Below are 102,755 nucleotides of genomic sequence, written 5' to 3' on the forward strand. Positions count from 1 at the left end.
TAAGAAAATGGAACTAAGTCTGAGGAACAGAAAGAGGAAAGACTGAAGAAAGGGAAACAGAGCCTAAGGACCTGTGCAACTCTGTTAAGTGGATCATCATACGTATTGTGGCACACCTTCTTAAAGAAAAGAGAGGGAAAGGATAGAATATTTGATAAGTAGTGGCTGAAAAACATCAACATTTTATGAAAGACATGAATATGAACAGGCAAGAAGCTCAATAAACTCCAAGTAAGATGAATTCAGGGACACTCATACCAAGACACATTATAAACAAAATTCAAAAAGTCAGACAAAGAGAGAATCTTGAAAATAGCAAGAGAAGAGATGAGTCACATACAAGGGATTCTCAGTAAGATTATCAGCAGAATTTTTTTAAGGTTTTATTTATTCATGAGAAATAGACACACAGAGGCAGAGACATAGGTAGAGGGAGAAGCAGGCTCCTTGAGGGGAGCCTTATGCAGGACTCAATCCCAGGACCTTGGGATCATGACCTGAGCTGAAGGAAGGGCCTCAATTACTGAGCCACCGAGGTGTCCCAAGAGATGGAAATCTTAAGAAAGAACCAAAAAGAAATACTACAAACAAACACTGTAACACAAAAATAAATGCCTTTGATGGTATAATTAACACTAAACACAGATAAGGAAAGAATCTCCAAACTTGAGGATATATCAGTAGAAACCTCCAAAGATAAAAGTAAAGATAACAAAGATTGGAAAAAAGAAAAAGAATATCCAAGGGCATGGGACAACTGCAAAATGTGTAACATGCCTATAATAATATCAAAAGGGGAAGAAATAGATATATTCAAAATAATAATAATAATTTCTCCTTAATGTCAGACACCAAATTATAGATTCAGAAAAGTCAGAAACACTGAGTAGGATAAATACCAAAAAGTACACCTAGGCATACCATTTTCAAACTACAGAAAATCAAAGATTAAAAAAAAAAACTAAAAGAAGCCAGACGGGAGGGAAACATTTTACCTATAGATGAACAAATATAAGAATGACATCCAGCTTCTCCTTGGAAACTATGCAATCAAGAAGAGAGTGTAGTGACATTGAGAGATAAAACTAACCAACTTAGAATTCTGTACCTTATGAAAAAATAATAAAGAAGAAATACTTTCTCTGACAAAAATTGAAAGGATATGTTGGCAATATATTGGCCATACAAGAAATGTTTAAGAAGTTCTGTAAAGAGAAGGGAAAAATATAGGTCAGAAACTCGGATCTACATAAACAGAAGAGCATCAAAAAAGGAATAAGTGAAGGAAAAATAAAAACTTGTCTTATTTTTAATTGATCTAATAGGTAACTGTTCAAAATGATAATAGCAACAATGTATTTGGAATGTGTATGCTTGCCTATAAAAGAAATGAATAATAGCAATGATATAAGAATGGGAAAGAAGAAGTGGGATTATTTTAAGTTAATCACACTATTTGTGACACAGTACACTTTTTAAAAAGATTTTATTTATTTATTCGTGAGAGACACACAGAGAAGCAGAGACACACAGGCAGAGGGAGAAGCAGGCTCCCTGAGGGGAGCCCAATGTGGGACTCGATCCCAGGACCGAGGGATCACGATCTGAGCCCAAGGCAGATGCTCAACCACTGAGACACACGGATGCCCCAACATAGTACACTTTTATATGAAAGTGGACTTGGATTAGTGATAAATGTACAGACATAGTTCACTTCGTTGTGCTGTGCGGATCCTGTGTTTTTTACAAATTGACATTTAGGGCAACCCTGCATCAACACCATATTTTTCCAACAGCATTTGCTCACCTTGTGTCTCTTTGTCACATTTTGGTAATTCTCACAATATTTCAAACTTTATTATTATTATATTTGCTATGATGATCTGTGATCAGTAATCATTGATTACTCTTGTAGTTGTTTTAGGGCACCACATACCATGCCCATATAATATGATGAACAAAATAAATGTTGTGTATGTTCTCACTGCTCCACCGACTGGCTGTTTCCCCATTTTTCTCCCTCTCCTCAGACTTCCCTACACAATAATATCCAAATTAGGCCAGTTAACAACCTTACAATAACTTCTAAGTGTTCAAGTGAAAGAAGAGTCTCATGTCTCACTTGAAATCAAAAACTATAAATCATTGAGCATCTCAGAAGCTGAGACAAGCTGAAGGCTAGGCTTCTGGCACCACGTAGCCAAGTTGGGAATGCAAAGGAAAAGTTCTTGAAGGAAAGAGTGCTACTCAAGCGAACATATGGATGACAAGAAAGTGAAACAGCTTTATTACTGATGTGAAATGTTTAGGGGTCTGGAGAGAAGACCAAACCAGCCTCAATATTCCCTTAAGCCAAAGTCTAACCCAGAATAAGGCCCTGACTCCCTTCAATTCTGTGAAGGTTGAGAGATGAAGAAGCTACAGGAGAAAAGTCTGAAGCTAACAGAGGTTGGTTCTGGAAGTTTAAGGAAAGAAGCTGTCTTCATAACATAAATATGCAGGGTGAAGCAGCAAGAGCTGATGTAGAAGCTACAGCAAGTTCTCCAGAAGATTGAGCTAAGATATTTAATGAAGATGGCTACACTTAACAACAGATCTTCAATGTAGATGAGACAACTTTCTTTTGGAAGAAGATGCCATCTAGAACTTAGCTGGAGAGGAGCAGTCAGTGCCTGGCTTCAAAGCTTCAAAGGTCGGGCTGACTCTTTTGTTGGGGGTTAATGCGGCTGGTGACTTTAACTTGAGTGCAATGCTTTATTACCATTTTGAAAATCTTAGGGTTCTTAAAAAACTATGCTAAATGTACTCTGCCTATGCTCTATCAGTGGAAAAACAAAAACAAACGTGTGACAGCACATCTATTTCCACCATGGTTTACTGAATATTTAAAGTCCACTGGTGAGACCTACTGCTTAAAAAAAGATTTCTTTCAAAAGGACAATGCACCTGGTCACCCAAGAGCTCTGATGGAGATGCACGGTGAGATTAATGCTGTTTTCAGGCCTGCTAACGTAACATCCATTCTGCAATCCATGGATCAAAGACTAATTTTTTTAAATTTATTTTTTATTGGTGTTCAATTTACTAACATACAGAATAACCCCCAGTGCCCGTCACCCATTCACTCCCACCCCCCGCCCTCCTCCCCTTCTACCACCCCTAGTTCGTTTCCCAGAGTTCGCAGTCTTTACGTTCTGTCTCCCTTTCTGATATTTCCCACACATTTCTTCCCCCTTCCCTTATATTCCCTTTCACTATTATTTATATTCCCCAAATGAATGAGAACATATAATGTTTGTCCTTCTCCGACTGGCTTACTTCACTCAGCATAATACCCTCCAGTTCCATCCACGTTGAAGCAAATGGTGGGTATTTGTCATTTCTAATAGCTGAGTAATATTCCATTGTATACATAAACCACATCTTCTTTATCCATTCATCTTTCGTTGGACACCGAGGCTCCTTCCACAGTTTGGCTATCGTGGCCATTGCTGCTAGAAACATCGGGGTGCAGGTGTCCCGGCGTTTCATTGCATTTGTATCTTTGGGGTAAATCCCCAACAGTGCAATTGCTGGGTCGTAGGGCAGGTATATTTTTAACTGTTTGAGGAACCTCCACACAGTTTTCCAGAGTGGCTGCACCAGTTCACATTCCCACCAACAGTGTATGAGGGTTCCCTTTTCTCCACATCCTCTCCAACATTTGTTGTTTCCTGCCTTGTTAATTTTCCCCATTCTCACTGGTGTGAGGTGGTATCTCATTGTGGTTTTGATTTGTATTTCCCTGATGGCAAGTGATGCAGAGCATTTTCTCATATGCATGTTGGCCATGTCTATGTCTTCCTCTGTGAGATTTCTGTTCATGTCTTTTGCCCATTTCATGATTGGATTGTTTGTTTCTTTGGTGTTGAGTTTAATAAGTTCTTTATAGATCTTGGAAACTAGCCCTTTATCTGATATGTCATTTGCAAATATCTTCTCCCATTCTGTAGGTTGTCTTTGAGTTTTGTTGACTGTATCCTTTGCTGTGCAAAAGCTTCTTATCTTGATGAAGTCCCAATAGTTCATTTTTGCTTTTGTTTCTTTTGCCTTCGTGGATGTATCTTGCAAGAAGTTACTATGGCCGAGTTCAAAAAGGGTGTTGCCTGCGTTCTTCTCTAGGATTTTGATGGAATCTTGTCTCACATTTAGATCTTTCATCCATTTTGAGTTTATCTTTGTGTATGGTGCAAGAGAGTGGTCTAGTTTCATTCTTCTGCATGTGGATGTCCAATTTTCCCAGCACCATTTATTGAAGAGACTGTCTTTCTTCCAATGGATAGTCTTTCCTCCTTTATCGAATATTAGTTGCCCGTAAAGTTCAGGGTCCACTTCTGGATTCTCTATTCTGTTCCACTGATCTATGTGTCTGTTTTTGTGCCAGTACCACACTGTCTTGATGACCACAGCTTTGTAGTACAACCTGAAATCTGGCATTGTGATCAAAGACTAATTTTTAACTTCCAAGCCTTCTTATTTAAGAAAATATGTTTCATAAAACTATAGCTGCCATAGATAGTGATTGCTCTGATGGATGTGGGCAAAGTAAATTAAAGACCTTCTGGAAAGGATTCACCATTCTAGATGCCATTAAAGATATTTGTGATTCATGGGAGAGGTCAAAATGTCAACTGTAACAGGAGATTGGAGGAGGTTGATTCCAGCCCTACGGATGACTCTGAGGGGTTCAAAACTTCAGTAGGGGAGGTAACTGCAGATGGGGTGGAATTAGCAAGAGAACTAGAATTAGAAGTGGAGCCTGAAGAAGCGACTGAAGTATTACAATTATGATAAAACTTCAACAAATTATGAATTATTTCTTATGCACGAGCAAAGAAAGTGGTTTCTTGAGATGGAATCTGCTCCTGGGGAAGATGCTGTGAAGATTATTGAAATGACAACAAAGGATTTAGAATGTTCCATAAACTTAGTTGATAAAGCAACAGCAGAGTGTGAGAAGATTGACTCTAATTCTGAAAGAAGTTCTACTGTGGGTAAAATGCTATCTAACAGCATCTTGTGCTACAGAGAAATCATTCATAAAAGGAAGAGCCAATCAATGCAGCAAACCTTATTGTTGTTTTATGTTAGGAAATTGCCACAGCCACCCCAGCCTTCAGCAGCCATCAACATTAAGGTAAGACGCTCTGTGAGTAACAAGATTATGACTTCCTGAAAGCTCAGATAATGGTTAGCATTTTTTTTTTTTAGCAATAAAGCATATTTAAGTTAAGATATGCATTGTTTTAGACATAATACTATTATGCACTTAATAGATTACAGGCTAGTGCAAATGTAACATTTTTAAAAAGATTTATTTATTTATTTTAGTGGGGAGGGAGGCAGAGGGTCAGAGAAGAGAGAATCTCTTTTTCTTTTTTTTTTTTTTTAAGATTTATTTATTTATTCATGAGAGAGAGAGAGAGAGGCAGAGACAGACAGAGGGAGAAGCAGGCTTCCCATAAGGAGCCTGATATGGGACCCGATCCCAGATCCCAGGGTCACGCCCTGAGCTGTAGGCAGACACTCAACTGCTGAGCCACCCAAGTGTCCTGAGAGACAGTCTTATGCAGATACCACATTGAGCACAGAGCATGATGTCAGGCTTGATCTCATGATCCTGAGATCACAACCTGAGCTGAAACCAAGAGTTGGTTGCTTAACTGGCTGTGCCACCCAGATGGGGTGTGCCACCCAGATGCCCCCAAACATAACTTATATGCACTGGGAAACCTAAAAATTCATTTGACTTGCTTTATTACAATATGCACTTTATTTTAGTTGTCTGGAATTGATCTCACAACATCTTCAAGGTCTTCCATACTTACTACTCAGTATTGCTGTGAACCTATACCAAACCCCAACAAATAATCCAATTAAAAATGGGCAGAAGACATAAACAGTTTTCCAAGAAGACATACAGTTGGCCAACAGACACATGAGAAGATGCTCAATATCACTAATCATCAGGGGAATGCAAATCAAAATCACAATGAGATATCACCACACATTGGTCAGAATGGCTAAAATTAAAAACAGAAGAAATACAAATTTTGGCAAGGATGTAAAGCAAAGAAACCTTTGTGCACTGTTGGTGGGAATGCAAGCTGGTGCAGCCACAGTGGATAAGAGTATGGAGTTTCCTTGAAAAATTAAGAAAAGAATTACCATATGATCTAGTAATTCCATTACTGAGTATTTACCCAAAGGAAATGAAAACACTAATTCAAAAAGATATACGGTCCTCTATGTTTAGTGCAGCATTATTTACCATTTACCATAGCCAAGATATGGAAGCAACCCATGTCCAACAATAGATGAATGGATAAAGAAGATAGAAATGTGTATATATATATATATATATACATATATACACACACATTGTGTAGAGAAATGTATGTGTGTGATAGAAATTTGTGCATATATATGTGCATTGTGTGTATATATACATACATATTTACACACACACACATATATATATACACAATGGAATATTAGCCATAAAAAGAAGGAAATCTTGTCATTTGCAACAACATGGTTGGATCTACGGGGTATAATGCTAAGTGAAACAAGTCAGCCAAAGAAAGACAAATGCCATGTGATTTTGCATGTTTGTGGGATTTAAGGAACAAACAAAAGAAACAAATAAAAAAACCAGGCTCTTAAATATAGAGAATAAACTGGTGGTTGCCAGAGAGGAGCTGGGTAAGGGATGGGTGAAACATGATGCACACTGTGTACTGTACACCTGAAACTAATAGAACACTGTATGTTAATTATACTTAAATTTTTAAAATAAGTCAACAAAAATTGCTGGTGGGAGACAATGCTCGTCAAGCAGTTTCACACAATGTGATACAGATCCAAGCGTTTTAGAACAAGAATTATAGCAGCCAACCTATGTTGCCCTCAGTTACGTGAATAGATTCATGACGGTTGCCACTTGCTGAGAGCCAGTCCCTAAAGAAGATTCAACTGAAGCTCTTGATGAGCTTGTCCAGCTCAGGGTCCTGAAGGAATGTGTCCACTCCACCATGCCACAGCAGGGGAAGCCTTACTCCCCCCATTACTCTGCCCAACATCTCGTCCTCTTCATTCTGCAGCAACACCCCAACAGGCAGTGAGTACCACTGGGAGGAGGTGGATTATGAGGAATGGGACAGCGATGAGCCTGGACCACAGAGAGTGCCATCAGCTCAGAAGCTATCCTCAGCTCCATGCACAAAAACGGAGAGGAAGAGAAGCCTTTTGTCTGCCCGGTTCCTGGATGTAAAAAGAGATACAAGGTGAATGGTATAAAGTACCATGCTAAGGACGTTGTGGTAGAAGTTACAAGATAGCTCGGGACCCTTGACACCACACAATCAATTTCCATCCACAGATGTCAGCTGAGATTATCAGGAAGTTGCAGCAATAACATGCGGTCCTAACTCTGCCAAGAAATCCTCACCCAGCTGTTGCTGATTTTTTTAAAAAATTATTTATGATAGTCATACAGAGAGAAAGAGAGAGAGGCAGAGACATAGGCAGAGAGAGAAGCAGGCTCCATGCACCTGGAGCCCGATGTGGGATTCGATCCCGGGTCTCCAGGATCGCGCCCTGGGCCAAAGGCAGGCGCTAAACCGCTGCGCCACCCAGGGATCCCCATGTTGCTGATTTTGAAAACAGCCAGCCCCCCGCCCCCTGAAAAGCATTCAGCAACCCTTTAAAGAATGAAATGTATGCTTTAAATTTTTTTTGAAATTTTGCAATGATGTATCTTTGCAGAGTTAATGATGTTGTACATTTGAACACGTAATCATCATATCTATTTTCATTACTTTGATATAAGGTGCTAAACAGAAAAAGCTCTAGGCAATTTAGCATATTTCCCTAAAAACAAAATAAAATTGAGGCCATATTGCATATTGTTTAGTTGTGTTGCAGTGATATCAGTTGGGGGGAGAAGGTGCTGGAACCGAGATTTCATTTCCCCCCAAGATTGTGATGTGATTGGTTTTTAACACATCAACTCACTGTGTTCAAAACCAAAGCAATACATTCATTATCAAACTTGGTACCATGCCCTACATAATGGAGTTAGTATTTTTGAGCCAAAAGACTTTAGGTAATGGAAATATAAATAAGAATGCTTAACATAATATACTAAAAATATTTTCATGCCTAACATTCATAAAAGATATGTTTTCTGCGTTTATTATTATCTTGCGAATCCTTTCCCTGGTTAAAAAACTGAAAGTTTTGCCATCTGATCATTTTAGTGTTATAAATGGCTTTTTTGTACAAAATAGTCTATTCGGTTTACTCATTAATTCGACACACATTCAATGAGTGCCTTCTGGGTGCAAAGGATTCAGTTTATGCCTCATGATATTTGTGGACCAAGATACCAGTTTAGCAAAATGTTTTTCTCTGAAATCTGTTAGGAAACACTTTGAAATACTGAAGTGCAAATTTTGTGTGTGCAAAATTTACCTTTATTCTTCATCTTTAGGTAAAGTTTTAAAGCACTTTGTAGTTCTCTATTGCCAACATATTTAATGTTGTGTGTGTGTGTGTGTGTGTGTGTGTGTGTGTGTTGCCAATTCTTTCAACTGCTGCCCTAAGAAACCCATGGCTTGCAAATAATTAAAACACCAAGCATGTTTCTTTTTTTAAAAAATATTTTATTTACTTATTCATGAGAGACACAAAGAGAGGCAGAGACACAGGCAGAGGGAGAAGCAGGCTCCATGCAGGTGGCCTGACATGGGACTCGATCCTGGGTCTCCAGGATCACGCTCTGGGCCAAAGGCAGGCACCAAACTGCTGAGCCACCCAGGCGCACCCCAAGCATGTTTCAAAGAGAATTTTTTGTTAAGACCTCTATTGCCTCTTCTTTATGCTCATGGTATTTTTAGACTTTTTTAAAGGTACTTTTCCCATCACATCATAGAGGGCTGTATTCTCTTTGCAAATAATCTGCTTAGCTTTAGAAATATTTTGCCATAATATGAAATTGAGCCTTACTGACAATTAACTGCTTCTTGCAGCAAGTGGCCAAAGAGTGGCTAATATGACCCGTTAGAGTAATCCACGTCTAGGCCATACTCTAAAGTTTTTCTCATCAACAATACCATCATGACTTGAGTGTTCTTTTCTCCCAAGTGCTAGTCCTTAAACATGAGAGTTTACCGGTTGTCTCATTATGCAATAAAAATTGCTTTGAGATGGCTAACTGCCTGCAAAACTGGTGAAAAGTGAACTAGAATTGCCTATAAAATAACTTTCTTCCCATCTTCCCATTTGATGAAAATCTTACAGCTGGGAAGCAGGTGTCCTTCCTCAGTTTTTCAGACAGTTCGAAAGAATGGCAATTCTGGTGGCCAGATGGGTAAGCCTCTATATTTTTAAGTTGTGAATCCCTCATAATGAGGGATTTTTAAAAAAGATTTATTTATTAATTTGAGAGAGAGAGAGTGAGCACACAAATGGGAAGGGCAAAGGGAGAAGGAGAGAGAGAATCTTAGGCAGACTCCATGCTGAGTCACCACAGAGCTGACTTAGGGCTTGATCTCAAAACCCTGAGATCACAACATCAGCCAAAACCAAGAGTCAGAGGCCCAACCAACTGTGCTACCCAGGCACCACTTAATAAGAGATTTTAAAGTATTTATAAAGATGTCAGGCTCCCTGCAAGGAGCCTGCTTCTCCCTCTGCCTGTGTCTCTGCCTCTCTCTCTCTTTTTTCTCTCTTCTCATGAATAAATAAATAAAATATTTTAAAAAATAAAGTATTTATAAAGACTACCCTCTAAAAATTTCCTCAGATCTCTGAAGAGTAGTCTTGGTTCTGAATATACAGTGTACCCTCTATGTTTGAAAGGGTGATTCAGACATGAGAAGCAACTAATTGGTGCATAAGAAGGGCCTGCTTGGCTATTTCATATCTACCTACAATTGACCAAAAAAAATTTTAGGCCAGTAATTATTATTTAGCTTTGTTCCTTCTAGTGCAAGAAACTGTAGGTTAGATCAGTAGTTCAACAGCAGAACAGTCATAAAATAATCATTGTACATGTTAAATTACAACTATAAAGCAAATTCAATTTTTATTTACTTATTCATTGTGACATTATTACTAAACAGGGAAGGATAGGAATATTTTGCTATACCATATATAGTGAATATATTGTACTGTGTCCATGAAAACTGTGCTTTAAATGATATTTTCATATGTTCTGTTGGGGACAGAGCACATTAAATTTGAAAGCAACAGAAGTTTGTTTTAAAACTGAAGGCAACTTAATGAATCACAATTCCTGCCAAGTAAAGGCTCAGTTGGTTAAGCAGCTGACACTTGATTTTGGCTCAGGTTGTGATGTCAGGGTTCTAAGACTGAGCCCAGCTCTGTGCTGGGTGTAGAGTTTGCATGGGATTCTCTCTCTCCTTCTTCCTCCACCCCCTCCCCCTTTGTTCTCTCTCCCCCCCACCAAAAAAAAAAAAAAAGAAAAAAGAAACAGAAATAAAAGGAAAACTGCTTATAAATGTAAATGAAATCACATTTAAAACAAACTGCCCCTGACACAAAATAAAAAATAATAACAAAAAAGAAAGATCTAAAACTATATTGCTGTTAACCTAAAAATGCCCTATAAAATTAAAAAAAAAAAAACTTCACAAAAATGTTTAGACTGATTTGATGAAAAAACTGGGTACCTAGGCAAGCTGACTCACAAAATAACCATGACACTAGGATTTCAATTGTAATCCCCAGGGAAACCACTAAAGAAACAGGTAAAAAATACATAACAAAAGAAGAAGGAGATCAAAATGGTAGACTAGAAAATATCTATGCAACACAAAAGAAGGGACTAGTGGAGAAATTGTGGTTCAAGAAAGATATGACAGGACACATGAGTGGCTCAGTTGGTTAAGCCATCTGCCTTTGGCTCAGGTCATGATCCCAGTGTCCTTAGATTGAGCCTGCATCAGGCTCCCTGCTCAGCGGGGACTCTGTCTCTCTCTCTGCCCTCTGGCTCTTCCCCTGCTTGTGCTCTCTCACTCTCTCTGTCAAATAAATAAATAAAATCTTTTAAAAAAAGATATGAAATAGAAGACAAATAGCACATTGGCACAAGTGCTTCTTTATCAATAATTATATTAATGTAAATAGATTAAACTCTGCAATCAAAAGACAGAGAAATTGGGAGACTAGATTTATTTATTTATTTATTTTTAGTTTTTTAAAGATTTTATTTATTTATTCATGAGAGACACACACACACACAGAGGCAGAGACACAGGCAGAGGGAGAAGCAGGCTCCATGCAGGGAGCCCGACTTGATCCTGGGTCTCCAGGATCACACCCTGGACTAAAGGCAGGTGCTAAACTGCTGAGCCACTGCCCCGGGAGACTAGATTTAAAAAAATCACGATCCACTTATAGCTGTCTACAAGAGAATTGATCTCCAAAGACACAAATAGGTTGAAAATGAAAAGATGGAAAAAGATATTTGATGCAAAGAGTATCCAAAAACAATTGGAATGGCTTATACAAATATCAGGCAAAATAGACTTTAAGATAAAAATTGTTTCAAGACAAAGGACATTATATGACTATAAAAAGGTCAATCCATTTAGAAGATATAATAATTATAAATATATATGTACACTGGCAACAAGGTCCCAATACATTGGAAGAAAAACAGAATTGAAGGGAGAAATAGACAATTCAACACTAATAGCTGGAGATTTAAGCACCCACTTTAATAATGGATAGAACAACTTGATAAAAGATCAATAAGAAGAGGATTTGAACAACAGTATAAACCAATTAGACAATGAATATGTACAAGACATACCACTCAACAGCAGTGGAATATACATCCTTCTCAAGTGCACACAGAACATTCTCCAGGACAGATCATATAAGAGATCACAAGACAAGTCTAAATAAGTTTAAAATGACTGAAATCCTACAAAGTATCTTCTCTAACCATAAAAATAAAACAGGAACCAGTAACAGAAGGAAATCCAGAAAATTCATAAATATGTGGAAATTTTAAAAACATTTTAAAAAGAACCCCTGGGTCAATGAAGAAATGAGAAGGTGAATTAGAAAAAAAAAAATAAAACCACTTTGAGATAAACAAAAATGAAGACACAATAGCAAAGGTTATATGATTTATGAAAACTCTTCAGAAAGAAATTTATAGCTGTAAATGGCTATATTAAAAAAGAAGAAAGGTCTCATATAAATCACTTAATTGAACACCTTAAGAAACTAGAAAAAGAAGAACAACTAAATTTAAAGAGCAGAAGGATGGAAATAATCTGGTATAAAGTGGAGATAAGCAAAAGAAAAAAGAGAAAAACAGTGGAGAAAATAAATAAAGCCAAAAGTTGATTCTTTGAAAAGGTCAACACAGGGACACCTGGGTGGCTCAGTGGTTGAGTGTCTGCTTTTGGCTCAGGTTGTGATCCCAGGGTCCTGGGATTGAATCCTGCATCAGGTTCCTCACAAGGAGCCTGCTTCTCCCTCTGCCTATATCTCTGCCTCTCTCCATGTGTCTCTCATGAATAAATAAATAAATAACAGCTTTTTTAAAAAAAAGAAAGAAAGAGAAGGTCAACACAAACAACAAACCTCTAGCTGGATTGACTAAGAAAAAAATCAGCAAAGACTCAAATTACTGAAATCAGAAATGAAAGTGAGAACATTACTACTGATGTTACAAAAGCAAGAAGGATTGGTTATAAGAGAGCACTCAGAGAGTACAACAACAGACTGGATAACTTAGATGAAATGGACAGGTTCTAAAAACACCCAAACTATCAAAACTGACTCAAGAAGAAATAGAAAAATTGAATAGACCTATAACAAGTAAAGAGATTGAATCGGTATCCAAAAAACTCCAACAAAGAGAAGCCCAGTACCAAATGGCTTCACTGGTGAATTCTATAAAACTTTTAAAGGGGAATTAACACAAATACTTCCCAAACTCTTCCAAAAAATTAAAGAGGTGTGTTATGGGTTGAATATTTGTGTCCTTCCAAAATTCATATGTTGAAGCCACGACCCCCAAATATGACTGTTTTTGGAAATAAGACCTTGTGGAGGTCTTATTTAAGCTTAAGAGAAGTCATAATGTTGGGGCCCTGATCCAATTGATTAATATCCTTATAAAAAGAAACAGAACCTCTCTCTCTCTCTCTCTCTCTCTCTTTCTCTTTCTCTTTCTCTTTCTCTCTCTCTCTTCCATGTGAGGACATAGTGAGAATGTGGCCATTCACCAATCAGGAAGAGAGCTCTTGCCAGGGACAGAACCAGCTGAACATTTTGATTTGGGACTTCTAGGCTCCAGAACTATGAGAAAATAAATTTCTCTTGTTTCAGCCATCCATTCTATATTTTGTCAGGGCAATCTGAGCTGACAAGCTGAGAAAACTAAGACAAGGAGGGAACACTTCTTAACTCATTCTATGAGGCCAGCATTACCCTGATACCATAGCCAGGCCAAGATTTCACACAAAAAGAAAATGATAGACTAATATCTTTTATTGAATATTAATTGAAAAATTCTCAACAAAATAGTAGCAAACCAAATCTAGTACTTTATTGAAAGGATTATACACATGAGCAAATAGGATTTATTCCAGGAATGCAAGTGTAGATCAACATACAAAAATCAATGTCACATACGATATTAATAGAATAAAGAGGAGGGGAGCCTGGGAGTATCAGTCGATTGAGCATCTGCCTTTCGCTTGGATCATGATCCCGGGGTCCTGGGATCAAGCCCTGCATTGGGCTCCTTACTCAATATGAAGCCTGCTTTTCCCTCTCTCTCCACCCCTCCCTCTCACTCATGCTCTCTCTCTAAAATAAATAAATAAAATCTTTAAAAAAATAGAATAATGAGGGAAAGCCCACACATGATCTTTTCAATGGCTGCAGAAAAACATTTGAAACAATCCAACACCCTTTCATGATAAAAATATTCAACAAACTAGGAATAGTAAGGAAGTTTCTCAAGATGAAAAGGGGTATATATGAAAAGCCCACAGTAAGATACTTAATGGTGAAAGGCTGGAGTTTTACCTTAAAATCGAGACCAAGATAAGATGTACTCTCTCAACCACTTCTATTCAACATTGTCCTGAAAGTTCTAGGAAGAGAAATCAGGCAAAAAAAACAAAATAAAAGTCATACAAGTTGGAAAGGAAGGAGTAAAACTAACTCCATTCACAGATTACCTAATATCATATATAGAAAATCCTTAAAAAAAAAATTCCTGAAGAATCCACACCAAAACCCTATTAGCGCTAACAAGTTCAGCAAAGCTGCAGGATGTAAGACCAACAACCAACAGCTGTGTTTCTATACACTAGAAATAGTCAAGAGTCTTCTCTGCCTCCCAGCACCTATATGCCTTATACACTCCTTACATAAGACCCCTGTGGGGCTAACCAAGGTTTGAATTGGCTAATCTGGCCCTATGCTGAGAACCCTAAAGCATTCCGGCCGTGGACCTAGCGACTAATGATGTTGAGGGTCTTTCATGTACCTTTTGGCCATTTGTTTATCTATTTGGGTCTTGTGCCCATTATAACTGGATTATTTCTTTGTTTTGTTTTGCTTGCTATTTAGTTGTATGAGTTCTTTATATATTTTGGGTATTAACTTCTTATCAGATAAAGGCTTGCAAATGTTTTTTCCCCATTTTACAGGTTGTTTTTTTAGTTTGTGATTGTTTCTTTTACTGTGAAGAAACCTTTTAGTTTGATGTAGTCCCACTTATTTTTTATTTTGTTGCTTATGTTTTAGGTGTCATGTCCAAAAATCATTGCCAAGAGCCATGTCAAGAGGTTTTTTTCCCCTACATTTTCTTCTAGGAGTCTCATGGTTTTGGATCTTATATTTAAGTCTAATCCATTTTAGGTTAATTTTTGTGACTGGTGAAAAATAGGAGTCTAGTTATATTCTTTTATATGTGAATGTCCAACTTTCCAGCACCATTTATTAAAGAGACTGTCTTTTCCCCATTACATATTCTTGGCTCCCTTGTCAAATATTAGTTGACCATATTTACTTGAGTTTATTTCCGGGCTCTTAGTTCTGTTCCATCAATGTATTTGTCTGTTTTTATGCCAGTACCATACTGTTTTGATTACAATGTAATTATAATTATAAATTATAGTATAGTTTGAAATTAGAAGTGTGATACCTCCCACTTTATTCTTCTTTTTCAGAATTTCTTTGACTATTTGGTGTCTTTTGTGCTTCCACATAAATTTTAGGACTGTCTTTTCCTACTTCTTTAAAAGAAAAAATACCATTGGAATCTTGATAGGGATGGCATTGAATCTAGAGATGGCTTTTGGTAGTATTGAGATGCTAGTAATATTACTTCTTTCAATCCATGAACATGGGATATCTTTCCATTCATTTGTATCTTCTTCAATTTCTTTCATCAATGTTTTAATTTTCAGAGTAGAGCTCTTTCATCTCATTGGTTAAATTTATTCCTAAGTATTTTATTTTTTTTGATGCTATTGTGGATGAATTTTGTAAAGTTTCTCTTTCAGATAATTCATTGTTAACATATAGAAATACTACTGTTTTTTTTTTAATTTTTATTTATTTATGATAGTCACAGAGAGAGAGAGAGAGAGAGAGAGAGGCAGAGACACAGGGAGAGGGAGAAGCAGGCTCCGTGCACCGGGAGCCCGATGTGGGATTCGATCCTGGGTCTCCAGGATCGCGCCCTGGGCCAAAGGCAGGCGCTAAACCGCTGCGCCACCCAGGGATCCCTGTTTTTTTATGTTAATTTTGTATCCTGCAACTTTACTGAATTTGTGATTAGATCTAACCCTTTTTTGATGGAGTCTTTAGGATTTTCTATATATAAAATCATATCATTTGCAAATATAGATAATTCTACTTCTTCCTTTCCAATGCTGATTTTTTATTTCTTTTTCTTGCCTGACTGCTCTGGCAAGGACTTCTAGCACTGTGGTGAATTGGATTGGTCAAAGTGAGCGCTGTTGTCTTATTCCTTAGAGGAAAAGCTTTCAAACTTTCATCATTGAATCTGATGTTAACTGTGGGCATATCATGTATGCCCTTTATTATGTTGAGAAAGTTCTTGTTGTCCTAATTTGTTGAGTTTTTATCATGAATGGAAGCTGAATGTTATCAAATGCTTTTTCTGCATCCACTGAATGATCATAGGATTTTTTTCCTTTTGTTCTATTAATGTGATGTAGCACACTGATTGATTTGCATATGTTGAACCATCCTTGCATTCCATGTAGAAATCCCAATTGATCATGGTGAATGATCTTTTTAATGTGCTCCTAAATTCCATTTGCAAGTATTTTCTTGAGAATTTTTGTGACTATATTCATTAGTGATGTTGGTCTGTATTTTTTCTTTTCTGGTAGTGTCTTTTTCTGACTTTGAAATCAGAATGTCGGCCTAATAAAATGAATTTGGGAATATTTCCTCTTCCTTTTTTGGAAGAGTTTGAGAAGGATTGGTGTTGATTCTTTAAATGTTCGGCAAAATTCAGCAGTAAAGCCATCTATCTGGTGCTGGGTTTTTCTTCATTTGGAGCTTTTTGATTCCTGATTCAATCTCCTTAGTAGTGATTGGTTTATTCAGACTTTCTGTCTTCCTGATTCAATCATGGTGGTTTGTATGTTTCTAAGAATTTTTTTGGTCATTTTCTCCTAGGCTGTCCAGTTTGTTGGTGTGTAATTTTTCATAGTAGCTTCTTATGATCCTTTGTATTTCTAAGACATCAGTTGTACTGTTTCATTTTTCATTTATAATTTTGTTGGTTGGATCTCCTCTATTGTTTTCCCTGGTTAACCTAGATAAAGTTTCATCAATTTTGTTTATCTTTTCCCAACCAACTCTTAGCTTAATTAATCTTTTCTATTGTTTTTTTGTTTTCTCTTTCATTTATTTTTCTCTAATCTTTATTATTTCATTCCTCCTGCTAACCTTGGGCTCAGTTTATTCTTTTTCTCGTTCCTTGAGGCATGGTGTTAGGTTGTTTATTTAGGATCTTTCTTACTTATTTTTAAAAAGTTTTATTTTAATTCCAGTTATTTAACATATAGTGTTACATTAGTTTCATGTGTACAGTATAGTGATGCAACAATTCCGTATATCACCCAGTGTTCATCATACTTACTTCTTAATGTAGGCATTTGTTGCTTTGAAGTTCTCTTTTAGAACTGATTTTGCTGCATCTCATAAGTTTTGGTATGTTGTATTTCCATTTTCATTTGTTTCAAGATACTTTTTTATTTCTCCTTTAATTTCATCTTTGATCCATTGTCGTTTAGGAGACTGTTCTTTAATTTCCATGTATTCATGAATTTTTTGGGTATTCTTTTCATTATTGATTTCTAGTTTCATACCATTGTGGTTAGAGAAGATACTTGGTATGAATTCAGTTTTCTTGAATTTGCTGACTTGTTTTGTCTAATATAAGTTGTTTTGTCTAATATGTTTGGTCTAGCATATGGTCTATTCTAGAAACTGTTTCATGTGCACTTGAGAAGAATATGCATTCTATTATTGTTAGACATAGTGTTCTGTGTATGTTAGGTCCATTTGGTTTGTAGTGTTGTTCAAACCGTATGCTGTTTCTTTATTGATTCTCTGTCTTGATGATCTATCCATTGTTGGAGTTGGGCATAAAGTCCCAACTATTATTGTATTGCTGTTTATTTGAAAAGAAACTTCTTAATGGATACAGGATTTTACCTTGGCTCAGTACATTTATACATAATACCAAGACCACCAAAGCCTTTTAAATCTCAGAAATCTATTTTTATCAAGGTAAAATATACATAATGTAAAATTAATAATTTTAAACATTTTAAAGTATACCATTCAGTGGCCCTTAGATAGCTTCAGGATGGGAACAAGACATCAGAAAGACCAAGGTATGATGAGAAGTCTGGAACTTTTAGCCTTGAGTTAATTAATCCTTGGTGGCCAGTGATTTAATCCATAATGCCTGGGTGATGAAATTTATGTAAACATCCCTACATGATGAATAGGGTTCAGGGAGCTTTCAGGTTGGTGGACACACCCATGTACTGGGACCCTTTTGGATCTCACTCTATGTACCTCTCCATCTGGCTGTTCATCTGTACATTTATAATAATCTTTATCATATATATACTGATAATTGTAAGTAAAACATTTCCCTGAATTCTGTAAACCATCTAGCAAATTATGAAATCTGAGAAGGGGATTGTGGGAACTTCCAACATTTATAGATGGTCAGTCAGAAGAGTAAGACTCTTTAAGAACTTAGACTGTGGGGTCTTCGCTAACTTGGGTAAGTCATGGCAGAATTGAATCAAATTGTAGGACACCTAGTTGGCATCCAGGGAGATGGAGAATTCATTGGTGTGGGGAAAAAAATCCCCACACATTTGGCATCAGCGGTGGTGTTGGAAAACATGACATAGGAGTTTCCTCTTGGGATGGATGCAGCTTAATGATATGGCTGGCTTCTTGGCTGGGCAGTCCCATTCATTCCTGTCCTGGGTGAGTTGGGCCAGAAGACTTTGATCTGAGTGCGGTCATGTTGGGTAGGATGGGGTGGGAATATGGAATGTGATTGGGCTTAAGTGTGGAATTTCTCATGTCTTTCACTGCTGTCCTCTCCCTGTCCTTGTGACCATCCACTCCTTGTGACCTCTAGTCCCCAGAACTTGTTACCATAGGCAGGCGGTTTTATCCCTAATGGTTTATTTCCTTCTGAGACCCAGGCTGAGGAGAGGGGACCAAAGACTATTTTTCAACCTCTTTATCTTTAGGAGACTGCTTTAATAAATTTCGATAGTATCCAGTTGGGTCCTTCTGGTATAAAATGATCTTTTGATTCACGATATGCTTCTAGCAATGGCTTGGAAAGTAAACACCATTGGAGAGGCTAGCTGGCTGACGGTGTGGGTAGTTGGGGAGGGGGCAATGTGCGCCTGCCTGAATTTACTATACACAGTGACTTAGTTGCTCTGCCGTGTCTAGTTTTGCATGTAATCTTTAAACAGTCTACCTCGGGTTACCAAGTAACAGGTGCAGTTGGGTTTTTGCAGGTCAGTATGTTCCCAGCTCACTGCTCACTCATTAACACTTCTAGAAGAGCTGCGTGTCCCGGTTAAACTCCAAATACTTTGCAAAGCCACGGCCAGTGTCGGAGACATCCACCAGGCTGTGGATAATGATTTCATTAGTGAGTAAGCATCTGAGACTCTATGGGTTCCAGTGGAACCAGAGCCATCATTATCACCAATGGGGAACATCTGGGGTCAGATCTGGAGGGCTGAATCCCAGCTCTGCCCCTGACATGGCCAGATGACAGATGGCTTAGCCTCCTGGCCTCCATTCCTTGACTGTGATATGATGTCACCTACTCTGAGTGAGCGACAAAATGTGACAGCATGCAGAAAGGCGAAGCATTGTCCTTAGCTCCTGGCAGGCAACTGCTGGATGTGTCCCTCCGTGGACGTCCTGAGGAGACCACGGAGACCTGAACAGAGATGGTCACAACGAGGGGCTTGAGATTGTTTCAACTGGTCTAGAAAAAGAAAGCAAAAATGAAACTGTGAAACTTCCCAAAGACTTTCAGTGGTTAAGAGTATTTAATAATAAGGAAAAAGAAAGCAGAATATTTGGCAACAGGCCTTTATTGTCCAAATCTGGGATGTTCTGGGGCCGAGACTCTTGTGGCTGGAAGTGAACCACATGATGCAAGAGTCATCATCCCAAGCCTCTCTAAGTCCACTCATGGCCTAACAGCCACAGGACATGGTTGCCCACCACAGTGGTGTCCCCAGACGTGAGACATCTGTCTCCAACCTTCCATGCTTCTTATACAAATTATTTTATTTTTTTTTAAGATTTTATATTTTATTCATGAGAGACACAGAGAGAGAGGCAGAGATACAGGCAGAGGGAGAAGTAGGCTCCCTGCAGGGAACCCAATATGGGACTTGATCCAGGGACCCCGGGGTCACGACCTGAGCCAAAGGTAGATGCTAACCATTGAGTCACTCAGGTGCCCCTTCTTATACAAATTAAATAAAGGTCAAGCCACACATCAGGTAACTGAGCCCTTTCTCGGACTATTCTGTTTGCCTTTGGATGCACTAAACTGCCTATCTATCTATCTATCTATCTATCTATCTATCTATCTATCTATCATCTATCTATCTATTTATTTATTTATAAAGTATTTTGAGCAGGCTCCACACCCAACATGAGGATCGAACTTGCAACCCTGAGATCAAAAGGCACATACTTTACCGACTGAGCCCACCAGGTGCCCCCTAACTCCCTTTATTTTTCCCAAACCTCCTCTGAGTTTAGGGGGGACTCTCCCCCTTTCTCACAGTCAGGATTTGCTTCCCGCTGGGGGGCAGAGGACACCCTGGCTGCAGTTGGAAGCAGCTTCCCTGCACGCGGCTGCCTTGTGGGCTGGAGATGCCACCATCCCGGCTCGGTTTAATGATCAATTTACTGCCTGCCGGGAAGCCCTTTCTGACCCGGTCCAGCCTCAGTTCCTCTTGCTCAGAGCTGGTGTCTGCTGCAGAATGACGGCTGACAACTCCACCGGCGACCCACATGCTCCCCGGCCGCAGCTGAGCATCACCGACATCATCGTCATCACCGTGTATTTCGCTCTGAATGTGGCCGTGGGCATATGGGTGAGAGGCCCGCGGGGGGCGGCCGGCCAGGGTGGGCACTGGGGCTGGGAACCCGGCATCGTCTCTCCTGGAGGCCTGAGGTCTGCTGGGGTCCTCCTCCCGGCCCTGGGGTGGATTTGTCCAAGACTTTGACCTAGTCCCTTTCTCTTTGGGCAGTGGCTGCTCAGTGTCCAAGGTGAGGAAGAGGAAGTCCTCTCCAGTGGGCAGGCGGGGCGGTGTGTGGGAAGCTCACTGGGCTTTCGCTCAGCCGACAAGCTGGGTATCCAGTACCGTGTCCTCCTCCCAGCCTCTGTCTCCTCCGTCAGATGGGCCTACGGTGTGAACATCTGCGCAGCTGCTCCCACACCGGCTGGGTCAGGATCCAGAGAAGGGGAGGGGCACACAGAGCCTGGGGACCATTATTTTATTTTATTTTATTTTATTTTAAATATTTTATTTATTCATGAGAGACAGAGAGAGAGAGAGAGAGAGAGGCAGAGACATAGGCAGAGGGAGAAGCAGGCTCCACACAGGGAGCCCTATGTGGGACTCGATCCAGGGTCTCCAGGATCACACCCTGGGCTGAAGGCAGCACTAAACCTCTGAGCCACCCAGGGATCCCCAGGACCTTTATTTTTAAAAGGACTGTGTCCACCAGCCTAGTCTAGTTCCTGAGACAGCTTCTCTCACCTTCGATGAGGAAGAGAAGTGATTTAGGCCATCACAGACTCCAGCAGCAGTGAGGCCACTGCTATGCAGGCCCTGTGCTCATCACCGGGTCCCCACAGCCCCGTTTACAGATGAACCCCAGTGCTCTGGGGTCTGGGACTTACCCAGTGAACCCCAAGTCCTTGTGCATAGGGGAGGAGAGGTTCCTCCTGTCTATTCATAATGCTGACCTTGGAGGACTACGTGGCAGGGAGGTGAACACAAAACCAGCTTTGGGTTTGCAGAAGCCAGGCCCTTCCTCCTTGTCTTCAGAGCTCCCCAGGCTAGCGTCCCTGAGCCATGGTACATGGTGGTCTCATCCACGGGGGGAGAATGAGTATCCTTTTTTATCCACTCCAGCCCCTGATTTAAGCCCGAGAGCCAGAGGCAAGAATGTCACATTCCCAGCTCTGGCATCCTAAAAAGCCGCTCAGCATTCTGGGCCTTGGGGTCTTGATCTCTAAGACGGACTCAGCACCTACTTCATCCCAAGCCCCGAGTGCCTGAGTCAGAGGAGTTCTGCTACCCAAGGTGCCTACATGGGCTCGGATTCTGCTGCTGCTGCTGTTGGTTCTATAGCAGGAATGGTGTGACGGTGCTGGGGGTGCTGGGGGCGCTGGGGTCAGGGGTGGTGGCAGCAGGAGTAATTGGAGTTGATTCTTAGGTGGTGGAATAGTAAACCACAGGCAGGTCAGGGCTGGTGGTCGGGACCGCTGGCTTCTAGTCCCCACTCTGGGTACTCGGAGTAAGTTACTTAACCTCTCTGGGCACGTCTCCTGAAATACGCAGTGCAGATCTGTGCAGCCCACTTCTCATGGCCATTCCAAGGAGCACAGGGGGCCAGTGGATGGGAAAATCTGTTGCCAGACATAGCACGCTGTTTCTGGGTGAGCCGGTGGCTGGGAATTCAGGGGAGGGGCTGCCAGCGACAGAGGCTTTCTGGAGGAGGTGAGGCGATGGCCAGGTGTTGGAGGTCAGCAAGCTCCGAAGAGGGAAGAGGAGTGGGGAGAAGGCCTTCCTGGCCAGCATGGCTGGGGAGATTTAGTTGGACGCACACATCTCAGAAAATGTTTTGGGCATCTGAGCCACCCGGTGATTGGGGCCCATCGGCCTCAGTGCCCGGGCCCCACCTCCCCCAGCTTGGCTGGTGCCGTGGGCCAGGAGGCTGTGGGAGTTCTGGCCTGTCCCTCCAAGCAGGCCAGGCTGGCCCAGCTCGGTGCTGCTGGCCGGATGGCTGTGAGCATATGCAGCAAAGAACAGAGCCAGACGAGAAGGGTGCCAGAGCCAGATTGTGGGTGTTCATCACTCAAATGCAGATGGGACAAGCTGGGTTGGACAGGCGCACCTGCCAAGGTGCTCTGACATTGCGATTAGGAGAACCTGGGGGAGGAGGACCTTTAAGGAGGTGAACCTGGATGAGGAACCTTGAGCTGAGCCTTTGCATCTATTAGGGTCTCTGTTAACAAGTGACAGAAAACCTAGATCGGATGAGCTCGAACAACGAAGGAAATGTAATAATGTCCATCTTGAAAAGTCCAACAATAGATAAGGCTTCAGGCACAGTAGGATCCAGGGGTTCACAGCATCATCAAGGCTATGGGTGCATTTCACTTGGCTTTCTCAGCCTCCACCCACGTGTGGCATTGTCCTGAGCCCAGTTTCCTGCACTGATGCCCAAACTGTCTGCTCAGCCTGGGTTCAGATCCTGACTCCATCACTTGCCACTCTCAGCTCTAAAAGTCTTGACTTCCTCATAGGTAATAAAACACTGCATACAAATAAAGCACTTGGAATCAACTCTGCTGCCAAGGGGCACTCAGTGAATATTAACTAGGTACACGTGGCTGCCAGCATCCCCAGAGCCTTGGCATCCTCCTCCACCTCCTAGGAGGCCAGGAGCCATCCCAGCTTAAGTCCACAACTGCCCTGAACCAGGTGTGACAGCAAAGGAATATCATAGGTCCCAAGGCTTAGATGAGTCAGGACTCTTGGAGCTCAACACTGGGTCTGGATCACTCAAGCCAATTGCCAGGAAGAAATGAGACCCCTTCAGGAAGGGAAAGGGCAAGAAGGAGGCAATTGGCAATGCCCACCATATCCTTGGAAGACGAGGAGATGTTAGGAAAAATCACGGGTTAAGAACAGAGCTGCTCTCGAAGTTGCACAGTGCACAGCCTACACAGCTGGATGTGACCATCCTGGCCAAGACTCCTGGAACCTTCATATAGTACTGCATTCACTGTGGCTGGATCATAGCTCACAGAAACTGATGGGAGTTCAGGTGGGAGAAAAGCAAGCAGGACTCATACCAAAAGCTTTGAATGACAGATGCAATCAATTCAAGAGAACCATCTTAAATATGATGGGGGGTGTGTGTGCAATTAAAGTCAGGTAGAAAGAGGCCTGTATATCAGTTGAGATTGTGTGATCCAGCCTTACGTTAGGATATGTATGCTTTGAAAAAAGAATGCAAAATATATAAATACACCTGCTGTGTTTTTCTTTTCAAATGTCTTCTGTCCTCAAGTTCACCTCTTTTCATTTTCTCCTGTCCAGATAGCACTCAGTGAGGCCTTGAAAAATCCATAGAATCACTGACCCTTATTGGTCACCTCCTAGGTACCAGTCACCATTGTCAGACTGTTACGAGTATTAACTCATTAAACCTCATAGAAGCCTATGAGGGAAGAACTTTTATTAGGCCCATATTACAGATGAGGAAACCGAGGCACCAGTGAGGTAACTTGCCCAAGATCACATAGCCAAGAAGCAGAGAAGCTGGGATTTGCTCCCAGGCACTCTGATTTCAGGTTTTTAAAAATTATATTATGGAGCACAAAATTCCATACTCCTTCCAAAACAAAAGGTATACAGGAATACTTGAGTGATAATTCTTTGAAATGTTATCAGAGATTAAAATATTAGAAGTAAGAGAGGGTGTTGAGTAGCTCAGTTGGTTAAGTGTCCAACTCTTGGTTTTGGCTCAGGTCATGATCTCAGGGTCCTGGGATCGAGCCCCCGTGTCATGTCAGGCTCTGGGCTCCATGCTCAGCAGGGAGTCTGCTTGGGATTCTCTCTTTCCATCTGTCTCTGCCCCTCCCCCTACTCCATGCTTGCTCTCTCTCTCAAATAAATAAAATCTTTAAAATATTAGGGGGCACTGGGTGGCTCAGTAGTTGAGCGTCTGCCTTCAGCTCAGGTCATGATCCTGGGGTCCTGAGATCGAGTTCCACATCAGGCTCCCTGCCTGGGGCCTGCTTCTCCCTCTGCCTGTGTTTCTGCCCCTCTCTCTCTGTGTCTCTCATGAATAAATAAATAAAATCTTTTTCAAAAAATAGAAGAAATCAAGGCCAAGAAGCTCTCAGAATCCTTGACTCAAAAGTCGTCACACAGAGACAAAAATCCCACCGCTTAGGGGCGCCTGGCTGGCTCAGGCAGTAGAGCACGTGTGAGACCAAGCCCCACATTGAACATGGAGCCTACTTAAGCCATTTGAAAGTGTATAGCTCAGTGGTATTTAGAACATTCATGTGTTGTACAACCATTACCTCATCTGGTTCCAAAACTTTTTCATCACCCCGCAAGGAACCCCACACCTATTAATAGTCATTCCCCTTTGCCCCCTCTCCTCAGCCCCTGGAAACCACTACTCTACTTTCTGCCTCTATGGATTCACCTGTTCTGGACATTTCATTCCCATGGGGTCATTACCATACGTGGCCTTTTGCATCTGACTCCTTTTATTTGGCAGAATGTTCTTGAGGGCCATCTGTGTCGTGACAGGTGTCAGAACCGCATTCGATCCTGTGGTCGGGTAATATTCCGTGGTATGGACAGTCCACCTTTTGTCTGTTCGTCAGGTGATGGGCATCTGGTTGTGTCCATCAATTGGGCAACAATTGGGCTGTTATGAATATGCTGCTATGAACATTCAGGTACAAGTTTTGTTTGAACGTAGGTTTCCAGTTCTCTCGGAGGTGCAGTGGAATGCTGGGTCATTGTGTTCCCAATTAAGTGTTGACTGTTTAAGTCTTTGAAGAGCTCTCAGACTGTCTTCCACTGCAAGGGCACCATTTTATGTTCTCTGCAGTGGTTGTGAGGGTTCCAATTTCTTTTCCTTTTTTTAAATTTATTTTTATTTAATTTATTTATTTACTCATGAGAGACACACAGAGAGAGGCAGAGACATAGGCAGAGGGAGAAGCAGGCTCCATGCAGGGAGCCCGACGTGGGACTTGATCCTGGGTCTCCAGGATCACACCCCGGCTGAAGGTGGTGCTAAACCGCTAAGCCACCCAGGCTGCCCTTTTCTTTTCTTTTTCTTTCTTTTTTTTTTTTTTTATAATTTAAATCCAATTTGCCAACATATAGCATAACACCCAGTGCTCATCTCATCGTGTGCCCATTTCTGTCTCCGCTCTTGCAGTCCTCATGCCGGGCCAGCAGGAACACCGTGAGAGGCTACTTCCTGGCGGGCCGGGACATGACCTGGTGGCCGGTGAGTGCTCTCCTCCCCCCCACAGCCCCTCCTTCTGGTGGGACTGGACCCCTGGTGCAGGTGCCCGCAAGGGGCCCATCCCTGAGGTCACCTTGTGTGCCTTCCTCACCCAAGGCCACCACCCCCCCGCCCCCAGCCCAGGCAGGCAATGATGGGCCGGGTGGAGGCTGGCGGGAGTCCTGGAGCTGGGAGTGTAGGGATGGGGTGCTGGGAATTGTGTAAAGGGTGGGGGCTTCGGAGTCTGGGGAGGGGGGCTGCTGCTGATTCCTTGTCCTCTCTGTCCTCCAGATCGGAGCTTCTCTCTTTGCCAGCAGCGAGGGCTCGGGCCTCTTTATTGGACTGGCGGGCTCGGGTGCGGCCGGGGGCCTGGCCGTGGCGGGCTTCGAGTGGAACGTGAGCTGCCGGGGGGGGGGGGTGATGGGGGGTTGGCGGGCGGGTGTGAGAGGGGCAGCAGCCCCAGAGGACGCCGGTGGGGCTTCACTGGAGTCTGCCCTCGGCCCAAGGAGCAGCTCCCGGCACCTCAGGGTGGCCAGCGTCTGGACGGGTGGTGTTCCTGGGACAGGCTGGTCCTCGGATGGCCGAAGCGCTGGACAGGCCCGCGGGAGGGGAGCTTTAGCCTTGGCCCGGGGCCATCTGCTTACAGAGGCCCAGAGAGAGGACGAGGCCGCTGCGGGGTCCCGTGGCCAGGCAGGCCTCCAGACAACTGGTCCGGGCCATGTTTCTAGAGCAGGGTTTGTGGGAGCTGTGCCTGCCGTCCTCACTCTGCCTCTGTCCCCCTCAGGCCACGTATGTGCTGCTGGCCCTGGCCTGGGTCTTCGTGCCCATCTACATCTCCTCAGAGGTGAGTCTACACCTGGGGCCTCGGGATGGCCTCGCCTGGCTCGGGAGCCTTGGTCGGGCTCGGCGGAGCGGATGAGCGGCAACCCTGGCTTTGCTCAAGAGTTGGTGCGCGAACCCACTGCTCTCAGGGCTGGATTTGTTATTAATGCAACTAATATCCCTATGGACTCATGAAGACACGTCCCCGAGGACCTCAGCCTGGGGACTTTGTTGGTTTCTCCTATCCCTGCTTGCTGTGCCTGGGGGATAGGCTCCGTCTGCTTGAGCACACAGGCTGCAGACCTGGGGGACACACGGGGGGGGGGCATATCTGGGGGCCACACCTGGGCAGCACACCTGGGGGCCACACCTGGACGGCACACCTGGGGGGCATACCTGGGCGGCACATGTGGGCAGCACACCTGGGGGGCACACGTGGGGGCCCCCTCCCAGGTGATTCTGTCCCTGACCTGCCCACTCCTTCAGCCCCAGCTGGGCAGTCACTGACCTCCAGTGGCTTCCACTTCCTGGATCTCCTAGCCGTCATGGCCATCTTCCCCATTCAGCTGTGTCATAGCTCATCTGGGTTTGTCACAACAGCCCCCAGACTTGTCTCTCTGTCCCTAGTCACAGTCCAGGTTCTGGGACGGTGGTAAGCGGGCCTGGCTCTGTCCTGGAGCAGCTCTGGCCCTGAACTCGGGCAAGAGCTTAGTCCCACCCCCGTGTCTCCCCAGATCGTCACCATGCCCGAATACATTCAGAAGCGCTATGGAGGCCAGCGGATCCGCACCTACCTGTCTGTCCTGTCCCTGCTGCTGTCTGTCTTCACCAAGATATCGGTGAGCTGCGCTGTACTCCCAGCGTCCGGCCAACACAGCCTGGAATCCTCCCTACTCTGGGGGCCCTCAAACACACCTGACATGCCCATCTCTGTCTCTGGGTCCCTAGCTGGGGAAACTGAGGCCCAGAGAGGGGCAAGGAGTTGCCCACCCAGTGAGGCTGGCCTAGCAGGCCTTCTGCCTTCTGCTCGGCCCCAGGTCTAGATATGAGGGTGTTGGCGTTCTCCCCGGGAGAGGTCACTGGTGGGGGCGCGGAGGTGAGCCAGGACTGTCCCCTAGGGGGCGCTGAGCGCGCGGTCTCTGGCGGCTCCCAAGCTGCAGGGAGCCCGGCCTGTGGCCCGTCAGCTCCTTCACACAGCTGACCCCTGGCGGCGCCCTTCGGGCACTGTGGCGCCACCCTGGTGGGCCCTCCAGGCCTCTTTGCCCTGGGGGCCTGGACTTGTCCCCCTAGGAGGGTAAGAGTGGAAAGCACACCCTGAATGCCAACCAGGGCCCACTTAGGCCAGGTCTTCACACTGTCCCCTCTCTGGTCCCAGAAGTATCTGACCTAGAGATACCTAGAATCCAGGCCCCCTGACCTGACTCTCCTGGACACATCCTACACCGCCCGCCCGCCTCTCTCCTTGACATCTGTTCCCCACCCCACGTCAGTGTCTCCCCCATTTCTTCTCTCTGTTCATTGATGTGTCTCCAGTGCTTCTATGGGCCTGGCATATGTCATGGGATTGAATGACAAAATATGCCAGGGGCCAGCTAATTGTTTCCATGAAGGGCCAGAAAGTAAATATTTTTAGCTTCGCAGGACACACACCAGTTACTGGACTTTGCTGCTGGAGTGAGAAACAATGTGTGTGACTGGACTTGGCCTGTGGGCTCTGCTGTGCCAACCCCTGGGATACACATGTAAACGTATCGACTTGAGCACCTACTGTGTGCTGGGCCCTGGGCGATAAACACATTCCTTATGTTCAGGGAGCTTTGTGTTCCAGAAAGATAAGTACACAGGCCAATATAATCACAATAGTAAAAGTGTGGTGAAAGGAGCAAAGGCGGGGCTGAATTCTAGAGCGATGAGAGCAGGGGCAGAGGTCAGGCTCCCTTCGGAGAGACTGGTTCGCATTGAACATGCCAGGCTCGCAGCGGCGGAAGGAAGGAAGGGGTGAAGGTAGAGGTGAGGCTGGAGCTCGGGGAGGGGTGAGTGACGCAGGGGACGGCAGGGGCGGCCTGCCAGGTGGCATAGGGCTGCTGGGCCTGGTTAGCTGGATTTTGTTCTATGTGCTATGGAAATGCTGAGAACTTGATTTTCCTCTGGATAAGGGATGGGGCAGAGGGTGGGAACAGCTAACGTGGGAGTGTTTTGGAAACAGCAGTGGCCAGAGGGTCGGGTGTAGGGAGTGTGGCAAAGGTGAGAAGTTTCTGGAGCCCTGAAGGGGCAGTGGTGGCCTCAATGGAGGGGGCAAGGGGCAGGACAGGCTCCTTTGGGGGTCTTGCCTGCCCTCCCTCCAACCTCCCGGAGGGCAGGTCTCTGCAGAGGGATGGAGGGCCTGTTTCTGTGTCCCCTCTCTCCACATCTGTATCCCCACCCTCCAGATAAGGGCCACCGAGGCCCAGGGAGTGACGTGACCTGCTCAGAGCTGTGTATGTTTAGGATTTCTAGCTTCTACCGAGCCACAGCTCTCCTGGGACCCACAGAAGACAGGGCTCGGGCTGCAGGAGAGGTTGGATTGGGTTGGGTGCCATCAAAAGCTCCCATTGGGGCCTCCCTGGGAGCCTGTAGGCAATATTCTACTTGCTGCGGCAGCAAGTCCTTCCTGGACACTGTGCAGGGCCCCAGAGGGAAGACAGCAGCCAGAGTCCTACCTCCACACCTTGGCCTGTGTGGCTCCTGACCCCTGTCCAGGTCCTCATCACTCCTTAGGGCCCACTCTCACGGAAGAACGTTCCTGAGGAGGAGAGGTTACAGGAGCTGCATCTGGGAAGACAGTTCTGGAAGATGGGGGGTGCAGACTGGGCAGCTCCAGGTCACAGGGACCCAGCCAGTGCTGGGGGTGCAACGGTGGCCAGCCCGGTGTGACCAAGTCACCCAGCCTCAGACAGACCTATGGCTGGGGCCTGAAGGCTCCCATTGAGGCGGCCTGGGTCCACGGAGGGTCCTGAGTGGTGGCTGGAGGATGAGCAGGCAGGGGGAGGGGCTGCTTCTTTCTAGAGGACTCCTGTCCCCCTTCACTGGCCACTCTCACCTCTGATACCTGGCAGGAAGTCCCTCCTCTCCCCAGGCCTCAGTTTCTTCTCTGGTCTGATGGGACAGGGGCTCGAAGAGTCCTTCCTGCTCTGACATTCACCACCTTGGGCTTCTGTCCTCAGGCTGGAGGTAGACACACTGTTCCCAACACACACGCGTGCACGCTCACGCACATGCACACCACCAAGCCAGCCAGAGTGAGTGGCCGCTCTTCTCCCAAAAGCACCTTGTTAGAGTCCACACTGGCTGGTCTCTCCCAGGGAGGGTAGAGGAGGAGCCTGGCGGGAGAGCTACAGGGGACAGAGGCTGTGGAGTGAGACCCAGGTTCTGTGGGCGCTGTGTCCTCAGGGCTGGGGCCGGGGCAGAGGGTCCACACGCCAACTGGGCAGTGCTGGCTGGCTCGGTGTCGGGCCAGGCGCTGCAGTCGTTTCGGGCCCGCGCCCCTGGGCCTTGTGCTTCCCCCCACACGCAGGCTCGGCTGACCCATTGCCTTGCCAGGCTTCTCAGGAGCCTGTTGGCCCCAAAGGCTGTATTTCGGGTCAGCTCTCCTGCACTAAGGAGGCCCAGAATGGCAGATTTGGAGCCCCTTGCCCAACCCCAGGTCCCACAGGACAGAGTCCTGCTGGCCTTCCCTGGGCTCACCCCTGGGGGTGGAATTATGGTTGGAAGGCTCACTGCAGGACGAGGGCTCCGGCCCCTTATGCTGCCCCACAGTCAGGGATAGGTGCGGCGGGATCCAGCCCAGGGGACCAGCCTCAGCCTGAGACACGGTCCTGGCTTCACTTCAACCCCACCGGAGGGCAGTAAGCAAGACTGCCCGTCTGTTCCCCAGCCTGCCCCCCTCAACACTTCTGGTCTCTTTTCACACCACCACTCCCCGGTCTAATGAGGAGCAGAGAATAGGGGGGCACACCCAGATGGGACTGGCCTGGAGACCAAAGCTGCAGACCCATCTCCTTGCGCCTCCCTCAGGGAGCCCTCCTGGACTCCTCCTTGTCCCCCTGACCTCTGGGAAGCCAGGGTACAGGGCTCCTCCCTTCACATACCCCCCCAGGGGCCAGACTCAATAACAACTCTGCTCCTTGGTAGCCACTTCGGACTTTATTAACATCAGCAACATCCCCTGCACACAGCCTGTCCACACCCGGGACCCCCTCCCACCCTTGCGACAGCGCCGACAGGTGTGTAGGGGAGGGAGTGCGTGTCTGTCCCTCCCTGTCCATGGGGCATCGTGGCCACATGTCACATGAGTGCTGCCCTGGCTCCTGCGGTCACCTCGAGCCTCCACACAAGTTTCTTTCCGGTTCCCCAGATTGACCTGTACGCGGGCGCCCTCTTTGTGCACATCTGCCTGGGCTGGAACTTCTACCTCTCCACCATCCTCATGCTCGTCATCACGGCCCTGTACACCATCGCAGGTACGTGCCCAGCCGGCGGCGGGCCCGCAGCAAGGGGAGCTGCCCCCCAACCCGCGCACCCGTGTGGCTGGGCAGATGCGTGCCAGAGCCTGAGGGGCTGGCGGGGCTCAGGGGGCCACCTCCTCAACGGCCCGGCCCAGTGTGGATGGGAAGCTGGCTCTGCGGGCCCAGCTGATGGGCCCCACAGCTCAGCCGCCCACGAGCAGGCAGGGGACACGTCTGCGGGAAAGCAGTCCCTCCCTCCAGCCTCCTTGTTTCTACCCACAGGGGGCCTGGCTGCTGTGATCTACACGGACGCCCTGCAAACGCTCATCATGGTGGTGGGGGCCGTCATCCTGACTGTCAAAGGTGAGGCTGTCTGGGGGCTGGCCTGCCCGGACCCAGGTGCCAGCACTGGGTGGGGGTGGACTCCCAAGGACAAGCCACCAGGCAGTCAGCACCCCCGGATGGTCTTCCCTGGATGACAGAGGCTGCCTGTCCTCTCCCACCGCCAGCGCCCAGCTGTGTTTGTCACCAGCTCCAGCCTCAGGTCTGGTGTGGAGCTGACCCAGGAATGCTGGGCCACTGCCCCCGTCCTGGCTCAGGGCTTGATGGTGAGGTGTGCACACAATCAGGAGACCACAGAGCTGCCTGGGCGCCTGCTCCAACTGTTCAAACTCACGTCCGTAACCCCAAGAAGTGCTGCTACAGCCCGCTGGCCGTGGCACGGAAAGAGAGAAGAGGGTTTAGACCGGTCGGTGCTACTGGTCTGGTAACCTGGAGGGCTGCCCCAATAGGTAGTGAACTTCCCGTCTCTAGAAGTACACAAGAACTCTTGAGCCTCCTCCAGATGCAGGCTGTAGGATCCCGTGGCCAGGCAATCTCGGACCTCTGTACAGTGTTTGTACATTTGCCCCAAGTACTCGTCCGGCCCAGGCTCCAGGTGGCAGTGAGGCAAGGACCCAGGGTCCGGGCAGCAGGCTTCCTGGTTGGGAAAGGCAGGGTTGGGGACAGATGAGACAGAGGGTTTCCTGTATTCAGAGGCAAGTGGGCTCGTCTCTGTATCTGCCTCCTTTCAGACCAGGGGCCTGTGTCCCCAGGAGCCACTGCAGGAGGGGGACCCAGGCAGCCAGGGCCAGCCTGCATGGGAGGGGACTGATTGTAGACACAGCAAAAGCCACAGATGGGCCAGAATTTGGCCACACAGGGCCCTGACCCTGAGGTAGACAGAAACAGCGAGGGAGTGAAAGTGGTCTGGTCTCGAGACAAAAGCCTTCGGGCCTGAGCCCAGCCGGCTGGCCACGCGGCCCTGGTCACTCCCCTACCCCTGCTGGGACTTGTTTCTGTTCTCAGTGCTACATGACTGCCAGCCATCCTCAGCTTTGCCAAAATCACATCCTTCGGAAGCCTCAGCTTAGGACTTTAACACTTTAGACTCCGCGGGAAGGTCCTCAAATGCCAAGAAAGAATACTTTGGCTCCCTTGATTTGACAACCTGAAGCTTGGCAGAGAACCCCTTGCCCGGGGCCAACAGGCATCCAGGGCCAAGAGGACACTGTGGTGTCCAGTGCAAAATGCTCATTTAATAGTATATTTTAAATACAAATAAAACAGCCATTTGAATTCCCCGATTTTTTAAAACCCTGTACCCTCCATGCCTTTCTAGACACCAGGAAAGGTGAGTGGGAAAAAGTCAAGTTTGATGCATTGGGAAGTGGGGGCCCGGAGTCAGGGCCACCAGCCACCAACCCGTCCCTGTCCCACCCCCTCCAGCTTTTGACCACATCGGCGGGTATGAGCAGCTGGCGGTCGCCTACGCCCAGGCCATCCCATCCAGGATCATCGCCAACACAACCTGCCACGTGCCGCGTGCAGATGCCATGCACATGTTCCGAGACCCCTACACAGGGGACCTCCCGTGGACTGGGATGACCTTCGGTTTGACCATCATGGCCACCTGGTACTGGTGCACTGACCAGGTGAGTGTCAATGTCGCCATCCACCCCACCTTCCCACCTTCTGGGGTGGGCTCTGGCCCGGGCGGCCCGTCTGCCAATCCCTGGAGCAGCCCCGCAAACACCTGCTTGGTGAGTCTGGGCTGGGGCAGAGGCCACGGACCGCATGGCCCCAGGCCCAGGGACAGGATGCTAGGGGTCCTTGCGGTCCCTGGGGGCCTGAGGCCTCCGTTTAGAATCAGAGGAGGCCCACTGGCCACTGCCCGTCCTGGCCTTGAGGTGCTTCGACTGGGACAGTTTGGAGTACGGGATTCCAAAAGGACTTGGGTGCTCCTCAGGGACTCTGCCATCGGCCTGGGGGCTGGCGTTTTGGGCCGGCCTTGGAGTCCCAGGATCTGCCAGCGTGCGGGGCATGGGGCCACCCTTGACCTGCCAGGGGTATGGGCCTGCCACGGCGGGGCCCGCTTTCCTGGCCGAGCTCTGGGCGCCGTCAGCAGCAGGGCGGTACCGCAGGGGTCCCGAGGTCCTCATCGGCCGCAGGAAGGCATCTTTATCCCTGATCCCCGAGACAGGGACTCTGTAGTGGGGGCTCTGCTGGCCCTAGGGAGAAAGAGCAGAGACAGTGAGGACACCCCAAGCTGGCACTCCTGGCTTTGCCTCTTGGCCTTGCCGCACACCAGCTGGCGGTCCTCGACAGGTTTCACTACCTCGTGCCTCAGTTTCCCCATGTCATATGGGAATGATCCCGCCTTTTATGCTTACAGTAAGGGACGTTTCCGCTGTTCCTGCCCCAGCTTCCTCCATCTGTCAATGGGGTTGGCACCTCGATCTGGGCCAGGAGTTCGAGTGAGGGCAGGGGCTGGGTCATCTTCTGGAGTCTGACTCTTGTTCTCCCTGAGCCGTGAACACACCAGGGGACCCCAGACAGACCGCCCCCTCCGAGCAGAAGTTCTGCCTGCCCCAGAAGGCCGGGGGCAGCTCTAGGAAGCACTCTGTGAGGCAAGACACAGCCATCCTGCCTCTGGACCTGCACCCCCAAGGGCCCCACCACGGCGGGATGGAGGAGGAGAGCCTTCCCTGTGAGATAGGCCCAGCCAACCCCATTCCCAGGCCCAGCAGGTAGAACTGGGATCTGCACCCAGAATTGAGTGACGTCCCCCATGGCCATGGCTCCCGTCCAGTGAGCAAAGTGCTCAGTGGGCTCAGCCCTGGCCCAGGCAGGAGGATCGTCTCTGGGCTGTGTCAGTGGAGAGTGATCCAGGTTAGGAGGCTTCAGGAACCCTGAGAGGCTGGGCCTCAGTTTCCCCAGCTATAACATGATGCTCCAAGATTGCTGTCTCCCATGTGGGCCTTTAGGGCACAGATGAGCTGACAGCAGGTGTCTGCCCAGCATCTCGGGAGAGCGGAGCCCTCGCCCATGCCCCTCCCCTCTAGGACACCTCTCTTTTCCCCACTCAGCATGGGCCTGGTGTGGCACAGGCATTTCGAGGCGGGATGTCAATCAGGAGAGTTTCCCATGAAGGCCAAGTGAGTCAGCACACTGCCTGGCCTCAAGATCAGGGCTGGCTGGGCCCTACTGCCTGGATAGGAAGGTCACACGAGGAGGCCAAGGCAGGCCACGTGTGACCCCAAGGTGGTCCTGACTACCACCAACACTGGGGCCCCACAGCCTGGCCACAGCCTTACTTCCCTGTCGTCCTCCCGCTCAGGGTCTGCCTGGGGGACGGCCAGGTCCTGGCCCAGCACCCTCACAACGTGGGTGCCTTTGCACCGGATCCCGGGTGCCTGGTCCTACTCTGCCCCTCCCTGGCCTCGGTGGCCCTGTCAGAAACGCGGGGAGGCACACGGGCCAGGAGGCTTCCTGGGGTCCTGCCCTCTCCAGCAGCATACCTTCTGGCACCTGCTGCTGCTCCATGTCACAGGGAGTCTCCCTCTTAGGAGGTGACAGCACCTGCATCAATCACACAGTGGGCACCTTGTTGTGACCACCAGGCCAGCTCAGGACTTTCCCAAAGAGTGGCACTCAGGGAACTCGTGAGCAGCCAGGCACGGGCTTGGCCATCTACATGGCAGCAAGCCCGTGGGTCAGTGGTAGTACCCCATTTTGCAGATGAGGACCCAGGGGCTCAGGGAGGTTAAGCGGCTGAGCACGAGGAGTGAATGCCAGCTCTGGCCAAGCCTGTGCTCAGAGGTGCTGGGGATGCGGTAGCCCGCTGACCCAGGGAAGGTCCCGGCCTCGCTGCCCGATGCTCGCTCTGCCAGGGCAGTGAGCCTCAGCATCTCCAGCTGCAGAATGGGGTGACAGCAGCTTCCCCCACTACCTCCTAAAACGGGCCACTGTGAGTATTGAATGAAATAATGGGATTTGATGCATGCGGTTTTAGGAAAATGCTTTTTCTCTCCCATGAGGAGTGCAGGGCTCTTGCAACCACAGGATATCTGAGGGGAAGGGTCTACAGAGAGCTGTATCTAACCCACTCACTGCCCAGACAGGGACACTGAGGCCCAAGGTGAGGCAGGGACTTGTCCCAAGTCAGAGGCAGTTGCTGGAGAAGCAGGAGTGAAGCCAGCATGTCCTGCACACTCAGGACCCCCACTTCTGCACCCTGTTCCACCAGGAGCTGAGTCTCAGAGGGAAATGCTGGGAATTATCCATTCAACTAGCATGTTTGGAAAATAAGTGAAAAATCACAGATTCTCACTCCTGAACTGCAGGTGGTGATTTACAGCGCAGAACACCTGGGGCACCTGGGTGGCTCAGTGGTTGAGCATCTGCCTTCGGCTCAGGGCGTGATCCCAGGATCACTTCTGGGATCGAGTCCTGCATCGGGCTCCCTCTGTAGGGAGCTTGCTTCTCCCTCTGCCTGTGTCTCTGCCTCTCTCTGTGAGTGTCTCATGAATAAATAAAATTTTAAAAATAAATAAAGTTTTAAAAATAAATAAATTGCAAAACACCCAATGAAAAATACTTAAACGTAACAGTTGTAGACTGTACAACCCTATAAACATACTGAAACCACTGAATCGTACGGTTTACATGAATATATCTCTATAAAGCTGTTCAAAGTTACACTTAAAAAAAAAACCACACAACGAAAAAATCACTTCAGAGCTGGGAGGGATCTCAGAGATGCCATTGCTTCCAATGATTGGTCCTGTCCCTCTTCCCGTCCTGCAGATCTGGAAACTGAGGCCCAGTCAGGATTTGCCTAGGGCTACATGTGGAGCTGCGCTGGGGCAGCTCCTAGCATCCCTCCACTGCCTGACCACAAGCTCCCCCAAACCCCAGGGTTTAAAGCTCCAGACCTCGGCCAGAGATGTAACACTGGTGTCAGTGTGTGCTCCTGGCACATACAAGAGTGTGCAGCCACTCTCACGGGGCGCAGGAGATGGGGGTGAGGGGTCCCAGGTCCCGTCCCACCAGGGTGGCCTCCGGCCCTGACAAGTGCCAGTGTGTCAGGCCAGGCAGGATCATGCTTTCCCTCCTCAACAGACACATGAGGAGACTGAGTCTGAGCCCCTGGAACGGCATGATCTTGCTTCTGGTGGGAATGCTGTCGGGGATCAGGCTGCCATTGCCTCCGGCAGCCCGAGGGCTAACAGGACAGCACCCTCTCTCCCGCCACCCCCTGAGCACAGCATAGAGAAACCCCAGCTCAGGTGCTCCTGAGGGGGCCTGGGGCTCACCCCCTTCTCGCGCCCCCAGGTCATCGTGCAGCGCTCGCTGTCCGCCAGGGACCTGAACCACGCCAAGGCAGGCTCCATCCTGGCCAGCTACCTCAAGATGCTGCCCATGGGCCTGATCATCATGCCAGGCATGATCAGCCGTGCGCTCTTCCCAGGTAGGACGGCCACGGGGCTGGGCCGAGGCTGCAGGGCGCCCACACTTCTGTGTCCTTGACCTACAGCGGTCATCAGGAGGAGAGGCAAAGCACGAATGTGGGCTGTTTCCTGGTCCAGGGGAGAGGGGAGGACAATGGTCCCCAGGGCCATAATCAAAGGGACTGGCATGGCAGTGGCTTGACATAAAAGGTCCAGACGAGGACCACTTGCTGCCGTGTGACCTTGGGGGGCGTACAGGGCCATGTCTGTGCTGTCGGCAAACAGGGAGTGGACCACCCGACGGCAGGGCAGAGTCGACTCCCTGAAACTCGAGCGTCAGAAATTTCTGTATTTTAAGTACGTTTCCTCTCAGCTCCCAGCAGCCGGCTTCGGTTGCCCTTATGGGGTGCTGGGGCGGTGGGTCCCAGCGTTGGTAAGGACTAGTCGCATGTGCGGCCCTGGGTGGTTGCTACCTACCCCCTGCCCCGGTGGGGACCCCTCGTGTGCAGGGACCCCCACTCACCTGTGTCTCCTTGTCCATGGAATGTGGAGCCTGTGTCCTCCTTGGGGTAGCTGCCTCTTCTCTCTCCCGACCTGGGGCCCATGGTAAACTACCCAGGGGTCCACCAAAGGTCCCTCGGGTCATGTGGGGAGCACTCAGCTGTCGGCGGGGGGTCTGGGCTGGCCCGTTGGCTACCTGCTCTGAGTGGCGCCTCTGGAGAGGAACCGAGCGCCCCCTCACCTCAAAATACTCGTCTGACACAGAAGAGGAGGCCGCCGAGGGCCGCTGGGGGCCGGGGCTGTGGCCAGAGCTGCCTGAGAGGCTGTCCTGGTCACTGAGGGTCACATAGTCATCATCATCTTCATCCTCCTCCCCATCTAGCCCGTTGGGGATCGCTGTTCCCTGGCCATCAGGGTCATCCTGGGTCAGAGACACCTGCCTCTGGAGTGGGGCATGGCCTGAGCTCCGTGTCCGGGGGGATGCGTGGTCTGTCCCATTCTGGGGCATCTTCTCTGCTGGGGTCTCCAGGACCCAGTCAACACCGCCGTTGTCCTGGGCAAGTAGGTCTGCCACAGGGACCGTCCGGGGCTTGGGCACGGGGGGCTGTGGCTCGGGATCCCCCTGGGAAAGGCCGTTCTCAGCCAGGGCCCCATCCTGGGGGGCACTGGGCCCAGGGGCGGGGCTGCAGTCCTGGCTTTGCCTCCACAGTTGGGTGCCAGCCTGGGATGTGTCTCGGATCTTGATGCGGTTCATCTGGCTGGGCTGGGGGTTCCAGATGTTCGGGTCAATGATATTGATGTAGCCCAGGATGTCACTGCCGGGCTCCGGGTCCGGCTCCACCCACGTGGGCAGGTATTCGAACATGTTGGCTCGTTCCAGGTGGAGCAGCCCGGGGTGGACCGGCGGGGGTGCCTCCGGGAGGTCTCCGGGCCGCTCAGCCAGTGCGGCGCCCCGCAGCCCAGGGGGCTTCTTCACCTCCTGCTTCTCAGAGGAGGTCTTGGCGATTTCGTCGGCGCTCTTGGCCTTGACCAGCGCATACTTGGGGTTGACCAGCTTCTTGGCTACGGTGCCTGAGGGCACCAGCGGTACCACGGAGGGCAGCACGACGGGGTCTGGCTCTGGCTCCTTCTCCATGGGGATGCCCTTGAGGCTGACGCCATGGGACATGAGGTACAGCTCCTGGAACTGCCGGTCGAACATCTCCACCACCTGGCCGGATAGCACGGAGATCACGTTCCGGTCCGTCCTTGCAGCCGACCACGTGAAGCTGCAGCACAGAGAGACAGGGTGGCCTGGTCAGGCACACGGGGGACAGTTTCCTCCCTCCAGCCTTGGGTTCCCGGTCTAGGGAGTCCTCCCCAGCCACTGCGCACTCACAGGCCGGGGCTCATCGGACTGGAGATGGGGGCCTGGATGGAAACAAGTGAGCAGAGGCAGAGAAGAGCACAAGCCTTGGGGTCAGACCTGAGCCCGGGACGAGTCGCTTGTGCTGGGGCTGCCCCCACCTGTGTAACACAGCACAATGTGGCACTTCTCTGGGCTGTGCAAGCACCCCATAAGGCCGGTTGCAGAATGCCTGGTACAGCCCTGCTGTCCTCCAGCACCCAGGAGACAGGTGCTGGCACCAGTGGCTTTGCTGCATGGATGGGCATGGCTAGGGGCAGCCCCCACCCTGCTGGCCCCCATACAGGGGGGTTTGTGGAGCTGGGCTATGGCCATCCTGGCCCATCCTGGAGGCGGCTCTCTGAGTGACCGCCCTGTGTGCCTGGCCCACACCCATGTCCAGGCCAGTGACACTACTGGCTGGAACACCAGTCTTAAGGACAAAAGCCCTCCCCTGCCTGCTTCTGGAGATAGGCTGGCGGTGTGCGGGTGTGCCCCAGCCCTGCTTACACCTTAGCAGTTTGGGGACCAATGAACCGGAATAACCAGGGTGTCATAAGGCAGGATTAAGGGCAGAAACCATCTGGGAACAGGAGCCACCTCTGTCCCCAGCCCCTAGAAAGCTCGAGAGTCACCTGTAGGAGCCACAGATGGCCCGGTCTCCATCCACGAACATGAACTTCTGGGCCAGGGCCCCCTTGAACTTGGTAGCCGACCGTGTGAAGAACTCTGTTCCCCCACTGCTCCGCACCCTGAGATTCTGTGTTGGGGGACAGGAGGCACAATTACATGTTGGCAGGGCTGGGGGTGGGCAGCAACCTCCTCCTGGGGCTCAAAAAGGGCTTCGGGGGGTGGGAGGGTTGGATGGGGAAGGACAAAGCAGTAAGCCCTGGAGAAAGGGGTGGTGATTGTGGGGACCACAGGGTCTGGCCCAAAGTGGAAAGTGGTGGCAAGACAGAAGGAGTGGGGCCAGCGACAAAAGGCGTGGCCTGCAGGGTGTCCACAGAGCAGACATGGGCAGGACAAGAGCTGTGGGGCCAGGCCAGCACGGACAAGCTGCTGCAGGGTCTTGAGCGGAAGGGGCATGCAGACGCATTTTAGCAAAATCCCACGGGGTCTGTGTGGCCGGGGAGGAGGGAGGCCCGCCTTCAGGCTTTCCCAGGGTGAGTAAGCGGCCGGGCCTCTCTCCCAGTCTTCCCCACACGGCTGTCTCACTGTCCTGCTGAGCCCCACTCACTGAGGACAGGGCTCCCAGCAAACTCCCCTACTTCCTGACAGGCCGCTCACTACCTGTTACGCACTCCTCACTGGGCTTGCACTGTGGCTCAGAGCCATTTGGAGAGGCCCCCAGGGACCATGGGAAGGGGAGCTAAGACCCAGAGGGAGGAGATGGAGTCTCCCAGGTGTCACGAGCCGACCGGGCCCACCCCTACCTCAGGTCCGAGCTGGGTAGCTCCTGCCTTTCTCTGGACCCCGGCCACGGAAGGGCCCTTCCTCCCTCCCCGGTGTGTGCTCTGAGGGGCACTGCAGGGCTGAGTGCTGGCTTCCCTTCCACCAGGAGGACTGGTGTCAGGCTGGAAATTTCATTTTGCACCCAAACCCCAGTGGGTCTGACACCTGCCCAGGGACGAGTCACTCCCTCCGAAAGGGATCCGTGCCAACTTCAAGCACGGGGCTGTTACCCCTTCTGCGCCTCCCCTGTCACCCTCGCCTATTCACTAGGTTTATTAACTGCCCGCCCATTCACGCACTCCTTGACCCCTGCCAAGACCCCAGCAGCAGACCAAGAGGGCTGTGACAAGGACCCCACGCTGGAGGTGGGGGAGGAGGCAGATGAGTAAGAACTATAGGTCTGGGGGGCTGGGGCAGGCTCCTGGAGGCGGCTGACATCTGGAAGACAAGGATGAGTGGGTCGGGTGGGAAGAGGGTGCAGCATTCCAAACACAGGAACACAAAGGCCTGGCAACAAGAACAGCATCTAGGACCTGCGAGGACTTTGCAGGAGGAGGGTGGGCGACAGAGCCTGCAGAGCGGGCTGGGCCACATGTCGAAGAAAGACCCTACACCTGCTTAAGGGCCTGGCTCGGGCCTGGGGGCAGTAGGGAGCCACGAAGGGATTCAGGGCAGGAAGTGACCAGGTTAGAGCTGCCCGTAAGAACAGTCCTGGCATCCAGCAGGGGGGTGAACGGGGAGCAGGAGGTGGATAGGGAGGGGGCTTCTGTGGGTGAGGGAGTGCACGGCCTGAGTCAGGGCAGGGGTGACGGGGAGAAGGGAATGGGTCTGAGAGGGCCAGAGCCTACCCTCCGCTCGGGCCCCAGCCCAAGGGCGCTCCTTTGTCTGTTCCTTCTGTGAAAGTCCCAGACACTCTCAGCCAGGCAACCCCGGGGCAGTCACCAGACATTACGGGGTGGGCATGGATGCCCACCTGGCTGTGTGGGGAGCAATCATTTGTTGTCGGGCCCAGCCCAGGAGGTGGATAAACCTCTGCTCCCAGGGCTGGCTCCCCTGCCCCCCCGCCCCAGGCTGCCTGTCTCTACACTGCCAGCTCAGCAGGAAGCTGGCCACGACCCAGGACAATTAGTGCTCGTGACTTTGTACCCAGCACCGAGCATGCTCGAGTGGAACAAAGATCCTGGAGGTGGTTTGAGGCCTTCCCCTGTCACCAGGGCCAGACCACAGCCCAGCTCTGTGGCTTCTATGGGCTCCTGGCCCAGAGCTCTGCATGCTGGGGCCACAGGCCTCTCTGTGGGCTAGAAGAGCCGCCAGCTCTCACCAGCATCTGCCCCCGTCCACCCCAAAGCCTGTCCCCATCAAGGGCTCCGGTCACCACCTGTATCTCAGAGTGACTCAACTCCATGTAACAGGCAGCCTTGGCTCCGCCAGATTTGCTGTGTGACTACGAGCAGATCTCTAGCCCTCTCTGGGCCTTAATCATACTGTCTATATGCTGTGGCCTCAGACTCTAAGACCATCCAACCCTAGGGCCAGCAGCAGGTGGGGGCTCGTGGTAGCACCCCGGCCTGTTTGTTCCTGGGTGGGCCCCGCCCCATGGGGCCTGGCCCCGATGAGGTAACGTCTCAGGAGTCAGGGCTCGGGTGAGCAGAGGTAGAGGATCCCACAAAGCCGCATTGTCTCTGAGCCCTGGGGCACCCCCAGCAGAGCATGTAGCAGGCAGGGTGGAGCACAGCCAGGCTGGCCCAAGTGGGGTGTCTGGGGCAAGTCCCTGGACCCTGTGGACTCTCAATTTCCTCAGGCATGAAAGAGAGGCAGGGAGGCCCTGAGAGGACATCCGGGGAGGATGGCTGGGCAGTGCTCCGTCCGCTCCTAGAGTAGCTTTTCTCCTGACCACATAGAGGGCACAGCGGATGGCCACTAGGCTGTGGCAGTGCCCTGCCTGCACCCCCACTGGGGCTCTTATGCTCACAAAGAAGAACCTGAACCTGTCCCAAGCTGGCCAGGGCCCCCCACTGGGGCAGGGTGGGTCACTGAGCTCTGGTCAAACATGGCTCTAGTCCTAACACCAAATGGATGCCAGCTGGGCCTCCTTGGGCCTCAGTTTTCTTACCTGGGAAATGGGCCTATGCAGCCTTCTGCTTCAGGGTTGCTGTGAGGACTAACTGGAGCCAGGATACGAGTGGGTAAGGGCCGGCAAGGTGCCCTGCACTCAGTGGGTGCTCCGTGAATGAGGTGACAAAGGATGTGACAGCACATGCAGTGTGACAGGGATGGATGGGATCTCTTCTGCTCGGGAACCAAGAGGGGATTGACACGGAGGACCTGGAAATACCTAGTGTGTCATGGCTCAGGCCCAGGGAGGTCAGGACTGTCAGCCAAATGTGGGAGGGGGAGTGACCGACCTGCAGTCTCCCAGCCCATGGGGTCTCGTCCCCAGCTGTACCATGGTGGCTCTCTGCAGGGGCCTGAGGGGGAGTGGGGAGGCCCAGAGATGCATCCCGAGGGGGCCTGGCTGGTGACAGGGAGATCAGGCCAGCTACGCTGGCTGCAGGGGACACAGAGCCCATATCCCGTGTTTGGGGCACCCAGCTAGCCTCTGCTCTCTTCCAAAGGACCCGTTTCACCCCCTGTAACGGGGGAGTGGGAGCAACACCCACCCTGGCCTCTCCGTGCTGTCATGATGCTGGGAAAGGGGTAAGTGCAGCCCTGAGCCAGCCCAGCTCTAAGACCTTGCTGTCTTCGGGACTCCTGGCTCTGCCCCTAGGCTCAGCCTTGGCACTGCTGACATTCTGGGCCAGGTGATGCCCTGTGGTGGGGCCTGACCCGTACACTGCACCCCACATGTTTAACAGCGTCCTTGCCTTCTATACACCGGACACCAACAGTAGCCTCCCAGTCACAACCATTAAAAAAAGCCTCCGGACGTTGACAAATGGCCCGGGCCAGGGAGACCCTGCTTGGTCGAGAAGCGCTGCCCCATGCCCTGAGTCCATCACAGAGCCAGGCCAGGATCAGAGAAGGCAGGACAGCAGCAGGGGAAGCTGTGGGCACTGGAAGGGGGCCAAGGCTGGCCTGGCCGGCATGTAACCGGAGCCACAGGCTAAACCCCTGCATCCTCACCATCGTGGCCATGGTGGCTGGAGTTTCCTTGTTCATCAGAAACAGGTCCAGCCCTAGCCCAAGTGGCCGCTGGTTTTTCCAGTTTGGCAGCACAAAGTCTACCTTTTCAGATCAGCCAGGCATCTTGCTGCTCCGGTCGTGTCTCAGAGATGAGGCTCGAGGCCTGGCCTAGCCTTCCCCTGCTCCCCCTGCCTCTGGGGCATCCATCAGTACTGAGTCTCAACCCAAATGTGCCTGGGTCACCCGGTGTGGCGCTGTGTGGGGACAAGAGGGCTGGGTCCTTTTCTCTGGGCCTATTCTCTGCTTGGAACATGGGGCACTCATTCCCGCACTCCCTGCCTGAAAGAGTCAGGGGCCAGCTGAGCCAGCAGGCTGGGGTGCTGGGGGCAACTGGGACCCTCACACCCGGGAGGGGGACTGGGGCATGGCCTTCACCCCACCTAGAAAGCAGGAGTTGGCTTGGCCCAAGCACCACAGCAGCTGTCTGCAGAATGTGCTGGGTGAGCTCAGAGTTCAGGAGGCATGAGGCTGGGGTAGGGGTGGTCGATGACCCCAAGGTGAGGGGGTGAGGGTGGCCTCTAGCCCGAACACACTTTGAAGGGGAAGGGGAGTCCCTTGGCTCTTAGATAAGCACTGAGGTCTCACGAAGAAGGCTCACTAAGTTCCTTACTGAGTGCCCTGCCCCCACATGGCTTCCTTTTACCCTTTGGAGCAGCCTTGCCAAACACATGGTGGAAATTCCCATTTTTCAGAAAGGAAATTGAGCCCCAAAAAGATTCAGTATCTTGGCTCAGGGTCCTAGTGCAGGCAGCAGAGCTAGGGCTCAGGCTGGGCTCACCCTTGTGGTCACAAGGATGACCCCACCAGGCACAGCCTGTACCCCGGGGCCTGTATGAGCTGAGGGCAGGTCACTGCAGAGCTGAGCAGGGGCGGCCGGTGGCCGAGGGCGGGCCCAGGGATTACCGGCAGAGGAAGTGTTCCTGAGACAGGTCTGGGCCCAGCTGGCCCGCGGGCAGGGAGGCAGGCCGGGCAGGCAGGCCCTCAACAAGGTGACACTTGGCCAGGGCCGGGCGCACAGGCGCCTCTGGCCACCTGCCCGGGCTGTGGAGGGGGCGGGCTCAACAGCAAGAATGGGGAGGTCAGGGTCATCCACTCTTTCCCACGAAGGTGCCCGCCCCTGGGCAGCGTCAGGGCAGCCCCTGCACCGCCCCCAGAGCAGGGCAGACTGCGCCAGGGACCCCTGGTCTGAGCTGCGCCGCCCATGCTTCGGGCTATGCGCTCATCTCAAACTGAAGTGTCAGGGGGAGGCCTCGCCGCACCCTCCCCTGCCCCGGGCCTGGGGTTTATAATTTCTTGTTATTGCCAGCAGCCGCGTAACTCCCCTGGGCGCACAGAGCGCTTTTACAACCATTGTCTCCTGTAATTTCATCCTCCGACAGCCTATGAGGCATCATTATGGCCACGAGGCGCTGGAGGCTCGGACAGGTGGAGCCACGTGCCCAAGTCCCACCGTGGTCGGCCCGGGGAGCCCCGTGGGCAGCCTCGGCCAGGCCGTCGGGCACTGGGCACCTCTGCCCTCCTCATCTGTGTCAACTTCCTCTCAGTGGCTGTTAGTTTCAGCCGCTGACTTGGCGGGATGACTTTGGGCAAGTCCCAGCCTCCCCTGGCCCGAGTCTCCCATCTGCCCCGTGGGAGCCTAGACCAGTGGCCTCCAGCCCCTTCAAAGCTGTGGGGCTTCACGCTGGGGAGCAGAGGGCAGGGTGGGCGGGCTGAGGGGCAGGAGCCAGCCCCCTGGGGAGGGAGCCGGGCAGCCCAGGAGCCACTTTCTCAGCCCAATCCTGCCTGCCTCCAGCTGCCCCCAGAGCTCCAAAAGTTCTGAGCAGACCTCCCCCTGAGTCTTCCCTACTGAGAAGAGGCAGCCAACAGGGGCGAGGCCAGTCCTGTGTTTAGATCCCACTCAGCATGGACAAGTCCACCTCCTGCTTCTTCCTCCTGCACCAGGAACACATGGGCGCTGAGCCAAGTGACGTGTATGAAGCACCCACCGGCTTTGTGGCCAGGGTGCAATGGGGGTGGGCCTCAGGGGTTCTCTGATCTGCTGCCCACAGGGCAGAGGCTTCTGCAGTCACCTTTCAAAGGACGCCTTGTCCACACTCTGGACCTCTCCAGCATGAGCTGTCTGCCCCGGGAGTCTATTCCCGGTGCTAATTACATGGCGGGCAGCGCGGAGGGTGAGTGTGGGGCTTGGGGTCAACCCACCAGGGAGACCACATGAAAATGTCCCAACAGCCACAGACTCACCGCCCAGAGAGCTCATACCCACTTAAAAGGACTCAGCTGGGATGGGTGGGCACACCTGACAAATACTGACAAATTACAAGCGCAGGAACCCAGCCCCTTGTTAACTAGCCTGGCGTCGCCCCTTCTTCTATGTTCAGATCACAGGCTGGAAGCCCATGGAAATCTGACCTGTCAGAGGTTGGGGCTCAGCCAGGGAGCTCTGGTGCTGGCCCCCATGCCCCTTATGCTTAACTTACTAGCAGTGAAGAACACCTGGACAAGAGCCTCAATTTCCTTATCTCCAAGATGGGGACAACTGCCCTATCCCACTGGGTCATCACGTGGAGTAAAGAATCATGTAAAGTCCCTAGGATGGGGCCGACCCCAGCCAAGTGCTGTGAAAATATTTGCTGCTGTCATGCATACTGATCTGTACTCTCTGGGGAGCTTCCTGCACACAGCAGGTGGGAAGTCATAGCTGAGTGGAAGGAGGGCTCCTCCTGCCCCTCAACAAGGGATCAAATGCAAGGTCTCGGAGTGGAAAAGCCCAGCCACAGTGGCCTCTCTGCCCCTCTGGGGGGACCAATGAGATCCTGGAGCCCAGGGACAGGAGGTGATGGGCTCAAGGACATGCAAAGCGGCTCTAGGAACCCAGGCTCATCCCGATCTCTCCACCTCTGCTCCATGGTGTCCTTCCCTAGAAAGCCCTTTCTGCTCTCCATCCTCAAATTTATTTCAACTCTGCAGCCCTCAAGGCAGGCTTCCCTGACCTCAGCCCAAGGAAGCTGCCTGCCTCTGTCAGAGACAGATCCTAAACCCTAAACGTCCTGGGTGGACATCCTACAGAGACAGATTCCAGCTAAGCCCCCAAAATAACTTCCTGGGAGTCAGAGCCCTCCAGGTAGGATGGGAGCTGCTGGAGCCAGGGTGGTGAGCACCCCGTCACTGGAGGAGTGCAAGCAAAGACAGGTAATCAACGCGGCATATGGGCTGCTTTGAAATAACATGTGATACAGCACCTGCGGAGGCCCCAGCACCGGATCAGCCCTTAGCCAATGTTTGTCTTATCTCTGCCTGCCGTTGGCGGTGTCCTGTCCCTCTGGGCGGTCAGGCAGGGGTCAGGTGACCACCTGGCAGGAGGCCCTAGGATTACTGAAACTCTCTGTGCCCGACACAGGGCTCCATCCCTAGAAGAGAGTCCTAGTTTGTGGACTGACCGACCAGCCAGCTCACCTTGAGGTGCCCCAGATGCATGCGGGCCCGCTCACACATGTGCAGGAAGTACTTGACGTTACTCTCGTCCACGATGATGTACACGGCGACCTTCCTCTTGAAGCCGGCATCCAGCAGGTCCTTGAAGATGTCCACATCGGTGAACATGTCCATGACCACGGCGATCACCTGTAAGCGGGAAGAGAGCAGGGCTGTCAGGTGGTGCGGCAGTGGGGACAGATGCTGCAGCAGGACACGCAGGCCTCCCACACCCACCACTGTCTCTGGGTGCCCCCTGCTAGCCCTGCTCCCCCCTGCTCCCCCTGCCTCAGCACTGGGACTGGGAAGCAGTGGGCTGGGGGCCTCTCTGGTCCCGAAGTTCTAGGGTGCACTCAGCACGTAGGATACAAGGTTCTCAATAGGTGAAACAGCCTGGAACAGTGGGAATGGAGCAGCACAGTCATCGTGCCCGCTGTCTCTGTAATACGAGACCACAGAAAACAAAGCCCAGTATCCTGGCCAACGAGGCCTGTGGTGTGGAGGGAAGACACCGTGCCGTGGAACCAGGGACGGTCTGCATCCTGAGGCCTGGAGCGTGTGGGGCCGGCCCCCAGAGCAGCCTGCCTTCCTGTGGGCACCAGGGCTCCGCACAGCAGTGCCCTGTTTCAGCCCCTTCCTGGGTTGCATTCCTGAACCACAGCAGCCCACACCATCCCTGGTGCCTGCCACGCTGGGATGCCGAGTTGAACCAGATGTGTCAACAGCCGGAAAGAGGCAGCAGCTGGCACAGCCGTTCATGAAGCCACTTGTGTGTCCCTGGGCTGCTGTGGACTTTGGCAGGCTTTCCGCCACCACCTCTCCTGTCTCTGAACGGAGCCCAAACCAGCACATGCTCTTCCTATTACGTGACAACATCTGTGCCCACAGCCACTGACCTCCAGCCTCCTGGACTGGCTCAGGGTGGGGCCCCAGAGGTCAGAGTGCATCTGCCCCAAGCCCTAGCCCAGCGTGGGCAGTGACATGCCCCAGACCTGGCAGGCCTGAGTCAAAGCACAAGGACTGAAGAGGTATCAGGAGAGAACAGGGTGGTTGGGATGAGCTCACCTGCCTTGCTCACCTTGACAGCAGCAGATGTTTGGGACCACTGGGGCTCAGTGACCATCTTAGGCCCTCTCTTGTCCTCTCCCACCCCCATCCTATGGGGCAGCAATGGGGAGCACATGGGACCAGGGTCTGATGCTGACAACCAACGTAGACATCCAGCCCCTCCAAACATTTGAGACCGGCGCCACTGCCCTGTCCAGGGCCTGAGGACCTTCTGAAGAAGACTTAAGAAGTTGAGGACTAGGCCATACAATGAGCTGGGAATGGTCAGGCTAGAGCCTACCCAGGCCAGCTAGGGAGCCAAGTACACCCCCACGCCCACCCCCACCATGAGGGCAGCCTGACAGGCTCCCCTCACTGGGACCTGTAGGCACAGGGTGAAGGACAGGCAGCCTGGGGCCTGCTGGGGATGAGTCTGCACGCTGTAGTGAGCTCACCCTGCTGGCCCCCGCAGGCCCATCTGGGCTCCTCCTTGCCCTGCCCTGCCCTGGACACGATCTGTGTGAACCCTAGCAATTCACCCAGCTTTCTCTGTGGTACAACGGGTAGTGTAGCCACAGGACCAGCCGGGCTCCAGGAGGCAGGGGCCCAGAATTGACACCGTACTCTGGGGGACAACCACTTGCTGGCTTTGAGTCTCCAAAGGGCTGTTTCAGGTGGGGCAGGGGGAGTGGGTACAGTCTATGAGAGCCAGGGCCAGCAGGGGGAAGCTGACAGAGGCAGACGTTGGTGCCACTTGAGGAGGTGCTTTCTGACCCCAAGTGAGGCAGAGGTCTTGATAGGGAGTGAGCTCCCCATCCCAGGAGGTGTTTAAGGAAAGGCCAGAGACTGCTTGGCAAGGAGGTGGATGAGGGGGCAGATGAGCCAAAAGGACAGCTGGGTAGGCTCACGACAGCCTTTGATTTCACCCATTGAGTGTGAAGTGATCCTGAGGTGGGAGGGGTGGAAGCAGGGCCTTCCTTGCCGGGGACCCCACAGCTCCAGAGTCAGCTCGGGGATCCCCTTGCATAAGGCTCTCCTGGAGGCAAACAGCTTCACGTGCCACCCTGGGAAGGGCACAGCCGACACGTTCCTCCCTGGAGCAGACATCACATCACCTCTTGCTTCCTTGTCACCGCCGCCCCCGACCAGATTGGTCAGGCCTGCTTCCAGGACCGGCCTGCCATGGCAGATGGGGACTTGCCCTGGGCCTGGGCTGGGGGACGTGCCCCAGCAGAACCCAATCCACGTGTGTCCTTCCCCACGTCGCCCTCTGGCAGGTAGGGTAGTGGATCCAGGGATCATCTGTCATTGGGCTGATCTGTTAGGGCCTGCCCCCCTTGCCCCCCCCCCCCCCCCGCCATGGTGGATCCCTCATGGGGTCCTGGGGCGAGCGCCAGTTCTTACCAGCACTGGGTTAGGTTCCAGGGGCGGTCAAAGGAGAGCTTGTCACAGGTGATGCTGGGAGCAAGGAGAGGGGACGATGGAGGGGAGGCTGGGATCTGGAGACGGTCCTTGGCCCATGTGTGCAGGGAATGCGCTGGGGAGAGGCGGGTGGCCTGGGTTCTAGCCCTGAAGCTCGAGCCTCATGACCACAGGAACCAGTGTGTCCACATGAGCAGCCGGACCAACTGCCGGGTGCCAGGGGGCGGGGGTGGCAGGCACGTGTACATCCTGTATTCCAGGCCTAGCATCGCTGGGGAACTGATGGGGCAGTGCCAGCCCCGCAACACAGAACCTACCCAGATCGCACAGGCCAGCTCCCAAGGGAAGGAAGGTCCCCAGGCCTACCTGTGTGTCTTACTGATGGGCAAGGCCTTCCCTGAAGATGTGGGCAGAGAACCAGGAGCAGCCAAACACCCATGCCAACCCTCCTGTTCTCAGTGCCCAGGGGCAGCACACTGGGGGCAGCAGGAGGATGGCTGTGCCCACATAGGGGGCCAGCCACACGGTATAGACGTGGATGAGCCTGGAGCAGAGGGAAACACGGCACTGCTGTAGGAACTGGGCTTGAGTGTGCTCTATACCCAATGACCCCACGTCTCTCGGTGGTGCAGTGACGTGCAAGCTCCCAAAGTACGTTCGTCCCATGATTCCCCACACCTCCTCTTCCCATGCCTTCCCCAATCCAACAGATCCCATTCTGCCCCTCTCTCTGGCCTCCTGGCATCTCACCAACCTCCTGATGGTTTCGGAATTCCTGAAACATCCTTGGGAAGGGTGGACACCCACCCCCATGTCAGAGACGCAGACAGTGGGGCCCGGAGGAGGATGAGATGGGCTCCAGGTCCCACCTTGAACCAGTGGGATTGTAGACATGGGTCTCTGGCATAGGCCTCCCACATCCCGCCCTGAGCACTTCCATCACCCAGGCGGCTACTGGGGAGACTTGAACAAGGCGGGCAGCGTCTGACCCACAAAAGAGCAGCCTTCCCCCAACCGTGGCTGCAGTCCCCAACAGACACAGCCTGAAGCCTCGTAATACCTACTACTGGTGTTGCTGGCATGGGCGGGGGTGCAGGTGTATCTACCCCCCATCCTCCCTGGGGCCGTCACAGCAGTCTGAGCCCCTGGACAAGGGTAGAGTGGGCCCAGAGTTGGAGCTCTGGGCTGCAAGCCAGGGGAGAGCCATGTTTCTCTCTGGGTCTGTGTCCTCATCTGTAAAATAAGGAAGGTGGATGGGAGGCCCAAGGCTGGACCTGCCAAGGGATCCCTGACTCCCTGGGCCCTGCCTGGATGCCCTGACTGGCTGGTCTGGGCCAGCTGGAGCATCTTGCTGTGCCCACCACTGCCTCACCCCCGCTCTGCACTACCCACATGGGACTCCCAATGCCTTAGCAGGTTGACACCCAGCCTACAGCTCCCAGCACCCCTAGGGCTGTTTCTTAGATTCACTGTGACCACAGAATCCACTCCTGGAGCATAAGTGTGCTCACGGGACCAGTGGGTAGAACAGGCCCGTGAAAGCGCTGGGTGAAGAAGGGCAGGGGTGAGATGGCCCAGGGGTTCCACGTGCAGCTGGAGGACCACTGGCCATGGGCCCAGCCTCAGTAGCCATATCTCTCCCCAGGGGGCCCTGACCCTGTTGATTCGTCCCTGAAACGCCTAGCCTGGAGCCACACATGCTCATCTCTTGCCAGGCCTCCTTCCTCTCCTCCTCTGTGCTAACAATTCCTACCATACTTCAAAGCCCAATTTAAATACCACTCCTAGCTCCTCTCTAGCTCCTCTCAGCCATCTGGGCAGGTATCATTTCTGCATGACACAACAACCTACCAAGTGGCGTGCTGTCTCCTGAAGGTCTGGACTCTGAGAGCCAGGCCAGGGTCCAGCAGGTTCCTAGTGGGAGCTCCAGCTGTAATGCCTGCTCCACCCTCCCTGGCCACAGAGATGCGTGGCAGAGGCTCAGAGAGAGGTGGCCCTGGTTTCTCCCCTCAAAGTGTCCCAGAACAGATGAGGGAGACAGACACACCCCACCCACCCGAAACCCAAAAGCAGCCACAGACACAGGGCATAAGCACACAAGTCCCTGGCCTTCCACGGGCATTGTTTCACCACCTGGAAAGTGTAGGAGATGAAGAGGACCCCAGTGCTCTGGGTCCGTCACTCTAAAGCTCTGGTGGACACCCAGATGATGGAAGCGTGGGCTCCAGACTGTTCTGGGAAGATGTGTGACCTTGGGCAAGAGCCTTAGTCTCCTGGGGGATGGGGGCAGTAATAATGTACACCTGTACAGCTGTTGACGGGAAGAGTGAATTAGTGTAGGCACAGAGCCGGCTCAGGGCCCGAGGGCCTGTGCTCAGCAGGTGCCCCTTTTCCTGCCTCTTCGTCACACCAACTGGAGTCCTGACCCACCAGACCCACAGCACCCTCCACAGTGGACAGGCCAGGAATCATCACTCACCATCCCCACTCCCCTCCTGCTGGAAGGCTGGTGCCACCTGGTAACTCATGGGGATGACACAGAGAATGGTATAGAACATTCTAAGTTTTGGAACAATAGCCATAACATCCTGGATTCGACTTCCACTTCCAGTCACAGCAGAATAACAGAGCCTATACTAACCTTCCTGCCTTAATAATTGAAAAAACAAAACACACACACAGAGGCAAAAATCTGTGAAACTGGGCCAACGAGATTGCAGCGAATACAGTGATCCTTGAGAGAAGGGGAACAGTTGAGATCAGCCCTAGGATTGCCTCAGCCACCTCTGGACTGCAGAATGGAGAGGGGCCCCTGCTGGGGTTCAGCAGCCTCCCTGAGTCTCCTGGAGTCGAGGAGACAGGGTGTGCTCACAGCACAGCAGCCAGAATTTTTCAAACGGATTACTGGAGAAGAGAGGGCTGCAGAGAGCAAACACCAGACACCTACACAGGGCATCCCCTTGACCCTTCAGCTGGTGATCACATGCATGGAGGAAACCACCCAGGCTGGGACAAAACTGCTGGAAAAAAGGACAGCTGGAATGGATACCAGTGCTCATGCAGAACCAGGAATGATTTACATCTCCCCGCCCCCCACTAGAGTGCAGGCCCATTTAAAACTCAGGGCATTTGGGAGAGTCCTCGGAGGAGTATTACCTGAATCGTGGGTAAATAAGCCCTAGGAGAGGCACCAACAAATTTTTTTTCTGTAGAGGCCACATGGTAAAGACTTCAGGCTTTGCAAGCCATATGTCTCTGACACCCTTGACTCTGCTGTAATAGTAGGTGGTCCATAGTCCAACCCTTACCCTGGACTAAATCTGGTCTGGTCCCACCTAATAAAACTTTAAAAAACACTAAGTTGAATCTCAAAATGTAAAACTAGTCAACATTTAAGATGAAGAATACACTGGATGGGATGAATAACAGATTAGACAAAATAGAAGAAAAAATGTGTGGACTTGAAGACATACCAGTAGAACTATCCAAAATGACCCATGGAAAGGGACTGAAAAAGCAGGATCGGCTCAAAGCAGCAATGAACTGGGGGTCCAGTTAGAAGGTCTAGGATACACAGAACTGGAGTCACAAGAGGTTTCGAGGTGGAGAAAGGGTGGGCAAGACAGAAAAATGTTTGAAGAAAATAATGTCCATGATTTTTCCCCATTTGAAGAAAACTATCCATCCACAGTCAGAGAAGTTCAGTGAATTCCAAGCAGAAGAGACAGGAAGAAAAACTCACTAAAGCACATGATAATCACATCATTTAAAGCCCAGGATAAAGGGAAAATCTGAAAAGAAGCCAGAGGGAATAAGACCATTACATAATGAGGAACGAAGATAAGCCGACTTCTCCACAGAATCATCGCAAACCAGGATTAAGGAGATTAAAAGGCCGGGAAGGTTCTCCAGGTACTGGGGAGGATTCCTGGGAGCCCCTGGCCCCACCGTGGGTGGCGTTCTCCTGACTCTGGCACTCTCCAAACCAGTTTGCCCATCTGGCTCCAAAGGCCTGTCACCGAGGGAAAGGCCTGGTCCTGCCTCTTAGGGAGCAAGTCCATGTCTGTCATGACACCTGCTGACCCAAGCCAGGGACAGGATAACCAGGCCAGCTTTCTGACACTCACACAGGTGTCCCTTTTCTGGGGATTAAGGGAAGGCAGCAATGACTACTCCCATTTTCCAGGGAGGGAGTCCTTGTCCCAGAGCCACACAGTCGGCTGGTGTCAGAGGCCTCCTGTCCAGGGCTCTTCCCCTGGCAGGGGATCCTGTGTACACTCTAGCTGACTCCACCCACTGCCCTGCAGAGCCCACTCTGAGTCCTAGAGCAACTCCTGAGCATCAGCTCTGCCCGGGTGGTAAAGTCCCAGGGCCTCCTGGCTCTGCCACTCCTTCCCTGGGTGGCCCATGGCACAGTTCTTCCGCTCTAGAAGCTTTAGCTGCTCTTCTTGGTAACATGGGGGGATGCAGTGGGTAGCCTGAGTCTCTCCCTCTGACATGCATCAACCATGGCGCCTTCCCCACCCTCTGGACTATTAAAACAGAAGCCTCATTAAGGCCAATTAAAGGAGGCTCGGGCCTCCCAAGTGTCAAATGGCTGCAGCAGGATGGGTTCAAGAGGCACATACTGGTCACACCCAGAGCCCTCTGTCCAGGGACCTGGCCCAGCCCGGCCCAGCCCAGCAGCGTGGGCCCTGCCCTGAGTCTCCAGCCTTCCCCAGATACACATCACCACGGCTCAGGAATGCTGCAGAGTAAAGAGGCCGTCAGCTGACCCAGGCTGTGCCTGGGGATGAGTGGACAGGCCCCGCCCCCTTCCCACCAGCACCCAAGGGGCCTCAGAGTCCTGCGAATTTCCAGGCCTGCAGGCATAACGTCTAGCCAACCAGACCCCCACAAAGTCATCAGTGAGTGGCACAAGCTGAGGATTTTCAAATTGGAAAATCTCAGACTCATTAATTCAAAAGCCTCAAGTTCTCCAGGATCCAAGAGTCACAGATGCTGTGGTGTCATTGAGCATCCTAATCCCGCAGGAGGATGGCCCGGAAAGGACTTGCCCAAGGTCACACAGCAAGCCAGGGAGGGCCTGAGGCCCCTGGGCCACCTGAAGGCCACTCCTCTCTACTGCTTTCCACCAAGCCCCTGCTTGAACTCCCCCAGGATGGGGAGCTCACCACTTCTCAACCCAGACTATTCCCAGAGAGAGGCTGTCAGTAGAGGCGATGATGCGGGCAGAGAAGAGAGAATCAGCATTTACGAAATGCCAGCTCTGTGCCAGACACCGCACTGCACTCTCTGCACGACTCTGAGGCATGACAGAGATGTCACCGTGGCAATGAGGAGGCAGGAACAGAGGATCAGAGGGGCAAAGTGGCTATCCTGAGGCGGCCCAGTGAGGTAACAGCAGAGCTGAGGTTTGAGGGTGGGTCTGCATTGTACAGAAGCCCCTCTTCCCACCGCCCCACATGGCATTTAGCCTGGGAAGACACCTAAGCCCGGCGATCACTCGGAGGCCACGAAGGGCGCTAGTACAGCCCACGCAGGCCAGCACCTGCCAGGACATAGGGCAGGGTCCTGGCGTGGAGGGGTGCCCTGCCCCGCACTCAGCACCCTCCGATCACTCAGTAGCTCGTGGGCATTCACAACTATTACTGTTGCAAGGCAAGTGCCCAATTCCAATTTTGCAGATGAAGAAACTGAGGCCCAAGGTCACACAACAAGGGGATGGCTGAGCCATCGGGGAGCCAGGGGACTGTGAGAGCACTGGCCCCTCAGGATGAGCCTGTTGAACCTGGGAGACCAGGGCTCTGCAGAGCACCACACAGGCCTGCCACATGAGAGACCCTCATGTGAAGGCCAGCAGGCCCCTGGCCCACTGTCAGTGCCCTGACCTCAGTACCCTCACCTGTCATCAAGGTGACAGGCCCCACCTTGCAGGGTCAGGGAAGGAGGGCTGCGCCAGCACCAGCGGGAGTGAGGCTGCCTGCCCAGCGCTGCCTCCTTCCTGGCAGAGCTGCTCCTGGCTCTCCTCAAACTCTCAATTAAGATGCAAACACCATTGGGTAGGAAGCCTTTGGAGAAAATGGAGCTGACACCTGGGATTATGTTATCAGATCGCTCCCCACCTGGCAGGCGACAGGGCCCTGGGCCTGGGCTGGGAACTGCTGGAATGGGCAGGAGGCAACTCCCTGCTTTGTGGCATGAGCCTGGGCCTGGCCCGGCTGCTGCTCCGTCTGGGCTCCTGCTGCACCTGGGAACAGTGCAGTGGGCCCTAGGAACATAGGGACCACTATGTCCTTGTGGCCCCTGGAGACGCTGAAGCTGTCCTGGTGCCACCGAGCTCCGGGGAAACGAGAGCCCTCCCTCGTGCTCCAGAGGGAGCTGCAGGGGTCTCAGGTCCGGTCGCCGTGTTCTCCTGGCCCAGTGCGGTCATACTTCTACTCGCCCCCACTCCCACCCCAGGGAGAGCCCGGTGTTTGCAAGCCTGAGGCGGACAAGGAGCCTCATGAAAGGGCTTTTACTGTCCTGAGTCAGGCTGGAGCCAGCAGCAGGGCGCCAGTGCTCCCATTAGGGGCAGGGCTCCGAGAGTACAGCCAAGATGCTGCTTCCCCCGGGACACGGGGCTCCGAGCCCGCAGACCGGGGTTCTGGGCACAGCTCTTCCAGAACACCTGTGCTCTCTGAGCCTCGGGCTCGTCGTCAGCACCGAGGAGCCAACACCTCCTTGATGGAGTCGCTGGGAGGGTCAGAGCGCAGCTAAAGTGCCCGCTCAGCACCTGGCATACAGCTGGCACTTAATGAACGCCTCATTAAGCTGCTTTTATTCTCCGGGAGCCGAGCCGTGAGCCAGCGCTTCAGCGTGTGAAGGCAGGGGGCTGACAGAAAAGACTGCGGGGTTAATCAGGCAGCATGAAACCCGGTTCCAGTTTCTTCCTGCTGTGTAGCCCTAGGCGAGAAACTGAACTTCTCTGGGTGTCTGTTCCCAAGCCCTGGCCTGGCAGGCCCGAGGAGTGGGTTCTAGTCCAGCCTTCCACACTCATTCTCCCTCGTGCTCCCTCAGTGTTTACAGGGCTCAGCCCTGCCCCTGGGGCCTTCCCCGGCGCCTCGGGTGGGATCCCCTGCACCCACATCGTGAAGGGGGAGCACTCCCTCCTCAGTCCCCCTCCAGGACCCAGCCCAGCCTCACCCCTCTCTCAGAGGCTGTAGTGGAGCGAGGCTGGGGCTCATCCCTCCTGGGCATGATGCTACAGGCCCGGCCTCTGGTATGCAGCTGGAACCCCGAAGCAGGTTTTTTCCCCAGGTAAATCACTGGTACTGGGGGTGGGGGGTAGGGGAGGAGCAGGCAAATGACCTTCCATCTCAGAGTCTGGGGCCGGAAGACACCTCACAGAGCACAAGCTGCCTACGTGGGACTGGTATGGTTAGACCCAGGCCCCTCTGCTCTCTCGTCCCAGAAGTGTCCAGAATCACAGGGCAACAGGGCGCCAGAGCTGAAGGGACCCTCAGCAGTCTTCAAGGTCTGTACCCATTGTACAGATGAAATGACTGAGGCTCAGAGGAGAGCCGGGGCTTGTCCCGGGTCCCACAGCGGTGGGATCACGGCCCACTAGTTTTGTTCTAGCCTTTGGGGGAAGCAGGGAGTTCAGAAGTCCTGCTGGGAACACAGCCACTCCCCAGCGGCCCCAGCGGGCCGGGCTGAGTGTGTGCTGCGTCACTTCCCTGCCCCAGGGTCTGCCTGCCCTGCTGACAGGCCAGGCTGGGGAGGTGGCGGGCCGGGTCGCCCTGAGTCAGCACCAGCAGCCCCAGCCCAGGTGCCCTGCTGGGCAGGGGGTCAGCGTGGGGCCAGGTGGCAGGACAGTGGGCTCCCCATCTCAGGGCTGGGGAGGGGGTGGGTTCTCCCCACATTGCTGTTGCGGAGGGTGTGCAGATGAAGATGCGGGGGCGAAGGGAAAGAGGTGATTCATGGGGAGAGATAAGGCAGGGAGAGCTCCCAGTGGCGGTGGCGGCGGTGGTGGTGGCGGCGGGCGGGCCACGCAAAGCACCTTGTCAGCATCCGTCAGCATCCGTCAGCGGCACAGCCCAGTGCTGGAGCCTGGGAAGCAGCAGGAGCGGGCAGACGGGAGGGTTGCAGGTGGCACGGGTGAGCTGCCCCTCCCTGCCCTGCCTGTCACTGTGCTCTGTCGAGGCCAGGATGGGCAGGGGACCCATCCTGGAGTCTGAGAACAACACAGGCCTGTCCCCACCCTCCACCCAAAAACTAGCTAAGTGACAATGGCAGGGACTAACCAGTTGGGCCTCAGTTTCTACATCTGAAAAATGGGCAGATCCGACTACCTGAAATTATAAAGTGCCTCGCACTCAAAAACCGGGAGCTATAGTCATTACTGCCTGCCCACACACACGGCATGCTGGCCTCAGGTCCCTGGATGGATGGGACTGGGAAGCACAAAGGATGGAAAGCAGAGGCATGGCTCCCCATGGTGCTGTGGGGTGTAAACAAGTCCCTGTCCTCCCTGCGTCCGTGCTCTCATCTGGAAGACCCCAGACCCTCCTGCTTGGTCTGGGAGGCTCTCTGCTATCGGAGAGCAGCGGAAAGTCTCAGCAGTGGGGCCCCATTCTCAGTGGGACTAGCCGACGGTGGTACCCCACAGACCATGGTTCAAACCCAAGATGGACATCCCCCTGGCCATGTTACCTTAGAGAGGTGATGCCAATAACCTGGTGGGGCTTTCATGGGGAGCAAATGAAGTTATGGGGGCCCGTGGGCCTGCGTGGGGTGGCTGGGTCTCAGCCCTGGCCATGGGCATGTGAGGAGAAGGCCCTGGTGCCCAGCCTGGCCCCAGGTGCTCCTATCGGGCCCCATCACTGAGCCAGCCCATCAGTCTTCCTGTCTGGGGGAGATTAGACTCTGGCTGTTGTTCCCATACCAAGCACAGCCTAGTGTCTGCTTCCTTTCTACTCCCAGTGGGGAAGAGAGGTGTGGAGGAGAGGGAGCCCTGGCACAGCAGATCAAGCCCCACCCTGGGCCTCAGTTTCCCCATTTTTAAAAAGGGGGCCATGGGATCCCAACAGGCCCTTCCAGAGGACTGGGTTCCACAATCTCAAGTCAGGCACAAGGTCAGCAGCACCTGCCTACCCCAAGGCAGGTGTGGGGCAGGTTATTCAGCCCAAGAGCTCTGAAGGCCCCGTCCCCCTCCCCCTTTCCCTCCTCTTCCTGCAACTCTTCCTCACTCCCGTCACCTGATTCCATCTTCACAACAGCCAAAGACGTAGCTTCCATCCTTGCCACCTCCACTTTACACACCCGAAACCCGAAGCCTCAAAGCTGCCTGGGATCAGGCTGAGAGCCAGGCTCTGAGACGCAGGCTATCTGACTCCGCCAGCCCCCTTGGGGAACAGGGACTCTACCTTTCTAGAAACCTAACCCATGGCCACCTTGTCAGCTCCTGACCCAGTTCTGGTTTCTCTGAACCAAGAGCTTCCCCAGGCTCTATCAGCCCGGATGGTCCCCAAAGCCAGCGTTTTGGGCTTGTGCGATTTGCTGGCCCACTCTGGGCCTGGTGAAGGAAGGGTTAGACTCTGCTAGAAATAACTTCACCAGAACACACATTGCTAATTGCTCACCACCCTCTACTGAGCTCAGACCTGGCCTCGGAATCTTTCTCAACACAGCTCTCCTGGGCAGGCTTTATCAAACATTTCGGGATGTCCTTTGAAACCACGAAAAAGAAGGACAGCTCATGGCCCGGCTCTACAAGTGGTGAGCAGCCCTTCTCGGGATGTGTGTCAGTGTGTCAGCTGAGAATGACTTCCCACACCAGGGATACCACACGTCGAGGCAGGGATCGAGAAGAAGCAATGCTCCAGGTCCCTCCACTGGCAAAATTCAACCCCGGCGGACAACCCTCAGCTGACTTCGCTCTGTTTCCACCCAGGGACCATCCCCAGCCCCCACCTCCCAGCCTGGAAAGATCCTGCCATTGGAAAAGCTCACAGAGAGGCTCAGAGAGGGTGAGCAAGTCACTCTCAGTTGCCCAGCACAGCCAGGAAAAAGACACCTTTGAACTCGACCTCCAGGCCAGCCTCAGATGGACCCAAGCCACTTTTTTGCCTCTGTAACTCCTGCACCACTCCAGACTGTCTCCACCACCCGGGAAAGAGCAACAGCAAAGGTTCACGGTGTGTGTGGGAGCTTGCTACTTCTCAGGTGTGAATCAGAGCCATCTCAACGGACAGTGAGAGAAAAGCCCGAGATCCCTCCCTGCCCCACCCCATCATAGCACTTTCTTCTGAGGAACCTGCTTCCCAGGTCTGGGGAAATCAGAACTTGAACACCCCCCCCCCCAATAATGTACAAAGGCCCTTTGAGATGAGGCAGCCCACCATCACCTGCCAGAAGACCTGGGCACCCTAACCCCATGCAGAGAAACTGAGGACCCCAAGAGAGCAAGGGGGGGAGGCAGCCAGGGAGGCAGCCAAGGGAACCACAGAGGACAGTGTTGGGGTTTCCGAATCGGTGCTGTGAGTGAGCAGACACCGCGGTGGCAGAGATGCTGGGGGCCCGCTCAGGCCCACTGGGCCAGCTCTCCGTCCGGGGACCCCCTCCCAGCAGCTGGCTCACCTTCTGGGCCTGGCTGATCATCTTCCGCACCACCTCCTTGATGTGAGCCTGCCCATCGATGGGGGGCTGCATGTAGACGCTGGCCCGGGTGACCCCACGGTAGGCAATGGTGTCGGGCCAGCCCAGGTCCAGCTGTGGGATGGATCGGTCGGACTTCTGGGGCCAGTACTCCAGAGAGGGCGGCGGCTCGGCCTGGGTGGCGTCCCCACCTGCCCTGCTGGCCTCCTCGCTGTCACCAACGCCATCGTCCTCAGGGCCCCGCGACCGGACGTCGCCCCTCAGGTCCTCGGAGCCTGGGTCGTACACCTCAATGGTCTCCAGGATGCGCTTGAGTTCCAGCTCGGATAGGAAATCCCGAATGTTCTCCCGCTTGAGCACCTCGTAGAAAGCCTCCCTGCCGCGGGCCACCAGGGCCTCCAGGGCCAGCCGCTGCTCCTCGCTGTAGAAGAACTCGGGCTTGGACTCACTGGAGCGCCAGTTGACGTGGCTGTCGTCCAGACACTGCACCTGGGAGAAGGCCATGTTGCCACTGCCCCGACGCCTGTGCCTGTGCCTGTGCCTGTGCCTGTGCCTGGGCCGGGTGGGGGGGCGGCAGGGCGCTCCGCAAGGTCAGGCTCCCGACTCCCCGACTCCGGCGCGGCGCTCGCTGGGCTCCAGCAGCGGCTCGGCAGCTCTGCCCATAGGGAGCCTGCGGGAGAGCCCAAGTGAACGCAGAGGTCAGGTCAGGGTGCAGGCGGGACCGGGGAGGGGCGACGGGGCGACAGGGCGGGGGTGGGGTGGCAGTGGGCGAGACGGCGGGGCGGGACCCACGCCTGGGCGCGGTGCGCCTCTATCAGTAGGGGCCGAGGGACCCACGTCCCAGAGGGGCTGTGGAGCTGCCTAAAAAGTCCCAGGCAACGTCTGGGAGGAACCAGGGCAGGCGGGGAACTTCCCAGAAGTTTCCAAGAGGGGGAGGCCGGGACAACACGGGTGGCCTTTGGCCCGGCTCGGCGGCGCCCCGCATTCCGACGGCTTCGCGGAAGGGAGCGGGGTCTTAACATCTGCGGGGGCCACGACCGCAACCCGGGGGGCCTGCCGGGAGGAGGGAGGCTCGGGGCGGCGCCGCCCTGGGGGCCCAGGGTCCGGGGCCGCGGGCCGGGACTCGCTTACCGGGCGGGCGCGAGGCAGAGCCGGCAAGGAGGGGCGCGCGCGGGCGGAGCGGGGCGCACCGGCGGCGGCCCGGTGACTAATGCGCCCCGCCCACCCGCCGCCGCCGCCGCCGCCGCCACCTGCGGTCACGTGCCGCCCCGGGGGCGGGGCCGGAAGCTGATTCACCGCCCCCCCCACCCCTCCCCCGACCCGAGGGACCCCGGCGGCCGCGGCGGTCGTGCGCCCCGTTTACCCCCCGCTGCCTCCCACCCCGGGCGGCCGGATTCCGGGAAGCTCAGGGGCCGAGACCGAGAGCTCCTGGAACTCCGCAGCCTGGAGAGGGACAGCGTTCTTCCTGGGAACACAGCGTCAACAACCTTTGCACTGCCCCTGGGGCCTGTTGGTAACCCAGGTCCCGCCCTCCCCGTGTCCAGCTTCCCAGGTGGGACGGCAAGTCTGCGCAGCCAGCCAGCTGTGCGGTTGTGGGAGGAGAGTTAGGGTACTAGACTGGGAGGCCCCAAGGCAAGAGTAGGGCACCAACGGCGCAACCAAACTCCGGAAGGAGCCTTGTACAGAGCCTGGTGTGCAGAGAGCAGATGGATACCCAGCCCTTAGTCCCTAGCGCTTCTCCCTGCTGGGAGGGGTACCCCCCCAGGACTGGTCCGGTGTGATGAGCAGCGCCCACCTGGACCCTGGGATGAAAAGAGCCTTCAGAGAGCACTGGAGTCAGGCTGGCGTCAGGCCCCACCTGGTTGGGAGGTCCGGGAGTGCCAACTAAATCTAAAAGCAGGTTGCTAGGGCAGGGACAACAAAGCGCATTAAACCTGACCCGATAAACAGCCCCTACCCCATTGTGTGCCACAGCTAGCTGGCCAGGTACTTGGCCCAGCCCTCCCCCTCTTCCCCCACCATTTGCCCTGGATCTGGACAGGGCCGCTGCAGCTTGGGTGGCAGTTGGAGCCCTGAGGACACTGCTCTGTGTTGCTGAAGGTTGGCTGGTGACATCTCTAGACCTGGGCCCAGAATGCACCACTATCTATCCACCGGCCCTGAGCAGCGTCTGTGATCTCCATCACTGACCCCTCAAGTCCTTTTTTTTTTTCTTTTTTTCTTTTTCCTTTTTTTTTAAAAATTTTTATTTATTTATGATAGTCATACAGAGAGAGAGAGAGAGAGGCAGAGACACAGGCAGAGGGAGAAGCAGGCTCCATGCACCGGGAGTCCAACATGGGACTTGATCCCAGGTCTCCAGGATCGCACCCTGGGCCAAAGGCAGGCGCTAAACCGCTGCACCACCCAGGGATCCCCTCAAGCCTCACATCCAATACTCCCTGCCCTGCGGCCCCCCACTGCAGCCCCAGCACACTATGTCTGGACATAGTGACCCCAGAAGTCAGGCCCCTGCCCAAGCGTCTCTGGACCTCAGCTTCTCCTTTTGCTCTTATGACTTCACAGAGGTCCAGGGGATCATGATGGGAATCTTGGCTTTCCCGGCTGAGAGGCATACAGCCTTTCATTCAACCTTACAGTTCCCTGCCCATGTTTACAGATGCACAGGAAGTTGTTAACAACAACAACAACAACAACAGCAAAACACCAACAGAGGCAACAGGCAGCCTTTACCCAGTTTCTCCCAGCAGTATCATCTTGTAGAACTGTAGTCCAATAATACTATAGCCAGAAAATTGATGTCAGTGTGATCTAGGACTTTTTCAGATTTCACCAGCTTACCTGCATTCATTGTGTGTGTGTGGATGCAACCTTACCGCACATGTAGATTTGTGTGGCCACCACTGCAACTGGGATGCAGAACTATTCCACCATCACTGAGACCTCCCTCTCTACGGCCATTCCCACATCTCCATCCCTAACCCCTGGCAACCACTATATCTGTTCTCTATCTCTACAATTTTTTTTTATTTCAACACCGTTACATAAATGGAAGATACAGTATATAACCTTTGGGGATTAGCTTTTTCTGGCAAGTCATCCAGGCTGTTGTGTGTATCTTGTAGCTTGTTCATTTCTGTTGCTGGCTAATATTCATGGCATGGATGGATCAGAGTTTGTTCAACCATTTCTCCTGTTCAAGGACAATGGGTTGTTTCCAGTTTGGGGGCTATTATGAATTAAGCTGCTATGAACATTCATATACATATTCATTTGTATATATATTGTATCATGTATATTTTACATACCTGTAACATACGAGTGATCCAATTTCTCCACATCCTTGCCAACATTTTATGTTGTCACAGTTTTTTTTTATTTTAGTTTATTTTTTTATTTTAGTTGATAAGGATGTGATAATAGTATCTTACTATGCTGTTAATTTTCATCTTCTTGATGACTAATGATATAGAACATATTCTCATGTGCTTATTTGCCAGCTGTCTGTCCTCTTCAGTGAAATGCCTGTTCATGTGTTTTGCCCATTTTCAAAGTGCATTGTTTGGTGTTTACTGTTAAGTGTTGAGAGCTCTTTATATATTCTTTTTCTTTTAAGAGAGATAGAGAGTGAGTGAGAGTGTGAGCAGGATGGGAGGAGCAGAGGGAGAGAGATAATCTCAGGCAGGCTTCACACCCAGCACAGAGCCCAACATGGGGCTCTATCCCATGACCCCAAAACCATGACTTGAACCAAAACCAAGAGTCAGATGCCTAACCAACTGAACCACCCAGGGCATTCCTGCTCTTTATATATTCTAAAAACAAGGTCTTTGTTAGGTCTATGATCTGCACATATTTTCTGCTGGTCTGTAACTTTTTCTTTTTGTTTTTAAAGTGTAGAACACTATTATTAACTATAATCACTATGCTGTATATTGAATCTCCAGAATTTATTCATCTTATAATTGGAAGTTTGTACCTTTTGACTAATATTGCCCCTTTCCCCCTACCCCACAGTCTCATCCTTCTATTCTCTTTTTCTATAAGTTTGGGGGGTTTTTTGGATTCCACTTATGAGATCAAACAATATTTGTCTTTCTTTGTCTGACTTAGCTCTCTTAGCATAATGCCCTCAAGGACCAGCAATATTGTCACAAATGGTAGGATTCTCTTCTTTCTCAGGGCTGAATAATATTTCTGTGTGTATGTGTGTGTGTGTGTGTGTATGCCATATCTTTATCTATCCATCTGCTGATGGACCCTTTAGGTTGTTTCCACATCTTGGCTATTGTGACTAATGCTTCAATGAACACGGAGTACAGATATCTCTTCAAGTTAGTGATTTCATTTCCTTAAGGTATATACCCAGATGTAGCATTGCTGGGTCATATGGTAATTCTATTTTTACTTTGAGAAACCTCCATACTGTTTTTCATAGTAGCTGCACTGATATATGTTCCTATCAGTATCACACCCACACATACAAAAGGGTTCTCTTTTCTCTACATCCTTGCCAACACATGTGATCTCTTGTCTTTTTTATGATAGCCATTCTAACAGGTGTGAGGTGCTATTTCATTGTGGTTTTGGTTTGCATAGCCCCAGTGACTAGTAATGTTGAGCACCTTTTCATGTACACGTTGGTCATTTGTATGTCTCCTTCAGAGAAATGTATATTCAGATCTTCTGCCCACTTTTTAATTGGATTTTATTTGGGGGGGGGGGGTTGCTATTGAGTTGTATGAGCTCTTTATATATTTTGGCTATTAACCCCTTATCAGATATACAGTTGCAAATATTTCTTCCCAATCCATAAGTTACCTTTTGCTTTTGTTGATGGTTTCCTTTGCTCTGTGGAAGCTTTTTAATCTGTTGTAATCTCATTTGTGGGTTTTTTTTTTTCTTTTCCTTTTGGTGTCAAATAAAAAAAAAATTCATCACCATGATAATGTCAAGGAGCTTACCCTTCATGTTTTCTTCTAGGAGTTTTACATTGAAATCCTTAATCCATTTTGAGTTGGTGTTTATGTATGGTTTGAAATAGTGGCCCAGTTTCATTGTTTTGCCTGCAGCTGTCCTGTTTTCCCAACATCATTTATTGAAGAGACTGTCCTTTCCCCATTGTATATTATTGACTCTTGTCATTAGTTAATTGACTATACATGTGTGGGTTTATTTCTGTGGTCTCTATTGTGTTGAATTGATTTCTATGTCTGTTTTTGTGCTAATACTGTATTGTTTTGATTACTATAGCTTTGTAATATAGTTTGAAATTAGGGACATGTTGTCTTCAGTTTTTCTCTTCTTTCTTAAGATTGCTTTGGCTGTTTGGGGTGTCTTTTGTGGTTCTATACAAATTTTTAGGATTGTTTTTTCTATTTGTGTGAAAAAGGCTATTGGAATTTTGATAGGGACTGCATTGAATCTGCAGATGGCTTTCAGTGGTATGGACATTTTAATAACATGAATTCTTCGAATCCATGAACATGGTATATCTTTCCATTTATTTGTGTCATCTGCAATTTCTTTCATCAGTGTCTTATAATTTTCATTGTATAGGTCTTTCCCCTCTTTGGTTAAATTTATTTATAGGTATTTTATTATTTTTGATGCCATCACGAATGGGATTATATTCTTAATTACTCTTTCTGATGGTTCATTGTTAGCGTGTAGAAACATAACCAATCTTTGTGTATTGGCTGTGTATCCTACAACTTGACTGATTTTGTTCTGTAGCTTTTCTTTTCATTCTTTTCACAGGTGTCCTACACTGAACTTTTAATTTTGATGAGATCTACTTTATCCATTTTTTTCTTTTATGGACACTGCTTTTGATGTTAAGTCTAAGAACTCTTTCCCTAGCCCTAGGTCCTGAAGATTTTCTCCTACTTTTTAGATTTTCCCCCCAGGGATCCCTGGGTAGCACAGCGGTTTAGCGCCTGCCTTTGGCCCAGGGCGCGATCCTGGAGACCTGGGATCGAATCCCACGTCAGGCTCCCAGGTGCATGGAGCCTGCTTCTCCCTCTGCCTATGTCTCTGCCTCTGTCTCTCTCTCTCTCTCTCTCTCTGTGTGACTATCATAAATAAATAAAAATTAAAAAAAAAAACAACAGTAGATTTTCCCCCCAAAAGTGTGATAGTTTTTACATCTTACATTTAAATCTGTGATATATTTTGAATGAATTTTTGCATCAGGTATGACATTGAGGTTGCAGTTGAGTTTTGGCCTCTGGATATCCTTTGAAGGACTTTAGAGGGGGAAGAAACAGCCTCAGAGACCTTAACTAATCACCCAGGATCACACAGTAGGGCATTGGGATAGTTGGACTTAAACCTCCTCCTCCTTACTGCAACATCCACATCTGGACTGACTCCCAGGGATGGGCCACGCCTGGTTAGGGAGTAGGGAGGAACTTGATTAGCCCTCATGGTGTTATGTGCATTGGCCTCCATGAGAAAAGGTAATTCATGGGACGCCTGGGTGGCTCAGTGGTTGAGTGTCTGCCTTCAGATCAGATCATGATCCCAGGGTCCTGGGATGAGTCCCACATCAGACTCCCCATGGGAAGCCTGCTTCTCCCTCTGCCTATGTCTCTGCCTCTTTCTCTGTGTCTCTCATGAATACATTTTTTAAAGAAAAAGGGTAATTCAGTCCATCAGCAAACACTGGCAGAGGCTGTCACAGGTCACAGAGTTATTGGTGCCATGAGGACATTGCCCAAAGCCTGCACAGATATCCACAAGCTGACAGTATGAATGCATATGAATTCCCTGAATTTGTGAAGGAGGGAAGGGTATTCCAGAGAGAGGGAATAGCAAACACAGAGGCTCAGAGGTGTGGCTAAAAGTGGCTAAGTGGGTAGAAAGCCATGAATGGCACAATAGAGGCTTGTGATCCCTCCTGCAGGAGATGGAGAACCACAGAAGTGTGTGAGCAGGAAGGATCATGTGCAGACGGTGGTTTTAGAAGTTTCCTCTGCAGCTTGCATGAGGGATGGACTAGTGGGGGCAAGGCAGTGCAGTAAGGAGGTGGTGCAGTTCACCCGGTCACCAAGGCCCAGCTGCTGGACTTGGTATTGGCCACAGGGAGGGAGGATGCGGGGGATAAAGTGAGGGGCAGCTCCCAGGCTTCTGGTGTGGCCCCTGGCTGGATGGAGGTGCCAAGGCAAAAGTAGAGCCCAGTTGGGAAAGCTCTCAGGCCCACAGAAGCTGGTTCCTTGACAAACTCAGAAGCTGCTGCCGCTGTCATAAAGAAGAGGTGGTTCTTTCACTGTTCAGCACAAACTCGCACCAGCGAGCCAGTGGTGCCAGAGGCGGAGGCCCATGACCAGAGTTTGGAATGGGCTGAATAAACTCGGCCAGAATCTCCTGACTCGGGCTTTCTGAGCCATTATGTGGCTGTGACTCCTCACCTGTCTCTCCCAGGAGGGCTGGGTCCCAGCCCCAGAGCCGGCTGGTCCAGGCCCAGAACCTGTCAGGGTGCCCATCACCTGCCCTCTGTATGCTGGACCCTCAGTGCCCCCCTCAAGTCCTGCCATGGGGCTGGGGCTATGTCCTGGGTCCAACTGTAGGTCCCAGACAAGTTCCACCATTTTGTGGTCTCGAGTTCTCATCTGCACACCTACTGGGCTATGGGTGGTAGAACAGGGCAGCTGGATCAAGCAGTGCCTGAACTTCTTCATGGCTCTTTCTCGCATCCTATCTCCTCCTTCTCCTCCTCCACTCCTGTGTCTTGCCTCCTTCCTCCCAACCATTCACATCATTACTCACTCATTCATTCACAAATGTTCACAAGATCTCTCTTCTGGGCCCAGCCCTGAACTGAGTGATACCTGGGACCTGGAGATGATTCAAACCCAGTGTCAGCCCTTGGGGAGCTCCCAGTCTGGTAGAGGAGGTAAAATATGCATACAAACAACTGTGATTCAATCCTTGGCCATAGGAGCCTTTGAGAGGAAGCTGCTTTGCCTGCTTGAGGGGGTGGGGGGGCGGGGGACAGTGCAGGGGGAGCCTGAGAAAGCCTCAGAGGACAAGCCCTTTGTGATGGGCCAGGAAGCAGGAGGTAAATAAGGGTGGACGGAGTCCTGGGAGGAGGGGACCTGGTCTGTAAAGGCCTAGAGGCAGCAAAGTGCTGGGTGTATCCGACAAAACACAAGCAGGTCGGGGTGGCTGATGAACGCGTGCTGGATGGGAGGACCTGAGACCAGTTGTCAAGGACCTGAAAGGCCACAGAAAGGATTTTTTCCTAGGAAGGTATGGGCTCCAGGAGTGCAGGGGGAGGGGGGCTCCTGAGAAGTAAGGGATGTGAGCTGAGGAGGTGTAATTTTGCAAGGATGGGAGGATGGAAGGGAGGCGGGGAGGAGCTGGTGCCCGGGAGCAGGGCAGGGAGCCAAGCGAAGCAGGCAGGGCTGTCGGTAGAGGAGCCATGGGGCTGGGGGTTGTGGGGGAGAAAGGACAGGGAGCTATTACCAGGCCAAGGTGGGGGACACCGACAAGTGTCATTGGACACCCTGAGTGGGAGGTGCCAGGGGACAACAGGCAGCCGATGTCCTGGGTGCCTGGAGCTCAAGACAGGGGCTGCGCTAGAGACACGGATGCCAGGACATTGAGCTGGAGTGAAGCTGCCCCAGCCCTGCTAGCCTAGAGGAAGGGAATCTGAGAACAACTGCACTGGGTTGGGCATCTGTGGAGGGACTTCTCAGAAGGGGCATTTGGAGGGGACAGTACTTAACTCAGAAGTGCCTGATCTGCGAGGGGAGCCCCGTGGGCAGCTGATTCCCGCTGCCATATGGAAATGTAAGCCCCCAAACGCCTCCAGTGCCCCCGGAGTGCTGGTGGGGCAGCTTCTGTTTCTGAACTTCCCTCACCGTCACAGTCTTCTTGATCCTTCTACAATCTATGGGCCCCTGCTGAAAATCCCAAGGGACAGGGGCCGCAAGGCATTCAGAGAGAATTTTGTGGAGGAGCACCCGCACATGGGGTTGACTGCCGTTCCCCACACTGCTGGGGAACCTTGCTGCCGCCGAGGAGCAGGGTCCCACGGGAGCCGCACCAGCTCTGGGAGTGAAGCCCGAGCTTCCTGCCCCCAAACAGGGGTCCGCTGGGGCAGCTTGCTAGGGAGGCCCGATGTAGGGTTCAGTCCAGGACGCTTGTTAATCTGCATTCACTCAATAGGTGAGCATGTGCGCTGCTCCTGCGGCTGGGGAGGTGGCCCCATTGGGACTGGCCCCCTTCTTACCGGCTCAGCACCCACCACTCACTGGGAAGAGCAAGAAACAAACTAGCAGGCCCCAGGGGTCCTGAGTAAAGAGATGAGGATCAGGCCCAGAGTCAGTGCTGAGCCAGTCCTCCTGGGAAGGCCTGGGCCAGAGGGGCTGCTGGGGAAGGCCCAGGTGACAGGGAGGCCTCCTGTGGCTGGAGCAAGGTGAGGGGCGGGGGCAAAGAAGGGGACAAGCCAGGAGGAGTTGGCATCTCCATGACTGGAAGGACTTGTTGACAGTGGAACTATTGGGCAGTACAATTGGTCCAGCATCTTCCAGAAGCTGCTGGAGACTCCAGGTGGGAGGTCAGGGAAACAGGCCTGGCCTAAAGCTCTGACCCAGGGATGGGGGAAGGTGCCCCCACTAGCCTGCATTTGCCCCTCTGGGAAGGGCTAGGGGCAGGAGGAGGGTGAGGGAGACCAGTGCCCAGGTGGCTTCTAACAGCGACTGCTCATGCATGGGCAGTGCCACACTGCAAGTGACCCTCCTGGCCTGGCCTGGGACCACAAAAAGGCATTATAATGGAAGACAACGGGCAGGAAGAGTCAAGGCTTTAGGGCCCAGAAAGTTCTCAGAGGCCAGCCCCCTCCTTGTGACCCAGGCTGGGAAACAGACCAAGGACCAAGTAGATCCTGGTAAGAGGTGGTGACAGAGTTGGGCCGGGTCGGGGTTCTGCCGACCCCAGGTGTTCACACCTGCCGGAAGGGTGGGGTGGGGCAGCTGGGACATACTGGGCATCCCTCTCACGCAGATGACGTGGGCTGTGTGGTGCCGTCTGAGTGCCTACGGGCCTGTGGGGCTGAGATTGGCTGCTCCAACATCGCCTACCCCAAGCTGGTCATGGAACTGATGCCCATAGGTGAGACTCTGGGTGGGGTGCGGGCAGGCTGTGCAGTGGGGCCTCGGGTGGGACCAGTGACGGTGAGGGGCACTGGGGGAGGTGGAGGCCACTCTGGATCCAGCGTGACACCCAAGTGGGACGTTCCACCCGTAGGGGAAGAGAGGAACATAATAATGCTAGAAAACACTCACATGTCACCCCTTAAGGACCAGGCACGATTCCAAGGACTTTACATATAATAAACTTCCATCTTCTTCCAAGAACCCTTAGAACTGCTATTATCATCCCCATTTTAAACATGGGGAAACTGAGACCCAGAGAGGTTGAAGAGACCTGCCCGAGGTCATGTGGCGAAAGTGCCTTCGCCAGGGCTGCAGAGTGGCTGAGACACAAACCCCAGTCTGTCTGGCCCCAAGCCCACTGCCGGGATCAGGATCTCAAGCCCCCCGAAGCCCACACCTCCTGCCTTCCCACAACTGGTAGCACTAGGGGGGCAGGTTTTAGCTTTTCTCACATTTCTTGTCCCATCAAAGCAAGAAGAGAGCCCTTCTGAGATCCTCTGCAGCCCGATTTCACCTCCAGATTCTCAGACCCTGAGTGTCTCCCACCCCCTCTGTGGCCTCCCTTCTAGAAGCTTCCAGGTCCTGCCAGCTTTCCCTCTGTCCTGGGGTGCAGAGGCCCAGGGGATGTGAGTTCACAGACCTGGGATCAAATCTCAGCTCTGCCACTCGCTGACTGAGATATTTGGGGTGGGTCACTTCCCTGCTTGGAGCTGCAGTGTCCTCATTTGTAAATTCGAGATAATGACGCCTACCCACCCCTTGGCGTGTTGTTGCTGGGATTAAGTATAATAATGCTGGGACACGGCTGGGCGCAAGACGTGGCCTCCCTGTGGGTTCCCACCTCTGGGAACCTTCCTTCCTCTTCTGTTCTGGGGGACGGGGTGAGGGGACACTCACTAGGCCCCCGAATGCTGACACCCAGCCACTGTTGGGCTGTAACCTCTCTCTAGACCTTGAGCTCCTTGTCTGAAAATGGGTGGAGAATAAGCTCCAAGTTAATCCACTTCCCTGAGCAAGAGAAACAGGATGGAGAAAGGCTTTGGGGAAAACCATGATCTAACTCACTTTTCTTTGGGGCCCAGCCCAGTCAGCATGATAAGTAAACAGAGAGGGCCATGGGATGCCTGGTAGTCACACGGCAGGTCGGACACAGAACCAAGGCCAGGCAAAAAATAGCACCAAGGAGGCCGAGCACTCGGGAGGGTGGGGGGCCCTCGTCGGGTTTATCCCAGGGCAGGGGCCGGAGGAGAGACTCTCTCTGTCTCCCCGGGAGAACGGCATCTCCTTTTCCACAGAGCCAACAAGAAAGGGGACCCCTGTGCCTGCTGGGGCCTGCCGCATGCAGGAAGTTGCAGGAGACCCCCCGACACGGGGCCACCGTGCCTTGCCGGGCCATGACTTCCGAGCAGAGGGTCGCCCCGGGCCTTCCCACCCCACCCCACCCCACCCCACCCGAGTTTTGCCTCTGGCCTCTGTGAGTCCCTGGGCACCTCTCCTCCCGCGAGGAGCCTCCACTTCCTCATCTGTCAAACGGGTTAATAATGCTTCCGTCAAATGAAGTCCCGGGTGTGAAAGTGCTTTGTCACCTGCGAGGCTCATAACTGCACCCAGGACAGCAGAAGCCGTCACGGTGGTGCGGACAGGGTGAGGCGGGGCCAGCAGACCGCGGGCTCCCGCGCAAATCCCGAAGCCCCCCACCCCCACCCCTGCGTTTGCCCTCGGCCTCCAGCCGCTCTTGGGGGAGCACCTCCAGCCTCCTTCCTCCCGGGGCTCTGCTCCCAGGGACTTGTGGTGGCCGATGCCCGCCGCGGGGCCTGGGGCGGGGGGCTCCCGAGCAGGGTCACAGCGGCCTGTCCCCGACCCCAGGTCTGCGGGGGCTGATGATCGCAGTGATGATGGCCGCGCTCATGTCGTCGCTGACCTCCATCTTCAACAGCAGCAGCACGCTCTTCACCATGGACATCTGGAGGCGGCTGAGGCCCCGCGCCGGCGAGCGGGAGCTGCTGCTGGTGGGCCGGTAAGGTGGGGGGCGGGCGGAGGCCCCTGAGGTCCCACCAGAGGGGCTTCGAGGGGTAAGAAGGAGTTTGCGGGCTGGAGGAAGGGCCGCCCCCGTCCCACGTGGCTCGGGCCACCGCCTCAGGTCACGGCCCTCACCTTACTCTGAGCTGCGTCTCTGAAGCACTCCCTGCCGGTCCAGGGCCCCTTCCGCAACCGTCCCAGAGACCTCTGTCTTCCCCTCCTGATGCTTTCGGGCTGCCCCAGGAGGGCCCCAAGCCAGCTCTCCGGGGGGTCCCGCTCAGGCCACGGAGCTGCTGCCATTTCCTCGCAGCATTGTTAATGAGTCACCCCTTGATCTCTGTCGACTCTGCCCAACTGTCCCCTCCTCCGTGTAGCCCTCCTTGATAACCCCGACCGAGGAATGAGCCTCTGTCCCCTCTCAGCCTCCCACAGGGCATCATGGTCAGACTCCTCCCACAGTGCGGACTCCTCCTCGATGCCCCTCCCCCCACTCCAGGATGGGCAGGGTTGTGTGTGGCCCAGCCCTCCATCCCTGGACTCGGAGAGTACCAGGGAGGGAGTCTTTGGGGGCGCATGGGCCTGTGTCCCTCCGAGCCATGCGGCCCCCCACTCCGCTGGCCGAGGGGCCCAGCCTCCGGGGCCTGGCTTGACCCCCAGCTCCCCTCAGGCTCCCGGCCCCTGGCACCCATCCTCAGGGCGGGGTCCCCCCCCAGGAGCTCCAGGCAGTTGTCTCCGTGATGCAAAACAGCTGAGCTCCTGTCAGAAGGGCCCTGTTGGGACACGCCACTCAGCAGGCGAGTGTGAGCTCATCTGCAGGCTCACAGCCTCCTCCAAAACAACGAGCCTCTCCCTCCTGCCTGGCAGGATGCTTCTGTGTCAGCAGGTCCTGGCCCCTTGACCTCCTCTCCCCGCCACGTGGTCCCCCCCCCACCCCTGGTGGCTGTGTGGCCCTGGAAGCCCCTGCCCTTGTCGGACAGACTCCTCTGAAGCCCTTCCTTCCCTGGCCTCTGCATCAGCTCGCCCCGGCTACGGCACCCTGACCCTCTTCTCACCTCTCCTGCCAAATCCAGCCCCACCCAACCCGGGCCCCGCAGCCCGCTTGTGGGCACCCGGCTGTGTGACGCGGGCGGGTTGCTCACCCTCTTTGGGTCCCAGTTTTCTCCGCTGCCAGTTTAGTGAAGTGGAAAGGATCCTACACTAGGTGTTGGGCCAGGACCACCCCCACCCCCACCCCCTACAACACCTCCAGCCTCCACTGCATTTCCTGGAATGTATGGGGTCCTGGGTCTCTGGAGCCCTGATCCAAGGGGATATGGGACTTACAGAGAGAGCATGTCCAGAAGCCTTGGGGAGGAGGCCGTCCTGGGGCAGCGACAGGCAGGGGCATGCCAGCGACCCTGACAGCCTCGGTCAGGTGAGGGTGGGGCCAGAGGAGCCATCGCAGGTCTGGGGGAAGTGACAGTCCCACGTCTGGGGCCCTGGGCTTTGCTAGCACCAGGCCCCTCTGCCTGGTCCTTCTGCTCCTTCATTTCCCTCCCCTGCTACCCTCTTCTGTCTACATCCTACCTTCTGTCTACTATTCAGTCCACAAACAGTGCCCGATGCCTCCGCGGCATCCTGCATCGAGTGGAACAATATAGGGGACCCAGAGAGATCTCCAAGCCCCTACCTTGAGCCCTGCAGGGGGTCCCCTGCAGCTACAGCTGCAGCCCAAGGATGACAGTCAGTCTTCCTGAAGGCAGCATGTGTGCACGGGGAGGGATGGTGGGGCTGGAAGGCTTCCTGGAGGAGGAGGGCCTTGAGCTGAGCCTTGGCGGGGGGGGGGGGGGGGGGTTGGCAAGGGGAGGAGTTGGAGAGGATTTTCTAGACAGAAGGAACAGCCTGTGGGTTTGTGGTACCCCCGGAAGGGAAAGCCCTGGAGACCGGCGGGAGGCCAGGGCCAAAGTCTGGGCTGCTCAGGAGAGGCCAGGCCCTGTGCAGAGATGCTGAGTCCAGTGTTGGACGCAGAAGGCTGTGTGGGGAGGGCAGGGTGCGGGTGTTAATGGAGCCCGCCTATGCCTTTGAAGAGGGCAGCGCCCGCCCGCCCGCCTGCCAGGCTAAGGGTTAATTAGCCTTAATCAAGGTGGCACCTCCTCCCTCCACCCTCTCCCTTGGGCCTGGAAGGGAAGAAAGAGAGGCGGGCAGGCGGGCAGACAGGAAGGGCCCGCCCCAGCTGCACACATGCTGGCCTGTCCAGGGTCTCAGGCCTCCCCTGCCACCCACTTTGGTGGAGAAGGGTGTCCAATTGACACAGGGGAGAGGGGCACTGAGCTAAGAAGGAGCAGATGGGACACCTTGCCCCTCCTCTGTCTCCTTAGCTGGGCCCCACACTCTTCAAGGCCCTCCTCTGCCTAGACGCCCTCCTGGATTAATGCCTCCTCTGGGGCCCCTGAGCGCAGCCCTTTGCACAGGATAACAGGCTCATCTGCTTTCTTTACTCCGCTCTCAGAGCTGGGAAGGGACTCATCAATGAGTCTGGGTTCAGCACAGTGCTCTGCACTCCGGAGGGGTCCCGAGGGGCTCTTGCTCACTACGTGAAGCATGTCCCTGTGGTGGAGGATGCACACCGAGGGGGAAGGCAGGCAGGAGCCAAAAGGAGTCCACACGGGGTAGGCAGGCACAGGGGCTCGTTCTGGTCAGACATCTCAGGCTTCAGAGCTGAGGAGGCCACGTCCCAACCCAAACCCAGACTGCCCAACCCCAAACCCTGCATTCTGAGGACAGAGGCCACCCCGTGAGGGTGCAGGTCAGCAGCCTGGGGGCTACAGGTGTGAGGAGTGTGCCAGCCAGAGGCCACAGCTCCTGCCAAGCCCCACCAGTGTGAGAGAAACACCAAGGGGTCAGTCTGGCTGGACTAAGGGCAGTGGGCCATTCACAAAGCCACCAAGTATTTATTGAGCACCTACTGTGTGTTGGGGACCGCAGTGGTGGGCTGAAGACGTGAGGCTCCTGCTCTCCTCGGGTGTCCAGCCCAGACAGGGAGACAGACAATAAGGAAGTAAACAGGTGGGATGAGTACTTGAGGATCAAGGGGAGAGCCTGGGGTGGGGGGCCTGGGGGTCTCCCCAGGGATACGAAGGAGCACCCAGGCTGAGTCGGGGGCTGTACCTGCAGGTGGCAGGAAGCCACAGAAGGGTTTGGGGCAGGGCCAGGCTGGCCACATCCCCAGAAGCCAGGGAGGCGGCTTGAAGTCTGCAGGAGATGGTAGAGAAGTGAGGAAGGGTCCCAGGGGACGAGCACACCCCCTGCCTCCCGCAGGCTGGTCATCGTGGTGCTCATCGGTGTGAGCGTGGCCTGGATCCCCGTCCTGCAGGGCTCCAACAGTGGGCAACTCTTCATCTACATGCAGTCAGTCACCAGCTCCCTGGCACCCCCCGTGACCGCAGTCTTCGTTCTGGGAATCTTCTGGCGGCGTGCCAATGAGCAGGTGGGTGGGTGACGGGGAGAGCTGGGGCAGCCAAGACATGGGGGCCGGACGGGGTCCTCTTCCTGCAGATGAGCTGCGTCTGGCCCATGCCTTCCCCTGCTGCCTATGTGCTGGTTGGGATTGGGAGGGACTTGGCCTCCCCCTCACGACCCACTGGCCCTGCCTCCTCTTCCCCAGGGGGCCTTCTGGGGCCTCATGGTGGGGCTGGCACTGGGCGCCACCAGGCTGGTCCTGGAATTCCTGCACCCTGCCCCACCGTGCGGTGACCCGGACACGCGGCCAGCCATCCTGGGCAGTATCCACTACCTGCACTTCGCTGTTGCCCTCTTTGTGCTCAGTGGAGCTGTGGTGGTGGCCGGGAGCCTGATGACACCCCCCCCACAGGGAATCCAGGTGAGCCTGCCCTGGGCCCTGACCCTGACCCCGCGTGTCCTATCCCTGACTCTGATCCCTGACCTTTAACATACTTGGACTCAGGTCCCATTCTCTCCCTGACCCTCTGTGACTTGAGAACTTTCTAGCTCTTGACCTCCGTCCCTTCTTGACCTCTGCTGCTCACTTCCCATCCCTGACCCCCAGCCCCACCTGGGCCCACCCTGTCCTGCCTCACCCCCCTCCCGATCATCCTCTGCAGATTGAGAACCTCACCTGGTGGACCTTGGCTCAGGATGTGCTGGTGGGAGCGAAAGCAGGTATGCAGCTGACCCGAGGCCCTGATGCTCACTCCCACCTGGGGGAGTGCGGGAGTGGAAACAGGAGGGCGGCCCTCTGGCCTCATCTGCCTCTCCCCTCTTCCCCCCTCTTGCATCCAGGTGATAGCCAGACACCCCAGAAACATGCTTTTTGGGCCCGTGTGTGTGGCTTCAATGCCATTCTGCTCATGTGTGTCAACATCTTCTTCTACGCCTACTTTGCCTGACGCTGGCCCTGTGGGCAAGAAGGCCAAGTCGTTGGAGTCCCCATGTCCACCTTGCTTTCACTGATGAGGACACCGAGGCCCAGAGAGGTGCAGACTCACCTCACGACTACACAGCCAGTCGGTGCCCAGGGACTGGGTGAGCCTACGAAGCAGGAGCCGCGAAGAAAGTAGGGGGGCAATGAACAGAAAGAACGAGATGTTTCGAAAATAGCACCAAGTAGTCATAACAGCAAGGAGAATTAGATTTCTGATGAACACTCTTATCCTCATTTTACTGTTTTTATTTTGAAAACTCGGGCCCAGGTCAGGAGCAGCTCAGGACTCGCAGGGTCTCTGGCCCACCCGGTGCCAGGGACCTACAGCCCCCATCCCACCTGCTCCCAGCTGCCACAACATCTTCCTCTCCCCGCCTCCCCACTCACTGCCCCCTCCACCACCAGCCAGGCATTCAAAGCGCTTTCAGAGCCCCCCTCACTCTCCCTGCTCCCAAAGGTGCCCAGGCCCCAGGCCAGTGCTGCTTGCTACCTGCTGCTGCTTGCCCATCCTGTGTGCACACCCTGCCTTTCCTCAAGCCAGGGTCCCATTCTGTGAGAGCTCCAAGTCCAGCCGTGGCCCTGACTGCCCACCTGGCCTATAATTTCCCCAAACTCGGTGGGGCGGCACCCCAGTCTGAGCAGAACAAACAAGAGCCAGGGTAGAGGGTCCTTCCAAGGGGCTGTGCCCAGGGCCTGCACCTCAGAGCTTGTCCACTGTGTCCGGCCAGCTGGAGGGGAGCGGCTCCTGTTTCTCTCATCACTGCCCACCTGCTCTGGGCCTCCCAGCCCCTCTCCAAAGTGTCTGTGGTGAGACGGAGAGTGGGGGGGGGGGGTGCTAGACACCCAAGCGGAGCCCAAAGTTTTGTGAGACAGCCCAGAAATCGGTGTCAACCTGGAATCAGTCCATTGGTCCAGGTCAGCAGGTGTGCAGCCCCCAGGCCTGGCCCTCACCACTAGGAGCCAGGACACCTCAAGGGGCCATCTGAGGGTGGGGCAGGCAGGCGGCCCAGCAGATGGTCAGCCGAGGTGGAACCCATCCACCACACCCGTGCTTCCTTGGGCAGAGCCCCCAAATGCATGTAACCCAGGAACCTTCAACTCTCCCTGAGGCTGGGGCCACTGATGGTTGGAGAGAGTGGGGCCTCTGCCGCCCTGCCCCAGAGCCCTCGCAGCTGGTAGCCAATGGGAAGAGGCCAGGAGGAAGCACCGGGAGCTCCCGTTGCCTGCTAGGCACCGAACATCGCCGTGGTTCTTGGGATGGGCCCAGTTTGTGTGAAGCAGCCCGAGCCGGGGGCCTGGCTTGTGTTGCTCCAGTCTAAGACCCTTGGCTGAGCCCTGCGGGACCCCGGAGACGGGGCGTCCATGTCCTCTCTCTGGACCTCAGTGTCTGGTGGATGGAGGGTCTTCTGGTTCCGCCCCCACCCCCAGGCCCCACTCTGGTCACAGTTGCACTGGCTGTACGTAGCTCCGAGGGAAGAAGCCAATGCGTCCGCCCAACCGGCCCCGCCACCAGTGGGGGTCAAGGTGCTCCAGGACCTCGATGATGTCACCGTGGTGGAAACTGAGCTGTGAGGAGTCCTGGGCCGAGAAGTCAAACTGGGCCTGGGCAAAGCAGGCCCGGGGCGACTGTGAGGAGAGGAAGTGGTTAGTGGGGATTTCTCCAGAGGCCCCAACAAGAGAAGTGGTTGGCTGTGGGTGGAAGGACAGACTTACTTCTCACTCCAAATCCAGTTAGATGGCCACCCCACCCCATGAACCCCCTACTGCCCCCTGAATGTCTGCAGCTCAGAGGCTGCGATCTGCATAGACCAACAGGACTGTCTCGGCCATGGGAACAGGCCCTATAAGCTGTACAGTGATGTGTAGCTAAGAGCAGAGTTTACTGCTGTTGCATTTGACCGGGTTTTGAGGCAGAGGATGTCCCTCAAAGCTGCTCCCAGCTCTCCGGCCCAGATTCCTGTCCTATGTATACCCCAAGGTGACCTCAGGTAAGACCCTGCCCTTATGGGACTTAGTTTCCCCACCTGCAAAGGGCAGCTGGACAAAGCTCTCTGCAGGCATATCATCCCGGCGCCGTGACAATTATACCCAGTGTCCTGGCCCTGCCTGCCCCACCTGGATCTCTCTTCGGAGCCTGTGGAATCTTATCCAGGATGGGTGATAGGATCAGCAGACAGGCTCTAATTAGCAGTTCTCAGCCCAGGGAGGAGGAGGCGGTACCATGGGTCCTAGGGGACTGAGCCAGTTCTGGAATCATCCCACAGGCTGGGTGCCCACAGAGCCCAGGCCTGAGTGAAGCAGTGGGTGTGGGGAGCCCTCAGGCAGCCCCCAGCTCCGTCCTGGCTCCCTCACATTCTCCAAGGGCAGTGCTGGCCCAGGCAGGGGAGCAGAGAGGATGGAGGTCTGGGACAGACGCCTAGCAGTGGGGAAGACACCTCCAAGGCTGGGAGCTCACAGTTGCCCCAGCCCCCAGGGTGGCGGAGGAGGCCCAGCATCCTGGCGGCACACACGGTTCACTAATGGGGGCCTCCCAAGGCACCCTTTGCCTCTCCTGGCTCCTGAGACCCCAGGGCTCATCCTATCACACAGTGGGGAAACTGAGGCCCAGCTGAGGTCACACATGGTGGGGGTCTAACACAAGCAGGATCAGAACTTCTCTGTGGCAGGCGGCAGCCCCTCCCCAGGCTCAACTGGGCAGGCCTGGGGTCCAGACCTCTGGCCCTGGGGCCTTGCGGACACCCCCCTTCCCAAAGAAGACAGCACTTGTCGGGGCTAATAACCCGGTTGGCTGGTGTCATCATTCTAATCACACCCTGAGCCCGGCCAGGACCTCGCCCACAGACACACCGCCCCCACCCCACCCGGGGCCAGCTCCTGGGGGCAGAAACCAGGGCAGAGCCTACCCCGCAAGTGGTCTTGAGGGAGCCTCAAGACGAAGACCAGGCCCCTGCGGACTAAGCCAGCTCAGGGAGCGGCCCCCAGAAGCCTCAGTAGGTGGCGGGACCTTCGTGCACTCAGAGTGCGCAGAGTCCCCACGATGGCCACGCACGGCGCTGGGGCTGAGAGCAAGCCCGCCGCGGTGTGGCCCCGGCCCCGTCCACTCTGTGCCTTCCTCCTCCTTCCCCCTGCTTCCCCACCCCGGCCTGTGTTACTGCAAAAGGGGGACTTTAGAGCCCTGCCCCGGGACCCGGGTCGATGCCGCGGCGGGTGGCAGAAGGAGCAGAGAGCCCCCCCTCGCCCCCCCAACCCCTGGGGGCGCGCCTACCTTGACCAGGGGCTCCTCGTCCCGCAGGAAGACCTGCCGCTGCTTGGCGATGGTGGTGGTGCGATAGAAGTCCACCAGCTCATTCAGGGAGTTGAACTTCTCTTCCCACAGGAAGTACTTCCCCGAGGCCTCCCGCAGCACCTTGAAGTGCTGCACCTGGTCGCCGTAGCTGGGGGAGGGCAGCCACCTGAGCCACCCGGCCTGGGCGGCCCTGTCCCCACCCCCACCTGCAGCTGGCAGCTCCGGGGCCCACTGACCTGGCGGGGACGTGGGGGCTGGAGGCAAGGGTGTGGGCCCTGGGACAGGCCGCTGGGCTGCCGTGTGACCTTGGGCAAACCACCGGACTTCTCTAATCCTCCGCTTCTTTATAAGGTAGCTCCTCCCTTCTGGGTAAGTGTTCAGAAAGCGCTGCCCGGGGTCAATGGGCCACGTGACCCGGTTCCTCTGAGGCAGAGGTGGTCAGGCAGCTCCTCCTCTCCCATCCCTTCAACATCTCCCCCAGGCCCCTCCTGGCCCAGCAGACCAGTGAGGAGTGAGTCCTAAGACCTCCTGACTCAGAGCAAAGCCTGCCCGTGTATTGGATGCTTCGTGTCTGTTCCTGCCCCCTACCTCAAGAACCTTCTATGGCTCCCCATTGCCCTCCGGATAAAATCTTAACACCTCGGACTAGAGATGTGGCTCCAGTGCCCAGCCCCGTTTCCTTCATATACTTTACCCTCTTGCCATACACCTCATGTCCCATGCCAGGACAGGCCATGACGGACTGGGACTGGAGGTGCAGCCCTTTGTCCCAACCCACGTGGGCAGCACAAACCATTGTGATTCCCCTCGCTGCTGCAGGGGTAGCCAGACCCACCACATGGCTCAGGAGGTGCCAATCCAGCCATTTGTGCAGTGGGGAAACTGACACCCCGCTGCAAACCATGCCATCCCCAGGGTTGCACAGCAGCAAAGCCCCAGAGCTAGGGCCTCCTGTCAAGAGTCACTCCAGCATGTTCCCCTGTTGGTTCTTGTTGTATAACAACAGGAATAATGATTATTCCAAATATGGGGTTGATAATGTCCTGGACCTTGTCATCCCAAGTCTAGGACCATGCCACCATGTCATTCCCTGGGCTGTGATCCCCAGGAGGCCCTCCCCTCTCTCAGCCTCTATGCCTGGCCGAGTGGCAGGCAGCCATCCTTGCTGGCTCTGGTCAGCCCAGCTGGACCTCAGTGTCCTCACCTGCCCAGTGGGGGCAAGGGGCTGGCAGCTTCAGGGAGAATCCAGAAGAGCCCCAGCTCCCCAGCAGGAAGAAGCCAGTTTAGGAACCTGCCCCCTGTGGCTGGTGGAGCTGAGAGCCCAGAAAGCCTTGGGGCCTGTGGGCATGGCCCGGCATGTATGTGGGGCCCCGGGATGGCCCCAGAGTGGGCGATGGCCTCTCGGCCTCCTGAACCACAGGCTACATTCTCATTCTGTTCAGGGCTCAGTGAGAACCAAATAGTGGTCTGGAGACTTGACAGTAAAAAGAAAAAAAAAAACACCTCCTGGGCTCTAAATTTAATCTTATGAAATCATTCTGTAAGCCGGGGTTTGTGTGCCACCCAAGTCCCCTGGCCCACAGTCCAGGGTCTTGGCAGGCCCCGAATAGGAGCATGATTTTGTCACCCACGGCCGCCCAGGCCTGCTATCTCATCCTTGCCTGCCGTTCACCGCCTCCAATGGTCAGCGCCAGCCTTCTTAAAGGTTTAAGATTAAAGATGGAAGACAAAGAATTGTTCAAGGTGTGTGGGTTTGGGGTGGGGTGGAGGGCAAGCTGGGATGCACCCCCCCATATTAAGGAGTCCAAACCACCCAGTGCCCATCAGTCTCCATTCAAACATATCTCCCCTCCAGGCCTTTGCACACATGATTTTCTCCAATTTCTTCTGCAGTCAAACTCCTACTCATGCTTCAAAGCCCAGGAGAAATGGCCCAACTCAGAGTCAAAGGTCTTCTTCGGTTCCCCAGCCCCTTGTACAGCCTTCCTCTAGCCCACTGCTCACAATGGCTTGCATGCTAGACCCAGAAAATGCAGGGAGGTAGGAGGAGGCCCTGGGGGTCTAGCCCAAGTTGGGAGAGGCGGGACTCAGGGAACAGAGCGTCAGGGCCTCTGGCTGAGTGCTCATCAGGGTGGTTTGTTCTTGAAAACCCTCTCCTGTTGGTTCTGGGCTTCAAGTCCAGCCCTCCAGGTGTCCTGGCCCTGAAATAGACCTGACACCCTCTCTAAGACGTGTCCGGTCTCAGGGCTGCTTAGCTGCAAAGGGGGCCAGTGCCCCCCAAGAGGCTCTGTGAGCAGATGAAGCAATGATCCCCAACCCTGAGACAAAGCCACTCATGTGCTGTCAGCAAGCATTGTTCCCAGGTGACTAAGCGGCTCGTGCTGGCAGCCATGGGACATGTAGGCCCATGGAACTAGGGCGAGCAGGAGGATGGTGCTTCCTGCCCTGTCTGACTTGCCACAGCCTCCCACAGGCCACGCACTTTTGTTGAGGGACCTCTGAGCCCACTGACTCTCTAGTGCCCTGTCCCAGCCAGATCGGGGTTTCCCTATCCCCTAGACGTTGGTGGGGGTACCTGGGGAGGAGGGTCTCTCATCCAAAGGCTGGGCAGGCGAAAAGCCAGGAAACAGGGCCCCCAGGGACCCCATGTGTGGGCCACTCAGTGCAGAAGCAGAGGCTCCGACTCGGGGCTGGGCTGTCCCCAGGGAAGAGCCTGTGGTATGGACGGCCTCCCCCTCTGGGTAAGGGGGCAGAGAAGCAGGTGGCAGATGTGAAAAAGATCTCAAACCCAAGTGACCACCTGGAAAGTTAACCAGAATGAAGTATTCCTTGATCACATAAGAGGATCAGTGAGTAGAGGACAGGAGATGAGGCAGGAAAGGGCCAAGGGACCCAAGAAGTCTAGAACCTTCCAACCTGAGAATTGGAGAACTCTCAACTTGGGGAAGTTTGCATGGTCCAGCCTCTCACCTATATATGGTACACAGTAGGTGCTCCGTAAATGGCAGGTCTGGTCCCTTCTCCTAGCTGGTTCCAACTCCCTGTCCTATGATGAGGGACTGGGGCCCAGTGAGGAGAGAGGCCTACCCACAGCCAGGGACAGCCGTGTCGGGGATGCTGCTCGGTGCGTAAACTGAGCATGGCCTCCTCGGATCAGCGATCACAGCTGTCTGAGGCCAAGCAAGGCCATCTCCATCAGACGACCCCAGGACTCAGCATCTGGGCAGCCCCCCTATCTGCTGGCTTTATGGGGCCCTTGCTGGGGATCTATCTCCCCAGGAGCACCGTCCCCTGCCTGGTCTTGACCTTAGCCATCCTTCAAAGCCTCATGGAGCCTTGAGATGGTCTGAGAGCCCCCTAGACCCTCTGTGGCCTCTCTAGACCTCAAACCCTCACTCTCAGGCCCAGGGGAGCTCCAGGGCATATAGGGGAGACCACGTCCGAGTCCAAGTGAACCTTGACCTGGGAGGGATGGCTTGGGTGCAGGCACCCTGCTGGGTGAGCCTTCCTGAGCCGGGGGAGGGAAGGGCAGCCAGGATGGGGTCTAAGCCCAGGCGAGGACAGACGAGGGGGCATCTGGAGCTGGTCCAGGGCAGTGGCCAGTGAGTGGTGTGTGTGTGTGTGTGTGTGTGTGTGTCCTGGCCTGTGTGTGCCGGGTGTGTCTCTATAGTGTCTGGGTGTGTGGGGGGTCTCTCTCTGCTCTGCCACAGTGACTGTATGTGAGTCCCTTTCTGTGCAGCCACGGGCATGTTTGTCTCTGTATGACCCCCACACCCACCTACCCAGGGGGATGAGGGGCAGGGCCTGGCCTCTGGGCTGTCACAAAAGCCTCAAGCAAGGACCAAGTGAGGCCTGATGCTAGCAGTAGCCTGTCCTGCCCAGCAGGTTTTTCTGGCCTGGTGGCGGCAGCAGCAAAGGTGACAGTGGCCTCCCAGTGAGGATAAACAAGGCTGGGGTAAGGTCAGGAGCCCCCCAACTGCCCCAACTAGGGCCCTGGGCCCCCCTAGACAGAGGCCTGGGTGCTAACCGTCCCCTGGGTGATCTCCTTCAGGCATCAGCAGTCGAGCCTCAGTTTTCCCGTCTGTGAAAAGGGCAGGGGCGGAATACATGGACTGCAGCAGACATGAAATAGAATCAAAGTGATCTTGACAGGGACTCAGGGGCCTTTGGGACTCAGGAAAGGTGGATGGAAGATAGAATGGGTCTGTCTGGGCACAGGAGGTCATTGGGCCCTTGCTCTGCTCTTCCTTGCTGTGTGACCTTGGGTAAGTCCCTGCACCTCTCTGAGCTTCTGTTTCCTGCAAACTAGGCTTCTGGGGATCGCTTCCTCTGTCTTTGCCTGCACATATAACACCCTCCATCTTCTGGCACCACTTCTTTCTTCCTTCATTTTCCCAAGAGCCTTTATCATCTCCCAAGATTTTATGTAGTTCGCTAATTGTTGGGCATCTGAGTGGCTCCGTCAGTCAAACATCTGCCTTCAGCTCAGGTGGGGATCCCAGAGGCCTGAGATGGAGCCCCGCATGGAGCAGAGAACAGAACTTCTCCCTCTGTCTCTGCCTCCCTCTCTCTCTGTCTCTCGTGAATAAATAAATACAATCTTTTTTAAAAATTAAAAACTAGGGGCTCCTGGTGGCTCAACGGTTGAGTGCCTGCCTTGGGCTTGGGGTATGATCCCAGGGTCCCAAGTTCAAGTCTCACATCGGGCTCCCCACAGACAGCCTGCTTCTCCCTCTGCCTGTGTCTCTGTCTTTCTCTTGAATAAATAAAAAAATCATTTAAAAATTTAAAAATAAACATAAAAATAATAATGTGCTAATTGTTTCTTGTCTGTCACTCCAGTAGAAATGAGTGCCTAAAGGACAGGGAGTTTTGTCCTATTTTGTTCACGGCTGAATCCTAAGCACCTGGGACAATCCGGGTGCACAGTAGGTACTCAGTGACCAGAGCAAACACAGGTGCAATGACTCCAGGGCACCTCTGGCCTGAAAGGAAGCAAAATACCTCACTGCGGGGGGAAAAACCTGTCATTGACAGCAGAGGAGTCCACAGCAGCCTGGATGGGATTGTGGAGAAAAGTCACACTGAGCCCCAGCTTCAGTCCTTGGGCTGCTGGCTGCCGGCTCAGACGTGCCCCTGTGAGGGGCGGGGAAGCCCTCTGTAAACTCGTAAAGAGCAGCCAGCGTGGCCACTATCGCTCCATGAGGCGGCCCGAGGCCCATAAACCCCATCCCTGACAGCTTTATGGGGCTTGGCATGAGCATGTGGGAGATGCCACGTGTAGTGGGGTCAGAGTCCCCAAGAGCCAAGTCAGCGAGGCCGGAAATGCTCTCACACATAAGTTTTATAGCTGTCACTTTTCTGGATGACCACTGGGTCCCTGGATTTCATAACACCTGGGGTTACCGTCTCCACGTTGTTGATGAGGACATTACAGCTACAAGAAAGCCAGCCCCTGCCTCACAGCAGGTTCTGAACAAAGTTAGGACAAGAACTGGGTTCCCTGCTGCTCCATGTCACCGCCTCTTCCATGTCACTGTCTCTTTTCTAATAGCCCTGGATTTGTGGGACAAGGGGCTGGGAAGCTGTGTGCTTACTGTGTGCTTACAGGGTAATATATATATTTCTAAAGATTTTATTTATTTACTAATGAGAGACACAGAGAGAGGGGCAGAGACACAGGCAGAGGGAGAAGCAGGTTCCCTGTGAGGAGTCCGATGTGAGACTTGAACTCGGGACCCTGAGATCATACCCCAAGCCCAAGGCAGATGCTCAACCTTTGAGCCACCTAGCATCTCCCCTAGAGGGTAATATAATGATAATTACTATAACTGGCATTTTTGGAGCACTTACTATGTGCTAAGCAGCATACTAAGCACTTTACATGGATGTTCATTTTACAGATGAGGAAACAGGCTCAGAGGGTAACTTCCCCAGGGTTATACAGCTAGTAGGTATTAGAGTCGAAAGTCTTGCTTAAAAGCCCACATTCCTGGCCATATACGCCCTTTGAGTCTGTTTCCTACTCTAATCCCTGCCCAGTGGTCCCCCAAGGGCCACTGAAATGCCCACATGAGAGACAATGGACCAAGCTAGGACGGAACCAAGGGTGGAGGACGCCACCTGGTGACGCTGTGCACAAACCACAGTCAGCTGATCCCAGGAAGCTCCGGTGGGTTCCGACCTTAGGGGGCTTGGCCAGGAGACCTTGGGGGAGGCCCCAAGGGGCAGGAGCCAGGATTTCTCTGAAGGACGCTGCCAGACCTCTTCCCAGGACATAGGTGCTGGCTCCCCTGCTCAACAACTGCTTCCCACCACCACCTATTGCCCCTGCTGGTCACACTCACTATCCAAACCCACCCCTCTCTGCCCCAACTCCAGGTCTCTGCACAGCCTGGTCCCTGTGCCTGGCAGGCCCTCTCCTCTCTTTGTGCACCAAACTGCCACTCAGGCTTTAGGGTCCAGTTCAGATGTCACCTCCTTCGCCACGTGGAATGTGTCCCCTGTCACTGAATTCCTTTTTTTTTTTTTTTTTAGATTTTATTTATTTATTCATGGGAGACACAGAGAGAGAGGCAGAGACAGAGGCAGAGGGAGAAGCAGACTCCCCGGGAGGAGCCCGATGCGGCGCTCGATCCGCGGACCCCGGGATCAAGCCCTGAGCCGAAGCCAGACGCTCCACTGCTGAGCCGCCCGGGGGCCCCTGAATCCCCCCCTTATTTACTCATTCATCACAAGAGCCTGGGTCTGAGTCTGCGCGTGCGCACTGGCGGGGCTGCACTTACGAAGAAAGGCCAGGAGAGGGCAGTGCACAGGCCTAATGCTGGAGGTTCAGGCAGCGTGAGGAGTTAGGGTGGGGAGAGGCAGGGGGAGAGGTGGGGGTTGGGAGGGCCCCCCTGCCCCCCAGCTTGGGCTGCAGAAGCTGTCCCAGTGAGTCCCCTGTGCCCCTGCCTCGCTGGGAGATCTTGGACTTCGGAGCTGATTCTAGGAGGCCCTCGAAGCTGCACCAGCCTGCCTGGCGGGCGCCAATCCCAGATGACCAGGCCCTTGGCCCCCAGCACATGGAAAATAACCGTTTCCTGCTTTTGCAGGGACCCCAGGGGGATGTGGGGGCTGGGCTGTGGAGGTGGGAACTCCACTCCAGATGCCCACAACCATGCATCTCCCACACACAGATGCACTGACCGTGCTCCCATTTTTAATATGGGGGAGTAGAGGTTTGACTAGGGCCAGAACCATTCCCATCTCCTGGGATAACCAGCCTGTTTCCTGAATGTGTGTGTGTGGGGGGAGATCCTTGGGGTAACCAGCCTGTTCCTCATGTGTGAGAGGGGTGTGGGGTCCTCTGGGGTAACCAGCCTGTTCCCGGTGTGTGTGGGTCGCAGGGGGTGCGATCCCCAGGACTAACGAGCCTATTCCCCATGCGGGGAGCAGGGAAGTAAACAGAGCCAATGCTGCTTGCACAGCTTGGAGGGGCTCAGCTAAGTGCCGTGACCTCTCCTGATGTTGGATAGATCTTATTACCACCTCCCAGTAGCCTTCCCACCCTCAGCAGATGGCCTCACATGGGGTTCTCCAGGCCCAGACAGGGAGATCACCACCGCCCAGGGCTCCAGGGTGCAGATCGCTCACCACCACTTACCCCAGAAATGGACCACCCGACAGTGCACCAGCCACAGAGCTCACCATGGGTCCGAGAGAGCCAGGACGGCACCGACCTATGTCCTCAACCCCAGCCCCTGCATTAACCATCAAAGGGGTCCCGCGTTCATTCAGCCTTTGGACAATCAAACCATTGGCCATAAACCAATCCAGTCCTAGGACAAAGGCCTCTTAGAGGCCACACCGCCAAGTTCCAAACCTGCCACTTGTGCCTTCCTTCCAGGCAACCTTGTCACCCCACTACTGCTCTCAGTGACCCCAAAACCTGGCACAGTGAGCGCCTCCTCTGTGCAGGCTCTGTGCCCACTGTCCACGGAGACCCTAACAGTTGGGGGCCTTGACCTCACAGATCCATGCCACTCCCTCACCTGGCCTGACCCAGCAGCCACTTGGTATGCCTTCAGCCCTCACCACCATCCCAGGTACTGTCACCCCCTGCCTGGCTCCCCTCTGACCTCCCAGTGCCCCCCTCCTCACTGCCAACCATCCTTCCTCCTCCTAGCAGCCAGAGGGGAGGGATCTGCTGAGAAATGGAAGCCAATCACATCTCCCCCTGCTCAAGACCCTCCATGGCTCCCTATTGCTCTGAGAAAAAACTCGATCTCCTTGTCAGGATCTGTCAGCTCCATCTCTTGGGTTGCATCCCCCAGGCTTCTCTGCTCCAATCGCACCACCTCCTGTGGATGCCAGCACGTCCCACGTGCATTCCTACCTCAGGGCCTTTGCATTTGCTGTTCCGTCTGCCTAGAAATCTTCCCTCCCGGGTCATCACTCCCAGAGACCTGGGCAGCCTCCAAATCCAGATTCAGATCTTTGCTCGAGCACCACCTCTAGGGAGGCTGTCTCTGACCACCTTGACTCCTGCCATAGGTCTTTGCTTGTTCACTATCTCCTCCACTAAGACATAAATCCAGAAGGGCAGCAACTTTGGGGTTTTTATGGTCATTTCCCCAGCCTCTAGAGTAGCCTGGCACACGCCAATGTGGCTCAGCGAATATTCCTTAAATGTATGCCTCTATACACCACTGTTCCCGACAGTGAGAACAGGAAAAGTCAGAAACCAGGCCCCTTAGGCCCCAACTCCTGTTCCCGTTTCTACCTCCCGGCCCGGGAAGTGTGGCCTTCGAGACCGGGCCTTCGGGATTGGGGTCTGCGCGGCCTAGAGGCTGCTGGTCCTGCTTGAGTTGCTGCAGGTCACAAAGTTAGACTCTCACACGCTCCCATCGCGGCAACCCTGCTTCAATGTCGGGCAATATTTTAAATATATTGACTCAAAATATATATTTATAGACTCATATAGTCCTTGTAATAACTCATTTCACATCAGAGGAAACAGGCCCAGAGAGGTTAAGTGACTTGCCCCAGGTCACACAGCCAGGAAGTGGCCGAACTCGGGCTGGAACCCAAGCAGCAGGGCTCTGTAGTCCATCATCTCATTTATGTCACCGTGTGGTGGGCGCCGAGCAGGGCGCATCCCGGACACCTGCCCTGGGTGCCCCGGGGCTCTCTCACCCACTGTTGCTCCCATCACATCAAACTCTGGCATCCTCCTTCCTCCCCTCTGATGAGTCTTGGATGTCTCCCTGCTGCTCATAGAAGAACATGCAGACACTTGACCTGGCGGCGCACCCACGCCTGCCTTCCGAGCATGTCCCACTGCTCTGGGCCGCACCCTGGGGTGGCTGTCATTCCCTGACCCCCGGGCAGTCACCAGCTTCTGGGCTCCGGCTGTCTCCCCTTCAGGGATGAGGCTCCCTGCACCGTGAGCCACGCCCATGCTGCCTCCCTGCATCCCCTTCCCTGCAGTCCCCACGGGTCGGAACTCACTTCACGGACACTGAGAACTCCCCTGGGGAGCTCTCACTCTCCCGGATCAGGAAGGCTCCCAGGTGGTTCCGCTTCATCAGAATCTCTTCAGCCAGCTGCCGGGAAATCCTGCCCGAGTACCACCTGCAGCGAGAGGGGGGCTGGTGAGGGCGGTGGGACGGCCAGGCCACCCCTTGCCCCTGTGCCAGCACCCAACGCCGCCGATCCTTCCAGTGGTCCAGAGACACAGGAGATATGAGTGTACCCATTTCACAGATGAGGAAGCTGAGGCGCAGAGATGCAAAGCAACAAGCCCAAGGTTACATGCAGTGCGTTACACGCGGAGCAGGAGGCAGCTGAGACCCACTCCCAGCATCTGGCTCCAGAGCCCAAGCCTTTCCCACCCTGCCAGGCAAACACATCCCCTTATGAAAAGAGAAAAATCAAACCTTAGTGAACCTCCCCCCAGCCAACCCCAGCTGAGCTCTTCCGTTTTAGACGATAGAGTCTTAAAAACGAAAAAATATAAACATGGATGACAAAGGCAATAGTGGCTTTGGTCTGATGAGGAAGGATGGCTCCCTGCACCCATTTCACAGATGCACAGGCTGAGGCCACCTGGGCTTTTTCTCCCAGGTACAGGTCCCTCCCCTGGCTGCCCACACAGAACTGGGGATGCGGGAGTGCCCGGCAGATGCTTAGGGTCTTGCGAGACCCCCACTGCCCCTCCGTCCCCCAGTTCCTGGAGGAGAAGGGCTGGGACTCAGCTTCCCTGCCAGTCCTGCCCCTCCTGCTGTGGGGCCCTGGCAAGCCCCCGGGCTCTTTGGTCCTCGTAGCATCCACGTGGTCTCTGACGGGGGCCCTTGATGGTTCAGATGGGGAAACTGAGGCCCAGAGCAGCTAGGGTCTCCTGGAGGCACTGTGGCCAACCAAGGGCGGGGTCTGGAGACTGTTCCTTGAAAGCTTCCCGTCCCTCTTTCAGCAAATGCTTCCTGAGTCTGGGCTTGGCAGCGGGGGCGGATGTGAGCTGGGACTTTTCCTGTTGTCTCAGGATGTTGACGAGCCCTTGAAGCCCAGAGCCGGGGCAACAGGTGCAGCCGCACGGTCCGCGGTGTCCTGCCGGGTCCTCAGTCCCACTGGGGTTCTGGCCACGAACAAAGGCCTGTGTGTGGGGTGGGCTGAGCCCCCAGAGAGCTGTCGAGTGATGACCGAGGGGAGAGGGTGATAAACATTCAGCTCCCTGCCCCCCATGGAACATTCTGGGGAGGCTGCGCTGCCTCCCCGCCCACCCTGGGGCCTGCCGCTGCCAGCAGCAGCCGTGCTGATAGCCCTAATTGCTGGCTCCTTCCCTGCCCACTTCCCACTCCGAAATCAAGTCCTGTCCTCACATTGCATCTCAGGCACTGCTTCTGGGGAGCCCACACCCAGAAGTGAGACTTGGCCCACTGCTGTCCCCAAACCATGGGGACCCTGGAGCCCATCTCGCCCAGGTGGATTTCCTGGGAGGGGAGGCGGTGAAAGATGGTTGCTGGGTGTGGGGGCTCAAGGTGAGCATCTGGAAAGTTCAGCTGGGGTCTCTGGAGTTCAGGAGGCCTGGATGGAGGCTTCCAGGCCAGAAGCTGAGCTGGGGAACTGGGGGTGGCAAGGAGCTTCTCCACCGGGAAGGCCCCAGCGGGACAGGTGCAGGCACCATGTAGGAGCAGGGGCCCAGTGGGGCCCCAAGTGGGCGTTTCCTGAGGGCCCGGGTGTCTCCAAAGAACCCACAAAACACCACAGGAGGCGTCAGTGTGTGGGTGGCTGTCACCCTCAAAGGCTTTTGCAGCCACACCCTCAGAGGAGGCCAGCCCTGCCCCCCATTGGAACAAGGCAAGGCTGGTCCTCAGGTGACTCCAAGGACAGCAGGAGCAACATTTTCCGGAGCCCCCAGAACCCGGCTCCCTCCACCATGCCAGCAGCACCTCGCATACTCCCCCATTTCACTGATGTGGGAACTGAGGCCCAGAAAAGGGCAGGGATTCCCCTGAAAGTATGCACATTAAGCACCTGGCCTCAGGCCCTACCCTGGTGCCACGGAGGCTCCTAGGGCACCCCTTCCCCACGCCTGGCGGGTGCAAATCCCACTCTGCCTCTTGCTGGCTGTGTGGCCCTGAACAAGCCATTCAACCTCCCTCTGCCTCAGTTTCCTTGTCTGTGAGACGGTGATGACAGTACCAGGCTTGCAGAGCCCTTGAGAGACTGGGGGCGCTGCTGCATGCCAGCGTCCCTGCCACCACCCCCACTCCCACGGCACTCCCTTGGGCCTGTCTGCCGCCCTCCCTGGCAAACTTCTATTCTAACTCCCAGGCCCAAGGAACCGTGCCCTTCTTCTGGGGAGCCCTCCCTGCCACCCGCTGGCACACTGCCAGGAGGGTGCTTCTGGGGCACCTGGTCTGCATCATGGCTCCCTCAGGGGCTCCCTGGGCAGTCAGGGAGACAGCAGGTCCCCAGAGAAGGAGTGGGGCTGGTGTAGCTCCTTTCTGGGACCCCAGTCCTCCCTGCCACCCACACCCTGGGGCCTGATGGCTGAGTCAGATACTGAACTGCACTCCCCCCCATTTCAGCAGCAGGTGCTGAGGTTAGCCGAGAACGCACCTGGGCAGGGCCTCCGACAGGTTGGTTGGGGGCCTGACCCCTGTCCCTGCTCTGTCCAGACACAGGTGACCAGAATTGATGGCGGGGACCCCAAGGGCATCGGACAACTGGGACCCACCGCAGCTTCCAACAGGTAGTCTTGTCTCAACCACCAGCATTGCCCAGGTAGGCCCAGCCTCACACTGAAACCTGTGTCAGCAGATGGAAGCGTCTGCTCGAGGCTTCCCAGCAGCCCTGGGCCCTCTGGGCTTCTGGCCTTAGCTGGGGCATTGCCTGCCCCCCGAGATCTCTCCCCTGCCTGTGGTCACTCCCTGGGGCGCCTGGCATCTCTCCGGGTCTCTCCCCTCGTGCCCTCCCTTTATTGACAGAAGGACTATGAGGCCGGAGGGGCAGACACCTGCCCCGCGTCGCCAGGCCAGAGGCCACTGCAGAGCCTGGATCCGGAGCTGCAGGCTGCAGGCTGCAGGCAGCCGCCTCTGTGTGGGAGGCTGGGGATGCCTGGAGCCCCGGCGGGGTGCGGCTGGGTGGCCGGGCCCCAGGTGGGATGGGGTTTGCCCAGCACAGGAAGCTGGAGGCGGAGGGCTTTGGAAAGAACTCGAAGACAGATAAAGAGGAAACACCCCCCCCCCCCGGGGCCCCACCCTGTCGCTGCTCCTCCCTCCCCTTCCACCCCTCAGTCACGCAGGCCTCACGGCTTCCAATCTGTCCCCTCCAGCCTGCATGGCCCTGTCACCTGCCTCCACATCTGAGTCAGCCCCTACTCAGCCATATCTGTGCTCCCCGACCCCTGGGGGCTGCCACACCTGAGGCCCTCCCACCAGTCCCACTGCCACGGGGTCACCCCCATTGTCCCCCGTCCTCTCTTCCAGTAACACCTGGTTTTCTACCTAGCTAACTCCTACACACCTTTCAAAGCCTCATTCGTTGCTACCTCTTCTGAGACGCCTTCCCCAGGCACTTCGGTGTTGGCTGCCTCCCCATCTGGTACTTTCTTTATCTCCTGTGTCTCCCCCAGGATGGGGCTAGTCCAACCCCGGCAGCTCCTCATGTGTCTCCAGCATCACCCAGGCCAGGCCCCTGGGGCTGTGGCTAGAGTTTGATGAATGACTGAGTGAGGGGCTGCCTCCGCCACCATCTCAAGCATATCCAGTTGGTTTTTTCATAGGTTCTTGGCCACTGGGGCCTGTTCTGGGGCTGGGCTCTGCCCCAGCCACTCTCAGGGTGGCCGCGTGGGATGCCAGCTGCTGTGAGCGTGACGGGGGCTCCCCTGGGCCAGCAGGTCCCCAGGTCCCAGGACACCCGGCCCCACGTGTGTCTCCCACTCTGCCCTGGTCCTAGGGCATTGGTCTGTTTGGCCAATGTCCAGCTCCCCACAAAACCCCCAAGGCAGGGCCCCACAGGATCTGTATCCTGGCCACCCATCACCACCCCCCCCCCCCATTGTCACCCTCACTTCTTATCCTCACAAAAGCCTGAGCCAGCCTCTTGGAGAGAGCTCTAGAATCCCCTGCAGATGGAAGCTTCGCCTTCCTTGAGTTACAGATATAGGGAAACAGGAATAGGGAGAGCGGGACCTGCCAGAGACCACACGGCCACCTGAGAGCCGGGGGCCTGTCTCCTCCACCTCTCTCCTGGATGTTCCCCAGCATTCCAGGTCCTCAGCCTTGTGGCCTGGGCTGGCCCTGACTCTGCCGCCACCTCGGTCCTCACATCTCTGTCCCCTGCCCCTGCTCAGGGTGGGGACTGGGGGCCCTAGGCAGGTGAATGGAAGCCGGGAGCGAGGAATCCCCAGGCCTAAGGGGTGTGCGGTGCCCCGAGCTTAGCTCAACCTGGGCCAGGCCAAGTGGGGTCATCTAGCTGCAGGGCTGGGGTAGGGGTGTCCTGAGGAGAGGGCCGGGGTGACAGCCACTCACGGGTGGGGCTTGATGCGAATGTAGTTCTTGGGAATAAAGCCCTCGGCGCCTCGGAGCTCAGCCTTGTACCAGTTCTGGTCATCTTCCATGTTCAGGATCTGCGGGCAGGAGAGACACGGTCACTTGGTCACCGAAGAGGGACAGCTGCCACCAGCTGAAGTCCTGCTGCTCGAGGACCCCAGGTAGGGGGTCGCAGGACCCATTTCACAGAGGAGGGTTGAGGACCTGCCCAAGTTCACAAGGGCCATGTCTGGTTCACAGTCCTGCTTGCTTTCAGGCCCCAGGACAACCTGTTCCTGGGAGCGTCGCTGACTCCCAAGGTTGGATAGTTGGGAACCCACAGGAGGTTCTGGTTAGTGGTTGAGCTTTGGTAGGAGGCTGGAGCTGGACTCTCAGGATCTGTCCCCCAGCCCCCCAGCAGACCCTGCAGTCTCAGGGGGCAGATGCAGGGGTGCCTCAGTTCTCAAGCTGTGCCCCTGAGCATGGGGACTCCACAGCATCTGTATCCCACACACTGATCCATGGGGAGAAGGTCTGAGGTACCCTGGAAGGTCGGGGAGCCCCAGCCTGAGCTCAGCACCTACGGGTGGTCACCTGGGGTCACTTGCATTTAAACAACCCTTATCATCTGAGCTCCGGGGTGTGATTTCAGGGTAGCAGGGATTCGGGCACCAGGGAGCAGATAAGGGAGGCCTTTGGGCTACCAGGAGGCTGAGGCCTGGCCTGCTCGGGTCACATGGGCTCCTCGTCCACAGGTGGGCTGAGAGGAACTGAAACAGCCCGAGTGGGGGTGGGAGTTGCAGTGGGTGAGCAGTCAAGCGGCCCCAGGGAGGAACGGGCCAGGCCTGGGGAGTAGCTACAGCATGAATCTTGGGGCTCCTTCCTCCTTTCCCTGGGTAAGCCTCCCACATGGGACACCACATCACCAAAGCCTATTTCACAGATGGGGACACTGAGGCCCAGACATGAGAGGTGCGCAAGGCCACACAGCAGGGAGGAGGCACAGCCCGTACAGCCAGCGAATCAGGATTTTGGGGCCTGGGGTTCTTGGCTCAGCTGGTATAGGGGGGGACTGTGTTGCACTAGTCTTTACCCCCATTCTACCTCCCACTTGGGTCTGGATCCAAGGCCAGTCCTGGAGCAGGTGCCAACATTGGTTCAAGCCTTGTAGGTATTTGTTGAGGGGGAAAAAATCAGATATGTAACCACATCCCAAGTAGAGAGCATTGGAGAAGCAAAGCCTTGGGGGCAGGCCAATGCAGGCCACCAGCTTAGTTCCATTTTGACACGAAGACCTGAGATGTGCTCCCTTGGGCCCAGGCAGGCACCCCCTTGTCTGGCTGCCAGGCCCCGTTGAGCTCCTTCCTTCCTGACTCTGCAGCCTGGGCAAGGTCAGCAGACCCAGGGACAGACGGAAGCAGGTGGCTGACTCAGGACAACTTTTGCTAAAAACAAAACCAAACCAATTCCTCAATTGAATAGGACACCCGGAGCCTGTCAGCTGCCTTCCACGACCACCGGTTCAGGGAAGATGCTCTGGAGCCTGGGGCCACACTCCTCTGTCTGCCTCTGCCTCTCTCCACGGTCTCAGCCTCAGTGTCTTCATCTGTGAAATGGGCACATTTACGGCCTCTGCTGAATGTGGCCATGTCTCGTAACTATAATGTCCCATGTGGCCGTGAATGTCATGTATCGAATAGAATCTTTGTTTTGCTTTCTTTTGCTTTCCTGTCATTTCTGCTCTGAACACCCAGAAACATTCTTGGTTGGTTACGTGAACTGAATTCTTAATGTTTACGTTGTTCAAAAGCTACAGCCCCCCTGAGACATAAGAATTCACACCAGCTCCTCCCTGGTGAAATCTGCACCTTGGCCTCCCCACAAGACTTTGCTCTCACCTTGCTCTCCACCCAGGATGCTGCCCTACCCCTCTGTTCCCTGGCCGGGTATTCACTTATCAGCTATGTCATGAGCACCCACTGTGTGTCAGACACCGTGCTAAGTCCTAGTGAGACAGCAGGGAGCATAGAGCTTACATTGTGCTAGGCAGAGGCAGACAATAAAGAAGGAAGGAAACAAGTTAACAGGTAATTTAATGTAGTGGTAAGGGCTCTGAAAAGATTGAAGATGTCTGGTGGAGGGCTGGGGGGTGTCAACAGGAAGCAGATGGGGCACTCAAGAGAGTCCTCTCTGAGTAAGTGATACGTGAGCTGAGGCCCAAGTCATAGGAAGGGACTGGATGTGAGAAGATGTGGGGAACAGTATCCAGAGCAGAGGGGACAACCAGTGCAAAGGCCCTGGGGTAGGAGCAAGCCCTGTTCTCGGAACAGGGAGGAGGCCAGTGTGCCTGGAGCTGAGGCGGGAAGGCCACGCTGTGAGGTGAGTGAGGAAGGCCACCAGGGCGAGAGGGTGTTGGTCTTGTATGCCATGGGAAGCACCTCAGATTTTACTGTAAAAGCCATGGAGGGGCCTCGGGGGAGGCTCAGCTCTGGGCATGGCTGCTGTGTGGAGACTGGGACAGCTGGGAGCAGAGGGAGGCGGGGTAGTGAGGAGCTTCTGCACTGGCCCAGGTGAGTCCAGGTAAGCGAGGTCAGCGAGGCCCCCACTGCGGGGGCAGGGCAGGTGGGGTGTAGAGAAGCCGTAGGGTTCAGGATAGGTGTTGGCAGAGTCGCTGACCGGCCTCAGTGAAGGCCGGGCACGAGGCAGGTAAGGAGCAGTCAGGACAAGTCCAGGGCTTTGGGCCAGAGCGCCGGCAGGTCGTGGCCTCAAATGCCATGGGAACGGCTGTGGGGAGCAGGTGTGGGCTCAGGGTTGACTGCATTGGCTCTGAGGTGCCATTGACCTTCCCTCTGGAGATGCCAGGGAGGCTGTGGGGTCCCTGAGTCTGGGCCTTGGGAGCCAGGTCACCCATGGAGAGATAAGGGTGCAGCCACCACCCACCTCCCTCTTCCAGGTGGGAGCAAGGGGGTCCTGGGCCCCCGGAAGTGCCCAGCCTGACAGGGAGGACGCTTGGTTCCAGGGAAACGATGTTTGGGGTCAATTGTCCAGAGCAGATTCACGTGCCACCTAGACTCCCTCCAAGACCAGAGCTCAGATTTATTTATTCAGGGGGGACTCCCAGAGGCTGGGTGGGAGTCGCCTGCAGGCATGGCTGTGACGGCCTGGCCTAGAGGGGCCGTGCGGGAAACACTCGCTGGAAAAGAGAATGGGATGGCTCTGGGTGGGGGGCACCCTATCCCTGCCTAGCCAGGTAAGGGGGGGGCAGCCAACCCACACACCACTGCCCCAGCCTGGCTGGGAGAGACGGGGACACAGCGTGACATCGCAGCCCATTTTTATGGTTATACAGAAAGAGGGCTTTGTAGGAGTGAAGCGGCTGAGGCACCTTGGGAGCAAAATTTAAGGGATTGTCAACACAAGGAATCAAGATAAAGAATACTTTAAGACAACGTGGCAAAAATAAATAAAATCAATGCAAAAACTCCAATTACATTCATTAATTAGCAGTAATGTATCAATATCAATCCATTAATGTAACAGCCGACAGATGTTCAGAGCATCCGATGTTTACCAACTGGGAGAGATGGGTCCAGATGCCTCTGTAATATCTCCTTGATTTTTCTGTAAATCTAAAACTGTCTTGAAAAATAAAGTCTGTTTAAAAGCTAACGCAAAAAAAAAAAAAAAAAAATTCCATCCAGATCTGAACGTGACCTTGCACTTGCACAGCCATGGCAGCGCCGTCCCAGCGACCACCTCAGCTGGCCCTGGAAGGAATGCTCGCCTCTTGCACAACATGTGGGAAATGCAGAAAGAGTGAAGAAGAAAAATGTGGGGACGCCCGGGTGGCTCAGTGGTTGAGCATCTGCCTTCAGCCCAGGGCGTGATCCCGGGTCCCGAGATCGAGTCCCGCATCAGGCTCCCTGTATGGAGCCTGCTTCTCCTTCTGCCTGTGTCTCTGCCTCTCTCTCTCTCTCTCTCTCTCTCTCTCTCTCTGTCTCTCATGAATAAATAAATAAAATCTAAAAAAAAAAAAAGTGGGGGGGAGGAAGAAGAAAAAGAAAACCGTGAATAGCTCATGGCCCACCTCCCCAAACAGACCACTGCTAGCTTTTCAGATCATTTCTTTCTAGTTTTTTTATTGGGACACCGGATGCAGTGCAGGACAGTTTTCCCTCCCCAAAATCAATCCCTCCACAAAATTATTACCTATCGATTATCTATGTAGAGTTGACCCTCTGTGCAGATACGTTTGCATTCTGTGTTTTGCCACTTAACATTGCATCATGAGCTTTTTTTATGCCATTAAATAGCATTTTCGGGGCTGTCTGATCTTTGGTACCATCCCTAAGCAGGCAGTCTGGGTTGATTCCATACTGCGAACGTGCCCCCAAGCTTCCCCACATTTCACAGGCTTCTTTGCCCCACGGGCTGCCTCCATCTGACAAACTCTATATGTTACAAACTCTGTTCCTCATCTGGTTTGTGGCCCTCATCTGCCACCAGAACACCGGCTGCATGAGCAGTGACTGTGCCCATTCTTTCCTTGCTCAGTTGTCACTGCCTAGACCAGGACAGCAGACACACTGAGTGCTCCTTGAGTCCTTTATGAGGAAACATACATATGTCTCTGATTATGTCTCAGTTTCCCAGGGGCAGAATTTCTGGGTCACAGGACATGGATATTTTTACGGCTTTATGTTCCCCAAGTTCCCCCCAAAGGGTTGTGTTGTTGTACCTGTCCACCACTCACATGTAAGAGTGTGTATTTTCCCACAGTGTCAATAACCTTGGAGATTTTTTTTTAAATAAGATTTTGCTGATCTGTCAAATGGAAAACAGTTACTTGCTTTAAGTTGCATGGCTTTTGTTACTGGTGAAATTGGGCACTTACTGGCTTACATTGTTTATTTTGCAACTTTCCAGTTCATATCCTTTGTCCATTTTTCTGTTATGCTGTTTGCGGTTTTTCTTATTGATTTATAAGAGCTCTTTACAGATCAAGGACATTGATATTTTGTCAGGATTTTTTTTTTTTAGTTTAAGCCATTTTCATTTTTTGCCTAGTAGACAAGAGCCCTGCTCTGCTTCCATTCTCATCCCCTGTTATCTTTTGAAAATGTAAATCTGATCAAGTTTTTCTCCCTGCTGAAAACTCTTCAGTGAGCATGCCTCAAATTAAGAATGAAATACAAATCTTTCACAGGCCCTGATGCCTGCCTACCTCCCAACATCATCCTTACCCTCTCTTTCTCACTCATTGCCCTTCAGTCACAGACCTTTCAACTCCTCAAACACACTAATAATGGTCCTGCCTCAGGGCCTTTGCACCAGCTGGTCCCCCCCTGACACCCCCGCACCTAGGGTTCTCTTCCTCCGGCTCTTTGCATGGCTGATTCTGCTCATCTTTTGGGGCTCAACTAAGGTGTTATCTCTTTTTTTTGTGCTCTATGCCCAATGTGGGGCTCGAATTCACGACCCCAAGATCAAGAGTCACACGTTCCATTGATTGAGCCATCCATGTGCCCCTAGGTCTGAACTCTTTTGAGAGACCATCCTGACCAGCCCATCTAAAGCTGTCCCCCTGCCCCCTCCCACCCACTGTCATCCTTACGCATCTCCCTGCACTAATTTCTTCAATCCATTTACCACTTGCTGATGTCACTCACTCTCTGGAGTGTCAGCTCCAGGACAGCAGGGAGATTGCTTTGTTCCTTGCTGTAACCTCAGTACTTAGGGCAATGCCTGGCACAGGTATGTGCTCAATAGCTTGACAAGTGTCTGAGGGATGAAGGAAGGGAGGAAGAAAAAGGCAGGTCTTCTCACTGCCTGATGTTCCTCCATCATTCTCTGAGCCTGGAAGGCCCTGCATCGGTCTCTATGGACACGAGGTGCTCAGTCCCACCGGGAGAGATGCTCCGGTTTCAGCTAACACTTAAATCCTTCCATCCTTCCTTCTTTCCTGCAACATTGCCCACATCTTACTAAGAGCCTCCTGCGGGCCAGGCACTGCTTTAGGTCCTGGAGCTCCAGGGTGTCCCTGCCTCATGAGCTCACACTTCCCTTAGCCAGCAACTCTGTTAGAAGAAACACACCGGGAGCTGGCAAACGCTTTAGCAGAAGTTAGTGGGAACCCTGAGTCATCTTGGGGTGGGGGGTCCTGGGCACAGGAGTCCAGGAGGGAAGTGGGGTGTCACAATCTTTGCTACAATTGCCTTGGGGGATGTGATCCACCCTGTCCACCACTGGCTGATCTCTGGAGCCTCGGCTGGAGCCTACCACCTACCTCATTCCTATTTCCCCATTGCCCCACTCCCCACCAAGCCCGAAATCTGGGTCTAGAGACCCCAGACTGCTCTCAAAGATGTCAATGAGGCCTCTGATGTAGACCTAGCTCTACATCTCATGCCCTGGCTAGGTAGTGCTGGTGCTAAGCCTACCCCTGTCCCCAGCAGGCCACATGTCCCCAGGGCCCCCAGCCAGCAGCTTAGGTGGACGCAGGTGCTGGCATCCTGGCACAGAGAGGAGCGGGATTCCTTATGGGGACAGGGTTCCTCTTGGGGAGCATCCCACTCCTGCACCCCAGCCCTGGTTGTTCAGTCTCACAGGGACAGAACGAAGGTTCCAGAATCAAAGAACGTAGGTTCACATCTGACCCGATGCCAGGCAAGTCATGCCAGCTCCCTATGCCTCAGCTTAGTCACCTGTGAAGTGGGGGCGCTGCACCTCCCCACCTCAGCAGCCTAAACGGGACCTTGTGCGTAGCTGAGCTCGGGGCCTGGCTCTAGCAGGGCGCCAGCAAAAGGGAGTCCCTGTCCCTGTTTGTGCCTGAAGCTTGGGGCGGAGAGCGGGGCCCAGCGGGGTGGAGAGAGCGGGTCTAATGCCCACTACTCCGCCGCGCGGCCTGAGGCCCAGGGAGCGGCAGCTCCAGCGACTTCTGCCCGCCCCGACCTCGGCGCACGGCGCACGGGCCCACTTGTGAGCAGGGACGTTTCCCGGAGACAGTCCCGCGCGCGGGCCGGGCCGCCTGACAAGGCCGCGGTGCTCGGTGCTCGTCGGAAAGGGCCGGATGCGGGGTCTCTGCCCTTCCCTCCGCGCTGCCCGGAAGCCATCTCCACACCGAAATCACGGCCCTTTTAGCGCCCTGTAGAGCGTGTGCACTTCACCCCGAAAGCTTTCCCATCCCTCCCTCTCTCTCTCCAACTGTCTTTTCAAACTCTTCCCAGGGAAACTGGGTGTTGAAGTGACTCCCTGCCGGGGACTGTGCTAATGTCTCCTTGAATCCTCACAAGGCGGGGCCCCCCTTCCAAGGAAGGGTCGTAGTCATTCCCCCATTTCCTAGATGGGAACACTGAGGCTCAGCGGAGGTGGCTTGTCCAGAATCCCGCAGCCGACAGCTGGAGAAGCCCGGCCCGTCCTCCCCCAGAAGCTGGACTCTGTTTGGGGCGCTGTCCCGGGCCTCTATTCTTAACCACCACCCCCCACTCCATGTGGACCCAGCTCAGCCACCCTACCTTGAGTGTGTCCCCCTTGTTGAAAGCCAGCTCATCACTCTCCGTGGCCTGGAAGCTGTACAGGGCCACCGACTCCATCGCGCTGTCCCCAGGCCCCAGCAGCTGGGCTCCGAGCAGGGTCGGCTCTTCCTGCTTCCTCTGCAGTGGAGGACTGTCTTCCTTTGTTTTGAGAGCGCGTTGTTCTTTTGAAGCTGCCCCTGAGGGAGGAGAAACAGGAAGCAGACACATCACTGAGCACGGAGAGCATGTGAGCGGCCCAGCCTCTACCTCACACCCCAAAGGGCCAGATATGGCTCTTGGGGAGTCCCTGCACAGCCCTGGGAGTGTGTCTCCTCTTCTCACCCATGTTACACATGATATACGGAGGTTTCCAGAGAAGAGCCCTCCTGACTCCTCAGGCAAGGCATCTCAAGGTCCCAACCACCCCCACCAACTTGCCAATCTGCCCCCCACATTTTCTAAACCCTGATGCCTCTCAGGACTCCCTCAGTGCCTGTTACACCAACCCCAAGCTCCTTGTCTGACATTCAAGGCTCTTCCAAGCCATTACCCATACCCACCACTGCTCATCTCCATCCTTTGTTATATCCCCTCGTGTTGTGAACAAACATTGGGCCCCAGCCATAGTAGGGGGGCCACATTGCTCTTTCATTCCCCTGCCTTTTGTACCTGTGTGTCCTTTCACCTTGGGCTCTCTTCTCTTTTCTCTCCCTGGGAGACTCCTATTCATCCACCAAAGCCCAATTCAGAAAGGACCTCTTCCAGTTTATTTTTATTTATTTACTTTTAAAGATTTTATCTATTTCATCGTGAGAGACACACAGAAAGAGGCAGAGACATAGGCAGAGGGAGAAGCAGGCTCCCCACAGGAGCCCGTTACAGGACTCGATCCCAGGACCCCACGATCACGACCTGAGCCAAAGTCAGATGCTCAACTCCTCACTCCACTCAGGGGCCCCAGTACCTCTTCCAGTTTAAACACCAGGCATCCTCAGCATGATTGAGACCTTAAGGTCAAAAAGAACTGCAAGTAACTGTTGACCTCTCCTGAGTAGGCTTGTTACAGGCCATGGCATCAGCGTAGCATTTCTGCAACAACTACATGAGTATGGTGGGCAAGAGCATAAATGGATAAATGAGGTGGTGTTGCTTCGAACCCTGGTTCTCTCCAGGAAAGAAAGGAGACACAAACCTAGAAAGACAAAGTGAGGAAGAGCCCTGTAGG

At 53.9% G+C, this 102,755-nt stretch overlaps 3 protein-coding genes across 10 annotated transcripts; 1 reads left to right on the forward strand and 2 right to left on the reverse strand.

The window, feature by feature from the left end:
* The first annotated feature begins 5,042 nt into the window (after nt 1–5,042).
* Nucleotides 5,043–76,946, forward strand: SLC5A10 (solute carrier family 5 member 10). 3 transcript variants are annotated; one of them, XM_077892418.1, is made up of 15 exons: nt 5,043–5,176; nt 25,873–25,944; nt 26,233–26,337; nt 26,726–26,785; nt 27,498–27,602; nt 31,157–31,262; nt 31,530–31,610; nt 33,015–33,220; nt 36,903–37,038; nt 70,128–70,235; nt 72,146–72,296; nt 75,596–75,764; nt 75,942–76,157; nt 76,399–76,456; nt 76,577–76,946. In XM_077892418.1, exons 1-15 carry the CDS (start codon nt 5,099–5,101, stop codon nt 76,681–76,683), a joined length of 1,758 nt encoding a protein of 585 aa, XP_077748544.1. In that variant the 5' UTR covers nt 5,043–5,098; the 3' UTR covers nt 76,684–76,946. The 3 variants fall into 3 exon arrangements, with proteins under 3 accessions (XP_077748544.1, XP_077748546.1, XP_077748545.1); XM_077892419.1 differs by lacking the exon at nt 5,043–5,176 and adding an exon at nt 20,588–20,759; XM_077892420.1 differs by lacking the exons at nt 5,043–5,176; nt 70,128–70,235 and adding an exon at nt 20,587–20,759.
* On the reverse strand, nt 30,927–61,320 carry FAM83G (family with sequence similarity 83 member G). Of its 4 annotated transcripts, XM_077892415.1 has the most exons (7): nt 61,248–61,320; nt 60,099–60,786; nt 46,992–47,159; nt 39,539–39,663; nt 37,542–38,787; nt 35,087–35,147; nt 33,614–33,796 (listed from the first exon to the last, which is right to left on the reverse strand). In XM_077892415.1, exons 2-7 carry the CDS (start codon nt 60,618–60,620, stop codon nt 33,747–33,749), a joined length of 2,172 nt encoding a protein of 723 aa, XP_077748541.1. In that variant the 5' UTR covers nt 60,621–60,786; nt 61,248–61,320; the 3' UTR covers nt 33,614–33,746. The 4 variants fall into 4 exon arrangements, with proteins under 4 accessions (XP_077748540.1, XP_077748539.1, XP_077748541.1 ...); XM_077892414.1 differs by lacking the exon at nt 35,087–35,147 and having other exon boundaries at nt 30,927–33,796; nt 37,761–38,787; XM_077892413.1 differs by lacking the exon at nt 35,087–35,147 and having other exon boundaries at nt 30,927–33,796.
* On the reverse strand, nt 76,944–101,732 carry GRAP (GRB2 related adaptor protein). 3 transcript variants are annotated; one of them, XM_077892423.1, is made up of 6 exons: nt 101,531–101,732; nt 94,017–94,114; nt 89,922–90,666; nt 89,494–89,616; nt 79,984–80,152; nt 78,020–78,344 (listed from the first exon to the last, which is right to left on the reverse strand). In XM_077892423.1, exons 3-6 carry the CDS (start codon nt 90,062–90,064, stop codon nt 78,159–78,161), a joined length of 621 nt encoding a protein of 206 aa, XP_077748549.1. In that variant the 5' UTR covers nt 90,065–90,666; nt 94,017–94,114; nt 101,531–101,732; the 3' UTR covers nt 78,020–78,158. The 3 variants fall into 3 exon arrangements, with proteins under 3 accessions (XP_077748547.1, XP_077748549.1, XP_077748548.1); XM_077892422.1 differs by lacking the exon at nt 89,922–90,666 and having other exon boundaries at nt 101,531–101,722; XM_077892421.1 differs by lacking the exons at nt 79,984–80,152; nt 89,922–90,666 and having other exon boundaries at nt 76,944–78,344; nt 101,531–101,728.
* Nucleotides 101,733–102,755: the final 1,023 nt, after the last annotated feature.

Source organism: Canis aureus, chromosome 3 (genome assembly GCF_053574225.1).
Source record: "Canis aureus isolate CA01 chromosome 3, VMU_Caureus_v.1.0, whole genome shotgun sequence".
NCBI classification, from domain to species: Eukaryota; Metazoa; Chordata; class Mammalia; order Carnivora; family Canidae; genus Canis; species Canis aureus.

Bases quoted from the DNA above. Each gene is read 5' to 3' on its own strand.
- SLC5A10 (XM_077892419.1), top strand. From the start codon at position 20,646: ATGACGGCTGACAACTCCACCGGCGACCCACATGCTCCCCGGCCGCAG. The intron at 26,338-26,725 runs GTGAGCTGCCGG...TGTCCCCCTCAG, and splicing joins TGGCGGGCTTCGAGTGGAAC to GCCACGTATGTGCTGCTGGC. The intron at 76,457-76,576 runs GTATGCAGCTGA...TCTTGCATCCAG, and splicing joins GCTGGTGGGAGCGAAAGCAG to GTGATAGCCAGACACCCCAG.
- FAM83G (XM_077892413.1), bottom strand. From the start codon at position 60,620: ATGGCCTTCTCCCAGGTGCAGTGTCTGGACGACAGCCACGTCAACTGG. The intron at 47,160-60,098 runs GTGAGCCAGCTG...TCCCGCTTACAG, and splicing joins TGATCAGCCAGGCCCAGAAG to GTGATCGCCGTGGTCATGGA. The intron at 33,797-37,541 runs GTGAGTGGGGGT...CTTTCTCCCTAG, and splicing joins CCATGGACAAGGAGACACAG to GGCCAGCAGAGCCCCCACTA.
- GRAP (XM_077892421.1), bottom strand. From the start codon at position 101,608: ATGGAGTCGGTGGCCCTGTACAGCTTCCAGGCCACGGAGAGTGATGAG. The intron at 94,115-101,530 runs GTAGGGTGGCTG...TCCTGCCCGCAG, and splicing joins ACAAGGGGGACACACTCAAG to ATCCTGAACATGGAAGATGA. The intron at 89,617-94,016 runs GTGAGTGGCTGT...CTCTCGCTGCAG, and splicing joins ATTCGCATCAAGCCCCACCC to GTGGTACTCGGGCAGGATTT.